Raw genomic sequence first — 103,207 nt, 5'->3', positions numbered from 1 at the left:
CATCTTATATGACTTTTGCATAAATGTCAAATTTGTGCAGAAGTAAAAAAAAAAAAAAAAAAAAAAAAAAAAAAAAACTAAAAGGAAAAATTCATTTAAATGTAAAATATATTAGCCACAAATACCAGCTACTAAATCGAAAACCAAATTTCTAAATAATTATAGTAAACGAATTGATTTAATTTAATAAAAATTTGTAATTCCTTTTTTTCTTTTTAACCTAACCAAATTGAACCTAAAAACTTATACGAAATCCATTTTAAGAATTATACAAATGCTATATCAAATCTAACCAAGGAAATAAAAAAAGAGTTTGGCATTTTGTCGAATGCTTAGCTAATAATAGTACATAATTTCTCAACATTTCCTTGTTACCTACAGCATATTGTAGGTCCCACAGAGAATTCATTCATGCGCAAAATGATCAATAAGCATGTACACACTTGTATACGTACGTACGTACGTCTACCAATATAAAACTTTGCTCGTGTGTCCTTACGTGTGTACACACATAAATCCACACGCATCAATGATGTGGTTTGCACCCGATAGCAAACGTGAAGAACACGTGAATTGACTAGAGCAATAACCCCTCATGAACAAAAGAGACATATATTATCGTCATAGAGCAGCTTAATGTTTATGGCTGTGAAATATCACTAACCATGAAAGGAAAGAAAGAAAAACTAATATTGTTATTCTTTAAGATTTATTTAAACAATCATTTACGCTACTCTGTGCTACGTGCGACGTATGTTACACGTACGTGTATGTTGTAAATGTCTTTCATATTATTTGCATCTTATATAAGTTACCTTTAAACATCTTGATAATGTTTTAACATTAGTAAAGAAGATGGAAGAATGTAAACAAAGAATAATCTTAACAACTTACTCTATTCCATTGTCCTTGACATCTCTCTCTCTCTCTCTCTCTCTCTCCCTCTCTCTTCATAAGGAAGACTAATTGAGCACATAAACAAATGGAAAAGGACGTACGTCATCTAACAGAAAAGAAAAAGAGAAATAATTTATGAATATGAAGAAAATGAATACACTACGAAATCATCAAAATATTTTCATATGTATTTACATATCAGAATCTTACATTTTTAAAGATACATTGTCAACATTGATGAAGGTCAAAGGGCAAATATGCCTTCCTTAATTTACATTCCTCTCTTTGTTAGGCCTAATTAGAGGACATCTGGTAGCCAAACAAATCAATTGTTCATTCTTTAACAGTCATTAATAAATTGGACTTTTCTTTACATCTTTTAACCATCGCTGTAAGTAATCCCAAAAAAAAAAAAAAAGTTGACAGAATCAAACAACTTGAAAAATTTTTAAAGTTTATTGCTTCTCTCATTTTATTATCAATTTCATATCTATATAAGACCAAAATTTCCGAAAAGAATTTTTTCTTTTAAAAGTGGAAATTAGTAATTTAAGTTACTCATTGTAATATGCAATAACTCATTTCATTGTAACTATTTTCAACGATATGCAATCTACAAATAGCCAAAGAAAAAAAAATTTTTTTTGGCTACCAGAAATCGAAATATGACAAAACTGTATTTTCTCATCTTTGTATTGATTGATAAATGAAAATCTGTTATACTAACTTGGTCGGTGCATTAAAGAGAAGGAACAAACCACAATTTTTCAAAAAACATTTATAAAAAAAAAAAAGTTCCTGAAAACTCTTTCTTCCTATAAAAACGAAATACGAAAACGTAATGTATAGTTGTAGAGATGGAGATAGAGTGATCAGCAACTTATCGACTTATCATTTTACTCATTATCATATCATTTTGAGAAGAGAAAAATGAAAATTAATGCCAATTCAAGCTTCTTTTATCACTTGCAAATAACGAAGTTAACTTTTATAGAGAGCTCACATTTACTACCTTTTACAACTAATACTTTTAACAAAAAGAAAAAAAAAAAAGGAAAAAAATCCGGTAGACCTGAAATAGCAGAATTAGATGGAAAACCTGAAATAGGAAATCGACACTACTGATGAGATGAAGTTCTGAAGAGAAAAAGATGGGAAATATAACTACATTCATTTCCCTCTCCATCTCTCCCCTCTCCTCTACCTCTCTGCTCTCGATGTAAATAAGCAAATGAAGAGATGATTGGTAAGTTGAAAAAGAAAATGTAGAAATATGATGATTGAGATGAAGAATGTCGAAATAGAACTGAGGTGTTTCATTAGACGAGACGGAAAAGAGAGAAAGAGAGTGGGAAGAAGTGAGAGACGGCAAGAAGAAGAAGAGATGGATCGATGGGTTCTATTTTCATTTCCTTCTCAGAAATGAACGAATAAAATTCTCACTTAATAATATTTATAGAATGAGGGAAAGAAAGAAGAAAGGAAGAAATGAAGAAAGGTCAATAGGTCAACTTTTCTTTCAAAACTATTATTTCATTAAAGTATTATGTTCAGGATTATATGCAAAATACAGCGTACGTGTATGATAAAAGCATGTTACACGTAGCTTAACGCTTACGCTTAACGATGATGCTTACTTTAACGGATGAATCTTACACGGTTTTCTATTGATTCAAATTCAACTTACCATTATGAACCATTTTATTTACACTAATATTTTTATGGTAAAGAAGTAAATAGATAAATAAGAAAATAAATAAATAAACAAGTTAATCAATATGTCATTCATACTATCATTTTTATAGCAAAGAAATAGATAAATAAGAAAATAAAGAAATAAACAAATTAATCAATATGTAACTAATACTACCATTTTCTTTTTTAATGTTAAAACAAAGTAGTTTCATTTGCATTCCATTTTCTTTCCTTTTGTACACGTAAATAAATAAAATTAAGTTTAAAATTATAAAGATTTGCATAATTGGCTTAAACATATAAACGTTTACAAATATACCAAAAGAATATGTTTCAGTAGCTTTTATCGATAAATATATAGTGAATTCTGAAAAAAAAAAACAAAAAAGAAGTTAACGGAAATATTATTAAAAATATAATCAAAGTTAATTTATTCCCATCCATTCGTTTTCATTTTTCATTCGTTGGTGAAATCTGTGATATGACAATATTGAATAGTCATTGATATTACCGCACATTGAAATTATTCGAGGAGAGGAAAGGAGGGAGAGAGAGAGAGAGAGAGGGACAGGAACGAAGACAGGAAGAGGAAAGAGTTGTCGAAGAGAGAGAGAGAGAGATTCTAATCCTCTTAAATAGAAAAAGCGCAATATATAGCTGCAATAGTTGACAAATTACCAATACATATTGGATGTTTTGCAGCCTTCGGCTTCCGCGGGTTCAATTGCCCGGGATATTGCCCTAATCTTGGGTATGCTAGGAAATCTCAGGAAGTATGATACTGCTGCTTTATATACTTCCATCATTTCTCACTTATCACTATCATTATCAATGTCATTGATGCTATTTACTATTAACTTTGACATTAATATTATAAAATTTGAATCTTAATTTTACTGCTATTATGTCCGCAATCAACATATTAATTATCTAAATGTAATCATTTAAGATGCTCACCCTTATTATCTTATCATTTATTGATTATATCAGAAATCATTCCTTCATATTACCAACAACTGGATTATGATTACATACTGTTGTTTCCACCATGATCTTGATGATTACAGTAATTAGCCAAGTTTTAGTTTTCAAAAATTTATTAATAATAATTTCAATTCTGTTAGTTCACATTATTTTATTACATTATTATAATATTTGTTATATTTGTTTTAAATTACAGTGTTTTATCATATTTATCGCTCTTTTTCTAATAACACTCGCTGTAATTTTAAACTTTTCACCAATAATTTTCGTTATGATTTTGATAAGATTTTTAAGAAGATTTTAAGATAAGATTCGAAAATTTTGGTCCCTAAAATTTTCGAATCTTTTTAAATGAAGTTTAAATTCAGTTTAAATTTTACAAGTGATAAAATTTTCTTAATGTAGTCCTTCTATTAAATTTTACTACAAACAATGATTACATCGAATTCCATTATCATAATTATTTGCAATTATTAGTTTTAATTATTCGTTATTCTATGATTTTTTATCATTAATATAACGTTGTGTTCTTACGAAGTTCAATAAACTATCCAGTTAGAACATCAGAAGAGTAATGTATAATATTAGAATATGCGTAAATTCTACAAATCATTTTTATAAATTTCATAAAGCAACATCACTGTTAGTGTTTTATTTTGCAACTACGTCATCTATTCTGCTATTATTATTATTATTGTTTATTATGGATTTTTACTGTGAATTCTTGAAATTCTTGAAAGAGTGGAACTGTGAGTATTTGGTATTTATGAAAGAAAGTTGTGTGAAATCATTTCATATTACAGAAATACAGATAATCGTTGTAACAAAGATCTAAAATTGGTCTGGGACATCAAACGTCCGTGGTGACGGAAGTGTTGCATCATCAGTAGAGATGCGAGATGGGTGTCCAAAAGCTGAGGATATCCTTCACGTGTTACGTGATCGTGTGGCCTTATTACCTGGTGCAAGGGATAGGAACGGTCGGGCTGTGATTATCTTCCCAGCTCGAGAAAATACTACGCCAATTAATCCCGATCATATTCGAAATATACTTATTTATCTCCATGCTGTTACTGCGTTAGTTTTAGCAGAAATTTTTGAAAAATTTTTTAGGATAAAAATAAGTTGAAAGCTGGACTTTTTTAGTGATTGAATTTTTCGGATGTGTAAAATTTAGTGTAATTTACACAATTTATAATTGGGATTCTGATTATTAGATGAGGTATTTCTGTGCGTATCAGATATGACGATATTTTCTATCAAGCAGACATTAAATTTTCGCTATTATTCACCGGGATTGGTGAATTAAATGGAAAATACAGTGGTTTTATTTTTTATGATAAAAAAAAATGAATAAACTACATAGCTGCTAGTAGATGAAAGGTTATAATATTGTAAATTGAGAAAAAAAATATAAAATAGTTACCTATTTAGATATGTTGAATGATGATGTAAATTTTTCAGAGATGATTACAAGGATCGTGGATTTACGATCATCATCGACATGCGTAAAGGCACAACGTGGAATAATGTTAAACCTATTCTCAAATGTATACAGGTTAGTATGGATATTGTATTTTAAGAGGATACATAGTGATAATTTCTTTTGAAAGAAATATTGTTTGTGTTTTTCTTTTGGAAAAAGAAGATTTCAAGAAATTTAAAGAATTTAGAATTGGGGTGCTAAGTAAAGCATTTTGTGATACTCTTCAGAATTTAAAATTGATATTTGTTTTCCTGATTCTTAGAATCACGTTTTCCCCATGTATATGTTACAGTTCTTTATTTTCGTTCTTGATTTATTAATTGTAGGAACATTTTCCTGCGGAAGTGTATGCTGTTTTGATAATTAAGCCGGACAAATTCTGGGAGAAGCATAAGACATCAGTGTCAAGTGGAAAATACAAATTTGACATTCAAATGATTTCGGTCGAAGGACTTACGCGATATATCGACTCATCGCAGTTAACGCGTGATTTAGGTGGTTCACTATTTTATGATCACGATGAATGGCTTGAGACAAGATTGGTAATCAGTTTCCTCTTATTTTATTTTTCGATATAATTTTTTTAGTAGAAGACGAGAATTTCATTTTATTACACATGAAAATTTGCTTAATACAAAAGCAAATTTTTTTTTGACATTGATTTGGTTTATTTGAAAGGACAATTTGTCGCAGTATTTTTTGAAAAAAAAGGCAACTATTATTGGATATGCAGGAATTGGAAAGGTTAATATGGCAAACGATTGATGTTATGCATAATTTTGAAAATTTTCGTGAAGAAATGAAAAATGGTGAAATGCCAATTGATGTTGCTACAGCCGAACGTGCCACAGCAGCACATGTTGTTCTGAAGAAGAAAATCTTAGGTGCACCAATCGAACGGATTCAATATGATGTTGAACGAGTAAGTGTAAAAACAAAAAAAAAAAATTATTTAAAAATCTAATTAATTCGATATTAATTTTTCGATATTAATTCGGTATTAACGATATTAATCGATATTAATTGTAACAATCCTAGCTAATCTGAAAGAATTTTCGTGCTGATTTTATTTCTGAGGTTGTTTTCTTTCCTTTTTACTTTTTCAGGTGCAACAAAGGATATCAGGCTGTACTGATGGAACACCCGATGATAATTATAATTCATCAAATGGACTGCTAACGACTAATCCAGACCTTACTGCTGCCCTTCCTCATCTTGCATCCCTTGTCAATTCGCTTCGTACCTCAAAGTTTGTTTAATTTTATAAATTGAAACGTGAAACGTGAAATTAATCCTAATGAACGTGAAATTAATCCTGAAATTAATCCTAATGAAGCATTTTTTTTTCACTCTTATTTTTTTATTATTTTTTAACATTCTTACTTTAATGGTGAGTTCTTCAGAGATGAAATTTTTGTACAATGGGAAACACGTCGCCAGAAGCTGGATCATTGCTATCAACTCAAACTTTTTGAGCAAGATGCAGATAAAGTAGATATTTTTGTGATTACTTTTCTTCGAAAAAGCTTTTCCCTTTCCATCTGTTCTCTTTATGCTTTAAAGTGTGCTCATTCTTTAAAATATCTTTTCCTCCTTGCTTATTTCTCTGAGAAAATAGTTCACATTTAGATGTTCGATTGGATTCGTAGTCATTATGCTTTATCAATGCAACGACTTCTTGAAATTGGTGATTCTGAGCAGTCAACTTCAGCCTTACTTACAGAACATCTTGATTTTATCGCAGCAGCTAATGTAAAGTTTTTTTCTAAAACCAGTTTTGATTTGTTAAGTGAAATTAAAATAATGAAAATCTTGCGGTTAGGGCCTTTTTCCACAAGATTTTCATTATTCTGATCTGATTTCATATGGGCTTTTTCTGATTTTTTAAAAGTCATATTCTAAAAATGACAATATGAAATATAATTTGCTGTTACAAAATAATTGATGAACTGTGCAGAATACTGAAGTTAATGTATCACATGTAATGACGGTTGCCAAACGCCTTCGCGAAATTGGAAATTACGGAAAAGTACAAATTGAAAACGTTGCGATGCATTTGGATGAAGAATGGCGACGATTTAAACAAGTCAATGAACAGCGTTCTCGACTTCTTGATTTGGCGCTTTCTTTTCATCGTAAAAGCCATATTGTAACTTTTAATTATTTTTTGTTTCAAGATTTAATGACATCAACAAAAACTTGCTATAGTTGACTTTTTGCTTATATTTTTGTATTTAAAAATGAAAAAAAAAAAATTCTGGCTTGATCGATGAGGATTTTTGATTTTGATAAGCTAATTTTTTTTTCACTTATTTCCATTATTGGTATATTGACATTGCAGTATTTGTCAAACATGTCATCATGGTTGCATAACATTACATTGGATAATGGCAGACGGATGGGTCAGTATTCCGGTGATGAATTGGAAGCGGCAATCGCTGAACACGAACGTTTTGGAGAAATGATTTTGCAAACATATGCTGAAGTAAAATTGATAAGATTTTTGATGCGGGTTTAAAGAAACGTTATCAAACAGGTTGCTGCATGAGGTTGCAACCTTATGTGATTTGTTGAAAGATTACATAATTTTCATAATTTTTAGTGCTTTTAAGTAATGTTTAATTGGAGTGTATTAATACATTTCTTCTTTTTGTTTGTGGTTAGGTCAAAGATTTGCTTTTTTTCTTGTCCTTAATTGCAAGGAAATACTTTTGTTTGATCTACAGTGGATAAACTTAAAAGAGATAACTAAAGAAGAATACTGTTCCCATGAGATCAAATTAACAAAGACTTATTAAATTGATAAAATTAAGTATTACTTAACAGTAGAACACCATTTCAAAAGTTAAGTGAATGGATTAGTTTAACTAAATTATAAATGTGCCAAGTAATTTTGTTTAAGTGGCATTTTAAGTGATCCTTATTAATCTTAAATGAGTAACCATTTCAGGCTGTTGGTGATGGCCGCTCCTTAACGCAAATCCTAAAAACTTTAGCAAGCGATGCAGTTGGACAGAATAATGCTTACAAGCATGTTGTCGATTTGATTCAACAAATAACTCGAGCACATAAAGAATTACACTCTCAATGGCAGGCCAAAAAGCTACGTTTACATTCCAGACTTGCACTGATTGCTTTTGAAACAGATACTCATAGAGTTGGTTCTTATTTTATTTATTTATTTTTTTTTTTTTTTTGCAAATATTTTCGAAGGCAATCTTAAGTCATCCAATTGTTGTGTATGACCAAATGTCTCAAGCCATAAATCTAACGTCAAGTGCGTGGGTGACTTAATTTAAATTTCTCATTGATGTATAATCTTGTTTTCTACAGTGAAGCGAATGTTTCGTTGTTAGAAGATCGCTGGAAACTGAAAACTAGTTTGAAGACTATGGTTCTATTAAAAACTATTTCGAAAATTTAACACTTTCGGAATCTTTTTTAGGATATGTACAAGCACCTTATTAATTAATAACATTAAAGTCCTAAGAATAAAAGGCATTTGAATATATGTAATACAGGAACTATAACATGTAAGCTAGAACATTTTCTTTTGATTGTTTCAGGTTCTTCAATGGTTAGAAGAACATGGTGATGCATACCTAAATAAAAATACTGCTATTGGTAATAATTTATCGCAAGCAAAAGTTTTACAAAGGAATCATAGTCATTTCCGGTCGGTAGCCTCTAATACCTACTCAAACGCGGAAAAATTATTTACCGCTTCTAATACTATCATTGAGTCCGGCAAGTTTTTATTCCCCATATAGTTTTTTATTTTTTCTTTTTTTGCGTGTATGGTTTACAAAATTTATAATTCCAACTTTCAAAAACTTTCATACCATTAGCTTCAGTTCACATTTTCGTAATACCAAAAGTGCTTTATTTCAGATTCAGTATAGGTCATTTCTGATAAACAAGCTACTATTTATTACGAGTCCATTTATTTCATTTACTTACCTATAAGTCTTTCGGGTAACAGTTCGAACATAAAAAATATTCATCGCTAAAGCAAGCCCAGAAAATCTCTTCTTAGCATGCTCACTCACTACTTTGAAAATATACGCCAACTATACTTTCAGCCTACCATTGCTTTGATTTAATTAAATTATAATAACTTTTAGTGATTGAAATAAGTTTTAATAACTGTAGATGTTAAAAACAAAGTGTTGTAATTTCAGGTGAATGCGATGTACAGCAGATGAGTATTGTAGTGGAAGAATTGAGGAGACGAATTGAAGCTTTCTCCGTTAGAGTCAGTATTTCTTTTTAGACTTTTTTTTTTTGTTTGCATCTATTATAACCAAAAATGTCTTTAAAGATCCATACTTTTGATATTATAAGTGAAGAAAAGTTACTTCTAGGTTGAAGCACGACGAGATTTGCTGAATAAATCGGTTTTGTTCCACACACATTACAGTGAAATTATGGAATGGTATGGACGAATGGAGGTGAAGAGTAGTCAGTATGATTTTGTTTCTACAAATGTTCAAGAAGGTGAACGTCGTAAAGAAGAGTGGATGATTGAAAGTGATGCAACGGCACAGGTTGATTCTCCTTTCATACTTAATACTATATGAAATTTATAATTCCTTGATGAAGAATGAAATTTCAAAATTCTTAGCATAGGACTGAAAATTATATCTTCTGTTTAGGACGATTAAAATTTTGATTCGATTTCATTTTTTAAAGACATTTAGCATTTAGGCGTATGCGACTACAATTGGTGAAGGAAATCAGCTGATCAAAGCACTGGAACAACAAGCTAAAATGATGAACATTGATAATCATGATGTAGTTGCTGTCATCGAGCGTTTAATCAATGATATTGGTGAGTAGTTTGTTTGTGATTTATTTCTAAATTATTAGTAACACCCTAAATTATATCTAATTATTTATCTAAATTGATTCATCAGTTCAAATTTTCTAATTTGTAGAGCAGCGGCATGCAAAATTAGCTGATCGTTGGCCACATCAAAGACGATCTCTTCAGCTTGGTGTAAAATTTGCAGTTTTTGTCAAGGATTGCAAACAGATTATTCAACAACTTAAGGTATAAGAAAATTCATATGATGAGATTTTTGTGATAAGGCTTAATAATGTGGACTAGGTTTTAAGCGTTGCATTGAATATTTCATCGTTTCCCATATCACATATTTCCTTATGTTTCAATCTGAACTTTGTAAGAACTTATTTTGTACAAAAATAATTGGATTTAACTTTTACATAAGTTTAGATTTTTATTTTAGATCGAAGTGGTAGCAGTATATATAAGAAATTTATTACACTATGCAATCATTCTGGGATTATTCCTTCATCTTAGTTTTTGCAGAACTGGCGAGAAGATATGGTGGCCTTGGTGAAATCTAATAATTTTGCTGAACGTGCAGAACACATTCTACCATATCAAGATGATAATACTACTCAGGTTAAAAATGCTGTCACTGGAATAAAAAATAATGCTGCTGAACTACTACAGGTAGTCTTTTATCCATCATAAAGTATTTTTAGCTAAAATGAAATTATAACAATATCTATGCAGTACTTGCTCAAGAAAAATAATCACCTACTTCATTGTGATTCTCTTAGTATTTTAAGAATCTGAAACTTTTAAGTTTTATGCAGAAGTTTACAGTCACTTTTTTTTATTAAAATTTCTTGTTACTCTGACATAAATTAGTTTTTCAGTATTACGTTAATTTAAATTATTACCTTATGTGGTATTTTGGTAATAGACTTCGAGGTCCGTGAATTATTTTATTATTATTATAAAATCATTATTAAAAAAAGAAAATTATGACTGTATTTTATAAAAGCTTTTGAAATTAGCATTTCAATTTTCAAATTTGAGCTTTACTATCAAGATTTTGAGTAGATTTCTGGAAAAACTTCTTTAAAACTTATATTATTTGATAACTGTTTATTATTTACCATGACTAATAAGTGTTATTATGAAAATTTCTTAGTCTTTTGCCATTCTTACATCTTTTCAAATTAATGCCTTATTTCTGTTCACTTCTGATCGTTTCTGTTCGATATGATGAATGAATATACTTGCCATATCTTTGCTTAGTTCCTGCATAAGTATCAAATTTGTTGATTAAATTCCCATTTATTATGAAGGACAAAAAAAAAGGAAAATTATCGTTAACAATTAATAAGAAAGATAAAGTTTTTTCGTTATTTGAAATGAAACAAGCAGAATATTGGTAACTTACAGCAAATATTTCTTACACTTTTTCTATACTTCTCTTCATTCTCGTACTGATGGCATGTTTTGCTCAAATCTTACGAAACTAGTGGTCATTTTTTGGACGTAGTCATTTTTTTTACAAATCTGAACTTTTTTGTTTTTATAAATTTTCCTCCAACTAATTTTTGATGTGAAATGTTGCGTAGAAAGGGACAATGGACAATCACTCTAATCCATTGGTCATTTGCTTATGAAATTCGATTGCTTGTTATATATTTGATATGAATAATCAACCACGAATAATCCTTTTTCAATCCTTTAAGCGTTTTGGCACTAGCATGATTGTTGACTCTTTTATTATTGCACTTTAGTATTTCGTATGATAGAAGATTTCGTTTTTTTCTTTTTAGTTTAGGGAAAATGAATATGTCAAATATTTTTTCTTTTTTTAAAGGATGAAAAAGAGGGAGAAGATGCAAAATTGAGGAAATAGGAAGGCTATTTCGGACAATGTTTCATGGTTTAATTAGTCAAAGGAGTAGCTATAGAAATGATCACTATTGAGATCTATTGACTGACATTTATTTTTTTAGATTTATTAAAATAAGGGCATATATTTTAATAAATTTTATTTAAAGGCGCTTCGAGACAACGAATCTACACTCGTTAATACAGAAGGTATCCTAGCCACCGATGTGATTATTACTAGCTTACAACAACTGACGGATTGTCAACGTGAAGTAATGCAGGTTAATTTATTTAATAATTCTTTTATTACTAACATGGAAGATGCTATCACTATCAACCAAATTGATTATTTTCTAGATAAGGTATTTTTTGGTGAATGTTATTAGATGTGGCTGGTAAAATTTTATGTAAATTTTGTTAAAATTTTCGCTTGTGCAAATATAGTATTTCGTGTTTTATTACTGCTATTTTTATTTTTGTTTTTATGAAACTTTTCCGAAGTAAGAAATGTGAAGTTATCAATTAAACTAATAAAATTCTATTAAATTGTACATGATATAATAGTAAGTGGTTTAAATTATAAATTTTACAATCATTAAGGTAAATCACATGCAGTCTTCTTGACTGGCATTCATATTATAAGTGTATAATGAAAAAGAGATTTTGATATGTTAAAATATGGTTTTATCGATTTTATTTTTGTTTACTTCAGGTAGCACAGGAAACACATCATCGAATTGAGCAGTGCATGCAATTCAATCGTGCACGCGCAATGGCAGCAGTTGCAATACAAAAAATGCAATATGAAGAAACAAAATTACTTCACATGAATACAATTCCGATTTCTTTGGAAGAAGCTCTAGCTGCTCAGGCTGCTCACAAACAGTTTCAGCATGCTATCGAGGTAAATTTTTTCATAAGCTAAAACCGATGTTTTAATATTCTTTCTAGTATCATCTGTTTTCAAAGAGACTTTTTGTCTTTGCTTCGGTTTTCAACACTTCCTGATAAAAAGGGAGCTTTCAAATAGCCTACTGAAGTTTCACCAATTATGAATATGATACTCGAATTAAATTTTTTTCTGAATTAAATTTATATTAAGTTTTTCTGCTTTATTCGAGTCATGCTGTTGATATATGTGTGGTGAATTATCCATATTCCTCACCTTTACACATCACATTTTGATTTATTAGCTTCTTGAATAAGCAACTCAGCCCTTTAAAAGCTTAGAGCATTTTTTCTTTCTTAAATTCTTTTTTATCCGGTACTGACTGATTATATTATGTGCTTTTGTTGATATTCATATTATTTAAAGCAGTTTGACTAAATGAAGTCGTTTAAATTTCAATTTTAATTTTTAAAAATCATTCCTATAAACACATTGTTTGCATAACGTTTTATACAAAATGCTGACAGTTACTAATCATTCATGAGGAATGATAGATAGTGTTCCTCTCTTCTCATTTGCCACGTTTCCCTCTGAGTGTGCTAATTTCATTTGCAGTAGTGAAATGAGTGAGTTTTGAAAGACTTGTTTAACCTTTTATGAAATCGTTACGTCTTTAAATTTTTGAATTGATCAATTGCGAAACCTTTTTTCCATCTAATTTTATAAAATGTTAATAGTATAATCAAAGTTGTACATCTTAAATTTGATTACTTATCTTAGTAGTCTTCGGTTATTATCAAACATTTCTTCAGAACTTAGTATGTCGCCTAGTGATACAAAATTCGGAAGTGAACCTTGAAATTTTGCAAAAAAATAAAATAAAATAAAAGTATTTAAATGCTTGAGTCCCAGAGAAGAGCTTAAAAGGGTTCCTTCTTTAAAACTTCACAGATGTTAATTTTAGAGTATTAGTCGTACAACAAGTGCATTTTTGAATAAAACCGACCAACTGATTAGCAGCGGTGGTGTTGATGTCCGCTTGGTAGATGATTTGAATGAAGAAGTACTAAATCGTTGGAGACGATTAGTAGGTGTTACAGAAGAAAGGAATAAATTAATTAAAGCCGGTGTTGTGTGCTACAAAACACTACATCAGGGAGTAAGTTTTCCCTTTATGTTTCTTTTCATAAAGCCTTTTTATGATTTCTTTTAATCATACATAAATAGCGACGATTTTTTTCTCGATACTAATAAAGGAATAGATGTCATTAAAACATTATAAGAAGAAATTAAATCCGTTAAGTAGGATGTATAAGCTTCTTCCGCTATCAGGCGCAGATAAAACGTGTATGCAAGGAGAAAAAGGTCGTTCTTTTAAAAGAGGATTCTATTTGGACATTTTAGAGGTAATGATTTGGTGCCTTAGCTAATTAACAGAAAAAAAGTGGAATCGAATATCACCTTATTCGTTCGATGAATGACTTTTAGTACTCCCAATAAAAGCAATGGAATTATAGCACAAATTTAAATTTAGTGAATATTAATTAAAGTTTGCATAATCGATATTATGCCACATTATATTACTATAAATGATGCTATTTAATTGTATGGGACAAAAATAGTTTTAACGAAATCCAGTGTTGTAGGTAGTTGAATGTTATTTGAGACGGAAATATTTTGTCATATATTAATCAGAAGTTTCATGAATTTATTATTATACAACAAATAACGATGAAAGTCTGAAATACTACCAGTAATACTTCGGTATATATATATATATAAAATAATAATAATTAATTTCCATCGTTTATCAAGTAATTTTCTAAATTTTTGTAGGTCATGCCAATTTTGGACCAGCTCGAGAAAGAATACAGTATGAGTTCGAAAGACTGGTGCCAAATTAGAAATGGAGAAGATGCTAAAGATCGAGCGCATCATATGTCAAGCTTGTTATCGAAACATATGGAATATAAAGAGAGATTTCTAAAGGTTTATATTCATATCTTATTTTGATTCAGTTAGTTTCATATCTTGTTTTGATTCAAATTCTTTGATGTACTTGTAGACAACAGATCCTTTTTGTGCTTATTAAAGTAATTACAGGGTTGTTCATACGGGCAGAAAACATCAGAGATGTTTCTGAAATATATTCGACGTTGTGAGGCATCAACAGAACATATAAGAATACATGAAACGCGCCTTTTAGCTCTTAAGGAAAATTTGCGTAAGCGACAAATGAAAATTCTGGATTTATGGATGCGGAAAAAGCAACAACTTGATCGTTGTCATGAAGCATGTCTTCTTGAAGCCACGGCCACTGAGGTGATACTTCAGATATTATCTGTTAAGCAGACAATATCATTACGGTTCTTGAATGTTTCTATTTTCAAATTTTAGATTTAATGGATTTGAAATCAAAACTAAATCGTATTTATAATAACAATTAGTTTTTGCAGAATGCTGAGTGGATAGCTGTTGAAGGTGAAACATTTTTAAAGCAGTGTTTGGAAAGGCAATTAAACATGGCGAATCGAGAAAATTTAGAAGCATACATGGATGAATATATGACATTCAAAGCTGAAGCAAAGGTTTTTCTTTTCTATCTAAACTAGACGCAAATAAGAGTTGTACATATAATTATTCATTTCTTTATTTCGCTGTTCTTGTTTTTGTATTTTTTTTTTTATTTTGCTAATTTATTTAATGAGTATACGTATAATCTGCTTTACTATGATCCATAAATAATAATATGTTTACATTAAACGAAATATAAAGCTAAAAAATTCAGCTAGGAGTTCACATTTTCTTTCTTTTCTTTCAGCAAAAAAGGTTGAAAGTTCGAATGATGCTTGAATTGGCTGAAAAATTCCTGTCCGTGCTAGATCACCATTGTGATGCCATCGAACGAAAAATGCTTGATGTACGATCAAGCTATGAACATTTTTCCATGCGCCTTGCTGACTATGAAAATTTACTTTCCGGAGCACTCGGGCGAAAACTGGATGTAAATAAAGCGGTTTGTTTATCAAAATATGCATACATTTGCTTAACTCTATCTTTCTTCCTTAAATCTTTGCTATTTTCTATAATTATAAGTTAATACATATTAAATGATTCATATCAGTGTAATTATAATTGTTTGCAGAAAGATGAATTTTCTTTGGATAGAAAAAGTGATTCGAATATTGAAGCAAAAATTGAGGTCGAACGATTAGCTAATGAAGAAAAACGTAAGATGAGGTAAATTAAAGACATTTCTTGACATTGATATGTCTTTTCATATATCAAATCTTGTTTGGTATTTTATAAGCTAAGCCACCTTTTTATATATATATATTCCATATCTTGATATTTTTCATGTGTTATCCGCTATTCTGAATTATTTCTTAATATTTTTTATTTGTTATTTTAGAGAGCCAATGATGGAGTTGATTAAGTCTGAAAAAGATTATATCGAAGACTTGCATAAATGTATTAAATATTACCTAAGTGCATATCGTGCAGCAAATGATACATTACCTCTAGCAATTCGCGGTAAAGAGAAGGAAATTTTCAGCAATATCGAACAACTTTATAAATTTCATAATGAGTTAGTATTTTCACAATTACAAAAAATAAAAATTATCTTTTCCAATTTCAAAGCAAAATATTCGTGTATTCGTACTGTTCGTGTGGTAAATTCTTAATCGCTATCCACAGTACTAAAGAAAAAAAGAATTGCTTTAACAATGTAAAAAATGTTTCTGAGCGTAGAGAAATATATGTTGTAATTATTGCATTAAATAAAAAAGTACTTTATCCATTGATAAGTCATGTTTAATATGATTTAAAACAATTATAAACTGCCAGTCACCGAAGTTATGATTCACAATAAGTAAATTGGTGTTAATTGTATAAAGTAGCGCTTCATTCCATTTATTTATATAATCTTAACCATTTGCCTTTACATAACACATTATAGAGAATGGTTATGTCATTGTTTAGATCTTCTGTTTAAAATTGAGCGTTTTATTTTAGCTTTTTAAATTTTTTAAAATCAATATTTTCAGAGTATTTCTGCCGGAATTGATCAAACACGAAAATGATCCAGAAGATGTGGGCTATTGTTTCATATTTTCCGTTGAAATGCTAAATACTTTGTATACGGAATATTGTGTTAACAAAGAACAAAATAATTACATTATTGCTTTGCCAGAAGCTATGCAATTCTTTTCGGTTAGTATATTTGCATACTGTTTCTTACAAGTGAATTGTCATTTTTCTTTTCTTTTGTTTACTGTCTCAGTAATATCATTTCCAATGAAATCTTATGTTTCATGTTGCAGTAATGACTAGATGAGTCATTAATTAATGAAAAAATGATAATTATACCCAAGATATATTCAAAAAGATGACTACTAGCTGTGGATACATTTTATTGGAATAAGTCATACGCATTTATTAACCATTAAACTTCATTATCATTTCAACATGTAGAAAAGGGTGTATTTTTTCTTTCTTTGGTTAAGACTAAAATGGAATTAACAACATTCCTGATTTCTTACTGAAATTTTTGATTTTTCTTTTTTACTCAAAAATTTTTCTCAGATTTTCAACTTGTTTAACTCTAGGAAATTCGTGAAACAAGTGGTTTGGAACACAGTCAGGACTTGTCATCTTTGGTAATCAAGCCTGTTCAACGAATTACGCGATATCGTTTAATGCTTGAACAACTGTTGAAAAATTGCAAGCATAATGTTGATGAAATCAGGGTATGTTTGCATACCATTTCAATATTTAGTTTTTTGACAATAAAGAAATCTAGCTTAAAATATGCTTTTAGAATCCATAGAGCAAATCATTTGTTGATAGGATAAATAGTGGGTAATCATAAACTGTACTATATCATATTTGCCATACATTGCGGCACTGATTTAAGAGATTGCTAACTACAGTTAATGCAAGTTAAATACTTTGGTAGTGTAAGAATTTGCATTACCAAATAAGAGTTTGTAACCTTGCAATGCGCTGTTTATAGCAAATATCAGATATTTTTTTTTAATGTTTTGAAAATGAATGAAGTGTATATCTTTGTTTAAAATATTGCAGGAAGCTTATGATGTAGTCGTTAGCGTGCCACGACGAGCCAACGATCTTATGCATCTTGGCAATTTTGAAAATTATAAAGTGAATTCGTTTTTTTCTTTATTATTAGTTTTAAAATTATTTCTAAATTGTTTGCAAGTGTTAGCTGTAGATCAGTGATAATGAGGGTAGAATAAGGTATACTGAGGTAGAATCAAAATATGAGAATATATCAGTTCACTTATATCAGAGAATGTCATTACGAAAGCTAACATTATTCTGTTTGTTGAGTTATTTGTTTTGATGTTATCCATTCCTATAACTTTTATGTTTTTCGTTCTATACAAATCATTTCGATTTATTTTTGGGGAAAAATTATTTTCAGAAACTTGGTGTTCTTGGTGATTTTGTGATGCAAGAATCATTTTTGGTTTGGGATCCCAAAGCGTATTTCAAGAAAGGTCGAGAAAGGCAAGTCTTCCTGTTTGAACTGTGCGTTGTGTTCGCAAAGAAAACAGAATTATCAAGTCGAGCAATCAAATATACCTACAAAACTCATCTGATGGCAAGCGTTTTCATATTTGAAAAATACTTACGATAAAGGAAATAGAATGAGAGAAAAAGAATTGGCTGAAATATATGGATATTGAAATTTTCACTGTAATAATGGTCATAACTTGGATTAAGCTGTTCAGTTACACTGTTTAGTGTTGATTATTGCCACCTGTTGATAACATTGAAGAGCATAAGGAATAATATTGCTGTTATCAATTGTCATTTATTTAAAATGTTCTTACAATTTCAGTTGGCTGAGGTCAATGTCTGTGAGCATGTGGAAGGTGATGCGAGCAAATTTGCATTGCGTCAGGGAAATGAGCCAAATACGGAAATGCGTACGGAATTGAAAGCAGCTAGTGAACAGTGCAAAGTGCATTGGGTCAAGAAGATTCGAGAGTTGATGCAGGGACTGATGACTGCCAATTTTGGTACTAATGTTATAATCATTGAGGAAAAAAATTCTTCAAAAGCTTTAAGGGGTCTGAATTCGTCACATACTTAATTGAGATCAAAGAAATTTTTATCTTTAGACAAGGAAATCTTTCAGATATGAGGCAAGTATCTGCACGAAATTCAAGTGCCACAACCACAACATCGGTGTCAGATCGTACATCGAAAGACAGTGATAGTTTGCCGACAAGTAATGAGGATAGAAATTCATTGCGTAGTTGTACTTCATCAAGCAGTAATCACAATTTGGAGGTCTAATTCTGATTTTTTTTTTTTTTTTTTTTTTTTTTAACATAAAGTTTTTTTTTTTTTTTTTTCAAATTTGGCTGCATTATTACTGAGCAGTGATTTTTATTACCCCTTTTAACATGACGTAACAGATTATGGATATCAAGTATTAAGGCAAAAAAATAAAGTTGCAGGTTGGTACAGCTTCATCCTATATGTTGGTATGTATTCTGCGTATTTCTCTTAAAATTATTATTGATTTCAAACTGAGATCTTTGCATCGTAAGAGAATTTAAAGCTTTCCAATCTATTTTGATTAGGTATCAAGAATAATTCATAGTTTTTTGGTTAGTTTTTTAATGTCCATGTGTGAGTGAGTTGCATGGAAAAGGTTTCTTTCATATTTTATGATATTATTTATTTAATTTGTTCAATGTTTTTTTTCTTCTGATGATAGGGTACAGAAAAAATTCTCTATTCGATCCAGAAGCGCCTTGGATTTTTAAGTTTTTTTTTTTTTTTTAAGTTTTCTGCTGCTTAGTTTAGCAGTGCCTCTTCTTTTCCATTTCTCTTCTGTTAATTTTTTCTAGTTTAAAGTCGTTCTTAGGGAACAAAACATTTAAAAAATAGACAATTTTATTAAGAAATTTCATGATATAGCATATTAGCATTCAAAAAGAAGAAAATATAAACTGGAAGATGAACAGAGCGAATCGTAAATCGAAGTTTGCATGATTGAGAGCTGGATTGTGGTTGGCAGACAGTTGAAGTGAGTAACGAAAACAATTAAGGAATGATGTTCGAAGACTTGAGATTTCAGTAATTAGTTTTTGCTTTTTGTCTGTTCATAGTTTATAACTTAAATATAGCAATTTGGGAGATGTTTACATTAATTAGTTGAAATATTTGTATGATTAGTTTCTTGTCAGTTATTTAACGTAGAAGTAATAAATGAACGCTATATGTATGTATATTAGCTTTACTGTATATGTATATTAGCTTGACTTGTAGATGTTGTACAGAATTGTTCAATGTTTTTACTTGTAAAATGAGATTTTACTTTTATAATTAGTGTGGGAAAGAGGTGTGATATAGGAGGAGAAGTAAGATGAAATACAAATTTTGGAATATGGTAAGTTGATTATGTTGAAGCAGCTGTTTATATGTGGGAAATGATGAAAAAGTCCATTAAGATCTGGCTTGATGTATGCTTGCTATACGGGTTGAAAGATGGATGTAGATAAGAGGAAGGATTGCAACGTTTATCGGTTATTTACTACTTTACTTGTCAAGAGGTAAAGAAGAAAAAGGCAGATGAAAAAGAAGAAAGACTGAATTAATGAATGAATGAATGAATGAACGGATGGATAGATGGATGGATGGATGGATGGATGGATGGATGGTTAGATGGATGAAACAAAACTATTCGAGGGAGAAAAGTCTGAACCAGTTAAAAATTTTGGGGTGAAAAGGGCTTTGTTTGGTTTTCTTTTTATCGTTTTCTCTATTTCCTGCTGCTGCTGTTTATATGTTTTAGCTTTTCTTGATAAAATGAAAGATTCATTTCATTAAAATTCATCTTTTCTTCCCCATTTTCATTTTTTCTCTTTTCTTGATACTCATCTTGAAATTGCTCATCATTTAGCAGTAAAGTTAAAAAAAAAAATGTTTAACATTGCATCTTTTGTAAAAAAAATGTTACATAAAAAAAAGTAAGCTTGAATCTGAAAAGAAAAAGAAGGTTCTGGATAAGGGATTATATATCCAATCCTTTGAAACATATTCTTTTATTTTATTTTTACCTATTTCGTTAATAGCGTGCTTTCTATTTCAATTGTATAATCATTCATCTAATTCACTCATTCACTGACTAATTCATTCACTTATTTACTTAATTCATCTGGTTTGAAAATTGAGATGTAGATGATAAACAATAAAGGAATGTAGTTAGCAGTAGTATGTTGTTTATTGATGTCCTAATTTATTATTCTATTCATTCATTTTTATCTTCACGTTATTTACATTTCATAAAATTTACTGAAATGTCTAGACATTTGTGTATGCCTTAAACAGAGCCTTAATGAAAATTGATGATGGGAAAAAGGATGGTATTAACTAGAAAGGCATTCGATAGTTGATATTATAAAGAATGAAGGTATTTATTTAACATACGGGAAAAGAAAAATTGAGAAAGAAAAGTTAATATTTTTGGGAGTTAAAAGTATATAGTGATGCTTCCCTTCCGGAAAAGCGAACATTTGTTTTTTGGAGGGGTGAAAAAAAAAAAAAAACGATGAGCAGCATTTAAGAAAGGAGAAAGGATGGGATAATATTGAGCTGTATATCAGCATTTCTATAAAGGCTCATTTAGTTGAAACCCAGTTTGATGAAGCGAAGCTTAGCAAGGAAGTGGTATGGTTGAGGTTAGGCTTATATTAGGCATGACAGTTAGATTAAGCATCGATAGAGACCAAGTCTTGTTGGTAAAATTGTTTGAAAGCTATTCTTTTCAGCAATAGATGACGGTTATTTATCAAGCATCTTTTAAGCATTTACCAATTTAAACTTTTTATTCGAAAAGTTTGACGATGCATATGTTTCGTGCTGTGTATTTTAAAAAGTCCATTTCTTTCGTTAATAGCAACATAAAAATTTGTAGCTTGATCGGGGCGCTATTATCAAAATTTATTTCTTTGTTATTGAAGACACAATGAAGCAGAGATTGATAGATGAATGAAAATATGAAGTGAAAATGAAATTGAAATATTATTAACTGCTAATATAAACATCTTTTATTTATACTGATAACGTCTGATATTGCTATTATTATTTGTGTTGTTGCTAAATCAACATTCTTCATATGTGATTCGATGTCACTTTCAAATCATAATTTATTGTCTAATAAGCAACGTTCCTCCTCACTAAGACATATCAGGATACGAAAATTACCATCACCATTACGACTGTTTTCCTCTCTATTGCAACATTTCTGTCATAAACATTCTTCAAATCACAGTCATAACGATCCATCGGTTTGTTTGTTTATCCATCTGTTGTGATTTGCTTTAAAATATCAAATTTTGCGGTATAACAAATATGTTAATTTTTCGGAATCGAGAAATCTTATTTTGCTTCTAAGAATGTATGCAAAATTTGGTGTTTTTTTTTTTTTAATTTTATGCTTTGGAAGTGGCGTTAGGTCTATTAGCATAGGAATTTGATAAAATATATTGATGTAAATATCACTGACAGTAACAGTGAATTGAAGAATTTGTGTTCAATAGAAATTTTTCATTTAAATGTACAAGAAATTATATATATATATATATATTTTTTCTTTAACTTTCGTTATTTCTCTAATACATTATTCATAATTCACAAAAACATTACACGGGAAATGGTATGATCCCTAGGTCGAGATTTTGAAAATTAAGACTTGATTTTAAAGTTCTTTTTTTCGTAGTATTAATGAAGGAAAAAAAAATGGAGTGTATTTTTCAAGGAATTATTCTTCAAAAAAAAAAAAAAAAAACGTAAGGAATTAATTTTCCATTTCTGTTCAACTTCCTCTTTTCTTTTATAATATATACTTGTTACTAAGTTTTCTTTTTTAATAAAAATATGGAAAACATTTGTTGTTAGAGTTAATTTATGATGTTGATCTGAATTCAGGTTTTTTTTTTCTTTTCTTTTTTTTTTTCGTTTAATTTTAACAGTTCTGAAACTAATATTGAAAGAAAGAAAAATCATTCGTGGTTAATAAGGTGAAAATTTTTTTCATCAAAAATATTTGAGAAGAAAAAAAAGAAAATGAAGATTTTTGTAATAAGATTTATAACAAAAAAAAAATTTTTTTTTTAATTTGATTTTGAGATAGAATGATGATATTAAATTATATCATTCTTGTGAATGAATGGTGCACTATTAACCAATTATTAAGCTCTTGCTCGAAAAAGTAATAACGTTTTTTTTTTTTTTTTTTAATGTGTCATTTGATGGATAATGATGTAAATTGTACATATTCCAATATTCTGTAGCATATATTTTATTTCCCTGTAGACTGGAATTTTGTCTATAGTAATGACTAGATGAAAAATTTATGCATTGAATTCCTTTTTACCCTATAATTTTAGAAGCAATAATTTTTTTTTTTTTTTTCAAAATATGACTTACGTAAATTTGTGAAACTATTATGAGCAAAATTGATGATTTGATCTAATTTTATATCATTTCTAATGCAGAAAAGAATGAAACATTTCAATTTTAAATGAAAGTAGTATTGTATGATGATGATATGGAAGATCTCTAATTTATATTACAAATAATAGTTTGATTTTATCACCCACTAACAACAATTTCCCATGGATATTTACTTTGAATAAATGAATTCATTTAGGATTAGCAGAAAATTTAAAATGGTAACTGAACAGCTTTACGAAATTGCCATTAAAAGAGGTATAAACAACAAAAAAAAAGAGGAAGTAGTAGAAATTAAAATGGAAAGTTTTTTTTTTTTTTGTTTTGTTCTAATACATTTGGAATGTAATTGCTTTACCTAATCGTTTTCAGGTGTATGATTTGATGGGATAAATTTTAACAGTAAATTTATCAACTATGATTAGATTTTAATTTGAAAAAATTAGGGTATTCTAGATTTTCTAAATATGGAATGTTTATAAAAGGATAAAAATATGAAGTGAACGAAGTACAGTAGGATAGCTTTTAGGTGTGAAAATAAGGCATATTAAATGTCTACTGCGATAAACTTTTGGCTTTCTGTTGTTTATATTTTATGCAAATTTCAATAATGCTTCAAAAATTCGCTCTTTTTTTTTTCTTTTAATGATATCATAATTATATAGCTTACAGGTTTTTTTTTTTTTTTTCAGCAGTATTTATTCAATATGTAAACACTAAATCATACATCATTGATTATTAAAACATGATTATGACATAGCATTACTTTTACAATTTTTTAGTACTCATTATATAAAGCTAGAGTTTTTAATAACTAACTTGCAAGATGGTTAGTTATTAAAATTTGAATAAATGATATTTATTTTAAGTTTTAAATAGTGATATTTGACTAGTAGTAGTTTGAATGTTTACTTTTCAGTGCAAAACCCTAACTGTTCAATGCTTCTTAACTTAGTTGCTCTCTATGAATTTTTAATATTTTGCAAATATGAGTGTTTGTTTAAAGTGAGAGAGCGAATTATATTTATCTGATTAGTACTTCGAGTTCATCCTAAAATGCAACTGACAATTTGAGTTAATTGGTAAAAGTTTTGGTTGTGTATAGTTTTTCTTTTGGTTAAGCCAGCAATGATGAAGTTGAAGTGTAAAAAAAATTGGATCAGCAATAAATAATTGCTAGTGTTACGAATAGTGTGCACTTTGAATTCTTAGATACAATATTTCTCACAATTCTTTCTTCCTTTCAATTTTTCACTCTTCTCTTTCAAATCTTTGAAAATCTTTCATTTAACTATTATAGAATCATTATTTTATTTCAGTTTATCGATATTTGTGATATTTGAGGCCCAAGAAAGGAAGGAAGAAATTAGCATTGAAATTTGCTTCACAGATAATAAACAGAAATTTTTGGTTGGAGTTGGTTCTGACTAAATAAAACCAACTGGGAATTTTTTGAACTAAATGCAAAATTTTAGAGAAAAAAAAAGAGGAGTGAAGTTAATTAAATAAAATAATCGAAAAGTTTTCATCTCACTATAAATTTTTATTATAATTGAGATTTTCAAAAAACATAAAAAAGTGATAGTATGATTAGTTGGAAAATTTAGTTAAGCGAATAAATGGGTTATGTGGAAATCGTTTAAAATTCATTAAATCGTTTGGAAAATCTGAAATTTATGAATTATCTAACTTAATCTTTTCAAATTATGAAGTGCTGAAAAACTTAGCTGTATAATTAGATTTCTCTTTTTTTTTTTTTGAATGCTCATTTGGACAGCTTACAAATTTTGATAACACATTCCTTCGTGTAGTCATCTTTTTGTTTTGTTATTCAGTTCTTGAGTAATAGTTATGCTGTTTATTATGCATAGGTAAATTAGCCTACAGGAATACTCTTAGTAATGAATGCGTGGCATTCGGAAGTCTTCGAAAAAAAAAAAAAAGAAAGGATAAAATTTGTTTAACTCATAGAACTGATGGCGGCGACTGAACAAGGGGGGTTTAAAAAAAGAAGGGTAAAGAACTGCATTTAATGATTGTCAGCTGCTGATGATTGATTTTGTAATTATCATTGTTTACTTTTGAATTTGATTTATTTTACATCAGTATTTTATGTTCTAAATTTTGATTGAATTAATTACGTACATATTCACTCGTCGGTATATTTCAAATGAATAACTTCAAAGAAATGAAGAATGATTGTTTGAATTTTTTGAAAAGAATTTTTTTTTTTTTTGTTAATGCATAACTTGCTTACTTACATGGACTGTTATCTATCCAAACATATATATATATATTAGTAAATTAATACTATTTTATATTTTAGTTGATTTCGTTAAATTTCTCTAATATAACCAGAAATTTGTATTAGTGACATGAATTACATGTTATTTTTGATTAATTAATTTCCAGTTTTGTCTGAAACTGATTTAATTGTGCAATCTAATGATTGCAAAATAGCAGTTTTTAGATTTGATATTAAAATAAGCCTTACCTGTCAGTGATATTATGAAGTAAATTAAGTTTGCTACAAATTGCTACTATGATATCATTTTCATGAAACTTGCGTAAAATGATAATTGAATTATATGAGTTGACTTAAAAACTGTCAAATAATTACGCAAGTGTAAAATTTTTATAATCTAAATATTTTTCAAACAGTTAGACAACAAATAATAATGGGAAGTCAAAAATGTTAATAACAGCAAAATGTAGTGGTGGAAATAGCTATTGCATAACATAAAATGTATCGAATCAAGTAATTTATGAAATTATTTCTGATGTCTTAACAAGCTTGGAAGTTAAGACAGCATTGACATGTAAAGGTGGGAATTCTAATGAATTTAAGAATAGGGTGAGATTTTTTGTTTTGTTTTTGAAGAGAAAATAATGCTTTTTATCTTTTATTTTTATTTTTGCTTGAATTTTTTCACCTTTACATACATTCTTTTCCTTTGCACTCCCAAAAAAAAAAAAAAAAAAAAGATTTTTTCTAGTGAAATTGCTGTTTCGTTTTGAAAAGAATGAAGTTATTGTTTAATTTGTCATTCTTTTTTATCCATTCCATCTTTTCAATCTTCGTTTTTTGCAGTTTTAATAATTATCATAGATGTATGTAATTCCATTCATGATAAGCATTATATTCAGCAAAGGTAGTGGTCAGAAGGATAATTTTAAATTCAAATGAAAATAATGAGTATTTTAAAATATCAATCAAATAATCATACTCTCCTTTTGCTATATAACGCGCAAATATATATGAACAAACATATGCATAAATATATATATTTATTTATTTATTTATAATTATGTTGACGTTTCTCCAATTTCTCCAATATAATTCTCTCTATAATTTAATATAAATCTATCATTCTAGATCTAGCTACAATCAATTTCCGATCCTTAAGATCATGGGTTTGCCAATCTGTGGTATCTTTTGAGATATATATATATATATATTTTTTTTTTCAATTTCTTTACTCATCCATAGAGTTTTGCTCATTATCATTATTATTGATATTGCAACAATTAACTGCTAAACTGCTAACTGCTGTTGATTTTGTTTACTGCTGTTTGTTACAGCTTACCGCAATCATTGCATGTGGTTTGTTTAAGAGCTGCTCCTGAATCATCAGCAATTTATTTCAGTTGAAAACACATTTCATATAAAGCGATTTTTATTTCACTTCCTTTTTTCGTCTTTTGCCTAGCTTCATCATTTAGTAATATTTTACATTGATTAACTAATGCAATCCAATAAATGTGAAATGTTTAAGTTTATTAGATTTATTCCAATCTTCCATTATCATTCATTCCATTATAAAATGCATTTTTTTTTTTTCTTTAAATTTAATATTGAGAAATAAGACAAATGCGAGAAAATTAGCAATTTCTGCATATATTTTGCAAAATTTCATGTGCTTTGATACGGAATATTCCAAATAAGAGAAAATAAAGGAAAAGAGAGAATTACATTTCGTTATTTCTCATCAATTTTCTATTTTCCTTCATAATATAGAGTTGAAATATAATCTGAGAATTTTAAATATAATTTTGCTAAGAGCTAAGTTTTATTAGTTTTTTTTTTTTTTTTTTTTTTTAATTTTCTTTCTTTGAGATCTTTTATGAAAGTGATTCCATCTGTATATAGGGTAATTCATCTATAGTTTTTGCTTCAGCAGTGCTATTATCGTGGGTCTTATAAGTTATTATTATTGCTTCTAATTATTATCCTTCATTCATCCATTAATTCAACAGTTTGAACTAAAAGATGAATTAACAGAAATCTATTGACATCTATTAAGGTATAGATTCTCGATTATATGTATTCAATATTTCGATTTTTTATTTCCATCACCATGGAAATAAATACCATTCCTGTCTAGCTAATATAATTGGAAGCGAATATTCCTAATTATTTCTATTTCATCATTCTTTTTTTTTTTTGTACTCCCTCTTTCTTTTAGCTTATCAAGTTTAAAATTGATTGAAAAAGTTGAATTTCCGAATTAAATTTGTTGCATTATTCCTTAGCTATTATAAATAATAAAATGTTGCGTTATTCGAAATCAATACGTTCACGTACGCAATCACTATATCGGGATGCTAAGCGACGTTTTAATAAATCAGTTCGAAGTCATCAATCAAGTGGAAGGGAACCGGTTTGTTTGTTTGCTCACTTTTTGTGGATTTCTGATTTTGTTTTTTTTGTTTTTTGTTTCTTTTTTTTTTTGAAATAGTTGCTACTGAATGTTATGTGAATTGTAATTTGCTCTTTCATAAATAAAATTTCGAATAAGCTTTTTGATTACCATCCTTTTTTCAGAAAACTTAATTAAAAGTATTTTTGTTTATCTAAAGTTTTCATGCTAAAACTAGCTATAAAACAATGAAGAGAATACGAAGAATGAAGGAAGAAAAGAGAGAGAGAGAGATAGACTGACAGACAGAGAGGGGGAGGAAGTAAATGAGAAGTTATTGGTATTCTGATTAAGTAAATTTAGTGAGGCTACTAAATTGAAAATGGCTCAATCTTTTATTCAATATTATGTGTCGTCTGAAAAGTGACATAAATTTAATGAATATTTCATTACATTCGTTATCAAAACGATAACTTCTGTTGAAATTAATATTGAAAGTGGAATTATGTTTTTTACTATAAATATTCTGGAGTTTTTATTATATATTATTTTGGACCATTCTTCTTTAGCTGAAATTAACAGCAAAGATTTTTGAATGATTAAAATTTAGCTAATAGAATTACTAGACAAAATATTTTTAATTTAGCTTATGGTAAAGAAATATCAGCTATTAAAGGATGTATCTATCATTTGTATCGTCATGACGAGTTTAAGAGAAATTATTTTATTGTGGCTATAGTTGTCTTTTTTTTTTTGTTATTTTTTTTTTTTTTATTTCTACACAACATTTGAGTTGTACTTTTTGAAATGTTCAATTCAAGCATTAGTTCCAATACTACAGTTTATGTTTTTTTTTTTTTTTTTTTCTTGTTTTAGCTCGGAATCTAATTTGATAATGATGAAAAATAGTAACAATAGCTTATAAGAATTATTTTAATTTCTAAAAATGCCAATTATGGTTCAGAAAGTTTTGAAGTATCAAATAAAAATAAGTCTAAAAATGCCAATTATGGTTCAAAAAAAGTTTTGACAGAGATCTTTGACCTTTGACTTTTTTATGAACATACTAAAGATTCATTTTTAGAAAAAAATTTTGTTAGAGTTAGAGTATAAGCAGATCAACACAAAAATTTTTTTTTTTTTTTTGCAAAAATCATTGCTCAACAAATAATGAAGCCATTAAATAATCAAATTGTGCTGTGGTTTGAAAATTTTCAAAAAACTCGAGAGGAAGAAATTAACCTTGGAGCGCAATGTGTTATTTATTTTTAGGGTCATAATGAAGGTTGTGTAGCTGTTGATGATTTCAAGGCAACCGAGAAGGGACAACTTTCCGTCACCAAGGGACAGCGAGTTGAGGTTAAATTCCGTGTGTGTTTGTACGTATATGCCTGACTTGACTTTTACCGGATCAGTTCTATTTCAGAAATACACTGGGATTTATTTTTTTCCTTTGCAAGAAATAACTTTTTTCTAGATGTTAGGCTAATACTGTAATAGTTCCTTTTCTTGTTAATCTCCTAAAATGGTTGCATTTTATTATTTTCAGTTATTAAATGAGTTTAAAATTTTTATTTGGTAATAAAATAAAGCGAAGAAGGAAAAGCAGATAAAAACGAATGTATATCTCCTATCTCCTTTTATGTTTCATTTTCATATGCGTTTCTGTGTTTCATTTTTTCATACGATGGATTTTTTTTTTTTCTTTTGTTTTAAATTAGAAGAGGGAGGTTTGTTTATGTTTGTTTAAAGCATGTTTTCATTTGACTGTTATGACTTTTTCTTTTTTTTCTAAGAAATTTTTGATAAAACTTCGAGCGGAAAAGGCAAAAAAATTATTCGTAGTTAGAGAGTTTTTTTCAAGACATTTTTTAAGCTTTTAGATTTTACACGTTCTCTTATATTTTTTTTTTTTTTTTTTTTTTTTGATAGATTCGCCACTTCCTTTCATTTCTGTATATTGTTATATATGTAGACTGCATGAATATTCAATAATTCGAAAAAGCAAAATTCCAGGTGATAGAATATTACGGAGATGCACCGGAATGGGTGCTTGTTTCGATTACTTGGGAAAATGGTGAACAGCAACGAGGACTTGTACCTTGTTCGGTTATTTCATCTGTAGAACCAACAGGTTAGTTTATTTTCACAATAATTTAATTGCTTTTGATGCAGATTTTCACAGTACATTCGCATTTGCTTTTTCTTTTAAAGAAACTTTTCTTTTTTTAGAAAAAAATTTGAAAAAAAAAAAAGAAAAAACTTTTCTGTGAATTGAAATATAAGTTGGACTAGTTATAACAATCATTTAGAAAATAATATTGCATTTTAAATATGAATTTCATGAACTACTTCCGTTATTCTTTTGTGATCATTTTTGAATATTTCAATCATTATTCGTGAAAAGATTGAAATGCATTGCAATGCACTTTGAATAGTGCATTCAGTTCTTTCGTATTCATTTTTGTTTTTTTTTTTTTTAGTTTCAATAAAAAGATTAAAAAATTTAATTACTTTTCGATTTAGTTATAATTGAAAAGAAGAAGAAGATGAGAGGATGATGAGAAGTTTAATTATGATTAGTTGCATTGAGAGAGAAATGTTTAATGTCTAGCCGTTTACCTTTAAAATTTTCTTTTCTACTGTTTATTTAAATCTAAGCTTTAGCTTTTATTTTCGATGATGTTGTTGATAGATAGTGTTGGAATATTCGCTAACTGATACTTTTCTGCTTAAAGTGTTGTTATAAGAGAGAGAGAGGAGAGATAAAGAGATATGCAATAGATGTAATAAAGTGAATCATCACACAGATAGATTGTTCTAAAACATTTCTAATTTCGTATTTTTTATTGCTACCAATGTTTGCTGACGTTTGCACTTAAATTTCTGACATTCATCTTTCGAACAGTTCAATTCTTCCGGAATGCAAAATTTATTGATGTGCTGGAATTTGACAGATTTGAAATCACTCATTTTTTTATGTTTTAAATGTCTGAAATGTATTTTCAATTCGAATGATCGATTGATTTAGCAAGCTTTTTCGTAATTTCCGAAAACAAAGTGCTATATTGCCAATTTTTTCTTTTTCTTTTTTTTTTTTTTTTTTTTTTTTTGTTCTCTCAACAAGCATATAAATTGGTTAACAATGTTTGGATTCTTAAGCTTATCCTCAATTACACGGTATTTCTTACAATGCTCAGCTGTTGAAATAGATAAAAAGATCCTAGAAAAATTCGAATTTCATAAAGTATAGCCAATTTTTTGCCTTTTCAATGAGGCAGAAAATTCATTTAGATTTTTTAACAATAATAAAGAAAAATGAAAGAAATCTGCTGCTACTAACTGCATCCTAAAATAAGATTTTGTTTCATTTCATTTTTAATTATTCAATTGTGTCGGGGGAAATTGTCAATTTCATCTGTTTCATCATGTTTTTCCTTTCTCTTCACTTTTTCCCAGCACTTCTTCTCGTCCATCATTTTATCATTCTGTTCGCATCTTGTGAGCAAGTTATAAAGCATTCTTGTTTCTTATCGAATTGTTTGTTAGCTTGAGATTTTAATGTAATTTTTATTTGTCAATAGATTTGGAATTAAATTCGGTAGATAGACACTTCCTGAAGTGTTTTCATTTTTTTCATTTTTTTTTTTGTTTTTTTTGTTTAATAATCCATTTATTATTGCTTCAATTAGTTATTCCAAAGTTATCCATATGATCAGAAATGTATACTATGAATTTAAAAATATATGACTGATCGATGAATCTCCCACCATCCTGTTATTTTGTGTTTTCAAATCAAAGTAAGTCAAATAGTGGAATGAACTGGTGGATAGCATCTGGAGAATAGTACGTAATTTGCTTAAGTAATGAAATTGAATGAGATTAATGCATTATCAATACGTTCTGAAAAATTGTTTGAAAGTAAGAAATTATAAAACAAAAAATCAACATTTTTTCTAAATATGATATGGAAATAATTTAAAAGTACTAATATGTCTTTAAGCAGAATTGAGTGGTATTTTTGATGTTACTTAGCTTAAGTTTTATTAGACAATCTCTTCTGCCATTGATATTATAAACATTAATGAAAGCGAATCATCAATATTGTGAACATTTTTTTCATGAACTCATTTATTTCTAATTCTCTAAACTTTTGTTATTATCTCTACAATAGTAATAATTTCGTGAGATTTTTCTAAATTTCTCGAAACTCTCAGGTACATTTAATAATTCATGTTCAATTTTTTGTAAGATCTAGGATAGTATATTATTAGTATGTTTAAAGTTATTATAGTAGTACTTGGACAGAAAAAAAAACTTTAGTTGATAAACAAATTAGGAAAAAGGAAGAAAAATAAGGCGAAAAATTGCAACAAATATGTGTAAGCAAAAAAAAAAAAAATCATTAATATCAACTTTTTTTTTTTTTGAATTTTATGAAATATTTTGATAGCATCATTAATAAAATTTTACATGTCATTCCTGTCTTTTTCTCTTTTTTTTTTTTGTTTTTCTTCAAAATTAAGATTAATAAAAAGAGAAGAAAGAGAGAGAGAGAGAGAGAATTTTGTGGATTGTTTTCTTTGCTTTTCCAACTTTCTCAATATTACATATTTAGTGAAAAAGTGCTGCTTTCTAAAAAGAAAGAAAGTCTTCTCTTATATTTATTTCTCTGTAATCAATTTTTCATTCACTTTCAATTACCCTTTCCGTTAAGCTTCTTTTCAAGACTCATTTACTTCTTGTTCAGTTTATATTGTTCATATTTTTTTTTATCTCTTTTCACCTTCTATTTTCTTCTTTTTCTATTATATATTTTAGTTTCGTTTCGCATAGTTTTTTTTTTTTGAACATTTCTATTTATCATTTTTAACTTATCTAAGTTTTTTCTTTTTCTTACGTTAATTTCTTCCGTACAATTTGAAAAGAAGAAAGATTGCATCATGCTGTTCATTTCATTTCCTTTCCTTTTTTTTTTTTTTTCATTTATTTTTCTTGTCCTAAGTTTTTTTTTTTTTTTTTTTTTGTTTTTTTTTCTTCTTTGTTAAAGCTTAAAAATTTTGCTAATGTTTCAAATAAACCAAGGAAATAAATAGTTTGATAGATGGAAAGTATGAACAAAAGTACATACTGTATACATTCTACTCGAATGTATTCTTTATACAATAACACTTTGCACTTTTTTTTTTAATGAAAATTAAGGAATCATCACAAATTTCTGTTTTTCAAAATAACAATTTAATCCTTTTTATTATTTTGTTATATCTCTTCTGCAGTTCTAGTCATTTGGAATTTTATTATTCCTTTTTTTTTTTTTTTTTTTCGTTTTATTTTAATTTCTAAAGGAAAGGAAAAAAAATTACAAGATATTTTTTTAAGATATCTCTTTACTTTTAACGATATTTCTTTTCTCTTTACTTTGCATTATTTTATTGTTCCTTTCGTCTGATTTCTTTTTGATTGCTACATTTAAAATTAAGTGTAATGGAGTTATGGTATAATTTCTTAAGAAATAAAATCAAAAGAAAAATAAAAAGTGATAAGTTCCTTAGATGGTTTAATCTTAACAATATGTTTTTGCAAGACTTTCAATTTCATTATCATTTTTGCCATTCGGTTAGCTAATAATGGTTTAGTAAATGATTTGTATGGTTTGATTCGTCTATTCTATTATTTGCCAGTACAGTAATAGATTATTGTGTGAATTGATCAGGGCAATAATGAAACGTTCACATACGGTAGAATCAGGCGAAAACGGTAAACGATCAGGTAATTCGTCCCGTATTAGTCGTATGCAACGTTGGTCATTAGCGTTGCGTCGTCATTGGTTTTCATCAACTTCGGGCAGATGCCAGAAAAGTACAGATTGTGATTTTGATAATCCTGTGGAAGTTATTTTTGCTACACCTGAAAAGACAGTGCTTGGTAGTTCATTTAATGGTTCGTCTTCAAATTTATTATTCTTCGTTCAATTCACTTGTAAATATTCCATGTATTAACTGGTATTGTTACAATTTTTTTTTCTTTTTTTTGTAATTTATGATATTTTAATTTTAAGATAAGTCTATACTAGTAGTTTCAGTTGAAAAAGAGGTATTATTCCTCCTTGAGTTATATATATATATATATGTTTCAAGTCAACAGATCTTTAATAATAATAATAGGTGGAAGTTCTGTATTAACTCTATATATAATGTAAGTTCAGTCATATTTTAATTAATTTTATTCATTTTGACAAATTTTTTTGCACAATTTTAAGAAATGTTTCAAAAAAACTTTTTTTCATTTATTCATTAAAAATTTATCAGTAAGTTTGCTGTTAACCATTCAAATAATGACTGTCTAGGAATAAAGAAAAATTGAAATGCAATTTCTTGTTTTTTTTAAAGCTAAAATTCAATACTTTAGTTATACTCACAATTTACTTACTATATAAGGATTAAAATAGATGGAAGAGGTATTTTAATATTGAATGAATCTTTATAATGTGAGTTTTTTTTTTTTTTTTTTTGCGTCATTTTTTGTTTGCATTTCTTATTATTCCTTATTTACTAATATCCGAGTTCATCTTCTAGACTACAGTAAATTTGATAAGACATAATATGAAAATTTGTATTTAGTAGCCTCTATAGATATCATATTAAAAAGAAAAAAAAAACATGAAAGTTGCTACTCTTTTGTTGTAAATCTGCTTTTTAAAATTCCAATAATGATTAATGATAAAAAAATTTTTTTTAACATATGCTAATTACATTTTCTTTTTCTTTTTTAGTATACGCTAATTATATGCTTTTTTAGTATATGCTAAGGGGAGATTTTCTAATACTTTCAAAAATTTCGATTCAAATTTAATACTATTAACATTTATTCTACGATTAGATATAATATTATTACACTGTAATGGTAAGATTTTTCATCACATACATTACTACCGCCGTCTGTGAGAACTATAGATTATGTCTTTATAGAAATACATAAAATTTTTATGCCTTGAAGCAATTGGCAATGAGAAACTTCATGTGCATATCTGCATGTTTTTACATTTATATTATACACATTTATACTTTATTTTATGTTATTTTTTAGCATTGATAAGTAAAAAGAGTAAGATAAAAAGAAGTTAATAATTTTTAAAATTGTACAAATATTAGCTTGATTTTTTGTTCTTTTAGATGGCTCATCAGCATCCTGCTCAACAGATCGTCCCTTGGTGGATCCCACATATTTAACCAATATCACTTCATCGACGCAAAATATTGTTAAAAGGAAAAGTTTGCGGTAAGCTTAAATATTTTATTCTTTTAATCATTCCTCTTTTCCTTTTTATCTTTTTTTTTTTTCATATTTCTCCAGAAAGTACTCTGAATAATGAAAAAATAAAAAGATATGTCATATGAATAATGAGATATTGATAGCTAACGAAGATTATTATATCAGCAGGATTTTTTTTTCTTTATTTTAAAGCAAAGAACAAACCGGAACAATGCAGAAAATGAAAACGAAAAAAAAGGGAAATTTTTGAAGATAAATTCATAGAATTGAGTTATTATTGGAACATTTGTTTTTTATTCAAAAGTATTAGAATGCTGAAATTTCTGACAATTATTAAGCTGTTTAATGATAAGAATATAAGTTGAAAAATGATAAAATTAAGCAAAAGTATAGCTGATGAAGATATGATGAAAATGAAGTCAGTTTATATCATATTGTTAATTTATTTGGATAATTATTTAAAAAAAAAATTATAATAAAAGATATAAAAAACTTATTTGGGTTATTTGGATAATTCAATCATGATTTTTCGATTCTTAATTCAACCTAAACAATTTTCTTTTTTTTTTTATTATATAATTATCTGAATCAATTTCCAACTATTTTATCATCATGTTTAATTTTTGCTATCTTTTTATCTTTTTTTTTTTCTGGCTAGGAATTAAATTATATCTAAAAAATTGTTAAGTCAAAATAAAGCAAAAGAAATGAAATCACTGACTGAGAAAATCAAGTGACCCAAACAGAAAATATTGCAGCTAATTGATGAGTCGTTTATGTGAAATACTTTGATAGCAAACTGTCAAAGAACCTAACACAATTGTCTGTAATCGTTATATATCATTGGCAAAAAAAAAAACATATTCTGCTATTATGCTTAATTGAATTATTTTTAGTCTGAGAAAAAAGATGATTTATGCAAAGAATAATAGAGAATTGAAAGTAAGCTATTAATTAGGAAAGTTCACTTAGGATAATTTTCCTTTTCTAGATATTTAGAGAGATGATATGTGTTTGCAGAATTTCATTCCTTACTTTTGCTATCATAATGAGCTGAAGGATATGAAAGGATAAATTTTTCTCTGAAAGGCAAAAATTGTCGAGTAATTTTCTCTAAGATTAATTTAGTTATATTAACGATAATTACAGTTAAGCTTTTTTTCTTTTAGATAATTTCAGATTTTTTCTCTTTTCAAGTTATTTTGTCTAGTTACAAGCGCACATATTTATGTTTAGCTTGTTTTCGACTCCTTCAGTCCACTTAAGGCTATTTCATTTAATCTCATTCTTTATTTTCATTTATTTTATTTTTTTTTTTTTTTTATTTCAAATTGATTTTAAGCTTCCTTTGCTCAGTACCGAAAGTTAATTAGATTTCAGGATCTTCTTTTTTTTATTAACATTTACTATTATAGTTTTTGTTTTGGTTTTACGCCTTCATTCTAGGCTTTCTTGATTACTTTTACATCGCTAATTGTATCTCAATTAATAAATGATTTTTAGGCGTTTCTTCAGTAACGGTCAACAGCAGCAACAACAACAACAACAGCAAGGATCATTAAGTGGTAATCATCCACGTCCCCAGTCTGTGTCATTAGCAACACGGAAAGTTAGTGGCCAACAACTTAGATATAGTGCAACAGATCCACTTCATTCAGGCTCATCTTCCTTAACCGATCAACATCAGCAAGATCACTTATTATCGAGGGTTTGTTTAGTTAATTTATTTCTATGTTAAATTTTAGGACTGAATTTTAATCATCAAAACTATTTGTCACTCGTCATACTCTTTTCCATACTCTTTTTACTATCTCCTATAATACGGAAAGGAATAATATTTCAGTTTGGTAAACATTTTATTTGCCTTAGAGATTTTTTAGCAAACCATTTATCTGCTCTTCGTCATATTTAAAAATTTCGTTTCTCTTATAATGTCTCTTAATATGTTAATATGCTTCCAAATGTTTATTTACTGCTAACTAATTGACATTCATGATATTTATTATATATCACTGAAAACCAATTGGATAATCGAAAAATGACTCTATTGTTAGCTTTCCTTCTCTAAAATTATATTTTTGGTAATTTTCACGAACGGTTGGTCGAAATTTTGTACCAATTGCATGAAGTTTATCAGCAGATCCTAGTTTTTGGAGATATTGTCTCGAAAATTCGCAAAGAAAAAGTAATAGGAAAATAATTTATCAAGTCTTGTTCAAACATTTCTGGTTATGTAAATTTGATCTATATATTTCCAATTAATTCATTTTCTAATTTTAAAACTGTAAAAATTTAACAAGAAAACAATGTTATTATTGTTTTGACCATTACAGTTAGTTATGTATGCATTGTTTCTTTCGAACATATCTTCATTACCCATTAAATTCCAGATTGTCCTTATCTTTGATTAAAATATCCTGAAATTTAATGAATATAAATTTTAATGTTATTTGTTTTCAATCCCTAAATGTTCATTTTTGTCAAATATAGGCGATATAAACTCATGTTCCAAATAATTTATTTTTATTTTTATTTTTTTGTTCTTGTAAGTGATACCTTTCAGTGATATCCAACCACCATGCAACCGTTTTTTTTTTATTTTTTGAAAGAAATGATTCCCAATTGCATCAAATTTCCTACCAAATTTACCTTCTATTTCTTCCTTTTTTCTCTTTCTTTTCTTTTTCTCCCTTCCTCCCTTCTTCATCTATTTTTATCTCAGATTTTGTTGTCATCTAAACAGAAATATACCGCTTTTACCCTCTCATTTCATAAGAATTCTTTTTTTATTTGTCTTTTCAAGATCATCTAATGGCCTTTGTCTGTCTCATTTAATTTCCTTAACTTCATCCTTCTCCTTCCTTCCTCACTTTTTTTTCTTCTCCTATCCCTTTTTTCATTATTGCTCTTTTCCTCTTTTTTTTTTCATCAACTTTAGAAATGTATTTTCAAAATGAAAAAAAAATTTATACTTGAATACAAGCAAGCAATCTCATAAATACAATCTGCTGTAGTTATTATCATTTCTCGATCTCTTTTTAACTGAATCATCGTTCTATGTTTGCTTTTGGATGTTTTTTTTTTTTAATTGTAAAGCAATCAGTTTGCTACAACTTTATTGATGATTGATTAATACTTGATAAGTAATTAACGACTCGAAAATTGGATAACATTTATCAATTTCTTATCATTTCCTTTTGCTTTTACTTCACTCTTTTTTCAATTAGAAATATTGATTGAACAAACAATAATAATTATTTTGGAAAATGTTACCGAATGTATAAAACTCTGATTGGGATGTCTATCTCATTATAATATCACCTATTGAGTTATTAAAATGGTTATTTGTCTTCATTATCTTTTATTTTTATTCCACTTTAATTGTGTTATAATATTCATTTTTTTTTCCATCCTACGAAAAGATTTATATTTAAAAGTGGTAAATTTCTCAAAAGTTTATGCCAAATACTGGAGGGAATTAAGTAATATTTTAAAACTAAAATTTCTCTTTAATTATTCGCATCATTTATTTCACATAGTTATTAAACATTTTTGGCATATATCACTGTAATTATTTGTCATTGCTATTATCACTTATGTATGATTGTGTACTATGTACATCAGTTTTTCTTTTCTTTTTTCTATCATTTTTATCAGTTCTTGTTTACCACGAAGAAAGGAAAAGTTATTTGAAACTCGAGTAATTAGATAAATTTTAAAATATCTGAGTAAACTAAAAAAAGCAACAAAATTTTTTTTTTTTTGATGGAATAGTGCGTTATTTATCAGCTATTTTTGTCATTGTGATAAAATAATGTGATCTATTGTCGATTACTATTATCGATTGTGCCTATAATTAGATAGTTACTTTTAAAACTTTTTTAAATCTTCTATTTACAAACATGGCTAACAAATATTGAAAAATAAAAAAAAAAAAAAAAAGATGAGAAAGCTAATGGATATAAATAGGAATTTTTTTTTCCTTGTAATAATATGGTAGAGTAAATGAAGGTTAAATTTTGGATTATAATTATTTGAACATAGATTGATGCAGAAATGATGAGACTATGAATTAAATTTTAAACTGATACTTCAAAACTTCAATTTGTTTCTGGAAATACTCTTTAAATGCAGTTAGCAATGTTGCGTTTGCTATGATTTTTTCTTTGCTATTTTCATGTATATATATATTTATATTTTTTTTTCATAATTTATTGAATGATATTTAAAATTATTCACCAGTTCATTTTAAATCCTGGAATGCAACTCATATTCCTTAAGTTTAGGCTGAAAGAATTAGTCTAAATATTCTAAATATTTATACATTGTTATTAATTCAAATATTATGCATTGCTTTATCTTTACTTTCACTCCCATTGCTAACCTTCTTTCATTAGATAAGATAAACATTGAGTTTAAAGAAAGGACAAGAGGAAAAAAAAAAAATAAATAGCATCTTTGATAAATTACTTGTGTATTTTTAGTCAATCAAATAATTTGAGAGAGTAAAAATAGCAATAAGTATGTAATATTTAGTTTAATAGGGACTTAAGTTTAGACTGAAAGATAATAAATAAATACATTAGTAAATCTATATAGAAATAATGTCTTCATTTTCACTATCTATGTTTAATCTTCCTTGATGCTTAAACCTTTTTTATTTTGAAAATTATCTATCATTGTACCATTTGAAATGCATTTCTTTTATTATCAGACTTTGCTGAAAGTTCATCAGTTATTCGTATTTGATCGATAACTTTGTACAATTTGACCAGCAGTACTTTTTTTTTCTTAATGATTCTTATCGTATAATTACATTTTCCTTTCGTATTTGTTGAAAAAAAAAAAAGAAAGGGATAATTACAATATGTCAAATAGTATGTTATACGTATAACAACCATGTCGCAAGCGTAATTTCTATCAAAAAATATGAGTAATTTACTCAAGCCATAAAGTAAAGTTTAAAAAAATATTGATTTTTGTTTTCTTTTTACGTTACGAAAACAAATGACATTAATAAAAAAGAAATAAAATGAAATTTTAAACTAAAGTATTTAGAAAAATTTCTTTTCTCATTGTTATCTTTTCTGCTTTTTCACCTTCAACTGTTTCATTTTAGTCTTAAAAGAAGAAATCTGAAAATTGTTTCCCTTTTATTTTTTATTCTACTCCTTTCAGTGTTATTATCCAATCTATCTATTAGTTTTTTTTTTTCTTTAATATATTTTATTATACAATGAAGCTTTTATTCCTTTAATGAAAAAAAGTTTTTTTTTTTAATTTTAATACTAATAACTGTATAAAGTAAATGCAATAGTAGTAACGACTAAACTTAATTCAGCAGAAATGTTTGAAAAAAGAGAGAGAGAGAGAGAGAGAAAGAAGGGAAAAACATATGAAAGTTTCATGAAAGTAATTCAAAAATGAAAGGAAAGAAAAGAAAAAACAATGGTTTGTAAAAGAGAAAAAGGAAAAGAATTGGAAATAAGATTGTACTAAAGTAAGAGCTTTCAAATTTTCTCACATTATTACTCATCTTCTCAATCATTTTCTCTTAACTTTACCTCTACAACCTCTTTTCTTCATTCATTTTTTTCTCTTTGTAGTCTGTTATTTTGTATATAGAGCTTAAGCTTAGTTATAAAAATTAACCTGTTAATCATTATCAGGACAATAAATCGATGCTTTTACTTCTAATTTTTAGTATTAATTTTGAATTTTAATGTATCTCTCTTCCCTCTCTTTTATTTTCTTTTCATTCTTTTGTTTACCTTTCCTATTTCTTCTTCTTTCCTCTTTTTTCCCATTTTTACTTTCACCATCCTTTGAACACTTTTCCTAATATTTTTCATCATTTTTTTGCCTTTTCATATATTATGATCTTGAAATTCTTTTTTTTTTTTTTTTCTATCAAACGAAATAATATAAATGTTGTTTATTATTTTCTCATCACAATCCTTTTTAGCTTGTATTGTTATCCCTTAGAAATGGGATAAAAGAAATGACTTTTCTTCATCCTTCTTTTTTTTTTCACTCCTTCTCTCTCTCTCTCTCTCTCTCTCTCTCTCTCTCTCTCTCTCTCTCTCTCTCTCTCTCTCTTTCATTCCTGTCTTATATTTTCCAAAATAATGTTTACTAAAGAGGAAAAGAAACAGAAGAGAATTGGGCTTTCATTTTGATTATCTCATTTACTTGCTTATTTTGTTAATTTACATTATTGTGTCATAAAATGACTGAATTACCTTTTCTTCTCATTTATCTTTTCTTTTTTTCATAGTTGTATGTTTCATTTTAAACATATTTTTCTTCATTTTAATATTTGCTGTCATTGTTTTATGGGTTATTTATTTGCAATGATTTTTTTTTTTTCATGTTGTAATTTTAATTTCATTTGTCACTACAGCACATTTTCTTAATGTATTGCCGAAATGATTTCTAATGCAAATTTTTTCATTTGTAGTTTGAATAATCTTATTTTAATTAATTGAACTGTTGTGGAATAATTAATCGAAATAATCTTTCTTTTTTTTTTCATTGTGAAAAAAAAGAAAGTAGATAATTGCTATAGTTTAACTGATTATTATTACGAAATGAAATCAATGTAATAAGTTAGTGCAGGTAACAAATAGCTTGTTCTCCAAATAAATTTATACTTTTTTGATAGTTTTTTTTTTTTATTTGTTTATTTTTTTACTTTTTTTTTTAGGATTTTGTAGAATCAGATTTAACGATTGTTGGTACAACAACAGCAGGAGGTGCTCATAGTGTTTTATCATTGTGTGACGATCAAACACATTCGACAAGTGGGCAAGAAGAAGCATTAACTACCGTTGCTGGAGGATTACTTTCAGTGAATCCTCCATTAATTGATCCAACAACTGAGTCAATAGCATCATTCTCCGATCAGGGTGAATTTGAATTACCACCACCAATGAGTGAATTAAGTAGTGCTGTAGCTGATGCTGCTGCTTCTAGAAACACATCAGTAAGTAATTTTTATTTTATGAAACTTTTATTTTATTTATTTATTTTTTTTTTTTTTTTTTTTTTTTTTGCAAATTTAAATTCCTTTCAGATATTTTTGATCCATTTCAATTTCTTTTTTTTCCTTTCATTTCATTTTTTCGTCATGTCAAATTCATTTGAATACATTTATTAGCAAGAACGATACTGCACACAATTTAGTAATCAAGTTAATCTTTTGCATTTTTCATAAGCATTTGACAGAATTATTTGTCAACTACATTTTAGTTTTAAATTAGTTTACTAGTTAAAGTTTTTTTTTTTTTTTTTATGTTTGTCATTTTACTATTTTCATTAGAACTATTTTTAAATAAATTTGCATTTATAAGTAGAAATTGTTTTTATGCACTTATTTATCTGAACTTTATTAGTGAAATACTTCTCATTTATGACATGATGTCGTAGTAAATATCAAACTTTGCATTTAGTAATTGCTCTAATATGGAAATTTTGTGAGACTTTTCTACTTTCTTACTACTACTACTTTAGTAATATGCCAAATTACAATACCAGCAAATCTCAATCACATTACATTTTAATATATACTGTGTTCTTTTTCTTTTCATAATTTCATTCTAACATAACAATAGCGCTTAAAATTTATAAAAAAAAAAAAAATGAAGAAATTACCAATCACATTTTTGGTTTTTTTTTTTCTTTTTTTTATTAAAGAAATATTTTTACTTATATTACTTCTACCATATATTTGTTATTTACAATGAAATGATATTATGTTGCTAAAGTTAGTGGGAGAAAAAAGATCAAATAAATAATTGAAAAGGAAGAATTATATGATAAGTTGGAAAATGCATTTGCACATTTATTATTCACATTATTTTATAGTGATGATTAGTTATCGAGATAGTTACATCCTATCAACATGAATTTTATTTTGGTCTTCTTTTCTTTTTATCTCAGCTTACTTTTGATTTCCAACTTTACTACAAATTAATTGTTCTATTTCGTTGAAAATTTAGAATGAAAAAAATAACGGCAAATGAATTGAGATCTAAATATGTTTCAGTTTTAACGGAAAGTTCATGAAAAGTTTTTTTCTCTTTACTTTTTTTTTACACTTTTTTTTTGTATTGAATTTTGATTAATTTATACTGATGGATATTTCTTATTCAATATGGTATATTTTCAAGCGGTGTACGATGGTGACATAATTGATTTGGGATACGATTAAATGTATACTTCTCGGACTGAGGTTTTTGATAAGGAAATTGCTAAACTGTTCCGTTCTTTTCGTTAGTTAGGTATGTAGAAATGAAGACAATTTAAATCTTCACTGACAATTTTAAGAAGTCAGTGATCTGGAAATCTTGCCTTCGATAAGCTGCTAACATCACCCGATTGAAAGGATTGGGAATTAACTTTTTAAGTTTTTTTTTTTTTTTTTTTAAATTACCTTTTGGTAATCTAATAATCGGTTGTTAATGAATTTTCAGTTTTCGTGACAATTGATGACGAATTTGACTGTTATCAGTCAGTAGTAATTGATCTCCATAATAATTTCATTTTTTAATGCCTTCTTTCCCCGTGAATATCCATGTGGTTCATTAATAATTTTGAGTTGTTTTCTGATGATAACAAAGTATTGTTGGCGGAAAATATTTGAAGATTTGAGTACATTGTGTTTAAAAATTTTTTTGGTATTACTATAATAAATGGAGAAATTTTTTTTTTTAATAGTTTGTTAGATAGTTGAGAAATAAGCATATGAGAAAAAAAGGGAGAAGAAGGGAAAAAAAAGAATTTAAATTTAAATAAGGGTGAATTTTAAGGAAGGACAAATGATAATAGGAATAGATTGCATAAATTGCTGATTGCAGTAATGTAATTTTTACGCATCTACGTAAGGATATTATTATATTTGCAGCTTGAATTGAACATGGGTTAGCATAAAGAGGTGAGATGTATGCATATTGATGCAAATGATGAACTTATGCTATTTGGAGGAGTAAAATGCAAAGAATTCAAAAACAAGATTGACTTATCTAGACGAGATCGAATCATGCTGCAGCAACAGGAGCAAAGCAGTAGTAGCTAAATCTAAACTAACTACTGATAAGTTAAACTTAATGATAGAAGGCTAAAAAAAGGAAGAGAAATAGATAAAATCCCAGGAGTGTACTAAGCCATCTGGGTATGCATGCATACATGTGAAATTATGGAATAAAATTATTCAAAAATGGGTAGAGTTAGAGCAGATTAAGATAGTAAGGCATTTATTATATATGAATTTTAGGGTAAGTAGATAGATGCATATGGCCAATACATAGGAAAGGGAATTGGAATGGAAATACAAGGCTGATTACCAATTTGTTCTTTCTAACTAAACATTATTGCTTTTTTGGTTTGAAAGTTTTTTGCTGTTGAAAAAAAAAAGAAAGGAAAAATGAATTGCTTTATATACATAAATTCAAACTTATATTTAGTAGAGATGAAAAAATCACTTTTACTAACATTTTCCCGAAGTATTCTAATATTGCTATGTACTTCTTTGTTTTCTTTTGTTTTCGTCTTTTGTTAACATGTAATTAAAAATCTTAGAAGATATAAGAAAGAGCGAATGTTATTTTTTTGAATGGCATATTACAGTTGCATAGTAAGTTATTACTGAAATGTAGTTATTTGAAACTTCATTAAGAAATTCTTTTTTCTTAATTTCAGTACATGTTCGCTTATAATTAATTTACAGTATTGATTATTTGTATAATTCTAAATTGTTAATCGTTTAATCAAATAAGATGAAAATAAACAGAACGTAACTTAACGGAGATTTCTGATATAACCAATCTGTATCAGGTATGTAGTCAATATTAAAATCGACTACGTATCGGATGTAGATACGTTTGTCATAATCGAGATTTCCAAATATGGGGGAATATTTTAGCAGCAAAGGTAATCTTGTAAAAGTGATCGACATTTACTGTTTGGTGGATAATTCATATTTAACGAGATATGTTCTGGGAAATTGGGAATTATATGAAGATTAGAGAACAAAACGAAAAAAAAAAAAGGAAGTTAAAAATATTTGCTTGAATTTGCCTTTGTTCTACTGAATACACAACTGCTTTGTTCCTGAAATATTGATAGCTTTATTTAATTCAAATTTTCTAATTCACCTATTAAAATATTGGTAAATTATAGTGATCAAATAATCTTTGATCAAATGATACATGTAATAACAAGTTAAGTAAATGAGGAAGATGATAGAAGGCAAACTAGCTGTTATATCATAGTTTCTATGTTATATTATCTGGAAATTGTCAGTTTTTTCTAAAAATTTTCTTCACGTTCGTTTTTTTAATTTATTACGCTCTATGAAATTTTTTCACAGAAAGTGAAGGTAAAAGTGTGGAGGAGAAAAAGTGTTTTAAAAAAAAGGAAAGGAATATAAAGTTGAGCAGTTGTTGGTTACTTAGAGAAGTAGTGATAAGACCAAGATAAGAGATAAATATTTATTACCAAAGATTCCGTATTATTATTACTAATAATTGCTATTATTATTATTATTATTATTTTATCACTACTTTAATCGTATTATTCACTTTTTTCCATTATTTCTATTTCCGAGGTTTTCCTATGTCTTCCTTGTTCTTTCCCTACATTTCTCTCTTTTTTTACGAGATATATTTGAAAAGGAAAAAACAGAAGAGGAAAATAAAAAAATTGGAAGCTTTTTCTATTAATGACATTCGATGTGCTAGTTTTTCTGTCTTTTTTTTCTTTTTTTAAAAGTTTTAGCGGTGTAATCAATTTCTAGTTTATAATGAAAGCAAAATAGATTAATATTTCTTTAATGTTTTTCTATTTTACATAATTTGAAGAAAAAAAAAATTGGAGATAATATGGTGGTGGTATACATGAAAGAATCCTGTCTTTTATGGATTTTTTCTTTTTTAGAAGTTTTTTTTTTTTTTTTTTTGAATTTGCTTGAATACGGATAGTTTATTGGATAATAACTGTAGCTAATATTATGTATATATTTAATACATTAGCTGCGATCTGTTTCAGCATAATACATAATCATTTGTAAGCATAATAGTGTTATTTTGAAATAATCATTCTAGAGTTGCTTTATTTGTTTGGAAACATATTAAATAAAATGCCTGCTTAAATTTCAAAACTGTTAGCTGGTTTCAAATGTGGAATATTATAGATGGAAGAACAACACGCAAGCGATGTATTAGTTGTTTGTACTGAAACAACGGAAGATCAAAGCAGTGCTTCAGGAAAGGCAGAAAAAAATCCTCAGGATATTGCAAGGCAAAAGCGACAGTTCGTATTCTTTTATTTTTTTGAATTCAACAATTATGATTCATATTAGCAAAATATCTATTAGCTTGGAATTGGTTTATTTGATTAATTGGTTCTATTGATAGCAATTGCCATTAGCTTATAATTGTTATAACTTATGACTGGATGTAGAATAGCTTTTGATGGTTGTGATTAGCTTAAATTTTTGGTTGGTTATCATTAAGTGGGATCATGATTCAAACATTTATCTATATTCAAAATTCACATTTTATTTTTGTTCTTAGATATGTGCTAATGGAATTGGTTGATACAGAACGGGATTATGTAAAAGATTTGAGTTCAGTGGTAGATGGATATATGGCAAATTTGCAAACGATGGAATTGCCAGAGGATTTGGTTGGCAAAGACAAAATTATTTTTGCAAATATTGCTCAGATTCTTGATTTTCACAAAACGTAATTATTTTATTCTTGCCTATTATTTTATGTTATTTATTACTTTATTCATTTATTTTTCCTTAAATTTTTTTTAACGCCACTACTTCACAGTTTTTAACCGTTTCCTTTATTTTACTTTATTTTTCAGGTTATTTTTAAAAGAAATTGAAAAGTGCCTCGAAGATTATGAAGCTGCGGGTAATGCCTTTGTTAAATACGTAAGTTTAGCATCTTCCATTTTTTTCATTTAGACAAAATTTTCAGTTTATTGAACTTTTTCATCATGTCATCATGTCATGTATAATCGTTAATTGTGCATGATAAGGAGTTTATATAGATTTATCACAGTTCATGTTGCTTTGATCGCCTGATTACTGTCTACTCTCCTTTTTAATCTGAAATCCCTTTTTATCTGAAAACTTTTTGATGGTCATTTTTGATAAGTTTTTTGCTTAATGCTTTTTCCACTTAATTATTACTTAAATTTACGCTAATTCAGATTTGTATATCAATGAAATGTACAGCAAAATAAACTGTTGATTAGATGCACTTTAAAATTTTTGGTAGAATGGGAAGTCTAATATATCATTATACACAATAACTGTGTAAAATGAAATTCGTTAGTTGTAACAAATTTTTCACATAATCTATAAGTGGAGAGAGGTGATAAATCATTGTATGCTGTAACCTGCTTAGCTCATTGAATGACGTAAATAATGAATTGCAACTAAAATCATTAGTGACTGAGAATAGGCATTTTAAATAATTGATTTATTGCAGGAACGAAGGCTACATACATATTATGTGAAATATTGTCAGAATAAGCCAAAGTCAGACTTTCTGATGGCACAGGATGATTTTGAACAGGTATGTTTGTGTTTGTGAAATCTCACTTCCTCTTCATTCTACCACTTTGTTGTTGAGTTTATTGTTTACCATATATTAAGCAATTACTGCGCATAATTCTTTTCTCATCATAATTATTTAAATATTCGATTTAATGTATGATATACTTTAAAATGATCAAAGCTTTATCATTCTGTTGTGTTCACTCTTTGATGAGACTTTTTGTTGAGGCTTAAAATAATATCTTTCCCTTCTGCATGAAAATTTCAACATCAAAAATAAAGTTTTGTGTCTCAGTTTTACTTTTTTTTATTACTCCACTCATCATGTATTCTTCTATAAAAGATTCAAAATCTTACCTAAGTGGTTTCTTTGTTATTGTTGTTGTTGTTGTTACAGCCAAAAAGATAGCTAATTCACAATTTAGTTCTTCGCTGAAACAAAACAGAAATTGGGTCATAAGATAGCACTATGTGATCTCTTAATCAAGCCAGTGCAGCGTATAATGAAATATCAATTATTGATGAAGGATATTTTGAAATATACAGAAAGAGCGGGTGATCGAATGGATATCTTGGAAAAAGCTCTTCAGGTTTATTTATGTATTTAGAAGAGTTCATATTTCCTGTAGTTCAATTGCCGTTTTCTTTTTTTTAGTTAACTCAAGAACAGTAGTGATTTAATTTTAAGATTTTTCTCGTCTAGTACAGATCGAGAGATAGCTGAGATTAGAAAGAATTCAGTTAGATACTGCAAAGCGAAATCATTATATTATGTCATTTGTTATCTAATGCTATTACATAGATCTATAATCATAATGATAGAATTGGACAAAGATTATAAATTTTGTTTTATAGGTAATGCATGTAGTACCAAAAGCATGCGATGATATGATGCAAGTTGGCCGATTGCAAAATTTCGACGGAAATTTAAGTGCTCAAGGGAAATTGATATATCAGGTTTATCTATCTACATTTATCATTCACGAAAATCAAAAATAAAATATGCGGTCATGCCTACATTAATAATTTATCATAAAACATTCTATGTAATTTCAAGTGATAGCATTAATTCATGCAAATGCGATGTAGTATAAGTAAGTTATGTACGTAAATTGTACATGAATTTTGAAAATTATTTCGTAAAACTCAACAAACTTTCACAGGGAACAGTGGCAATCTCAGATAATGCTCCATCACAGCCTTTCAAAGGAAAAGATAGGCGAATATTTTTGTTTGAGCAGTCTGCAATCATCGCCGATTGTATTTTGCCGAAGAAAGAATTTGGTAATCCTACATACATCTTCAAAAGTCAAATTATGGTTAATAAAGTAAGTTTATTTACTTTAATTTTACGTAGCAGTTTAGGTTTTTTTGTTGTTGTTGTTTTTTTGTTCCTTTTGTTTCTCAATCTTAATTTGTAAACAAATGAAGATGTGCTGTACTAAATTTCTTTAATTTTAACTGAAAGGTCGAAAAAAACACCTTACTACTTTTCATTCAAAATCTATGGTTTTGATTTATGCTTCAATTTTTACATAATTTTGTGGTTAAATTTTGATTACAAATCATTATAGAATACTTATAGATTGAAGAATTGGTTGGCATATTTCCTATAGCATTGTAAAATATAATATTCCTAAAGGAGGAAAAATTCATTCTCTTTTCTGAACATAATTTTGGCTTTTTTTTCCTCTTCATCTCTTTCTGAGTAGTTTATTATAGCATTATTCCATCTAAACTGGAAATTAATATCCGTTATTTCTCACATGATGAGATATTGCTTAAAATAGGAGGAAGGAAATGCCATCGTGATAATTTCATTCTACCGTATGACAAGTAATATCTAATATTAAGAAGTGTGAATTTAAACGATATGTTGACATGTTGCAATATGACGTATAACTTAGGATAGGAAATGAAAAAGTTAAGCATAAAAAGTATAACAGGGGATGTTTTTACAAAATATTACAAATTCATCATTCTCATTGCCCAAGTATTTATTTCTTCGTATTTATGTCACTAAGCTTACGATTGACCGTTTTATCATATCGGTGATTACATATGAATTATTTGTTTAACATTAATGGGAATAGTTCAATAGTCTTCTTCATTCATCGGTTACTTACTACTGATCCCTTTCTTATAAGGAGAAATCAGAATTTTAAAGGTGACAAATATAACATTTAAAAACAGCAATTGCTTTGTCACAACAAAATCTGAGAAAGACATGGAGAGAAAAAGGAACATCGAAAACATGTTATAAAATTTTACTTTTCTAAAAATGAAGTACCAGGAAGTGATTGTTTTTGTTTGCAGGAATATATAGTATAGTTTGAAGTTGTTGATCGCAATTTTTGACTCTCAAAGTTTGGATTTTCAAGTTTTTCCTTTGCTACATTAGAGTTCTTGTGAAGAGGAGAATCATGAAAGAAGAAGGAGAGCGAGGTAGATGTGTTTAGAAAGGGAAAAAAGAAAACAGACTTTTAGCTTTTAAATTTGTTAAAGAAAGACTTTCGAAAATTTTGTAAAAGAGGCATTAAGCAATGCTTATAAAATATAAACATCATTCCTTTATGTTTATATTCTTCATTACTTTTTGTTAGTTCAATATAAGAATATAATAATAGGGAATGATTTCGACACTCGAATTTTCTCAAAAGATCATTTAAAATTGTGGTAAAATAAGCATTTTCAATAAGTAAGCTATTACGTAGATTATATTTTACTACATGAGTTTTACTTGATATAACTAAAGTAATCTTGTGCCAGTGTTCTCGATAATGTTATCATTTTGTTTTTTGATTAAGTCAACAAGTATAATAATGAGAAAAATAGATCAATTCTAAACTTTTCAATCTTTTTTCTCTTTGAAAAGGATGAAAATTTTCAACTTTCCCTAAAATTTCGATAACATTTGGTATCTTCTTTACATTCAAATAGCATCTGCTTTGATTCGCTGCAAATTTACTTGTTTTTTGTCCTCTTTTGAGGGTTTTTTTTAATTTTTCTTAGCATCAAATTTTTCTTGGAAAAATCTTATAGTTTTTGTTCATTTTAGATGGTATTGGAAGCAACTGTTGCTGATGAACCGTTACGTTTTATTCTAAAGAGTAATGATCCGTCACAACCGAACGCATTCTTAGCGCAAGCTAATACAATGGAAGAAAAGGATCAGTGGATTTCGAAAATAAATAGTCAATTGGATCAGCAAAAAACACTTCTGGCAGCTTTGGTAGACCCTAAACGTTATCAAAATCAACTTGCTGGAAGTGTTAACTCATTGTCATTGTAAGCTTTTCTCTGTTTTCGTCAAAGTGGCATTTTCTAAATACCAATTTAGGTTGTCTTTTTTTTTTTTTTTTTTAAACCTTATTGCAATAATATCGGATTATTAGATGTTACGATAGCAAATTTTATAACAAAAAATTTCTTCATTTTGCTATAAAGGCAGGCAATATGCTAATTTTTTTCCAGTATTTACTACATTATGTGCTAGTAATTATAACTTTTTTCTGGTTTATTTTGAGTATAACCAATAATATAATATTTACATCTACTTATTAAAATGTATACTTTTTCTTCTATTTCGATTATACTTTTGATTATTTTCATTTTTACTTGATTTTACTTGATTATTTCAAATTTCAGGGAAGAAGTGGATAAGAAGAAAACGTTGTTTCCACGGTTAACCGGTAAAAGTAAAGAAAGCAGTCACACTTTTTTAGGTGCTTCATCTTCGATGCATCAGAATTCTAGCATTCAAACACTATCATCGAAAAGTAATTCATCGACAAAATCTTCGAAGTTGTTTGGTTTTGGAAAAAAAATGAATCCAACAAATAGTAATAAGTCAGCAGCAGTAGGTAAATTAAAGTGAAGCTGGTTACTGGAAGAAATCAAAGAAGAGGAACAAGAAGTGAAATTTGTCATAAATTATCAAGGTTATTATGTACCTTTTGGTAGCAGCAATTATTGCCTTCTAGTTATTTTTGTCATCTTTGGGAGAAATCGATCAGCTTAGAAGATTATTGAGTCGATTTCTGATAATTCCAGCAAACTGTTTGGATTATTCTGCAGACTTTTTCGAACTATTCAGTTAGCATTTCAAAATAATCCAATTGTTTTTTTTTTTTTTTTTTGCATTGTTCAAGCGTTTTTGAAATATTGAGTTGCCTTTTTTGATAAATGAGTTAACAGGAAAAAAAAAAACTTTGTTAGAAACTATTTTTCATTGCGCTAGTGATAATGCATAGCTTGTCAAAATTTTTTAAGTTAAGAAAGAATAGCTTTTATTAGGCAAAAATTTTTCAGTCGACAAAATCACCAGGGATTCATCGTTTGAGGTGAAATGAGAAAGAAAAGCTTTGTTTTTTTTTTTTTTGTTTTGTTTTTTGTTTGGAAATATGTAACAAAAAACTGAATTTGAAACTTTGTTTGAAAATTTTTTAGACATTATTGGGGAGATTTTTATGTTCAGTTGTATAAAATAAACTTTAACTGTAGGTCTAAGTTGAGGAATGGAGAAAAGAGAGATGTTATTTACAGTAATTTTCAGGCCATAATGAGCAAACTCCTCGGAACTCTTTCTTTTGTATTTGAACATGGCAATTCCTTTTTTATTTATTTACTGGTTTATTTATTTTAATTTATTCGCATAATTTTCGAATAAATTTCCTTGTTATGGTATTTGTTATGAATATAACTATTGTGTATATGAATAGATTTGTACAATTTGAGTGCCAGCATACGTTTTGATGATGAAAATGTCCTGAGAATTATTGAAAGATTATGAGGGATTTTATTTGTTTGAAATTTATTGCTTAATTTAAATTTGCTTCGCTTATATATATACATATATATATTGTTTTAATTATTTTTTTTTACATTTTTAGTAAACTTCTTTTTTTCTCATGTATGTATAAGAAAAGAAAAATTGATTACGGTTTTCTCTAAAAAAAAATGTCGGATTCGAATTTGCGTCTAAAACTAAACCGGTGTTTTCTGTTTTTTTTTTTTAATTGGTATTTATTGATATTCATTTTTTTTTCCTCCTTTATTTTATTATTTCATTCAAATTAATGCCACTTCAATTCATAAGTTTCTTTCCTCACAATTAGACAACAAACTTTGAATCAATTTTTTATGGAATTGCTAATCAGTTTCTTTTATTTTTCATCATTTTTTTTTCCATTTAATAGTGAAATTGTTTCAGTTTCTCTTCGATACAAAATTTTCCATTTTTACTGCATTTAAATTGTATTCAATACAAAGATGAGGAAAAAAAACGCTCTGTACATATTTTTATTATTATTAATTGTAAAAAATTTTTTGTGCATTTTTCCTTTATGTTTTTTTTTTTTTTTTTTTTTATTCGACAAATGAGCTTACATATTGTTCTTTAAAAAAAAAGAAGATGATGATGCTATTATCAAATATTGTTGTTAATTTTGGAACAAGAAATCGGGAGTTTTTTTTTTAAAGTTTTTAAAAAATCGCAGATATTTATCGAATTTTCCCTTGACAATCTATCCTTTTTTATTGCCATTTTTTTTTTGCGCGCGAATTATTAAAATATTCAATAAAAAAAAACAAAGATTTTATCGAAAATACTTTGTAGCTTTTATTTATTTTTTTTCTTTCTCCAAAATTGCAGCAATTAGCATAAAATAGATGTGATAATAAATGTTTTATTTATTTTTGAATATAAAATTTTGTGCAAATATTAGTGTATTTGACGTTAGTCTTTTTTTATCTTCAACGTTTCAGTTTTAGGTTTCTATTCAATATTAATTACGAGAAGAGAACGATTCATTTGTTTTTTTTAATATTTCATTCATTGCATTCGCAGTTCTTTTGTTACATGCTTGTTCAGATGCATGAAGCATTGATTTAATAAAATTATCATTAAATATTATTTTGAGGAACAGAGAAAGATAAAAAGTGTTAATATGATAATATATTAAATTATTATTATAATTTATGATCCCGTATATAACAATTATTCATTTTTCTTTTTTTTTTTATTGCTCTTCTTTTTCTTCCTTTCATTATATATTATTTGTTAAATTATTGTTTCTCAATGCATTTGCTTAATTTATTGCTACTGATTGAAATGCATGCAGTGTGCTAATTTTTCTTCCCATTTCGATTTCTTTTTACATTTTCAAATAAAATGAATGAAACTTTTGAAAAAAAGAAAAATAAAGATATTTTTTTTACTGATATTTATGATAGATGGATAAACTTTTTTTATCCAATCATCATTAGGTGCCTAGGATTTTTTTTTATTTTTAAATCTTTCTATTCCTCTTTTCCTTATCACTTTTATCACACACACACACACACACACATTTCCTTTTCTATTCACATTTCAAATTCTCTTCTTAATTTGTTTTTTTTTTTTTTTTCTAACTATTCTTAGATAATGAAAAATGAAAACTTCGCTTGGAAAAAAAAGAAAAAATTGAAATTTTCTGGTAAAATTTTTTTATCTTTTCTTTGATCTCTGCTGTTTTTCCATATTTTTGCTTTTTGATATTTATATATATATATATATATTTTTTTTCTTTTGTGGCCGTAATAAACATTGCTTCTAAATATAACAGAAATTGTTTTCCAATTGCATATAATATATATATAAATTATCATAAATAGACAATGACAAAAGATTTCATTACACGGACTATTAGGCAAACTATAAGACATTAAATGAATTCCGTTTTCTACCCTATTGATATGATAAAATTAGATTTTCAGTACTTTATTATTAGAAAAAAAGAATTATTTCCGGGTCAGCGTGCTTTAAATTAAATAGAATAGTAACATTTGATTTCAGAAAATTACAGCTGTTTCGGATTCAAGAAAGCTACACACAATATGTTGGCATCATTTATTTAGGATGTAAAAATTTTTAACTTACTCGAAATATCTTTAGTGTATTCGATAGTAATGATTATATAACTGATCATCTGGAGTTTTCGATTTTTAGGATCATTCTCGACGATTCTATTCTGATAATTTCATTAGTTTTGATTGTAAATTTTATCAGATTAAATGATATTAAATGGATTAAAGATTGAAGAGAATGATTTTTGATTGATTAATAATCAATGAGTAGAGAGAAGAAATGAAAATTATTGGATAATAGAAAAGTATGTGATTTCTTGAAAACATTTCTCACATTTGATTAACTGTCATGTTATTTTTTTTTAAAGAATTATTTGATGAGTAAATATTGAAATGATGATAATAAAGAAGATGAAGGAGAATGTGTGTTTAGTATAGTTTGAGATGTTGTTAAGAAACGAATCAGTTAAGAAGATAAGCAATAGAAAATGCTAATAATTTCTTCTTTCTGCTTTAGCTTTTAACAGTTGTTCTGCTTTGTTGATTAGACGACAACAATTTATACTAATAATTTGAAATTTTTACTTGGGAAATACATATAAACTGGAAAATATGTCAGATGGAACGATAACGGTTTGTTTTATTTTTGTTTAACTGTTTAATATGTGTTATATCATTCAGGATTATTCCCCTTTATTCATTTATTTATTTACTTATCATTCTGTTGTATTTATCGCTTTGTTTTAACGCTATCAAATAAACAATTATTTGTTTATAGTAACTTTCTTCTTTTTAATCTAAAATTTAATTTAAAAAAATTGTAATTCAACAAAATTTCTGAAAATACATTGGAGAAAATATTGTTAAAAGTTGATGCAAAACCAAAAAAGTTACTACTGTATGCTAACATAACTAAAAGTATTATTAAGCATGACGAGAAGAAGAATTTATGGTTTAGTTGGTATGATGAATATCTTGGTGGAAAAAAATGCTTTAATTATGCCGGTACTGATTATTCCGGATAGATTCGGTTTATGAAACAATGAGATAGCTTTGATGAAATAATTTAAATTTGTCACAGTATTAAATGATTTATCAAAATTTGCCAAAACTGGTCCTTTATATTAATTTGTTAAACAAAGAAAAACAGCACAAGAGAATAATCTTTAATCATATTTGAAATCTAGATTACTAGAACTCACTGCAAATTAAATTTGGATGTAATTAAAAATAATTTATGATCATGCTTAATTAAAAACTATAAATATTTTTTCTTTAAAAAAAAGAAAAAAACATTAATTTTAAACTCATTTTTAGGAACAATCATCGATATGTGAACAAAAAAATGCACATGAAGTATGTGCCATAATGAATTGCTCATTTAGTGCAGTGAAAAAAAAGCAAATTAGTGGCCATCGGGGTGAAAAGGTTATTGCTGATTGTCAAATATCATTAAATTAAATCAAAATGTTGAAAAATTTGATTAATATTCATATTCATTACCATATTCTTTCCAAAATTTAAAATAAGCTAGAGAAATGATTGATTGATTAATTGATTAAGTGAATGATAAGAGATGAAAACAATTCTAAGACAGCAACAAATATTGATACACAAAGAGTAAAAGTAATGTTTATGTGCGGAAATTAGATAATATTGATTAATGGATGATGGATTAAATGATTATCAGTTTTAATTATATGATGCTTAATGCTTTGTGTGAATATAACTTAATTTTTATGTACGAAATGAATTACTTATAATTTTATATGACACAATTACTGCACAGCAATTTAGTTTATCGAAATAATTGAAAATGTTTGCAAGTGGTAGTTTTTACAGGTGAAAATTATAAATATTGATAGAGAAGGATATGCAGAAGTTGAGAAAGAAGATGGAAAGAAAGGTTATATTCCGACTTATTTCCTTGATCTAAATACGGTACCAGGTGATAATTTTGCTCAGCAAATAAGGTTCGTCAAATAATGTTTTACTTTATTTTTATATTTGTTACATTATGTTATCTTTAAAATAGCTTAAACCAATCAAAAAAAAGAGTTTAATTATCATAGCTGCAATAACTACTACTAAAAATGTCTTTCGGCTCAAATTTATTAACAATGATTATTACAACTGAGATAAGTAAGCTTTTCATTCTTATATGCTTTATAGTTTAGACTGAGAAATTATTTCAAATTTCGTACAATTGAAGATAAATGATCTTTCGCATTCCATTTCAAATAATCAAATTATGCATTTCAATTGTAAAAAAATTATTTTTTACAATTTGAAACGACTATTAAGCAATATTTGAAGTATAACATTTCTTATTTAACTGTAACAAGTAAACAAAAAAGAAAATGGAATTTAGCATTAAATATAATTTTATTTCAGATATCGTCGAAAATGGTATCATTTAGTGGATTCTGGTCAGGAAATATTTTTCAAGGATAATCCGTCCAATTTATTAAATAATATTTCATATTTAACTAATTTAGTATCATTTCTACCTGTTCAAAAGCAATCTTTTTCGCTACTATTTTCTCATTCGCATAAAAGACCAATTTGTATTGAACCTTTACAAGATATGAGAATAAAATTAGGCGAAAAAATAACTTTGATGTGTAAATTTTTCTCCGAAGAATCACATACGATTACTTGGCGTGGTCCAGTAATTACAGCTAAACGTCAATATGAAGTTACCGTAAGTACGGAGCTTTTTTTTTTTTTTGTTTCATTTATTATCAGCTAAAAAAAATTGCAATCAATTTAATAGTTTGGTTATTAGCAAGTTTGATAAAAAAACGAATAATTTTTTTTTTTTTTTTTTTTTTGTTATTTTTTGAATATAACTCAAATTTCCTTATGTAAATTTTTTTAATATTATATTTTCTATATATTGTGACATCCTGAATACTTTTTCTACCAACAGTTTTAATTTATTTTACACCTTTTCTCTTTCTATCTATCAATCGTATTGTAATTCACAGTTAGATATTGAGATTTCTCGAGCATTCTTTTTGTTAATAATCTTAAATGTTAGTAATCAAGGTTCAATCTTAAGTGATATTTTTGTGCATAATTATTCTCATAAATGTGTATAATTATTAATATTTTTATATTAATATATGCTCCTATACATAATTATAATTATTGGACTAAAAAAAAAGAGAAAAAAACTTTTCCTTTATAGACAAACAAAGAAGGCTATTCACTGTTAACACTTAAAAAATGCGTTGAAGAAGATAGTGGACAATACTGGGTTCAAGCTGAAAATATCTTCGGTAAATGTCATACTGTCGCATGGATTACAATAATTGTACCACCTGGTATTACTCATATTACAACATGTAAAGCAGTTAATCGAAATAGTGTATTGTTGCAGTGGAAAGATGCAAGAAAGGGTAATTCAAAAAATGTGTATTATGTTGTGGAATATAAACGAAAAGGTAAAATTTTTTTTTGATATTAATATTTCCTATATTATTAATTTAATTGCTCTTTCTCATTAACATTTATGCTAATTTTTTCATTTAATTCTTTAATTTTTTGATTTAAATTTCTTAGTATTATTTCTTCTGTTTATCTTTTTTTTTTTAATGTAATTAAGTAATATCTCACTGTTAATCTACACATACTTTCATTATAACTGTAAACAAATTAAGTTTTACATATTCTTCAACATATGATTATGCGTAAGTTTTTACATTGAAAATATCAGTATCCCCTGCAAAAATTAATATTGTTGTAGATATGAGCGATTATCAGATAGCAATGGAAGGTATCATTGGTACATCGACAGTTATCGCTGATCTCAAATCTACTTTCCACTCCTTTCGCATTTATGCATTTAACGAATATTTCAAGGGTAAAACTGGCCCAACTGCTGACGTTGACTTAAATTTGGCTTTTTTACAATCTTTATCATCAATTACTTGTATTGGTGATGTTAATGCTGAGGTGATAGTTATTCACGATTATTTTCTTCCTCGTTCTCATTTACTTATAATTAATTATTCGTTTAATTACTCATCGCTTTAAGTAATTCAGTGAAAATGAAATAATCGATAATAATAATTGATAAATACTTGAAAACATTAAGTTAGATCTTGATTTCTTCAAGTGTGATTTTAATTTTTAGATTTTTTAGATTTTCATTTATTATCTATTTCATACTTTCATATAACGTGTATTTTTATGTATATAAATTATCTCTTAGGTAATTTTTTTTGGTTTTCATTATTTTCAATTTTTTTTTTCTGAAATTATATTTTAACAATTTGTTAGACAGATTATATTGATGAAGCAACATATTCAAAAATTTATGACATTGCTCGCATAGTATACAAAGGAAAATTTGCTTACGTGAAAGAAATAATACGTAAAAGTGACAAGAAACAGTATGCAGCAAAATGTTTCATGCGTGAATTCACACAAACTGAAAATGAATGGGAAAATATTCAACGTGAAATCAGTGTTATGCGTTGCATTCGACATCGTAATATTGTTGCTTATCATGGAGTTGTTAAACTTAACAATCAATTAATCATGATTATGCAATGGTAAGATATTTTTATTCAATAGAAACTTAACAATCAATTAATCATGATTATGCAATGGTAAGATATTTTTATTCAATAGAAACTTAACAATCAATTAATCATGATTATGCAATGGTAAGATATTTTTATTCAATAGAAACTTAACAATCAATTAATCATGATTATGCAATGGTAAGATATTTTTATTCAATAGAAACTTAACAATCAATTAATCATGATTATGCAATGGTAAGATATTTTTATTCAATAGAAACTTAACAATCAATTAATCATGATTATGCAATGGTAAGATATTTTTATTCAATAGAAACTTAACAATCAATTAATCATGATTATGCAATGGTAAGATATTTTTATTCAATAGAAACTTAACAATCAATTAATCATGATTATGCAATGGTAAGATATTTTTATTCAATAGAAACTTAACAATCAATTAATCATGATTATGCAATGGTAAGATATTTTTATTCAATAGAAACTTAACAATCAATTAATCATGATTATGCAATGGTAAGATATTTTTATTCAATAGAAACTTAACAATCAATTAATCATGATTATGCAATGGTATGATATTTTTATTCAATAGAAACTTAACAATCAATTAATCATGATTATGCAATGGTAAGATATTTTTATTCAATAGAAACTTAACGATTATCCCGGGCAGTTGTCATGAGTTACAGTAACGACAAAGTTACAATTAATTAGCTATAAAACCAAATAAAGTTATTGCTAGTAAGAAATGTGTTATATGGAATAGTTTTAAGAAAATTAGCGGAATATTTCAATAAAATACATTTCGTTGACGTTGAGGACTTATAAAAAAGATTTTTAACATTAAATATGAAACATTTTTATTGGTATATTTGAGCTCTTTTTCATAATGATTGATAATTTTGATTATTTTTCCCACTAAGTATTGTTTTTTCTTCTTTTATCTTATTTTTTGATCAGAAAATGAAGTAAAGTAATCTAATTTATCTAATATTTCATTCAATTCATTCATAATTTTCTGACTAATCTAATCTGTTCCTATGATTTTCTGATCAATGATTTGCTTTAATCATTGTGCTATAATAATTAGCAAATATTAACAGGTTAAATGGTCCACATCTATTAGACTATATAATACGTCTGGGATATATTTCTGAAGTATTAATTCAACGATTCTGTAAAGATCTCCTATTAGCATTAGAATATCTTCATTCCTTTCAAATTGCTCATCTTGCTATTCGGGTACAAATAACTTCTTATTCGATTTTTTTTTTCTTTATTGAAAATGCAAATTTCAAATTTGACTGAATTAAAAAATTAAATAAATTTCCTCTTTTTTTGTTTGTTTGTTTTTCATTATTTTTATTATAGCCGGAGAATTTATTAATGCATATTAGTAATATTGTACGACTTGTGGTGATCGATTTTGGTTCTAGTCGATATTGTAATGAAGAAGCAGTTGTTTGGAATCATGGTGCAATTGATTTTGCTTCACCGGAACAAATCTCTCACCATGAAGTTACAATAAAATCAGATATGTGGTAATTAATTAATCAATTAATTAATATTAATTATCGATTTGCCATCATAACCTAATGCTATTTCAAGCTGAATGATTATGCATATATATGCATCCATAAAATTAACTTTGAAGATGAAAAAATTAACTGTATATAAATCAACTAGTAGTTAATTAATTGTTATCGACTTTCATATCAACTTCTACACAAATTATCATCGATAATAATTCTTATCACCTCAGCCTATTAACGCTATCTAATTTGTTTACCAAAATATATCAGAAAAATATTTACCAAGCTATTGTGATTCTAAATCACATCACATTACTATGATACACAAACAGTTTTTCAGTTTTCTAAATAATTTTGGGTTCTTGATTTTTTGTTTTATAAAAATTTTTTAACCGATAGGAGTTTTGGAATTATATTATATACATTAACAACCGGTAGAATACCATTCGACGATGAATATTATGAAATGATACGATTAAAAATTTTATCTAATATTTCAACAATTGATGAGATAAGAATTTATCGAATTTATTCACAGCCAATTATTGCATTATTGAAATCTGTAATTGTCAACGATGCCGGGTAATGGTTTCATTTTTTATTTTTTTAAAATAAAATAAATTTTGAATCACAATGCACTAATTTTCTTTAAGTCTCACTTTTATAATTTAATTTCCCTTATTTCTAATTCGTATTTGTAATTTTTCCGTAATTTCAATTATCTCAAATGGATGAAATAGAATAAAAGAGATTTGGAAGAAAATGAAAAAAAAAAAGAAAAAAAAAAGAAAAAAAAAAAACGAGATTGAGAAGGATTGTTAAATTTGGCAGTGTTTGTGAAAGAATAGGGATGGTTACAAATATTTCGATTCAAAATTTTGCATATCAAAAAGTAGAATTCAAAATTTGACTGGATATATTTCAATTTATAGAGCTCGATTGTCAGCAACAGAATGCCTGAAAAGCGAGTGGATGCAAAGTGTTTGTTTTTGAATTTATGAATCGAAATTAAAATATGTGTGATTTAGAAATAGGAAATCATGTTTATTAGACTTAGTAAGTACACTAAGTTATGGTGTCACTTTGTTCTCATGAAAAAAATATAAAATCAATAAAATAGTTAAGAGTAAACATCGCTGTTATAGGATTTCTCGGTGTAACTATTATCTTTCCTTGATGATATCAATATAATTTCGAACAAAACGCATTCAGCTAAAAAACTCAAATTTCAATTCGGTCAAAATCAAAACTAATTTAAAAAGCAACTCAAACAAATTTTCTTTTTGTAATCCAAATTAGGTTAATATGTGTTAAAAGTTTTAATTTTATTCAGAAAAAGTATTGAAAAGTTACTTTTATTTTTTTTTTTTTACCTTTTTGAATTAATTATAGCAAGGAAGCGAAGAACTTTTTCTCGTAGATTATTTGGAAGATTACAAGGAACGACGTAAGGAGCAACTTCGAAGGATTGGTGATTTATTTGAAGATTGTGAATGTGTGTCTATCTGTTGAATTGTATCTTGTCGTAAAGGAAACTTTTAAAAATAAAAACTGAAAATAAATTTTTATATTTTTAATTGGCATTTCTATTTTATGAAAAATTACTTATAGAAAGAAATCGAAGATTCCTATAAATAATTTCTTAAATTTCCTGCAGATTTTTTTTTCAATTGCTTGTTTTGTAATTCAATCGAAATTGCTGTTGCATATATGTATATTTTATTATGGTGCATTGGTGATAGAAACGATGTCTAGTGATGGTTTTTGAATTTTCTGTGTGATAGTTTTTTCTACTGAAATTTTATTTCATCAAATGTTAATTTGTTTCTATTATGTAAATGGACTCGAAACTTTCAAATATTTTCTTCCTTCAATACTGAAATATACACTTACACTTTTAGGATTCATCCCCATCTTTCAAACCGAATTCCAATTTCCTACGTATTAAGAAGTTACAGTCGCAGGCAGAAATACTTCTGAAGAAGAATCTATTCAGACTATTAGGTGGAGATTCCTTCTTTCCAAAAAAGGTACGGCAAGTGAACTGAAATGTAAAAGTATTAAACTCAAATGCGCATCGGAAACTACAAGAATGTTGGAATAAAAGAATATATTCAAAGCTGAAGCCTGCTTTTAATGGAAAATTTTGAATTTAAATACAATAGGAATGGAAGAGTACGGAAGGGAACAAGTATTCCGTAATCTAAAATGCATATGATAAAAAAAAAAAATTACAAAAAGTAAAAAGATGGTATGATTACGTAAACATAAACATTGAGCAATGTAATAAAGTCACGAAGAAATCATAAATTAATAAAATCCGATCAAATCATTTTAAAAAATTTTGTTAGAAATTTGAAAAAAAAGAATGAAAGAATGAACGGAACAAATGAATAAATGAGTGATAATTGATAACAAATGAACAAACCAATTGATACATAGTCGATATCCTCAATGGCACTCTCTTAAGGGTCGTAAGATTGAAAACTGAGAATGTATTAGATAAAGGTGAGAAATTAATGCAAAGTGCCTACGTTAGAAATTCGGAAAAACTAACAACAAACATCAAAAAATCTTTGAAAGAATTCAGGAAATTTTATATTAGTGATAGATTTATATTAAATGAATGAAAACGCAACTAATTTCAAATTGAAACTTATATTCTATATGCTTCATATACACATACTATTAGTTTAAATAAAAAGCAAAAGTTGAAGGGACATTTCTGACAAATCATATTAAAAGCTTTAAAAAATGTCACAATTACTCACAATGACAAAATAGCAAATATCAAGCAACAAGAAGACTTCCAGCTTGACTAATAAAAAAAATTTACCTATTAAACACAACGTATTACCTAAAAAATTTCAAAGTATCATTGTTTATCCTCTCTACATACTAACAAACGAATATCATTAATTCCAAACTGAAAAGAATCCCGAAAATCCCAACAGTAATACCACCCCGCCGATAAGCAAACAATTAATTATAACTAAGGAAGTCTGGGAAAGGAAAATAGGGTGAAGATAAATAGGGACTTATTGGGCAGAACTGCCCGAACGAAGACAATAGGGACTTACTGGGCAGAACTGCCCGAACGAAGACAATAGGGACTTACTGGGCAGAACTGCCCGAACGAAGACAATAGGGACTTACTGGGCAGAACTGCCCGAACGAAGACAATAGGGACTTACTGGGCAGAACTGCCCGAACGAAGACAACTACAATGGTCGCCCTCCTCCTTCTTACACTGCTCTCCCTGTCAATGCACACAAAGATGCCAAGCAGTCTTCTTCCGTTTTCTGATCGCATACAGTAATACTTTTCGTTCTGCACGCAAGCAGGTCGATTCATGGATGAATTTGTCTTCTTCCGAAACACTAACTATACTACTAGTGTATTGCATCAGACTAAGCAATGAGTGATTTGTCACGTCATGCTGGAGTGGCTTTTGTGTCAGTCAGACAAGACCGCCCCAAGAGAGAGAGGGAATAGAATATATGTTGACTTCTTCGGGATTTCTGTACGTATTGATGGGTGAATTCCACCATTCCAGCAAAATTTGCATATATGATCTCAGGGGAGCGATGTTGTCAGCAGACTAACAAAGATGAGAACTTCAGCGCAGTTAATCTGCTAGAAATTGAGGACAATTTCACCGATCTGTCGACCTGAAAAGGAATAAAGTGCTCCTGTAGTATAACCAAAAAAAGAAAAAGACTCCGCTGCAATCAGTAAATAAAGTTAAGCACTCAAAAACTCTGTTAGGTGAAATACATGATAATACAATATGTACTGGTTATTATTTTACTCCAAATGAAATCATGAAATCGGAAAAACTGAATTGTCCTTAAAATACAAATTGCAGCATTTTGTCAATAATCGAAATTTAAGTTTGAAATATTAAAAATGATCTAAAACTATGATTACCTTAAAATTTAGTTAATTTCGCGACACAAATAGTGTTGGAAACTTAATTATTAGAGTTTAATTTAGTATTTAAGTTGAAAAATGACCACACCGAATGTGACCAGTGCCCATACAGAACATAGAAAATAATCAGTTAAGTTCCAAATACGTCTTTTTTCTAATTAAATTATATTTTTTAGTAGTTTAAAAACTTAATAAAAATAAAATTTGATAATACCAGAACTTATTTCTTCGTTCTATATACAAAAACTCTTACAAATTGCAAGATTTATTCAATAATCAAATTCAAAATTTCAAATAAAAATTAATTTTAATTGCAGATGTGATTTGAAACTGTGAATATTTAAAAATTTAATTAATTTCGCGACACAAATAGTGCTAAAAACTCAATTATTAAAGTTTAATTAATTCTTCAAGTTGAAAAATGACCACATCGAATTTTAATTTAAAATTTGTTTTATTTGTAAAAATAAATTAGAACCATGACTAAATAATAATTTGATTAATTTCGCTACTGAATTAATGTTATAACCTTAATAATTAAGCTTTTTTTTGAAGTTTATTTTATTTTTTTTGCTGCGAAGTGATCAAATCGTAGATGACCAGCACCCAACAAATGCAAACTAAATAATCAATTGTCTATTTTTAGAAAATATTTTTAAAAAATATCTATTTTTTTTTAGTGAACTATTTTTTAATACCATTTAATTAAATTTTAACACTTAATTAAATTAAAATTTTTGTATTAGTAAGACTTTTTCCCAGTTTAATATGCACAAACCCTTCCAAATTATTGGTTTATCAAAAAATTCGATATTTAAATTTGTAATAAAAATTAATTTATTTGCAAAAATGAATTAAATCTACATTAAAATTTTTTTTCGCTACTTTAATATTTTTCAAAAAACTTAATTATTAAAGTCTGTTTTATTATTTAAGTTGTAAAATGATCACACCGTATATGTACCCATGTAATGCATATAAATTAATCAATTTTTTTTTTAATGAATTGCTATTTTTTAATAGTTTTAACACTTAATTAAAATGAAATTTGATATTACTAGTACTTATTTCCTAGTTTAATGTCAATTTACAAATTCAGTCAATGGAAGAAAAAATTTTAAATCGGAAAAATTCCAAGTAAATTTTCAATTTATGGTGCAGAAATTTTTATGATAATCATGTAACATCATCATGACATTATCACTTACATCAGATTTATTATATAAATTGATAGAGAGTTATGTTTGTATTGATATTATTTTAAGTCAAAGAAGTACATATATGAAATTATTATTTCATATGAAATCAAAAACAATGATTTTTTTGCTTTCTGTTTTTTTTTTTTTTTTTTCTCGACCATTTTCCAAATTACTTATATTATTATTGTTAAAGTAAATCTTTGAGTGGTCACATATTCTCATAAGATGACGTTTGCAATGCAATAAAATATATTTTTAATAGTTATATAATCAAACTAAGTCTGTAAGATTATATATATTTTTTATTGTTATAAAACATTTTCGGGTATATAAGCGGATCTCGTAGTTATAAGGTCATAGTGAAAGATTATGTATTGGTTATTTCTCTTTTTGACCACTTTTAACACATACCTCTCTCTCTCTCTCTCTCTCACTCTCTCTCTCTCTCTCTCTCTCTCTCTTAGGAAACGAGGAACAATGACCACATAATAAAGTAGCCATCACACACAATTTCCTAAGATTTCTATCTGTATCAGAACTTTCTCGTTATTTAAAACTTGTTTTATGTATAATTCAATTGAGATTTGAAAATTTTAGCTTTTTTAAGAACTTCATACCAATTCTGCAAATATTTCTCTAATCATTGCATATTATCATTAATGATGCTTTCTCGATCTCTTATCAAAACAACACTTTAAGCTTACACATTATTTTTAATACAATAATTCCAACTGAAATCTTCATTTTAAAGTTTAAAAAAAATCGGCTTAAAGGTTTTTTGAAAGTTTAGTTTAAAAAAAAAATTAATTTTAACACAAATGATTCATCTTCTAAGCAAAACAGCAATGTGAAAGTGAAGAGCAATGCTAATGTCCACCTGTATCATACAGAATGCACTGTTGAGATGCGAAATATCTCATAAATCACTTCGCCTTACTATAAATTATTTTTTCAGAAAAACGTTTAAGAAGTCAATGACGTGGTCACAGTGCAACACGTCAATCTAAATGCGACAATGACCGAAAAGATCGAATACGCCAGCATAAAATAACGAATACTTAAAAATAAATACGAATATGTCCAAGTATAAAGGATTCTGAATTCTTTGCCAGTGTGATAACGATAAAGTCAGCAAATAGATGATCTTTATCATTTAGAAAGAATCAGTACAGAATACATCAAATGACCAGCAAAATGACCAGCTATGACCAAAGAACCGACAACACACATCACAGATAAACGAGAGAGAAACCAGCGCACGTGTAATGTGAAACAACAGAAACATTTCATTCATAATTTTTCATGAATTTCTTTTTTCCTTCCCATGAAGAATGACATGAATCTACAGTATTTCGTATTATAGAAAAATTTTAAGAATTTAGGAAAAAAGAATATGAAGAATGCTAAAATATCGAAATTAAAAATAGAATGCAAAGCATGCAAAAAAATTAAGCCACGAAATCATTCATTTACAACATATAAGCTAGAAACATTTGACACAATTGAAATAATAAATTAAAAGAATTATCAGCCGATTTGTAGCCCTAACTTCCAGTTACTGCTCAACTGCATATCGCACGGAAGTATTACGTTAACCCCACTCAAGAATATCAAGAATATTGTAATAAAAATATAATAAATACAAGTACTGAAAAGTGAACCTCTTTGTTCCAATTCCAATAAGTACTAAACTGATCATTTAAAAAAGGGCTTCTAAATAAATAATAAGCATACATACTGATATGAAACGATTCCACAGTATTTTTTTTTTTTAAGAGAGAGGAGAGAGGGGAAGGAGGGAAGAGGGGGGGAGTGAGGGAAGGGGAAGAGGGAGAGAAGTTCAGGAAACAAAAAGAAATATTTATCTAAAATGTTTAAAAAGTAAATAAAATTCACACCCATGTTCCTGCAATCTCAAAAGAATGTCATACTTATAGATTGTTCAAAACTGCATAAAGTACTCGTTTCCGTAAAATTATGTAACTGTTTTTGTTTAAATAAGAGATTTTTCCTTCCTCTGAAAATCTTTTTAAACAGTTCTGGAACCACTTTCAAAAATCAATTTATTGATTTAACAATTCCCATGCATCATCGTCCCAATCCTTTTTTGACTCTGCTTTCTTGCTGCCTATTGTGGTTGGATTTTCCTGCACGCGAGCCATTTTATTATCATCCAAAGAGAAATCAATTAGTGGGGGCGTTTTCTAGAATGAGTGTTATTATGGGAAAATGTAAAATTAAATAACCATTAACATTTTTATACGATAAACAATGACAATCAGTAATTTTTTATAAGAGAAATAATGGCCAGCATTAATACTTTTCATTTAATGAAGTTTTGCAAAAATAGGAATACAAACTTCTCTTTTCGCTCTTGTTGATGTTTTGTTGCTAGATTGTTTCAGATCTGTTGCCGAATTTAATTGAACTGAACTGCCTATACATGGGATTACCAAATATAGCAATGTAAGCAATCCATGAGAAAAGATAACTTCTAAGAATCTACTTGCCACATTTAAAAACATGGCTTAAAATAGATTACTCTGTTCACCTATCGTTTTATTCTGAGTTATCTGATTTACTTTTGAAAGTTTTACGGGACTGGTGTGCAAAACGGAATGCAAAATGTTCATACCTTTTATAAAGAAAAAAAAATTAGAAGAAAGACTAACCGTAATTGAAAAAATCAGATAAGACTGAAGGTTTTGGAGAGTTACATTGAACTGAATTATTTCTAAAATACTTCAAATATATTCTGATGATTATGAGGTGACTATTATGAGATGCATAAATAATTTTCGTGTAACCTCATATTCGCGAGCTTTGTTATAAAATAAAAAGTACTCACTTGCATGTTTGGTAATTGCTTGATTGTTCCTCAAATAATCTACTCTCTTGATTTTCTGGTGTAGCTAAGTCTTCATAATCGCTAAAAATGAAATGAAGTCTCAGTGACTTGATTTCTACGCAAAAATCTAAACCCTTGTGTTATTTAATGATTACAAAAAACGTCATAACTGTTCATCGATAGTAAAAGTTTTCTGGAAGTAAAAATTTCTACACAGCAAATAATTTTTAGGATAAAGAACAATAATAACTGCTAACCTTTTTCCTGGTACAACGAAACCTTGTAGAGATGGACTTTTGATAAAATTTGATATTCCCATCCATGATCTGGACCCTATTTCGGTGGCTTTCTGCGCTAAATTTCCCAAAGCTGGTTTATTTAATAATGACCCATCTCGAACCTAAATTCCCGTAACGTTAAATAAGATAATTTAGATCACACTTAAGTTATATGAAAATTCCTCGTGTGGTAGTTTTGCTTAAATTCATAAAAATTTAGCAGGATTAGATTACTAACGCTTCCACTGAGTTCAGTAGCTTTAGCTGTTGCTTGTGAGCTGATATCTTTGGCATACATAGCAGCGGTTGTAGCCCCCTTACTTAGCATATTCCAACCCTAAAAAAATAGTTGAGAATTATTTATCTGCAATATCTAATCCCAAATTCCGCAAATTTTTTACAGCGGTAAATAAAATGAATTGCAATAAGTTATTAAAACTTACTACAGAAAGAGATGACAAAGCACCAGACAGCAATTCATTGGATGAATCGGTATTATTCATCAATACGTTGCCAAAACCTTGATAGCGACTTCCACTAAAATTTTTAATAAAATTATTTTTTCGAGAATAAAAAATCGTAAGAAATACACAACTAGAACGTAAGTGCCTTTAAGATCATTAGAAAACTCAATCACAGAAAGAAATATAGTTTGAACTGCAATGTAGCTGCAGTGAAGTAGAGACAATAATGTAGATCTACAGGAAATGGTAAATCTTAAAGATACAAAGATATAAATCGATTTAAAATAAGAAAATAAGTAAGTACGAATTATTATAATCAGAATGATATGAATCATTTCCAATCTGAGTTGTGTTTCCTCCATAATAAGCTGATAAACTATTTGAACTGCTGTTTCCACTGATTTGGGAATGGGATGGATTTAACGAATTGTTCGGAGTATAATTTTTCGCTGGTGACGTTTCAGCTGACCATTCACGGCCTTCTGATTCTGTTAACACCTGAAAATAGGAAGATTAAAGTTTCTGTGAAAGTATATTTTCGAATGTTTATTTAACTTGGTGTGACAAATAGTTAAAAATCATGCCTTATCTCTTAAAAGAGCAGCAGCTCTTGAATTATATTTTTCTCGAAGAGACCAGTTTGATCGATAATCTGATTGACTTTTTAAAAATTCTAATGCTTTTGTATTGCCTCCAACTTTCATTTTGTTCAGCTCATTATCCTTCCACTTATCCATTGTTGTGGATCGCACAAAACTAAAACAAAGATATTTTTGTTTATATTACCATACGACTATCAATACAAGAGGTTTAAATAAAGTTTAAACATAAATAAATAAGACAAAATTATTTTCGACAAAAAAGTATGAGCAAAAACAACCTGACGTGTACACCTAAACCACGATGCAAACCAGAACAGTCCAAACATAACCAAATCCCATACGTTACACTGGCCCATTGAGGATTACTAGCGCCACATTCAAAGCAGATCTAATAAAATAACATACATGACAAAGAAAACTGATTCAAGACTAAATAGCAAGAACTGAACAGACTTTTTACTCCTAAAAACTTAAAAAAACCTAACGTTATTTCCAGGAACAGCTCGAATGTCTTGAATAACACGTCGCGTCCTTGGACTAGCCATAGTAATTAAATGATTTCAGCACATGAGAACACACTTCAGTAAACAAATATTGACCAAATTCTTTTACTTTTATCTCTTTTTAAATGATTGTTCAACGTTTGCTGCTTACTAAAATGATTATAAGATTAGATAGATCGTAATTATATGAGCATATCTACATCAATCTACCAAACTTTATTAGCATTTGAGAGAAATATCTGTTACAAATTCTGTTCAAATTCGTCATAACTTTTCAACATATCAATGCATGTCACAAAGCAGTGGACACAACTGCACGCTGATACTAAATAAATCTCTTGAAATGGATTTAGGCATGGTTCTTCTAGCTTTCATCGAAATATCTATAGTTTCACTTAATTATCAAAAGTAATAATGTTCTTTTGAGGAATTAAAAATAACGACACGAGAACTTGATAATTTTCTAAAATGAAAATAGTTAAAGCACTGAATCGAAACACATCAACATTAAGTACAGCAAATCTTAAGATCTAGAAATATCTTTAGACTCTTGCTTTCTTTTTCAGTGCACCCTGAAAAAACGCACCAAAAAGAAAGACGTTGGGATTGACGGGTAACTGGTGAGACGAACGAATGACGCAGGCAGCGAGTTAAGGTATCACGTGTGTACGTGATCCGGGATCGTAACGAACTCGTGCCCACGTCCAAGTATTACTGAAGCTAACAAATGCCTGAAATAAAAGTAATTGAAACAGCACAATTTCTCTCATACCCGTTCACGTCCCTAAAGCGTGCAAAATTAGCCACGGAACGTTCGCAAAACCCAACGCATAGGCATGAATTTATCTCGCAAATTGAGTACAAACCTAATTAAAGTAATTTATCTGATTTGATATGAGAGCCAAGTATTTCCAATTCAATTTTTTGTTTGTCCAAAAAGACTTGAATGGATCATTGATTTTAATTAGTCGCATTTCTAATTAAAATGAAGAAACACTTTTTTATATATGTTTATTCTTCTATTAATACTTTGTTCTCTTCAAACAATTATTTTATGTCTGATAAATTGTAACACTCAAATTTCTGTATGAACGAATATTTAAATTTTTTTAATAGAATTATGTAAATTACATTTATGTTATAAAATAGAAATTCTATGTAATGATTAGCATTGCATTAATTTACTTTATTTTACATTAAGTGATACTGAGGTGAACTATTTGATATAATGTTCTGTAATGTACCTATTAGTTTCATCATATTTCTCCTTTACTATTTATTATTATCATCAAATGATATATATGTGAAAGCGACGAAAGATTTGAATAAGAAGACGAGAGAAGAACAATGGTTAGCAGATAGAAATCTATTTTTGGATATTGATAATGCCCGTTCGGATACAATTGATAATATTACGGATGCATTTCTTAGTATTACAAACAGATTAGTAAAAGCTGGTCGTTTAATGGTTGAAACTAAACGTCGAATGATTATGTTTATTGATGAAGTTGGTGAGATGAGTTATGATTCTAAATGGGCTGTGCTTGGATGGTTTGCTGCTATGTTTCTATTTCCTATTATTACAGCTGCAATTGTAGCTATAATTGTTGCTCTCTTCTTTCAAAATGAACTCTCTAATTTGCAAATTTTTTTGCATACTCGTTGGGATGTAGGTGATAAGCCGGATATTATTACTGAATGCAAAGCAAAACAACGTTTGGGTAATTTAGCTTTGCAAAATTTATATCATAAAATGAGTCGACATCCGGAACGACTCCTTCCAAAACAAGCAAAACGTGATCCAGAAGCACTGGTTCGTGAAAAGATCGAACTAACACAATTGAATGAAGCAAATCCTGCAGAAGCAAATGCTCAAGGTCCATAGTAGGCATTTATTTCATTACCAACGTAAATTTATTAAGAATTCGGATTTAGCAAATTATGCATTATGAACGAGTGCTAAAATGTGAAATTATTCCTTTGTATCTGGTTGTGTATCTGAAACAATAATAGAAGATCCGGGAATAAAAATTCGAAGCACATTTTAATCAAACAAATGTTGTGTTCAATAATATCTGATATGCTTTATTTCAACTATCTAGACTTCATGGCTCCTAAAGTTGATACTTTAATTATGCACATTAATGCAGATACTAAAATGAATTACACCGCAACATTAATGATAGAACCAACCTATTACACTGATTGGATAAGAAACCTTAGAACTTATCACAAATTTCTGAAGGAGGAAATCAATGGCAGCCAAATACTGGGAAAGAAATTTCCGGTCTATAATTTTCGTGCTTCAATTGGTTTAAATCACTCTTTGAAGTGAAAACAAATAGAATTGTAGAATAGAGTGAGTGCATATTGAATGACTGGAGCAAAGATTTCTCCGTGCAGTTTATAATATTAGTATGCTACAAATTTCTCCACAAATTAATATAGTCAAGAAAATGCATAGTGACATTAGAAACAATTAAAGCTACAAAGTTTAATTGAAGAAGTGTGCTTGATAAAGCACCCTAAATACCTGTTTCGTGCATAAGGACTACAAATTGAATGGTTTCATCTTTATATCCTAAAATTTGATTGGGTAATTTTTCTTTTATTGAAAATACTACTGAAAGAAATATAAAGATGAAAACAACTGTACAGTGAAACCGGGAAGAGCATAAATTAAGCACAGTTAAAGAATTTCCAGACTAAAGAAATGCAACGTTTTTTTGTGCAGAAATATAATAATTAGATGCAAAATTTTAAATAACAGAATACAAGTAAATAGATAAGGAAAGGATACAGGCTTCACAAAGAACAACCACCATCTTGAGTTGGTCGATAATGATCAGGTTGTTCGGAAGAAATCATAGGTAAGCTTGGCGTGAATAAATTTACTTGTACAGGAAAGAATTTTCCCGCTATATCCAACTGATAGCTCCCATTTTTAATGTATTCAATCGTCATTTTCTCCTTAGTTTCAATATAACCAATGCATACCTAACAAAAAGACAATTTTGTAACTTTACAAATTTTATAACTACATTTGAGCAAATAAAGAAATAAAAATTCGTCCTCTACATTTAAATAATCACCGAAAATTGTTTGTAACGAATGTGTATAACTAATGGAAGATTACCTGACAATTAAGAGTATAGCCATAAGCAGCCGACGTTGTACGTCCAACTGGCTCGCCATATCTGTAAATTAATTCACCACCCTGTGGCCATGGATCATGATCTAAATCATGATTACCCACGAGTAGCTGAACAAATCGTTTCCGAATGCCGTTTCTTTTTTGCTCCAACAATGCGTCTTTCCCAATAAAATTCTTCTGGAATAAAATCCAATTTCGGAGAATTTTTTTTTTTGAAAAACATGGCTTTTCTGGGACTGAATACTTTTCATAGAAATATAAAACATTCCAACATTTTAGATTAAACATACATGAAAATCAACACGATATGTACGTCCACACTCGAGTGGTGTTACATCCGTAGAAATATCTTGACCCCAACAAACAAAGAATTTTTCGATACGCAACTGCCTCAAAGCATAATACCTAAACACAATCAGTAAGAAACAATAAGCTGCAAACAGTTACTAAACAAAGATATCGAAAACCAACCCTGCATGCATAACACCATATTCTTTTCCACGTTCCATCAAACGTTCATAAACATTTTGTACTACCTGAAAAATATTTTCTTATATTTAAAGTAATAAAAATCTGAAAAATGCTTCCAAAACTTTAAGTTTTTTAATAAATTTATTTATGGTTACCAAAGTTTGAATTCAAGTTAGTTAAAAAACATTCTAAAAAACCCTAATTTCTTTTTTTTGTGGTCTTCAACAGTGATATAAAGATAGTTTACTAAGCTAACAAAACAAATAAATAATAAAAAATGAACATAAAAACAATTCATTTAAGCATCAAGTAAGCTCTATTCATGAACCTAAGAAACAAACACCTGTGTGATTCAAAAAGATGAGAAAAAATTATATCATTCACCTCATTTGGGATATACATTTCCCATTCAAGTTCCCCGGTATGCGTCAAACTTAATGCTCGGATTCCAGTAGCCATTCCAATAGCTATTTCCTGAAAACCAGATCTTCACTATTGCTTGCAGAAGATAACATCTAAAAGTACGCAAACTGGTTGAGAAGTCAAAAAGGAACTATCAAAATAATAAAGATGAAACTTTTTTCTCATTTTTTTCTGTTCCTTGCCATTTGTTCTTACATTAAAATCTATTTCAAATAAATATACTCGTATAGAAAAAGACGGGAAATCACATCTGGACATCGATTCTCCCGTAAGTTTTTCCATTAAAGCTCGTGAGCTTGGTCCAACGACATCTAACACAGTATAATGCCCCGTAACATCCTAAAAAGATGCATTTCCATTTCTGAATATATGGATAGACTTGAACTTTAACCAGAAAGCCGAACTAAAAAAAATGACTTTTTGTAGCTTCTGGACTTTTACAGAGTTGCGAATTTTAAATTCAAACGATACTTTAAGGCAGAATGCAAAAAAAAAAAATAATAACTGCTAACTCCAACGTAAATTTTATGTCCCAATTTCTTCACCCACTTTTTTAACCATAAACAGAATCGTAGTTGCTGTACAGGAGGCACAATAGCAAAGAATCTGCAAAATATTCGTTAACTGCCAGACACTCAAAATAAACAAGAAAAAAGTAATCAGAATGTACATTTCTATTTCAATAATGTCTACGAAAATATGCTTAAAAAACGCACTGGTCTTCTTCCAATCTGCATATTGCACAGTCTGAGACAAAACCGCCCTGTTCGTTTTGCATGCCAGTGTAAACTATAGAACCTACTGGAACATTAACATTTCCTGAACAAAGGTATTGCAAAAATTCCACCACATTAGGACCCTAAAATAAAAACAATAGACAAATAACAATAAAATACGGCGAAATTGTAATCAAAAAATCATTAAAATTTTGATTCTAGATGTGAGGAAGTAATCAGATGATTCAAGAATAGTTAACTGGATAGAAAGTGTATCTGAAAATATGAAGACAGAGTGTCCACCGAACGTACTTCAATGTTGAATTTGGCAAAACTGGACAGGTCAATTACTCCAACACGTTCTCTACACGCATCATATTCACGAGCTACAAGTTCAAACCATTCTGGTCTACCAATCAGCGAGAACTGTCCACTGTAGAAACTTAATGATGTATCTGAAAAAATTCACTTGAACAAACTATTTTAAACATAAGAATAAGAAATTTTTTAGTTTTATTCACTTAGAGAACTATTTCACATCACAAAAACTATTTTGTACACAAGCTCAGAAACAAAAGTAGTGTATTTAGAGAGTAACCTTACTCTCTAAGCATAAATTCTGAGTGAATAAACCACACTCAATTGCTTATGCTTTCTGGAAATAAAAATTTTCTTGACAAAAAGCAACCTTCTCCATCTTCTTCTGTATACCACAATGGCCTCTCATATCCCATTACTTCACCAAATACAGCTCCAGCTTTTTTAAGTTGATGATAGATAGGGGATGTACGCAAATTCCGAGCAGTTTGATATTGATGATATTCGTATGAATTTGTAAACAATTTGGCTAAAATAATTTAATAATGAATAATTCAAATTCTTTCAAGGTAAAACGGAATATTAAATGATACCTGCTACTTCAGGAACTCGCTCAATTAGATATTGTGGACTCGCGTGCAAATCAATAAATCGCGTTACTTCTAGACGTGTAATGTCAACCGGCAATGTCTCACCACAGACTAATCCAGCAACTAGATTTCCAGCGCCACCAGCAAGTGCCAATCCTTGTCCATTGAAACCTGTTGCAACATAGTATCCTTGAATCTGAACAATGGATGAATTTACAATTTTCAAATTTTTAACACAAAGAGTATTTGTTTTAGAAACTCAAACGGTCACTTTTTCAAAATTCGACATTTCAAAAATAAAAAAACCTGAGCTATTTCACCAATTACGGGATTTTTATCGACAGTATATGATTCAGCATTACAAACCAGTTCACCACATTCTGTCTCACCAAGAATGTTGCAACGATTCAATAAATTATTCAGCGTTGGATCTATAAAGTTCTAAATATAATATATTTATTTCTAATTAAAAGCAAATAGTATTATAAATATTTCTGAGATTGGAAAATATTCAGGTTTTTATTTTTGTGACTTACAAAATTTATCCCAGTCTGGTGATGGCACTATCCATTGCCCTAGTATTCTCTGACGACTCAATGAACGGAAATCATCTTGAGTAAAACCTGCACACAGCGTCCGCGATTCATCCATAAACAGATAATTTTTCTCATCCACGTGAGTAAAAACTAAATAACACGTAAATTGTAAAAAATAAATAAATTTAAATATTTTTAATTAACGCTATATCTAGAAGCAATATACAAATTAAGCATCTTACTTGGCGTACTGCTCTTAATATCTTTATCGGGCAATCGCTTCGTTGACAGATATGTATATGTCGCAGGATGAGCAGCGATAATCACATGGCCTGCTGGCAGTTTACTAACTCGGGAAGTACCACACCACTGTAATACATTATGTGAAGATATAAATCAAATCCAGACACCTAAAGTAGAATTCGAAGATTCTGAATTTGAAAAGTCACAAAAATCAAACTTGATTCGTTTTTACTTAAAAAATCAAATTAACTCCTAACTGCTTTGAAGAAAACACGGATAACTTCAAAAGGAACTCACAATTCCAGTAGCATCAACATAGCATCCAGTTTCAAATTGTCCTTGATTGGTAAGTACTCCTACTACTTTTTGTTCTTTATCAACAAGTACTTCTTCAACAAAACACTGTTCGAATATTTGTACTCCTAAAAAATAAACTGGATTTAGTATTGAAATAACGCATCTAAAATAGACTTATAAAATTCATTTCTACGGAATAAATCTGAGATTTTAAAGTGTCAAACGAGTAAGCGTATAATTAATTTATACGGAAGCTTACCATGATCTCTACCACGCCTTCCTAATGCTTGACAGAGACCAATAGGATCTAAAGCAACATCATTTGGCGAGAACAACGCTAACTAAAACATAAAAACGGAAATCAAAATTGCTCAAATGGTAAGGAAAGAAGGTTTGACTCGAGAAAAATTTTTATAAACTAACCCAGATGCCATTTGTGCTAATTGATTTTGGAAACCATCGCCGCATCTCTTCCACACTGTTATACAGTTGTGCTTCTTCGCCGTAAATGGTTGAACGTGAAAACATTCGTCGCAAGCTTATTTCACCTTCTGGCGTATTCGTTAAATATAGTCGACCACAGCGGCTGTACCCTAAGTATTCAGTTAAAATAAGCTTATAAAATAAAATTTTTACAAAAAAAGAAAAAAAAAGAAAACGGAAAACTTTAGTGAAAGTTTATGATAAGAAATGAATAGAATAGCCATATATTCAACAGAATGGTAACAGAGGAGTTCACATTAACTGAAATTGGAAGTTTGACGTAAATTGGCATATAAATCCAATGAATGTTTGGCCATATATTGTTTAGCCGGATCTTGCCAGTGCAATGGAGCTGTTACCAGGCCAGCACTTACACTCGTTGCACCATACTGGCCAACACTTAAGGTATTATATATTTTTAAAAAATTTGTTTTCTTTTTTAGAAAGTAGCTGAATGAAAAAAAAAAAAAAAAAACTGCTTTGGAACATTACAAATGTTACCGATTTCGCTCAAGCAAGGCAACCACCTTGCCACGTTTCGCCAAATGATATGCAATCGAAGTACCAGCAATTCCACCGCCACCAACGACCACATCTACCACGTGTTTTTCATTACTGCAACTACGTCATGCTCGAGAATTAAGAACCATTATCTTATATTTACTTATTGCATATCTTATGCTAAATAATATAATTAGAATTGAAAATTACTGGATGCATTTATTAATGTGAATGAAAAGAAATGAGAAATGCAGAAATGATTCTAATAAGCATCATACTAACGATATTTAAATTTTCACTTTAAATTGAAAAAAAAAAAGATGAATAACAGACCTTCGAACATGAATGTTATTATGTTTTTGACTGCAACATTCCAAGATTCGTTTCATCAAACAGTTCAATCTGCATATTATCATACCTGTTCACATCGAACAGAGAACAGTTTCGTTTTGATAAATTGTAGATCCTTCCTTGACGGATAAAAAATACATTTAAATAAAAAATGCACTTAAAATCCACATCTGAAAAGTTTTATTAGTTTAAATGATAAATATAAGTTCAGCTTGAACGAAGCTATAATGATAGAACGATATGCAAATAAAGAAACCAAAGTTAATTGTTTTGATTGCTACATTCATGTCAATATGAAAAATATCCGATCTATTTAAAATATAATCAAACTTGTGCAACTGATTATCGAGTAATTTCTCTTTTCAATCATACAGTTTACGATAATAAGAAATATAAAAGAGTAATGTTTGAGATTTCAGATTAAGTGTCTTTTTATTTGTAATTTGAAAAAAGAAAAGAATAAGAATAGCTTTACAAATAATATTTTTTTATTATATGTTTTAGCCAAAATCACAATTTACTTATTATCTATTAAAAGCTCTTAGCTATTGTGTTTTACTGCCACTTTTATTAAGATTTTATCACGGAACACAACTAAGCTTTTATATATTCTTTTACATATTCTAACTGATAGTAATTGCTTGGAAGAGTTAAATTTAAAATTCAGTTTTAAATGTCCTTTAAAGATTCAACAGTGCATTGACTGTATTTAAAGGAAGTATTGTAAAGAAAAACAGATTAAATCCAACGATGCTTTTTAGATTATAATTTTAGCATTTTCAAATAGCTCTTGGAAGAAGATTTCGATCGTTGAAAGTATGGTTTGTGCTACGAAATTTTGGCATTTCTGGATTGCAGAAGCATTTAAGAAAGGTTTCACTTAAAATTTTCACTTCTGTATGATTCATTTATCCTTCTGAAGGTCAATTTCTTCCTTCCTTTCAGTTGTTAATAATTTTATAACAATCATCCTAAATGACAGATGATTGACCTGGCAAAGAACTTCGAAGCACTCATCCAAGAAGATCAACTGCTTGAACTATTCGTACCACGAACTTTGGGAATGGTATGCTTCCGTTTAAAGGTTTGTTATGTTTCAAAAGAATTTCCAGTCGAATTTTCAAACAATAAAATCGTATTTGCAAGTTATGCAACTTAAGTATAAGAAAAAGTGTAGTACGTGAAACTATTGATTATTTTATTAATTCACGTAAGTTATTAGAGATTGTATGGAAAAGGGTGGAAACAGGTTGTGCAATATGAAGCAAAACCAATAGAACGAAGAGATGAAAGAGAGAATCTACAGTTATGAGAAAGTTTTAATCTGTTGATTTCAGCAGTTTGCATCAACAAAATTAAGATTTCAATATCGAAAGAAATTGAAAACTTTCTTAACTAGATGTCATTGTTGTTGTCATTGTCATAAATTCATAATGTTGACAATAGCTTTATTCTTTTACGAGCATATACGATAATAAATGAACAAAGGAAATATTAAATTATACTAACAGTCAAATTGATGGTTCTGAATTAATTGAGCAATTAGTGCTATGACCAGCAATTGGAATCGAAGTTTAAAATTTTAATGCTTTGAACTTCTTACTTAGTATTGACTCACAACAAAAAGCATAATTATAGTAAGTAAAGATTTGTCATTCTCGGATGATCTTTATGCTTTATGTAGTGGAAAAATTTTTTTCTTTTAATATTAAAAAAAAAATTTTTTTTTTCAATATCGGAAGAAATTGAAAGTTTCTTACTAAATATCGTTGTTGTTTTGTAAAAAAAAATCATAAGAGTAACATCAGATAATACTATAATATTTCAACATTGTAAGTATGAATGGTTTATAACAAAAAAAAAAAAAAAGTGAATTAAACAAAAAGCTAACAATTGAATATAAGCTCAACTATCAGATTGGAAAATCTTGCAACAATAAAATTGAAATTAATTTTTAACATGTTACAGAATGTGACAACTCGACAGATTTAAGTTGTCGTTATTCTGTAACGTTACTCGATAATAACTTTTTTGATTTTTTTATAACATCCCACAATTTTAAGCTAAAAATAGATGATGATGTTATTTTTTTAAAAAAAAAAGAAAAAAAAAAACTAAGAAAATGAATATACAATAAGGAAAAATGAATGTCCAATAGGGGAAATCTGCTGTGTTGGTTTTATAATAAAAATTTCTTTAGCAGCAATAATCTACCTTTGACCTTTTAACAAGTCATTTCATCATTTTTATCTGTTGTTTCATTGAATGATTTGTTAATCATCCTCAGTATTGACGATTTCTCGAGAACCAATCTATTCAACTCTAAACATTTCATTTAGTTTTGATACATTAACTTTAATTTCTTTTGCTATGTTAATATCAGTTTTCAGGAAATATTCTTACGATAAGTGCTGCTTTTACTAAATTCTCTGAAAGATTTGCAATCCGATATTATCCGACAATGCTGTTTTGAATTTGAATTTGCTTTAGGTTATGGCAATTTGTTGATAAAGAATAGATAAGTGAAAATAATTAGTTTTAAACATTCCAATGTACTCTCTGTTTCTTCAATGTCACCGATAATGCAAAAAACTTTCATACAAATTGGTTATTGAATCATTTTCCTATGCTTTTTTGAGATATTTACAGTCTATCCAAAAAGACTTTGAAAAATTCACTCAGCGAAATATTAAAATGAAAAATAAAAAACAGTTCAATCTGCATATTATCATACCTGTTCACATCGAACGGAGAGAATCTCGTTTTAACAAACTGTAGATCCTTCCTTGACGGATAAAAAATACATTGAAGTTAAAAATACACTTAAAATCTACATCTGAAAAGTTTTATAACTTAAATGTGACTTATTACCGACATTTCAATGAGAATTGTTAATGAGAATTTTCACTGTGATAAGTTTTATTCATTCTTCCTATCATTCATGTCATATTAACATCTCTTATCATTAAGCAGCTTTGTTGCATTATTCAACCAATCATGTGTCACACACTAAACAAAAAATAAATTTGTTTGTTGATCTCTTCCACTTGCCACATCTCTTTTTATTTTTATTAATTCATAATCAATGTTGACTTATGAACTCGTAAAACTGAATTTGAATTGTTCTCGGCTTCTCAAATGAATCGCAGCAGTGATTCGCTTGTTTTATCCTTTTGCAATGATCTATCACCAATAAGCCACTTGTCATTTTAGCCTTGAAAAGCTTTCTAAAGAAATAAACTGAAGATTAAATATATATTTTATCTCGAGGTAGTACAAGATGACAGATATAATATCTTGAGGTAGTTGTAAGAACTGACACAGACTTTAAAGGATTTGATCTTAGCAAGGTTATAACAATGACCTACAGTAAAACAAAAGATTTTTTATTCGTTGCCTAATCGTTTAACTGATAAGACCTATCTCTCTGATAAGCGTAACAATCATAAAAGCAAAATGATTAGGTGGAGATAGCAACATTAGAGAGAAATAGCTATTAGCAGCTCGTATGTGAACGTTTATGAAATAAGATGAGAAAATAACTCTGACATAAACTGAACTGATAACACATCCGGTAGCATTGATATGATCATTAATGCAGGAGATAGCAAGTTGATCGGTAGGTACAGTTTTAAGTTATTTCAATTCAATATGCGATCAAATTGTAAAATCTAAACTTTAAGCAATTATTGGCATAAAATTTTAAATTATGGCATATCAATTCTATTTTGTATTTAAGTTGTAATATAAAAAATGCTGAATTATAAAATTGAATGATTTTGTTATGAAAATTTTCCGTTATTTTGCAGACATAACAATGTTTCCCATTGTATATATTATTAGCGTATGCTGTGAATTTTTAGCTGGGAAACAATAAAAACTTTTTCAAAAGTGAAATAAAAACCACTTTTTCAGAGCTTCCAGTTATCAACAACAAACATTTATTTGTAAATTGCTCTCAAATAAAATGATAATTTCAATTTTTAATCATCTGAAATGTTATGATTTAACTGAGATAATTCTTTTGTTAATTGTTATTTCCATTTTTTTTTTCATCATAAAAATTAATAGTTATTTCATTTTCACATGAAAGCTAACAAATTGATTGCAACGTATGAGAAATATTTAGAATTGTTGGGACAATCAATTGTCATTTTATATTTTTATCATACTTAAAATTTTACAAAATATGATGCAAGCAATGGTTATCTTTTGATAATCCTTTATTCTTCGTTTCAGACATGATTAATCGTTTTCATTGATTATTCAATTTATTGCTTATTACTGCTTATTCATTCTTTGGCGTTTTTTTTTGTTTTTTTTTCTTCATTGATACAAAAACGCCTCAAACAGAAATTATCAATTCTAATGAAAATTAACACATATATCATAAATAGTATGAAATCTGTGATACTATCATTATTTTTATCTATCATAGTTCTGCTAACAATTAACTTTATATTTTATAAATTAATACCACTAAAAACTTCAATAATTCATCAAAAATTACAATGGAAGGATGGTGACAATACATCAGAAAGTAGTGTGAAAATTAAATTTGGAATGGTTACAATTTCGTCAAAGTTATTATCTGCTGAAACATTCGAGAATGGTAAACTCAAGACAAGTACTGAAGCAATTAATACATTCAATTGTTCCAATAATATGGTGATATATTTTTGTTTTGTTTTTTTTTCCTTATTCAAAAATTTTGTTATAGTAATTTGAGGATAAATGTTAAATTTTAGAATTTATTAAAAACTAAAATTATGTTTAAAATCATTGTATTCAACGTTAAGCAATTATAATTATAAAAATTACAATAACTTTTTTTTTCCTTTTTTTTACAGGAACTTTATAATCGATATGCTTATCAATGGAAAATAATTGATAAGAATTTTTGTTCACAGAAATATCCTAACTTATTGCTTCTTATTTTTGCAATCACAGCAGTGGAACAACGAGAACATCGAAATTTAATTCGAAAAACATGGGGCAATATTCGACTATATGAAGATGTCTTAATATTTTCATTAATTTAAATTAGGAAAGGATGTGCTTAATTAGCTTTTGTTCAGCTTCCGTGTAAATAAGTAAAATATATAAATGAAAAAAAAACGACGTTCAATCACGTCATTACTATTTGACGTGAAGAAAACGACTTAGTTAACATGATTAAACTTTCACGTGTGATAAAACTTTTACGTTGAAATATGAAATTAATAAAAAAAAAAATGTCGTAGAAACATTCATATGTACTAAATAATCATATGTCCAATACAGAGAACTAAGATTATTTCTAAAAAAAAAAAACTGATTAAGAAAATCTTAAATGATCTGATTACACTTTTTTTATTAATAATGTTATTTAAAAAAAAAAGAAATTATTATTTTAGTTCAAAACTGTAGTATTATTCCCACTTGGCATTACTGATGATCTCGATATGATGAATTTAATCCAGAATGAGCAACAAAAATATGGCGATATTATACAACAAGAATTTTTTGATACTTATAAAAATCTTACTATCAAGTTTTGTATTTTTAGAACTTTTATTTAAAATTACATTTAAATGTTATTCTATCAATTTTTATTTAAGATTAAATTAAATGTTATTCTATCATATAAATTCTATCATCAATTATTGGTTGATTAGAGATTATACTAATATAATGTCTTATTAAATATTAAACATTACTTTAGCAAAAATGAAAGAAATATAATTTTAATTTCAGTATCAAAGATTTGTAACAATTTTTTTTTTTTTGTTAAAAATCAGTATCAAGAATTTAAATTTTAATTATAACAATTTTTTTTTTCCTACAATTATATTGTTTATTACAGTTATACTCAATTTTCTCTTTACAGACATTAATGTGCCTTCAATTTATTAATGATTTTTGTTCAAATGTTAAATATATTTTAAAAATTGATTCGGATCTTACGTTCAATTATTTCAAACTTGTGGAAATACTTGAAAATCGAACAACAGAAATTAACACCAATCATTCTTTTACATCAAAAACATTTTTTTGCTATGTAAGAAATTATGGTCGAGTAAACAGATATGATACTAAATGGTTAGTATAAATTAAATTAGAAATAATTGTTTGCTTATAATTTTTCATTATTATTTCCATTTATTTGTTTTAATTTCATTGTTCGAATGGAAATGTTTACAGGATTATTCCGAAATGTTTGCATTTTTTGATTTTATTAGAGAATTTTTCGTTTTATTCCATTTTTTTTTTTCTATATTATCTTAATGATATGATAATTTTTAAATTTGTAATTGTTTTAGGCCTGTATCATATAAGGAATATCCAATGCAATATTATCCACGACATTGTAGTGGATCATTTTACTTACTTACAGGATATCTTGCTAGGCTATTATTTGAGCAGGCTCGTTTCTGCACATTATTCTGGGTTTGCTTTATGTTAATTTTAAATTATCAAATATTCTACCATTAGCTAATGAAATAGCTATGTGTAGATGACTTTTGAATATATAATTTTTTCAGCACTTATCGGAAAATGCAAAGAGTGGAAATAAATTGTTCTGGAAGCAATGAATTTTAGATAGAAGATGTTCACGTTACCGGACATCTTGGATTACGTGTACATGCATATTACGAGGAATGGAATCAAAAAATTCTTTTTAAATGGAATCAATTAGAAGAAGTCATCAAAACATCAAATGTATTATTTGTATTAATTTATTCACCAAAAGAGCATATACAACTATGGAAATGGCTAAAAAATTATTATGGATATGATAAAGAAATTGAAAATTTTTGAGATATTCAATATTTAAAGGTATTTCTTACCTTTCTATTATTATTTTTTAAGATATAAATTTAAATAATTTGTTCTTTGATCACTTAAATATCAAGGAATCTATTGTAAATTACTTTTTTACAATAGTATTTGCTCCATATTTTTTTTTTCTTTTTAATACATTTTAATATTGTCATACTTCAATCTCCTAAGTTCAGATTATTTTAATTCTCATTGTTTACTGCTCACTTTTCATTTTTTTTCAGGAACGATAATTCGTTTCCACCGATTCAGTTTATTACTTATTGTTACTCATTCCTTAATGCTTCGTTGATACATAAAATCAGTGCTTTTTAGTTTTCCATGAAATATAAGCCTAAATACTAAGATTAAAATGTTACAAATTTTTTGAAAAATCTCTTGTGATTTATCAAAGACCATTGTTATATTAGTAAAATGAGTTTAAAAAAAAAAAAAAAAATAATAAAATTGGGCAGTGAACCATTTTTACAAATTCTGACATAAAAAATATTATTTATCGCACAATGATAATAATTGAGTACAATTTTTAGGGATTCAAAAAAAAAAAAAAAAACATATGAAATAAATTGTTTTAATTTGAAGATAAGCAAAGTCCAAACATATTTACCTAATGTTATTGTAAAACATCGAAAAATTGAATTTCATAAAAATTTCCGAACAGAATGTTACAGATTTTTTTTAAAATTAGTTGTTTGTTTTTTTCTGTCATTTCATGAAATCATGCAATATCCCATTTATATATTAGCTTCAATTTTATTTTATTTTTTTTTTTAACAAGTTAATATTCATTTTTTACCTAATAACAAAAAATAAGCGCAATCATTTCAAAAAGAAATAATAAAACAAATCGAATTAATCAATTGTTTATGAGGAATAAAAATCCATATAAAGAAATGTCTTTATATTTGTTCAGATAAATAAGCAGAAAAATAAAGATACCTAAATTCCTTCACTAAATTCCTAAAGAATATGAAAATGGAAATAATTCTGATTATTTAACAAACGAGTGGACCGTAAAACAACTGCAACAATATCTTCGAGTAGATTAATTTCATTTCAAACTCATTCGTCTTAGCTCATTTGTCTCATTAACTAATATAACAAAACCAGCTTCACGAAAGACTATGATTTCAAAAATGATTCCTAATATGTCAATTAGGATCAGCAGGACTACCTAATTACAAAGTGGTGTTAGGAACACTAACGATGGAATAGTAATGTTCAGCTTATTGGAATTTGAAAATGTTTTAAATTGTTGGGAATCACCGTAACTTTCATTTTGTTCTTATGGCAATTATGCAAGTTTTCTCAAATTGATGTTTTCAATTATCACTTGATTATCGACCGAAGGGTTTACTAGCGCTTCCACCAAATAATGTGCCACTAACTGATGAGTTCAATGTATTTCCAAAAGTAAAAGATGTTGTTGTTGCTGGTGCAGGTGCTGGCTCCGCTATTGATGTCGCTAAGGTACCTGAAAAATATGAAAATATACATTACCATTTGACAATGTCAACATTATCTTAGCTTTCAAGAAAAGGCCAGTGCTAATGGAAATTTCTCAGACATGAAAAGACAAAAAAATTTTTAGACACAAATCAATCGAATGAAGAAGAATGAATAAGACTGTGGGGGAAAAAAATGCACAAAAAAACAGGATGAGTAAAGAATAAAGAAACAATAAATTTACTATTAGATCACTGCTGAGAACGTTTGGCGCTTTCGCTGGTTACGTCTGCGCTCACCAAGCTTTTTTCTTGATTCTCTTTTTTTCTTAATATTTCGAATTTAAAAAAAGATATAAGTGCCGGAAAATGACCCTTTGATACAATTATTCCTGGCTAATTTTATACAAATTACGATCGACAAACAGCCGAACAATAAAAATTTCATACCGAAAAGTGGAGCTGGTGCTGAATTAGTACTGGAGAAAGGTTTGAATAACGGTGTAGTTGTATTTGTCACTGATGGATTAAAAGAGAAGGCAGGACTACCGAAAGTTTTCGAGCCAAACAATGAACCGGGCGTGCCAAATCCGCTTACTGCTGCTGCTATAACATCAAAATTTCAATTTGCAAGTATTTGATATGAAATTTGGAATCTGAATTATGATTAAAAAAAAAATCGTAAAGCACATAAAGAAAAATCAATTTACTCGTTTGTTGAGTTGTTGAAGAAGGTTTTGCCATTTCACCAATTTTCATCATTGTAATTTGTGAAGGGAATGCATCTGCGCCTTCAAACAGTTAAATTCATCATATATAATTAATGGAAACTTTTCTCACAAAATAATCATTTGTGCTAAAATTAAAATATTCCGGAATGACAAAATGAAAAGCATAAGAACAAAACCTAGTGCAGTACTGTATCGATTTCCTCTAAGAGAACTTATGTAGTCTTCTAATGTCTTAGATTTTCAAGATACGAAACTGAAGTTAAAAAATCTTTCACCTGTGAATCTCTTTTCTCCAATTGGTTTTTCAGTATGCTTTGATTTCCGTCGTTCAAATGGATTCGGTGCATATGGAACATTACGCTTTTGATACTCCAAAAATGCATCTTTCAGGTCCTACAGAAATGTGCAAATAATATTTAAAAAATGAACGTACGCAAATAAATGTGTAAATAATGCTTAAAAAATGAACAAACAAATTTCGAGGCAAAAAACTGCCAATAATAAATATCAAAAAAATATTCAATGACGAATGATATAATAATAAAAGATGTAACTGAAATAAAAACATACTTCGATTTGCATTTTACACCGATATACGTCAGAACAGATAAGTTTGAATGTTTGGTCGTAATGTTCGAAATGTTTCTGTAGGTCCTGCTTTGTGGTTATGTCCTTCTAAAGAAATTTCAATGTTTCTAAGAACAGAAATAAATCTGCAAAAATGAATTCTAAAAAAAATTTATACTGAGAACCATTTTTCAAAAATACTTTTATTATAAAGAATATTTTTAACCCCATTTTAGTATATTTTTTTTTAAGGAATAAATTTATAGGATCATACTGGAATAAGAAAACTTCATTAACTAAATTAGAATATAAAACTACTAACTAAAATTAAATGACGGAGATAACTTCCTGTCTTTATTTTTTAAATTTCATATACAACCTTCAAAAGAGATTTTTTTTTTTGAAATTTCGGAATATAGTTCCAAATTTAGATAAAAACGTACATAGAAAGTGTAGCTTTGAAGCAAAACTAACTTTATTTAATTTTGCATCTATTCTTTCCTGAAGTACTTGCAATGTTTCCCAAAATTCTTGCACGGTATTTTCGTGTTCAATACAAACTGCTAATAAATAAGAGAAAGCTTGTTTTCGGCCGAAATGTGGATTTTTTGAAATTTCTTTCTGCCGTCGACGTACTTGCTCTGCTGCTCGTAAATCTCGTTGCATTTTCTCAAGTAATTCTAAAGTTTTGTCAGCAATTATAAATGGTTTCTTGATGTCTGAATTATTAGCCAACAAATACAAAAAGATGAAGTCATTCAATCAGCTCAATTCAGCGATGTTTTTTTTTTTTTTTTACTACGTCTATTTGTTAGTAAAATCTAAATCTTGAATACGATTTCAGCCAAGAAATAAACGTATAAAAATCTCATAAAGATTGATATTAGATGAAAATAAAAATTAAATGAAAAGTAACCTTCCGCTCTGCCCTTTGCTCTACGTACAATGTCGACGTTCTTCACACGTGTCCCAACCAATTCTTCTATTTTTTCATCCATATGCAAGCATGATTCTGAGCTATTCATCGCAAATTCAACACTTAATTCGTGGTTCTTCTTAATTTGATCCCTAAAATATCACAATAATAAGTGTAAATACCATCAAAATCAAATAATGATTAATTTATCGCAACAAATTCAAGAGATCCATACCGCAACAAATTAAAGAGATCCATAACCACTTGTTGTACTTCAGCTTCCAGTGGATTTCCAGACGCCGCAGCACCGGCAACACCCAAACTACTGGATGTGAAACCGGTAGCCGCAAGCGTACCCGTTCCTCCCAATCCTACTCCAGTTGTAGTCGTCGGTGTTCCACTTGTGCCAAAGAGTCCACCAGTTAAAGCAGTTGTAACAGGTGCTGGACTACTGAATAAGCCTGAATTATAAAGCAATAAAAAGGAAACTTCACTTTCATAGCCAGTCATAATTTAGTATTTAGAATAAAGTACAAAACTTAATCTCACAAATTAACATTATACATACCTGTTGTTGGCTTTCCAAAAAGACTTCCAGTAACGGTTGTAGCAGGTGCACCACCAAATAAAGTTGGTGTTGTAGTGACTGATGCACTTCCAAAAGGTCCGCAAACCGATGAAGTTGTAGCTACTCCAGCAGTTCCTATTAAACCACCTAAAAACAACAGTTCTGTAAATAAACAAATCTCAATTAATCATTTTAATGTTTTGCACAACTTTCCTGTAACGGTTGTAGTTTTTGCAGGTGTTCCAAATAATCCACCAGATGGCACTGTTGAGCCAATTGATCCTGCAAAATAACAACATAAACAAAGACAACTTCGCCGATTTAAAATGATTAAACTACAACCAAATGTTTTTAAACCTCACCTGCTGGTGCTGTGGAAGCTGCAGGTGCAGATATAGATGATCCAAAAAGACCAGCGCCTGGAAAAAATAACCGGATAAACAAAAATGAATGAAAAGATGAAGATTGAAATTTTAGGGACTTGAAAGTTTTGCGAGAACTTTTCAGACTGTAAATCCATTTGAATCGAGATCCTTGACTAAGGCATAGCCAGATTACGAAATATATACCTCCACTTTGCACGGTGGCTGGTGAAGTACCAAACAATGGCTTGGGCGCAGCTCCAAACAAACCACCTGTAGCAGGTGTTGTGGAAGTTCCCTGTGCGCCGAAAGTGAAACCGGACATAATATCCCTTAAATGATAAGTTAAATTTCGTGACCTCCGAAAGAAATATAATTGAAGTAACTTCTGTACATAAATAGAAATAACTCTGAAGCAATAAGAATCATATAGTATCTGAATTTTCAATAATATCCATTTGGATCGTTTATCTATAGGCTCTTATCAATTATAGCCACTTTTTCCATCCAAACTTTCTCAAATTTAAAGAAATCATCAGACTGCTATACGAGGTAATGTTTACTTAAGTTATACAAGGTTGGATGCAACAACTTAGCATGAAAATATCCAAGGAAACCTTCTAAATAGACTGCAGCCAATTACAATATTGCTTCTTAAGCATTTTACAGAGAAAATAGTAACAACCAACAATATGTAAGAATCTTTTTTATATTTGAAGATTTGCTAACACAGTAAGAAACAAACATTCATATCGTCTCAGAATTAAATCAAATCAAGTAAAACAAATACAAATAACAAAAAGCGAATAACAAACTTAGAACAAAACGAATAACAATTCTAGCAGAAAAAAAAGTTTATGTATTTTATTTTTACTTCATTTAGCTCCATTTTTTTACAACATCAGTTTCTTCTTTCTCAACATTGAATACGATCAAGAAGAACTTAAAAAATACAACCGTACATCAGCCGAAATTGGTAAATCGAAATACAATTTAAAACAAAAATTTAAGATGCCAACTAAAAAAATTTATTCAGAGATTACACTTAAAGTTATAACGCAACTATAACAAAAAGAGAAATCTGTCTTGAAAATTTACAAATTCGTAAAGTAAATGAGCAGCAATTTAAACATTAAAGATGAGCAATATGTAACAACCTCTAACAAATATTCCCTCCTTCACGTCTGATTTTTTCATGTTCCATTTTAAAACTTTCCTTACATCTTTCATTTAAACCTTCTTTGTTTCGTGCGATCTCCACAGCCAGGAAAATTATCTAAAAATATAAGAAATTAGTTTCAAAGCCAAAATTGAGTTTGAGAAAAATAGACATGCACTAAGCGTAAGCTACTCATCTACTGACAAAACCACAATTACGTTGTTAGCTTTTCTTTAAGAATAAGAATACCAGCAGCATATTCCTTGTAAATTATTGCTGATTTTAATTAATAACAATGATGTCATACCGTTTACGCTAGACTTTCACGCATATGTCTTTTGTATGGCAAAAGATCTGTAGTAAATGAAATCAGATTACCTTAGGAACAATAATTGTATTTGATTCGCTGTAAGCACCATCGACTCTTATCCTCATGATTGTTGCAAGATTATAATCTTCTACTTCTTCTTTAAAATACTCGCAGAATGTAAACCACCGTTGCTTATTTTCACCCTTTAATTCTATTTCTGTTACCTGAAAATGGTCATATACTTTATTCATCAACAGAACATTAGAAATAAGATAATCCGTATGACATAACATTTTATTGATTCATGTGATTAGATCAGGATACTACCTTCTCAACATTCATCTCTGGAAAGAACTCTCGAAATTTGTCATAAATAATACTGCATTTTTTATGCATCGTTAACTCTGCGGTATTGCAAGTTAGCAACAAATTCATATGAACATTCGCTCTTTCAGCAGCCTGTAATGGATCACATTCAAGAGATTACCGAAGTACTACTATTAGGAGTAAAAATTGGAAAAAAATGATAATAAAATGACAACACCGGGAATTCAGCTATTTGTAAAACAATCACTACAGAAATGACACCTTAACAGCCCAAGCAATTTCGAATGAAGGATCATTGGTATATTCCTCGGCTCCATACGAAACTTCTTCCATTGTAACAGATGAAGGCTCATCTGATTTAGTCATTCTGCAAAATAACAGTTTTTCAGATACTTTTATCGTACGCAACTCCCCTAAAAAACATCCACTTGCTAAGAACCAGAAAGATTCGCGCATGCCTACACTTTTTGTCAGTAGCTTCAAATCATTCAAACCTTCATCATTCCAGAAAAATTACCAATCTCCATGGAATGCCCCCGTGAATACCAACAACAGATGCATCCAGAATACGAAAACAACCACACATCCTATATTTATGAAAACGTAAGAAACCATTAGCTGCAATCCAAAACACTGGAGAAGTTTTCTTCATGAACGTTATAAGTCTTCTATTTTTTGTTACGATAAAATTATTAGCGAAAAGACTTCTTGCATGCGTAACAAACACATTTTTAGAGATAGTTTATTGAATCAACAAAAAGATTCCTTCAATACAAACAATAAACAAACAATAGTCATTAGCTCTTCTTTTGGCTATCAAAGTACTCCTGAAGAAATGCTCGTGCGGCATCATCTTGGCCATAGTCACGAACAACTACACACGAGCATCCCACTACCTAAAATATAAATTATCTATACGTTCACTGTGCACTTAGCTTTGCAAACCCATAGAAAAAGAAATACGATGAAATCCACAGCAATACAACTTTATTTAGTGATTAAGAAATCCGTGTTAAATTTGAACCTTTCGAGCTTTTCCCTCTTTATCGTATTTGCATAGCCCAATCCATTCACCCAGCTGTTTTTTGTCTTTAATTCTAATCAGAGGTATCTGATGTTCACTGCATAATGCTTCCACCAATTTTGCATACATTGGCTCGTCACAATTCTCAGCCAACACACAAAAATATGCCTGACGCCTGAAGCTTTTAATCAGTGATATTCAATTATATTGGTACTCAACAGTCTATGTTTTAGCACCACTCCAATTCATTACTGCTCACAGTTAGTGACTGAAACGGAAAACAAACAGAAAAAATTTAATGCGAAAGTTTAAAGTTATTTCAAAATTATACTTATCAAGAGCTTTAGCAGCTTCATGAAGACCTTTTGCTACTCCATCCATAACGATTGCTGATTTCAGAGCTCTTCGCAGTGCAGTTTTAACATCTAATTTCTCGTCTGCTGCAGCTGCTGTTGTTTCGGCTGGTGGGACTTGCACTTGTGTCTCATCTCTGCAAAATCTATCATGAAAAGCAAGTAAGTTAATTTATGACTTTAATAGAGTTTTAAATTAGTTAAAAAAAAATTTTTATACAGCTTTAAATTTTGAATTTCTGGAAAAAATAAAACTGTACTGCAAATTACAAACCCTCCTGCTTCCATGTTCAGCAGTTGTCCTCGATGAGTGCACCTCTATCAATTACCAACTAATCAAACCTAAAGGAATACTGAAATTATCATATCAATTATCAGCTAATCAACCTAAACAGCACTGAACTTATCATATCAATTATCAGCCAATCAACCTAAACAGCATCGAAATTATCATATCAATTATCAGCTAATCAACCTAAACAGCACTGAAATTATCATATCAATTATCAGCTAATCAACCTAAACAGCACTGAAATTATCATATCAATTATCAGCTAATCAACCTAAACAGCACTGAAATTATCATATCAATTATCAGCTAATCAACCTAAACAGCACTGAAATTATCATATCAATTATCAGCTAATCAACCTAAACAGCACTGAAATTATCATATCAATTATCAGCTAATCAAATCACCATTGCCCACACATAAACAACCATCCATGTCCAAATTCTACCCAAAAGTCCAAAAGTGCTATGCTTTATTGGCATATTGCCAGCTTCAAAAACTGTCGTATTTTGTAGCTCTATAGTTTTTTAAAAATTCTCCTTAAGCGATACTAATAATATGTACGTGTGAATGCTTCACGTGCGTGTGTTTGCGTGTTATTGCTTTGGTTTGATAAAAATATGTATGGTAATATTAAATAAGACTGAAAATAACAGAAATTAACATAATAATATGTAAGTGTTTTGCAACTTGGTTTATTTCTATAGCAAATTATCCCATTGTTTCATGTTTTCAGTCTTTTGTATTTTAGAGAAACGGAATAAACTTAGGATAGTATTAAATTTTATAGAAACTTTAAATTTTCACAGGAACGGTTTTATAGGGCAAATAAAAGAGCTTAAAAGGAGCTGTAATTGTTGACCTGAAAAAGAAATGCTTTCTGAATAAGTCAGAATCAAAATTACAAGTTTTTTTAAGATAGCAGAAGAGATATTGTTTTCAATGTGTCCAGTAGATTGTTAAAGTTTTGATGTTTTATAGATTAGATTATATTTGTGTATTGAAAGAATTTCAAGATTCTCGACAAACAGAACAGCCCCTCATTAGCAATTTACTTCAGGTTTTTGAACTCATCTACAATTTCCTTCGAAAATTGGAGAGTATGATTGAATTTATCATGAAATGGTAAATTTTATTTTGATTTTGTTCATTATCTTCTTTTAAAAATCAGTACCACTTAGAGCTTTTAGAAAATTTGTAAGCACATTTCATGATGTCACATAAATTCTTATATATTAGATAATTCTTTACAATTTTCTTTTTTTTTTTTTTTAGTTTCATATTGTCATAATATTCAACGAGATCTTTAAGGCAAGTTATCGATTAAAAAAATGAATTCTTATTAATAGAAAAAATGATTTCAAAAAATTCTGACACAGTCAACAATTGTTTTTTTTTTTGAATTTTCATGTGTGATTGAATCAGTTCTTAACTTCAATCAGTAATGCGTTGTTCTCGTTTGAGGTAAAGATTTTTTATGCCATATCAATTTTTAAATATTACACTATGAAACGAAATGTTTCGAAGTTTGGAAAAAAAACTTCACACTATTGTGAGATATTCAAAAGTTGATTTTATTTCATATTTCGATCCCATGGTTAATTTTCAATGTTGTAATCAATTTATTTTTTTTTTTTACAGTTCATGCAATCTCTAACTCTTGTTATCTGTTGATCATATAATATTGCTACTTTGATACTATATTAAGTAAATATTTATTTAATTTTCACTCATTATTTCATTTAGCAAAATGCAAGAATGGCAATAATTAAAGCATGGAAGTATTATTAGAAGATTGCAAATATGCATAATAAGCTTTGAAGTATAAATGCTGCAAAATGCTGCGATAAAACAAATAATGGAAGCAAAATGATGAGATTCTGGTATGAAGTTTAAGAGACAATAACACATTACTGATTTCAAATTGACCAATGAAATGATAATTACTGCAATACATCTTAATTTAATCAACTGTTTTTATCTTTTCTTTTTTTTTTGCTAAATTTTTTAGAAAAAAAAAGCTACAAAAGTGAATTCTTCAATTTTCAAAGTGATTCATTAGAATATTGCATAACTGTATTAAACAGAAATGTAATTATAGGTCTGTAAAGTTGATAACAATATATAACTTAACCAAAGAATAATGAGAATCAAAGCACTGAGAATTTTTGGTCCTATTGGACCTCCAAGTTCTCCTTTTCCAAAAAATGCCAAAATTCTTCGAGCTATTAGCAATAGTATGCAAATTACAGATGTAGCCATGAATATTGCAACACTAAAATTATTATGATAGGAATAATATGAGCAAATTTGAATTTTATAAATTATGATAATAGGTTAAAGGTAATAATTCATACAATTTTTTTTAATTTCTGAACTAAAGAGGTTATAGCGCACGTTAGTTTTTTTTTTTTTTTTTTTAACTTTATGAAAAAAAGAGGTTATAGCGTACGTTAGTTTAAGTTGTACTAATAAAATTACACAACTTAAACTAATAAAATTATACAAGAACCTGAAGCCTAAGTTGCCAGCATTAACAATAAATGGCTCATTTTTAGTGGACCAATATATAGCAGCAATAGTCCATGGTAAGCCAAGTCCAAGGAATACATTTACTGCATTAGAACCTGTTATATTACCGATGGCATTATCAGCTGTGGCATCCTAAATGTTTTTTAAAATTTCAACTGAAATAATGTAAGAAAAAAAAAAAAAGAAAAAAATACGTACATATTCAAGAGATTGACTTTTTGATAAATTAATCATTGAAGAAAAAAATTTTTTTTTCACAATTTTGTACAAATAATTACATTTACTAGAAGGAATGTTAGTTAAATTACTTTGTCATAACAGTATGATGAAAAATTCAAGGTATGTATTATATTGATAATAAGTCAATAGAAATATACTAAATGAACTGATTAAGTGAATTGTAAATGTTGTAAATGAAAATTTAAAAAGTAATTAAAACATACATTTTCAGCTGCAATTTTTGATGCAAATGTATCCGGTAAACTGGTACCTAATGCAACTAAAGTTATTGCTGTAATAGCATCTTTTAAACCAATCATACAACCAAGTATGCTCGCTAGATCACCTGAATTTATAATTTTACAAAATTGATTTCTTTCAAAAAGAAATTTTCTCAAAAAATTTTATCACTGTACAAAAGTAATAGTATTTAAGAATAAAAAAAAAAAAAAAAAAAAACGATTAACCTAAAATTTGCAAAATAATTAGTGTAATTAACAAAAGAAAAAATCAAAAATTAAAGTAATTAACAAAATTAACCTATGATAGCAGTGATAAAGCCAATTACAATTAGCGCACAAAAGAAGGATAACCATCCGCCGAGAATTGTGATCGGCGGTATTAACGCAGCTATAACTTTCCATGGAAATGATAAAATATGAAGGATACAATCTATCAATGTTGCATTCTCAATATCACCAGCATTAACACTTGTCGCTTGAATAAGCTAAAAAATTATCTCATTGGAATGAAAATTAGCATAATCGAATTGCATAAAATATAACAATTGAAGATTATATAATTTATTGAAAATAATTTTATGAAATAATCTTTGATAATTGATCTATTAAACTTTAATATTTAAATAATTGATATAAGATTGACTATTAAACTTATATATTTAAATAATTGATATATGATTGATCTATTAAACTTGCATATTTAAATAACTGATATATGATTGATCTATTAAACTTTAATATTTAAATAATTGATGTATGGTTGATCTATTAAACTTATATGTTTAAATAATTGGCATATAATCGATCTATTAAACTTATATACTTAAATAACTGATATATATTTAAAAAAAAGAAACTTACATGTTCTAGCCATGTATTAGATTTATATGTTGCTTGCTTAAAGTAATATGATGTTAATTTTCGTATATTCATCATATTTTTTAATACATTATCATCACATATAATTGTAATTACAGCACATTTATTTGGCCCAATTGTTACATCTGAGAAAAAAAAAAGTTTTTTTAAGATTATTTTAATTATTTTAAATTATTTCAATTTTAATTACTAAATTTAATTATTTTAAGAATTGTACAAAATGTAAATTTTATTACAATGAATATATAAACAAATGTATTTTTTTTTCTTTTGTTAAATTAATGAAAAAAAAAAAATAAAATTACTAATTAATATCATTTACCATCCGCTGATGAAGCGATCAAATGTATATTAAATGTTTCATCTTTTTCTTCATTCATATCATCATATATTCTTACATCGATATATTTCTCATATTCATTATTCATAAATGTTAATATACCATTACTAATTCCTTTATAATCTTTGTCACATTTAGCTGTGACAGCTTCTGTTTCATAATATACATTGAATAATTTGCATTCATTATGATAACCAACACAGGTGACAAAAGCTCGTACATATTTTTGATTTTCTTTCACAATCTAAAATAAGAAATTTATAAATGAATTAATCAACTGTCTTTTTTATAGTTTTTTTTTTTTTTTTTTATAATTTTTAGTTTTTTAAACAATTCTCGAAAAAAAAAAAAAGTCTTACATAATTATTTTTGACAAATTGTACGACTGGTTTAGTGATTAAAGTTGAAGAATTATCAATGAATTGAACTCTTGCAACATTTATCTCTCCAATTATATTTTTTTGATCACTTTCAAGCTATAAATTAATCAAATTTAAAATTTAAAACAAATTAATCAACTACAACTATTGATATATCTATAGCTTTAAAAAGTTTGAAATTCTTTGAAAGTAATAATAAAAATTTTTAAGATTATGAATAAATATTAGTAATTGTTAATTTTGCAACAAATAAAATCACTGAATTGCTCAAAACCACTATATAGAATATTATTTTAATATTATTTTAAATCGTTTCTAGAACGAGAAATTATATTGCTAAAAAATTAATCCTACCTATAAAATTTCCTACCAATTTCAAACGAACGTAGAAGATATCACCAATTTGCCATATTGCACCTTCGACCAAATCTATGTAAATTTCTTTGATCTTTTCACCTGATTTAAATTGTACCTAAAATAATACTAATTTTTGTTAATTTGAAATTTTTAAATGAATTAGAATTTCATTTAATACAAATTTCATAAATTTGTTCTAAGAAAATAAATTATTTAATAAAATACAATGTATTTTATTGTAATTCAAACAATATTTGTAATTTTTCAAAAAAACATTTTACTTACAGTTTCTGATTTTGATAGAAAATGAACATCTTTTTTGGCTAAACCATTTTTTGTCGAATAGTGAAATGCAATTGTTTTATTGGTTGGCTCATGTCGAATAATCTGCAAAAAAAAATTTTAAATAAACTTTACAAAAACTTAAATCTTCTCAGTCAGATATTTTCATAAATGTAAGTTCTGTCATGGTTTTGTGACATTTTAGTATTTTATTAAGTGATGCTAATCAGATAGTAGTAGTAAGTATATCAGAAGTATATCAAACTTTTTGACAGACGTTTTGTCACCAATTTTGATGACAACTAATCATACTTAATAAAATTAATTATATTATAAGGCAGTAAACTTACTCTTAGCATAACTTTAGTGCTTTCTTTAGCAATTGAATATACGCGAGCAGAAAATTCTATCGTTTCACCAACTGTAACTCAAAGATTAAATTACTTAAGGACAATATATGATAATAAAATGCATTTTGAATTTTTGGAAAAAATATAAGAATTCACTTTCTGATGCTTTTTTTACTCTGTCAGCTTCTTCCAGCATTTTTTTGGAATTCCATTTCAAATCTATTTTTCGAATGGAAGCAGTTAATTTTCGTATCACTTGAAGGCGATACCAGAAACGACTATGAGTCTAAAAATTGATCATATCAGTTACTTAAAATTGAAATTGAATAAGTCATAAAACTGATTACATTTTTTATCAGAGTAACTTAAAATTGAAATTAAATAAGTCATAAAACTGATTACATTTTTTATCAGAGTAACTTAAAATTGAAATTAAATAAGTCATAAAACTGATTACATTTTTTATCAGAGTAACTTAAAATTGAAATTAAATAAGTCATAAAACTGATTACATTTTTTATCAGAGTAACTTAAAATTGAAATTAAACAAGTCATAATCTTGCGTCTTACTGAAATAAAGATTACTATTAGATACAATTAATACAACAATTTTTGAACTGATCAGTAATTAATTAATTGATCTAAATAATAAGATAAAACATTCATCTCATCATATTCTTAATTCCTAGTTCACTCTATAAATCAAACAATTAAATTAATTATGAAAAATATATGAAATAACAAAATACCTGCATATATCTTAATTTGGAAGCTAATAATTTGGATTGTTCATGAGGTGAAAGGTCAGGATAAACTCGTGAAATCCATCGTAATATATAACGTAATGCTTTATGATTGCTTACTTCATTCATTGCTTTAACCTGAAAATGATATTAAAAATTTTAAAACGAAATTAATTGTTTCAATTATTTCATCTCATCATATTCTTAATTTAAAAAAAATTTTTTTTTAAAATTAAAAGCCAAATATCATAAAATGATGATGATAAAATTAATCTAAACTTTTAAAAAGCAATCAAAATTACATCCTTTCAAAAGTTTAAACTAGCAAATTAAATCTAAACTATTTTTATTTCATGTATAACAATTTTAACAAAATGTTATTTTAAAGATTTCTAAATAAAAAAAAAAAAAAAAAAAAACACTTTCAGAGATTAGTTAACAATAAATACCATATTATTTTCGAATTCCATTTCGCTAGCAAATTTTCTAAGATATTTATCAATATCGTCATCTTTATATTTCTCATCATCTGTATCATCAATTTGATATTCCTCGTTTTGGTGAGCTTTGTTATTTCTCCAAATTTTAATATCCATCAAGTATGCGACAATTATTAAAACAAAGAAAAGACCAAATGTCACTACTGCTTCCCATAATTCTACAATATTCGGTGATATCACAATCAATATCTGCAATAAAGTTTCAAAAAAATTTTTTTTTCAAAATTATAATTTAAAAAATAGCAACAATTATTGAAAAATATTATTTCGTCTTGTTGATTTGTCGTTCCGGAAAAATAATACTTCAATCAGGAATGTAAATTAAATAAGTATCTTTTAACAAATTTATTTATACAAACTATTGTTATCAGCATGCTAATAAATCATCAATAATTAAGCATATTGTTAATCTTTAATTAATTACCTACTTAGGTAATTTAATTAAAGACTGGAAAATCTATCACAAAAGAGTTTAAATAAGAAGAAAAGATAGTTTTAAAAGGAAATTAAATTCATACAATTAAAAGCCAGATATATGCCAAACAGCTAAATAATGTTGTTGTAGCAAAAACGAATTTCTCTTGAATTCGTTTAACTGTTGGTGATGACACAGCTATGACACATACAGCTGTGATACATAATAAATTAAATGCTGCTGAACCTGTAAATTAATTAATAAAATTAAAAACTAATTAGTAAAGTTAAAGAAAAAAACTGTTAAACTAATAAACCAATTAATAAAATTAAAAACTAACTAATAAAGTTTAAAAAAAAAATTAATAAACCTGTAAACTAATAAAGTTTACATATTCGACATTTTAATTATACATTTTATCTTAGTTATTGTCTCTCTACAAAAATTAAAGAAAGTAAAAATTTTAGATTAAAAAAAAAAAATTTACTTAAATCTGCAAAGAAAAAAAAAAAGTGCTTCCCAGATTTCAATCATTTTCAGACTTACTTCATGCAAATATATTTCATTAAAAATAATTGTTTTTGAAAATTTTACACTTTAAGAAAACAACAAACAAACAAACAAACCAATAATAGTGCCAGGTCCAAGTTCACCAATTTGAAAATGATTAGCTGTAATTTCAATTATTGAAAGTAAAATTTCTGGTGCACTGCTTCCCAATGCCTAAATAATGTAATTTTTTTTTGCAAATTAAATAAATAAAATATTAAAATACAAAAAAAAGCTGAAAACGAAGGCAAATATTTTGATGAATTTTATAAATTTTCATTGTTTATTTTCAATTTTATAAATTTTCATTCAATGTTATTGTTTTTTTTACAGTTATATTTACAAATTTAATAATAAATATAAATTTTTTTTTAAGATTTAATGATAAATATAAAAGTTATAAATTAAAAAAAAAAAAAACATACCATTAAACTTAAATTTGCTACAGTTGGATTCCAAATCCGTACTTTTACACCTTCATCAACAGTTTCATTCATTGAATCATTTCTTATTGAGTGTTTTAATTTAACCTTCCTTAAATTCATTTATCAAATTATCTTATCATTTATCTAATATACTTATTTATGCACTAGTATAAATACTTATCACTTATCATTTATCAAAATAATTCCTAAAAACTGTTTTTTTTATTAATAATTTTTTAAAAGTTCTTTAATGTAAAATATTTAAATAATTAATATCTTTTTTTTTTTTTTTTTGCTGATAATTTAATTAAACTAACCTTGTTGATGAGGTAATTCTTTCTATGGAACACATAAAAATATCTGCAACAATTGCAGTACCTAAGAAGCAATATAACAATGCAAGAAAATATAGAATACTATTTGATAAGGAAATTGATATAGCTGATATGATAATACCATCCTTGCATTCTTCTCTTGTCAGATTTATCATTCGTTCAAATTGACCATTCATTATTGATTTCCTTTTTTCTTTTCTTTTTTCGTTGATGTTTTATCGAAAAAATAATTAAATTTAAAAAAATTCCATTTTATTACTTAAAATTTTCAAAATTTTCATGGAAAATAATATATAAATCGATGATAAATATAATTTGTAAGAAAGAAAAAAGTTATAAATGCAAAGAGAAAATGTTAAAAGGAAAAAAGAAAAGAAAAGAAAAGGTTTCGAATTTCAAATGTTATCATCAGCAGTCCAAATTAATTTCAACTTTTTAATAAGAATGAAAAATCCTATATATTAAATATATTTCTAAATAATATCTGGCAAATTTTAAGTGAAATTTCTTTTTTTTTTTCAAGAAAATCTTTTCTTTTATATTTATAAATTTTAAAATTATTAGGCATTTCGTAAATTTGCTTAATACTAATTAGCATGAATGATATCTAATTTTTTCATTTGTAAATAATTTAAACTTAAAAAAAAAAAAAGCTTAAAGTTAATATAAAGCTTATTTAATCACTGAAAATAACACTTCATAACTTCGCAATTCTAATTAAAATTCTTTCAATTTTTTTTTCAAAATTTTGCAATAAGTATTTTTGATTATATTAAATGAATTATTCCAGGTGTTTTCTATTTTCTAATAATTTTATTATAAAAGATAAGTTGGAAAAAACAAAACAATGTAAATGTTATTATAGCAGCATTATTTAACATTAAAAACGAATATGGCGTTGAAAAAAATGAAAACAAAAAATAAACAAAAAAAAAAAATCGATTAAAAAAAGATAGAAGCAAATGAGAAAGGTAAAATTGCTGCTACCTGTTGTCTCTGATAACCTTCTACCTGCAGTAAATTCAATCAAGAGTGAATCGATCAGGTACATATACCTATAGAAGCAGACAGGTAAGGGTTAGTATATATGTTGACATCAATGCTTTTATGTCCTCTTCCTCTGTCTTCTTACACTTGCTAACAGTCAAGAAATGGTGACAGAGAAGAGGGATGAATGGTGACAGAGGACATGTCAATATAAATAACAACAGCGACAATAACGCCTGAATGAAGCAAAGAAAGGATTGTCAACAATCTTTTCTCTCTTTCGTCATTCAGTTTTATGATTTGTAATGAAATTATGGTTTATTTTGAATAATTAAATTACTCATTTCCATT

At 27.8% G+C, this 103,207-nt stretch overlaps 13 protein-coding genes across 19 annotated transcripts; 6 read left to right on the top strand and 7 right to left on the bottom strand.

The window, feature by feature from the left end:
* Window positions 1-4,468: 4,468 nt before the first annotated feature.
* On the top strand, window positions 4,469-18,736 carry Bma-unc-73 (RhoGEF domain containing protein; the record flags this gene model as incomplete). Its single annotated transcript, XM_043079927.1, has 30 exons — window positions 4,469-4,653; window positions 5,041-5,134; window positions 5,389-5,604; window positions 5,796-5,984; window positions 6,169-6,311; window positions 6,466-6,553; window positions 6,692-6,814; window positions 7,020-7,211; window positions 7,404-7,547; window positions 8,013-8,219; window positions 8,629-8,809; window positions 9,244-9,317; window positions 9,427-9,609; window positions 9,770-9,893; window positions 10,000-10,115; window positions 10,395-10,541; window positions 11,894-12,004; window positions 12,436-12,627; window positions 13,577-13,771; window positions 14,449-14,601; window positions 14,716-14,934; window positions 15,069-15,200; window positions 15,434-15,628; window positions 15,758-15,852; window positions 16,025-16,201; window positions 16,662-16,827; window positions 17,223-17,363; window positions 17,701-17,778; window positions 18,062-18,241; window positions 18,482-18,736. The coding sequence occupies 30 exons, from the start codon at window positions 4,469-4,471 to the stop codon at window positions 18,734-18,736; spliced, it is 4,695 nt and encodes a 1,564-aa protein (XP_042935861.1).
* Window positions 18,737-27,659: 8,923 nt separating this feature from the next.
* Window positions 27,660-29,888, top strand: Bm8509 (Variant SH3 domain containing protein; the record flags this gene model as incomplete). Its single annotated transcript, XM_043079926.1, has 3 exons — window positions 27,660-27,770; window positions 29,022-29,108; window positions 29,766-29,888. 3 exons carry the CDS (start codon window positions 27,660-27,662, stop codon window positions 29,886-29,888), a joined length of 321 nt encoding a protein of 106 aa, XP_042935860.1.
* A 3,581-nt stretch (window positions 29,889-33,469) lies between these two features.
* Bm4418 (RhoGEF domain containing protein) lies at window positions 33,470-51,472 on the top strand (the record flags this gene model as incomplete). 4 transcript variants are annotated; one of them, XM_043079923.1, is made up of 13 exons in its annotated part: window positions 33,470-33,689; window positions 34,922-35,027; window positions 36,525-36,729; window positions 41,728-42,006; window positions 46,213-46,331; window positions 46,595-46,765; window positions 46,896-46,965; window positions 47,528-47,614; window positions 48,021-48,185; window positions 48,451-48,552; window positions 48,759-48,923; window positions 50,654-50,883; window positions 51,244-51,472. In XM_043079923.1, 13 exons carry the CDS (start codon window positions 33,470-33,472, stop codon window positions 51,470-51,472), a joined length of 2,148 nt encoding a protein of 715 aa, XP_042935857.1. The 4 variants fall into 4 exon arrangements, with proteins under 4 accessions (XP_042935857.1, XP_042935858.1, XP_001895638.1 ...); XM_043079924.1 differs by lacking the exons at window positions 33,470-33,689; window positions 34,922-35,027; window positions 36,525-36,729 and having other exon boundaries at window positions 41,953-42,006; XM_001895603.1 differs by lacking the exons at window positions 33,470-33,689; window positions 34,922-35,027; window positions 36,525-36,729; window positions 41,728-42,006.
* Window positions 51,473-55,053: 3,581 nt separating this feature from the next.
* Bm172 (Uncharacterized protein) lies at window positions 55,054-62,047 on the top strand (the record flags this gene model as incomplete). Of its 3 annotated transcripts, XM_043079920.1 has the most annotated exons (12): window positions 55,054-55,074; window positions 55,759-55,869; window positions 56,284-56,414; window positions 56,836-57,145; window positions 57,635-57,890; window positions 58,193-58,401; window positions 58,729-59,003; window positions 60,107-60,245; window positions 60,375-60,544; window positions 60,935-61,117; window positions 61,468-61,516; window positions 61,928-62,047. In XM_043079920.1, 12 exons carry the CDS (start codon window positions 55,054-55,056, stop codon window positions 62,045-62,047), a joined length of 1,974 nt encoding a protein of 657 aa, XP_042935854.1. The 3 variants fall into 3 exon arrangements, with proteins under 3 accessions (XP_042935854.1, XP_042935855.1, XP_042935856.1); XM_043079921.1 differs by lacking the exon at window positions 55,054-55,074 and having other exon boundaries at window positions 55,810-55,869; XM_043079922.1 differs by lacking the exons at window positions 55,054-55,074; window positions 55,759-55,869; window positions 56,284-56,414; ... (4 more) ...; window positions 60,107-60,245; window positions 60,375-60,544 and having other exon boundaries at window positions 61,002-61,117.
* A 5,683-nt stretch (window positions 62,048-67,730) lies between these two features.
* Window positions 67,731-70,404, bottom strand: Bm4753 (the record flags this gene model as incomplete). 2 transcript variants are annotated; one of them, XM_043079918.1, is made up of 11 exons in its annotated part: window positions 67,731-67,871; window positions 68,028-68,104; window positions 68,340-68,401; window positions 68,516-68,596; window positions 68,773-68,915; window positions 69,032-69,130; window positions 69,237-69,330; window positions 69,562-69,755; window positions 69,842-70,013; window positions 70,138-70,247; window positions 70,345-70,404. In XM_043079918.1, the coding sequence occupies 11 exons, from the start codon at window positions 70,402-70,404 to the stop codon at window positions 67,731-67,733; spliced, it is 1,233 nt and encodes a 410-aa protein (XP_042935852.1). The 2 variants fall into 2 exon arrangements, with proteins under 2 accessions (XP_042935852.1, XP_042935853.1); XM_043079919.1 differs by having other exon boundaries at window positions 68,028-68,095.
* A 91-nt stretch (window positions 70,405-70,495) lies between these two features.
* Bm173 (Uncharacterized protein) lies at window positions 70,496-71,132 on the bottom strand (the record flags this gene model as incomplete). The annotated part of the gene is made up of 3 exons (XM_043079917.1): window positions 70,496-70,512; window positions 70,949-70,979; window positions 71,055-71,132. 3 exons carry the CDS (start codon window positions 71,130-71,132, stop codon window positions 70,496-70,498), a joined length of 126 nt encoding a protein of 41 aa, XP_042935851.1.
* A 458-nt stretch (window positions 71,133-71,590) lies between these two features.
* Window positions 71,591-72,247, top strand: Bm8512 (Uncharacterized protein; the record flags this gene model as incomplete). The annotated part of the gene is made up of 1 exon (XM_001902912.2): window positions 71,591-72,247. One exon carries the CDS (start codon window positions 71,591-71,593, stop codon window positions 72,245-72,247), a length of 657 nt encoding a protein of 218 aa, XP_001902947.1.
* Window positions 72,248-73,167: 920 nt separating this feature from the next.
* Bma-pdpr-1 (pyruvate dehydrogenase phosphatase regulatory subunit precursor, putative) lies at window positions 73,168-78,510 on the bottom strand (the record flags this gene model as incomplete). The annotated part of the gene is made up of 20 exons (XM_001902913.2): window positions 73,168-73,359; window positions 73,499-73,693; window positions 73,807-73,921; window positions 73,988-74,052; window positions 74,372-74,461; window positions 74,633-74,749; window positions 74,923-75,016; window positions 75,127-75,269; window positions 75,439-75,581; window positions 75,815-75,973; window positions 76,038-76,230; window positions 76,341-76,465; window positions 76,571-76,720; window positions 76,813-76,939; window positions 77,111-77,235; window positions 77,370-77,451; window positions 77,534-77,703; window positions 77,856-77,992; window positions 78,095-78,208; window positions 78,428-78,510. 20 exons carry the CDS (start codon window positions 78,508-78,510, stop codon window positions 73,168-73,170), a joined length of 2,619 nt encoding a protein of 872 aa, XP_001902948.2.
* Window positions 78,511-83,008: 4,498 nt separating this feature from the next.
* Window positions 83,009-85,020, top strand: Bm1127 (Uncharacterized protein; the record flags this gene model as incomplete). Its single annotated transcript, XM_043079916.1, has 5 exons — window positions 83,009-83,113; window positions 83,296-83,463; window positions 83,842-83,978; window positions 84,748-84,874; window positions 84,970-85,020. The coding sequence occupies 5 exons, from the start codon at window positions 83,009-83,011 to the stop codon at window positions 85,018-85,020; spliced, it is 588 nt and encodes a 195-aa protein (XP_042935850.1).
* Window positions 85,021-86,604: 1,584 nt separating this feature from the next.
* Window positions 86,605-90,181, bottom strand: Bma-npp-4 (Conserved hypothetical protein, putative; the record flags this gene model as incomplete). Its single annotated transcript, XM_043079915.1, has 12 exons — window positions 86,605-86,741; window positions 87,163-87,318; window positions 87,423-87,503; window positions 87,719-87,836; window positions 88,014-88,118; window positions 88,485-88,690; window positions 88,927-89,078; window positions 89,162-89,387; window positions 89,495-89,643; window positions 89,710-89,776; window positions 89,857-89,913; window positions 90,064-90,181. The coding sequence occupies 12 exons, from the start codon at window positions 90,179-90,181 to the stop codon at window positions 86,605-86,607; spliced, it is 1,572 nt and encodes a 523-aa protein (XP_042935849.1).
* An 834-nt stretch (window positions 90,182-91,015) lies between these two features.
* On the bottom strand, window positions 91,016-92,108 carry Bm6785 (RIKEN cDNA 2610029G23, putative; the record flags this gene model as incomplete). The annotated part of the gene is made up of 4 exons (XM_001902500.2): window positions 91,016-91,132; window positions 91,394-91,549; window positions 91,653-91,784; window positions 91,914-92,108. The coding sequence occupies 4 exons, from the start codon at window positions 92,106-92,108 to the stop codon at window positions 91,016-91,018; spliced, it is 600 nt and encodes a 199-aa protein (XP_001902535.2).
* A 341-nt stretch (window positions 92,109-92,449) lies between these two features.
* Window positions 92,450-93,317, bottom strand: Bma-rps-12 (40S ribosomal protein S12, putative; the record flags this gene model as incomplete). The annotated part of the gene is made up of 4 exons (XM_001902499.2): window positions 92,450-92,548; window positions 92,677-92,851; window positions 93,008-93,166; window positions 93,304-93,317. The coding sequence occupies 4 exons, from the start codon at window positions 93,315-93,317 to the stop codon at window positions 92,450-92,452; spliced, it is 447 nt and encodes a 148-aa protein (XP_001902534.2).
* A 2,083-nt stretch (window positions 93,318-95,400) lies between these two features.
* On the bottom strand, window positions 95,401-101,886 carry Bma-ncx-3 (Sodium/calcium exchanger protein; the record flags this gene model as incomplete). The annotated part of the gene is made up of 17 exons (XM_043079914.1): window positions 95,401-95,596; window positions 95,834-95,985; window positions 96,297-96,418; window positions 96,613-96,799; window positions 97,176-97,318; window positions 97,516-97,777; window positions 97,893-98,009; window positions 98,284-98,385; window positions 98,556-98,657; window positions 98,903-98,973; window positions 99,059-99,188; window positions 99,652-99,783; window positions 100,095-100,334; window positions 100,664-100,806; window positions 101,187-101,283; window positions 101,535-101,643; window positions 101,852-101,886. The coding sequence occupies 17 exons, from the start codon at window positions 101,884-101,886 to the stop codon at window positions 95,401-95,403; spliced, it is 2,340 nt and encodes a 779-aa protein (XP_042935848.1).
* Window positions 101,887-103,207: the final 1,321 nt, after the last annotated feature.

The sequence above is a fragment of the Brugia malayi genome (assembly GCF_000002995.4).
Source record: "Brugia malayi strain FR3 genome assembly, contig: Bm_v4_Chr3_scaffold_001, whole genome shotgun sequence".
Lineage (NCBI taxonomy): Eukaryota > Metazoa > Nematoda > Chromadorea > Rhabditida > Onchocercidae > Brugia > Brugia malayi.
This window is presented reverse-complemented; position numbering and strand designations above follow the sequence as displayed.